The 144,179-nt window shown below is 33.6% G+C and overlaps 1 protein-coding gene and 1 long non-coding RNA gene across 2 annotated transcripts; one reads left to right on the top strand and one right to left on the bottom strand.

Moving 5' to 3' along the window:
- The first annotated feature begins 82,573 nt into the window (after positions 1-82,573).
- LOC146998919 (uncharacterized) lies at positions 82,574-87,125 on the top strand. The gene is made up of 2 exons (XR_015039364.1): positions 82,574-82,741; positions 86,861-87,125. It is a non-coding gene; the product is annotated as an uncharacterized LOC146998919 (long non-coding RNA).
- A 14,873-nt stretch (positions 87,126-101,998) lies between these two features.
- LOC118192830 (uncharacterized) lies at positions 101,999-134,111 on the bottom strand. The gene is made up of 10 exons (XM_085810357.1): positions 133,758-134,111; positions 132,419-132,517; positions 126,747-126,861; positions 118,708-118,768; positions 114,144-114,201; positions 113,938-113,964; positions 112,254-112,277; positions 110,276-110,310; positions 104,730-104,805; positions 101,999-104,360 (listed from the first exon to the last, which is right to left on the bottom strand). The coding sequence occupies exons 1-10, from the start codon at positions 133,800-133,802 to the stop codon at positions 104,163-104,165; spliced, it is 738 nt and encodes a 245-aa protein (XP_085666483.1). The 5' UTR covers positions 133,803-134,111; the 3' UTR covers positions 101,999-104,162.
- Between the last annotated feature and the right edge of the window lie 10,068 nt (positions 134,112-144,179).

Genomic DNA, 144,179 nt, shown 5'->3' with positions numbered 1-144,179 from the left:
AAACAGTAAATTATTAGTAATAACTAAACTAATTATCTAAAATTAATGTTAGTGAATATGAAATACAAGAAGTAAAATTAAAAGGTTACAAATTTAGTTCATTTTCAGTCTGATAGTTCAAGGGGGTATATCAATTCCACAGGTCTCTTAAGGCCCCCTTTTTTAGTTTTTACCACACATGATCGTACAAGACCATCACGTCCTTTGAAGACTTGAATTACTCGACCTAAATCCCAGAGGAACTTAGATTTAGTTGTTCCTTCAAGTAAATCTATTATTAGGGTCAATGTTCCTTCTTACCTTCTTCGGGAACATGCAAGGACCTGACTCGGAACAGAGAGCTTACTAAAGCTATGTTCACTAATTGTGGGAAGTAGACAGGATACACAAGAAGGGTATACAAAACCCTTTATTTTCTCTATTTACAATGACTTCCGTACTTCGGAATACACAAACCCGCTACTTGGGGTCTAACGTAAAAATATAAAAAATAGAACTAAACTCTAATTTAACTTTAAAATAATAAACGTGGAAGATTGGCCTTATATTAACAGGAAGCGTATGTAGTACAGCGAACTGTGAACTCTACAATACGTTTTCAAGAGGATTAAAACCTCTGGCCTGGAAGGCAAACAGCAACTGCGTAAAACTTCTAAGGTAAGCGGCCTGCTTCGACTCACTGCTTCCTCTCTCTCGCTTGGCAAAAAGCCACAACTTAAATACTTGGCGTTCGCCAGACAAACTTTGCATAAAAACCTTAACGCTTATAATTCTGTCCGGAAGTAGAAAATAAGAAGTGATAGTAAAGATTTAAAATAAAATAAACGTTAGTAAAACTTAAGATCCTTACATACTTCCCGCCAGAGTTAATTAGTTTGAAACTGAGGTCTAAAACGACCTTGTTGAAAACCTTTAGCTCTAGAATCTAACGCGAGGCCAATCTTTTACAAATATTTTTCGCTAGAAACTAGAAATTTAAAAGAAAGAAATTTGTTTTTACAATAGCAGCTCCCAGGATACACAATGTTTTTCATCTGTACTGCATCTAAACAGGAGCTTTTATTCAATTCTGGTTCCTTCCAGAGATCTGGAAGGAAAACTAGTTTAATGAAATGTTACACAATGAAATGGCAAGTAACATGTATAATTATATTTCTCTTAACATTCTTATTTCATTCATGACTATTTTAATTATATCTCCCCGTGCTCTCTGACATGTGTTGTAAAAGAACACCAAACACGAATGTGTTTCTGTCTACGTGTTCCACACTTCCTCCTACAATCAAAACACTAACGTGTTAAAATTCAACATGCCAAGACCTCGTAACACACCCTAATTCCAACTCTAAATCCTGAGGTACTATTCTGAAAGTGTCTAACTCTGAAGTGTAGCGTCAGAGAGCCTAACTACATCATCAACCTTTAACACATATTCACCATGATTTAGTCTTTTTACAGTCACACGAATAAAAAAAAAATTTAACATTCACTTTTACCATATCACGGTATTTCTTAACATTTAAAATAACAGTTCACATTGTATATAAGAACATATCAACATGCCGTTAATTTTACACATTTGAAAACATACATTAGTAGTACATTGTTAACTTCTATTCTTTTCAAAGCAAGTGCCAATTCTTTCTACATTGAAATACTACATTTCAAAAAGTCTTTCAGACTAAAACTTCTTTCTTGCTAGAATGCTTTAAATAAAATTTATACCATAACTTTTTACAATATTTAAGTCTTTAAAAAACGCTATTATACATCAACTTTAGTTTTACGCGCGAGTAATTGAAAAACATAATACCAAAATCGGTAACAACTCATTTCTCGCCCTTTTGGCGATAAAGGTAGACCTCGCATGAGGTAAAACTTCTTGAAATCTGCCACTTGCAGTAAGAATGAAAGATTAACTTAAGTTTGCAAAGTAACATAAAATTTTACTTATCTTTGTGATATTCGGATATCCTTTTCTGGGCCCAGTCCTTAAAGGTATTGCAGATAGTTGTTTGATTTATCCTCCTTCTTGTACGGGCTCGCCCTTCAGTGCCTTCCTCTGGAAACTTCCTTTTTTCACCAGTTCGGTCACCCTTAAATACCTTCTTTTTCTCCTCTGCTTGTGGTCTTGGCCGTTTGATGGCAGCTGGTCTTGGCGGAACCGGGAAACTTCTTTCGTGTGCCTGCTTGGACCTCGTTGCTGGCCGTTCAAATTTTCCTTGTAACTTTTCCTCCGCCGCTGATGGCCCTTCCGCAGTTCGGCGACATTTGCTGCGGAGAGTCTTGTCGGATGAGTAGATCTTCCGTTTTAGAGCCGGGTTATAGTTGCCGTCATTTCTCCTGGTTCTCTTCACATCCGTCGTCCTTCTCCCTTCTTCATTCTGGGGGTGTTCGTGAACTCTCTTTTCTGGACGGTGGAACGGCTTCTTTTTCTTGTTACCTTCAATTTTTCCGCGGGGAAATTTTCTTTTCACTTGCTCCTGCCTCTTAATGGCTATCTAACGGCGTTATAATCTTTCTGCCTAGAAATAACTCAGCAGGAGTTTTGCCCGTTGTATCATGTTTTGCGGTCCTAAGGGCGAAAGCAAATTCATTGACATAGTTATCCCAGCTTTTATGAAAATTTTTAACATAACTACGGATAATTTTCACTGTATTTCTATTGACCCGTTCCGCTATATTTGATTGCGGCCGATACGGGACCATTTTTAAATGACGTATGCCCAGTTTTTGGCACATGTCTTCAAATATATTACTTACAAATTGAGGACCATTATCCGATATAACTTTTAGGGGCGCCCCGTATTTTAAAATATATTTATTTAAAATAGAATCAGTAACTAATTTCGCGGAGGCTCGTTTTAAGGGAACAATTTCGGTCCATTTACTAAAATGATCAACCATAACAAGGGGATAGCGACTTTTATTTAACTGACTTTTTGGGAAAGGGCCCAATAAATCGATGCCAATTATTTCATTTGGGAATTCGGATTTAATACTATTTAGAAACCCGGCCGGGCGGAAATTAATATAATTAACTGCTTGACATGTTGGGCAGGACTGGACATACGCCCTTGTTAACTTTTGCAGTTCAGGAAAGTAGACTGCCTCGCGTACGCGTTGGATAGTTTTTCGAATACCAGCATGAGAAGCTAAAGGGCTGTATGGAGCTCCTGCAGGATATTTAATCTAAGACTAGCTGGGATAACAGGTCGAAATTCGTTGTTGGAATTCGTAGTTTTTGTATAAAATAATAGACCATCTATTAGTTCGTAATGGGCCGCCCTATTTCTTATCGCCACAATATCTTGGTGGCTAAAATTTTCAGGATCCTTTAAATACTCATAAATGCTTCCAAACTCAGGATCCTTACCCAGTTCGGTTATTACAGTTTCTCGGGAATTTATTGTACATGCTGTGAGCATTGCCACCTTTACGGTATTACCTTGTTCATCTATTTTAATTCTTGATAGGGCATCTGCTACGATATTTTCCTTTCCGGGGGTATGCTTTATTACCAGATTATATTCTTGCAGCTTGAGTGCCCATCTTATTAACCTTGGGGATAAATTTTTCCCTGAGTACAATCTAGTTACCGCAGCACGATCAGAGTACACTGTTATTGGCGCCTTTCCAAAATAGACTCGGAACTTTTGCACTGCTAACAGAACTGCAAGTGCCTCTCTCTCGGTCGCGGAATAGTTTCTTTGTGTTTGATTTAAAGTTCGGCTAAAAAATGCCACGGGCTGCTGATTTTGCGAAAGTACCGCTCCTACCGCATAATCCGAAGCATCCGCTGAAATTTCTAAATTCTCATCCTTTTCAGGAAATTTCAACACAGGGGCTTGCGTTAATGCTTGTTTTAATTTTTCGAAAGCACTATTGGCTTCGGCCGTCCACGAGAATCTTGCCTTTTTCCTTTTTAATTTTAACAATGGCTCAGCGATAGCTGCAAAATCTTTTATAAAGGACCTATAATATGAACAAAGTCCTAGAAAAGAAGAGAGCTTCTTTGCCGTGTTTGGAGTCGGATACTTTTGTACAGCGATTATTTTTGATTCGTCTGTCTCTATTCCTTTCTGAGATATCTTGTAACCTAAATATTTTAATTCAGGGGCTGCAAATTTGCACATTTCGACATTAACTTTTAGACCGGCCTCATTTAATAAAGAAAACACCTGTCTTAAATCCTGTACATGTTGGTCGAGATTATCACTAGTAATAATGATATCGTCTAAATAGATAAATGTGGACTTTCCAAGAACAGGTCTTAACACAATGTCCATGCATCGCTGAAATGTTGCCGGGGCCCCTGAAAGGCCAAACGGCATACGCAAAAATGCATAAGTGCCAGACTTGGTTATCAAAGCAGTCGTCTTAGGCACGTCCTGAGGCCTAACCCCTATTTGAAAATAACCAGTCGTTAAGTCTAAAGTCGTCATAAATTTGGTTGATTTTATGTTCCTTAGAATTTCTTCTATAATCGGTAACGGATATACCGGATATTTAGTTATGGAGTTTAATTTACGGTAATCAATCGCGAATCTCCACCTTTTCGGATGTGTCAAAGGATAGTCATTATTTTTCTTACATAAAACCACCGGGCTAGCATAACTACTTGAGATGGGCGTTATGATCTTTTTACGTAGCATATCGGTGATATGCCATTCTATAATTTTTTCCTTATTTTTATCATACCGGTATGGTTTTTAGCGAACTGGCATTGCATCTCCGGTGTCAATACTATGGTTAGTAACCTGAGTAAATCCTGGAATATCACTAAATAACGAAGCAAATTCACTTACCACTTGTCGGATTCTTCCTTGCTCGTCATTAGGGAGGTGGTCAAGTTTTAACATCGGCGGTTCAGCCTTTTCTGCACGAACTGGTTTCATTGTCAGCTTAAGGGACGCTTCATTAAAATCCAGTGTTGCTTGTGCGTCTGAAAGAAAATCTATTCCTAAGATTATATGTGCTTGCAGATTCTTTACTATAAAAAACATCACCTTTACTTGTTCGTCCTTGATACGGATATGCAGAGGTACTTTACCTATGCACTTACATCTTTCTCCTTGCGCAGCTAACACTGTGGTATTATCCGAATTATATATGCGATATTTACGAAAATACTTCCTAAAAAAATCTTCTGCCACACAGGAACACTGCGCGCCTGTATCCAGGAGTGCGGTGGCTGGGATATTATTCACCAACACTTCAATCTTCGGAAGAGTCAGATTTTTCACCATTACTGTATTTAACTTGTAGGAAGAGGGGTTTTCGTGGCCTTCGGATTTCCGCACCCTCCCGTCAGCAGAAATCCGTTTTAGTTTAAATCCTTTTTTGTTTCCATGCTTTCCTTCTTTTTCCACTGGCCTTGAGACTTTTTTCCTGGGTTGCTATTGAACTGTCGACGTTCGCCGGCTGTTTTTGAATGCTTGGGTTTCCTTGCCCACTGATTCACTTTGCCTCCGTAGCCGTGTGCTTGAGTTTGCTGTAGTCTTGGCGTACCAAATTGGTTTCGCTGTTGATATTGGCGTCTTCTTTCGACGTCCGCCGTTCTTCTACTTTCAAACTGGATTGCTAGCTCAAATAACTTTTCCAGTGTAGTCGGATTTCTTAATTCAATAAAGTCTTGCACTTGGGGCAGTAACCTCGGCAAAATCACTTGAATTATTTCGGGATCCGGACGGTTTCCATACAAGAGTTTGAAGACGTGAATTTTTCTTAAAATAAAGCTTGAGAGATTTTCGATTCTTTGCTGATATATACTGAAAAGTTCCGTTTCTAATTTCGCACGATCCCTTACAACAGGAAAGGCTTTTAGTAGGGCAGTCTTGAAATTCTCGTAAGTATAGGTGGGACTTCCTGCTTGACCCAAGAGACTTCTGCCTATACATTTGAACCAGTTAAGCGCTTGGCCCCTCAAAGCGCTGGTAGCTAAGGTAACTTTTTGAAACTCGTGCACGGGGTAGAGCATGAAGTGGTCATCCAATTTTTTCAAAAACTGGTTACCAGTGAGTTTCCATTAAATATTGCTTCTGCTTCATCGAAGCGCGCATGGTCTGGACGATGTAACCAAATCCTTCCAGGGCGGTAGCTGGCATTTCTGGATTCTGAGCCGTTTCTGCAGGCAGCACAGGTTCTTCTTGAAACTCGGCCATGGTTATTCTTCTTCGTTGGGCGCCACTATCAGGGTCAATGTTCCTTCTTACCTTCTTCGGGAACATGCAAGGACCTGACTCGGAACAGAGAGCTTACTAAAGCTATGTTCACTAACTGTGGGAAGTAGACAGGATACACAAGAAGGGTATACAAAACCCTTTATTTTCTCTATTTACAATGACTTCCGTACTTCGGAATACACAAACCCGCTACTTGGGGTCTAACGTAAAAGTATAAAAAATAGAACTAAACTCTAATTTAACTTTAAAATAATAAACGTGGAAGATTGGCCTTATATTAACAGGAAGCGTATGTAGTACAGCGAACTGTGAACACTACAATACGTTTTCAAGAGGATTAAAACCTCTGGCCTGGAAGGCAAATAGCAACTGCGTAAAACTTCTAAGGTAAGCGGCCTGCTTCGACTCACTGCTTCCTCTCTCTCGCTTGGCAAAAAGTCACAACTTAAATACTTGGCGTTCGCCAGACAAACTTTGCATAAAAACCTTAACGCTTATAATTCTGGCCGGAAGTAGAAAATAAGAAGTGATAGTAAAGATTTAAAATTAAATAAACGTTAGTAAAACTTAAGATCCTTACACTATATCACCAATTTTAAGATTTTTCTTGGCTTCTGGTGTACCGAAGAAGTGAGCATTTCTCAACTCAAGAAGATACTGATTTTTCCATTTTTTCCAGAACTGTTTTATAAGTGTTGTCTGATATTCTTTTCGTTTTATTAGACTCTTTCTTGTTGGAGAGTTATTCAGGATCTCAGCAAAGTTGTATGGATATTCATCCTTATGTCCGATCAATAGAAAATCAGCCGGTGCAAGCGGTTCAGGTTCATGTAAATCGTTGTAAACGTAGGTCAAAGGACGTCTATTCACAATATTTTCGACCTCTGTCAACACAGTCATAAATTCTTCAAAATTCAGTTGAGCTCTGCCTAATATCTTTTTCAACGGTTCCTTTATGGTTTTCATAAGACGTTCATAAAAAGCTCCCCACCATGGAGCAAGCTCGACGATAAATTTCCAAGTCAAGCCTTCATTTGCTAGAAAATTTTGAAAGTCTGTACCTTTAATTATGCTGTAAAAATACTGTAAATCTTTGGCAGCATATTTGAAAGTTTTCGCGTTATCTGAATAAAAGGTGCGACAGGTTCCTCTTCTCGAATTGAAACGTCTGAGAGCCAAAATGAATTTGTTTGCAGACATATTGGAAATGAGTTCTAGATGTAACGCTCGTGTAACAGCGCACGTAAACAATACGATGTATGATTTCTGAATGTCGTTTCCAGACCTGATGTAAACTGGACCTGTGAAATCCACGCCTGTAACATAGAAAGGTGGAGTTTCAACAATTCGATCTTTAGGTAACTGAGCTGTCATTTGTTTCGCTGGTTTTACTGCGTATTTCCGCACAAATTAAACAGTTCCCTAAGACTTTCTTTACCAACTGACGGCCTTTAGGAATCCAAAATTTCCGTCTTAGTTTGGCTAAAGTTGCTGCAACTCCCGCATGCAGAACGTTATTATGTTCCCTTTTTACAATTAATTCAGTAAATTTGGAATCTTTAGGAAGAAGAACTGGATGCTTCTCGTCAACTGTATATTCGGTTTCTTCTAATCTTCCCTTAATTCGAAGAATTTTATTTTCATCAAGAAACGGTGCCAAGCTGAATATATCAGAGCTTGGAGAAATTGACTTGTTAGATTGAAGAGCCTTAATTTCAGGTGTGAAGAAATCCATCTGGGCTTTACGAACACAAAAAATTTCAGTGTCCTGAATTTCAAAAGCACTTAATGTTCCACTATTAGCAGGCAGTTTTCTTGCCTTAGCAACGAAACGTCTAACCCATGCCATAATTCTGAGATATTTCAGCACATTACTGAATTTTGTTATATCCAATAGTTGATCATCTCTTTTCACAACAACGTCATAAACAGATATCTTACTACGGAGTTCTAGTTGCTTATCGTTTCCCACGTCAAACTTCGGTTGAACTGGCCAGTCTATACGTTTGTTTTGTAACCATTTTGGTCCAAACCACCAAAGTGAACAATTTCTTAAATTAGCGACAGTAGTTCCTCGTGATATGAGGTCGGAGGGGTTATCTTTCCCACGGCAATAATGCCAAGTATTGCTTTCAGTTAGTTTCTGAATTTCATAAACTATGTTTTTGATGAAAGATTTAAATCTTTCGGGAGATCCCTGAATCCAAAAATACGTTATTTGAGAATCAGTCCAGTGGAAGAGGATTACTTCGTATTTTAAAGATTTTGCTTTTTATCACTCAATCTAGCGGATAAAAGCGCACCTAAAAGCTCCAATCTAGGAAGTGTAAGGGATTTCAGAGGTGCAACTCTACTCTTGGAAACAACAAAAACTGTTTGAAAAGTTCCATTGTTCAAAACTATTCTCAGATATACCACGCATCCATAAGCTTTAAAACTAGCATCAGAAAAGCTATGGAGTTCTATTTGTTTCACATCTGCATCTAATATTCCTTCTAAATAGTAGCGGGGAATTCTGAGGTGGTTCAGTTCTTCAATTTCTTCGTACCAGGCTTTCCATTTATAACTAAGATCAGGTGGCAGTTCATCGTCCCAATCAATTTTGGCAGACCAGATTTCCTGAATCAGACACTTTATTCTTATAGTGAAAGGGCCATAAAATCCGACAGGATCAAAAATACGGCCTGCGGTTTGCAATAGAAAACGTTTTGAGTTGATTGACGAGGAAATGAAATTTGTCAAGTGCTGAGTGTCAAAATAAAAATTATCATTATCCGTATCCCAGTTAATTCCTAACACTTTGATCGGGACAACTTCAGGAGATTCTTGCATCGAAAATTCTTTGCGATGCCAAATATCTTTGAGTTCTTTGGAATTAGTATGCCACTTATGTAGTGATATGCTAGCTTCATTAAAAATGTTCACAATTTCTAAACTTGTTTTCAGGGCTTGTTCTAAATTTTGGTGACCACCAATAATGTCATCAACATACAGGTAGTTGTTTAAGAGTTCTACTGTTTCAGGATATATTTCTGAATATTTTTTAAGGTGATGCTTAATAGTAGCAGCTAGAAGAAAGGGACTAGATTTTACTCCAAACAAAACTCTTGTAAATCTAAAGGTTTTCAAACTCTCATTGTTATCATTAGGTTCATCTTTCCAAAAGAATCGTGTAACGTCCCTGTCTTCTTCATTTAACTCTATCTGTAAGAATGCTTGTGTAATGTCCGCTGTAAAGGCTATCGAATTTTGTCTAAATTTTATCAATAAATCAAAAATATCTGGATATAGGTTCGGACCAGTATATAAACAGTCATTTAGAGAGAGTGTTTTTGGTTTATGGGCTGAAGCATCATAAACTATTCTTAGTTTGCTTGTTGCTTTATCATTTCTGATGACTGCTCTATGAGGTAAATAAAATAGGGTTTTATCATTTTGATTGTCTTCTTGAACTGGTTCAATAATATGTTTTAACTCGTAATCCTTTAAAACCTCTGAGTATTGAACAAACAAAGAGTTATCAATTTTAAATTTGTTACTCAATTTCTTAAATCTTTCAAGTGCTATATCCCTATTATCTTCCATTAAATGTTTTGAATTCGGTTTCCAAGGTAATTTTACTTGGTATCTGCAGTTCTTATACCTGATATCAGATTCGAAAGATTTCATAATTTCTAAATCAACAGTTTTGTCGTTTTGAGTATCACTTTCCAAACCCAAGTTTTCTAGCTTCCAAAACTGTTGTAACTGATCTGATATCAAGTTTTCATTTACAATTACTTTCATAGTTAATAATTCACTATGATCATTATTTTCTTTACCCTGCAAACACCACCCAAATAAAGATTCTGTGGCTACTACATTTCTTGAAATTCTTTTAAATTTACCAGTAATTATAGAATAGTAGAAATCTACCCCTATGAGAATATCAATTTTGTCACTTTTTCTACAACAATCTGCTAATTGTAAATTTTGTAAAATTTTATTTTTCTTAGGAAAGTTTAAATCTGGAGGGGAGATAACAGTATTAGATATATTTTCGGTTTCAAGAAGCTCAATATATATATTAAGATTAGGATCGTTTAAATTTTCTAGTTTTGCTCTAACAACATTAAAGGTTTTTTCTAACGCACTTTTATCACCAAAGGAATAAACAGAAAGTGATTCTTTTCTAACAATCGGAAGTTCCATTTTAGTAGATACATCTTTAGTTATGAAAGATCTCATTGAGCCATTATCAAAAAGAATTCTGACATTTTCAGATTTATCATTATTTCGGATCAATGCAGAAGCCGTTTGTAATAATATTTTATTAGATCTATTTTCATCGGAATTATATGACGAAACAGCGGAAATAACGCTCGAATCCGACGTTTTCTTTTCAGGTTTTTCATTATCTTTTTTCTGATGGAATGAATAACAAATGGATTTCGAGTGTTTATTAAAGCAGAAGGCACAGTTTATTTTTTGTTTACAATTTTGAATCCGGTGAAATCGACCCAAACATAAAAAACACCGCGATTCACGTTTTAAGATCTCTTTTTTCTTTTCTACACTTAAAATTTCGCAATCCGCAGATTTATGATTTGTGTTCCCGCAGAACAGACACTGAGATTCGGATGACGCCGCTAATAACTCAACTGTAGACGGCTTGCTCGTTATGGCTGGAGAATGTTTATGTTTGAAGGGCAAATGCTTTTCCAATCGCGAATATTTTTCTCTAGAATTATAATTAACAGAAGCCGCGCGTTCTCTACTGAATACTTCGTTCCTCAAAAAGGCTAACAAACCTTTTAAATCCCAATTTTCGTCTTTAATTTTTCGGCTAAAATCAAGAACGAATTCATTAGGAAGTAATTTCAAAATTAAAGGTGTTAAGAGATTTCCGTAGGTATCAGAGTCTATTTTTAATGCTTCAAGATTTCTTATCTGTACTTCGTCGTGATCTAAAAGTTTTCTTAATCCGTTTATATCATTAGGATTTCTAACAGGTGAAGTACTTAAGAGTTGTCCTAAATGCGAATTAATTAAGATGTTCTTTTGACCAAATCTGGAACGTAGCAGTTCAAGAGCAGCTTCGTAATTATTTTCGATGAGAGCGAAACCAGAAATAGCTTTGGCGGCTGAGCCACCAAGAAAGCTTTTTAAGTAAATTAATTTTTCTATTTTTGATAAATTCGGATTTTTATCAATCGCATTTTCGAACTGACCTATGAATTCTAACCAATCCGAAGAATCACCATGAAATTTAGATATCGTTAATTTTGGAAGACGAGTGAATTTGTTACTTTCGTTTTGGGATTCTGTAACGGTTTCATTAGAAACGTCTCTATTTGCATTGTCCGAATTTTCCAACTTATTCAACTCTTTCAACTTTTTCTTTCCTCTAAACTGCCACACTTGAATTTTCTCTTCATATTCCAAAGCGGATGAGATTTCAAGTTCAAATTCGTCTTCTTCGACTTTTAATTCTCGTTCTATTTCAGCGTCTAAATTGCTCAAGGATTTTGATTTTTCGTTTAACTGGTCTAAAATTTCTTCTAATACATTTACATTTATTTATACTACTATCATCTTTATTCAGTTCGGTTTCAATTTTCTTTAATATCTTGGACACTCCGGTCCTCAATACCTTTCGTTTCGATTTCAGTTTAGCAATAAGATCTTCCATATTATATAAAATAGAAAATACAGGCTTACCTTGGCTGTCTTCGCATAAAATGATATCCAAAATTAAAAAACACAAACTTCTAAATTGGCCAAAGGTTCTCGGCACCGATGCGCCATATTGCGAAAGGTGGTTCTAATTCTAAATGAAGTTTCATAAGTATACTTCAACAATCTACAAAAATAATCATTTTATTTACAAAGCAACCTGGATTGCATCGAAGGTTCACTGCTCACTAACTACGTCGCAAACTAAAAAACTAACATTCTTTTTCAGAAGCGAAGCGCCCTCTAACGGCGATACATAAATCATTTGGGGGATTTTTCCACACTGGATAAGTCAGCAGATTCTGTGGACAAGTAAGAATAATTCTATAAACGCCACCCAACATTCAGGATTTAATTAACAACGAGGATATGATGTTTATTAAATGAATTTTAGAACATAAAAAACCAACTCATTTTTATCCTAAAATGTATTTTTGTGCGTAGCGTATTTTCATTATATCCTTAAAATTCTAATTTAGAATGTAATGGTCAAGAATTGAATCCTAATCATCAGTAATATAATAAGTAATTATTACGGTTATTAATAAATCCTTCTTATAAAGTAATTGCAAATATTTCAAAAAACTTTCTATCTGAATGCAAATATTTTTCTATGCAAATATTTTAAATTTTATATTAATCAATATTGCACACGATATTATTTATTTCCACTTCAATTCTTACCGTCAGTTCCAGTAGAAGTTACAAATCAATTATATTTTATTAAGGATTGGATTGGATTATTTAATTATGGCAAAGCACACGAGGGCTATCTGCCTAAAGGGAGGGATGCCTTCATGGAGGACTTTCTAAGGTAAACTGGGGCTATACATGGGGAAAACCACGAAAACGCCGATGCGGCCAGCCCGTTCGCGAGATTCGAACCTCGGACCAAACTACCAATGATCAGCGTCTTTACCGCTCGGCCGCTGGTGGGCTATTTAATTAAGGAATGACCATCTAAATTTAGAAACAGCGTACCGTAACAGCAATTCAATTATTGGCGCCGTATCTTTCATGTTACTCCCGATTGGCAAGCTACATGATTTTTAATGAGTATTCGGGTTTTGCTAGTAACTTCCCTTGGAAATCGCGCTTAAACTAGGTTAGTTGGTTATTTGAACATAGAAAGAACATGGGAGCTATTTGATTAAGATGCTTTCATAGAGAACCTTTGTAAAGAGAACCTAGAAAACTACGAAAACCAACCAAATTTGTCTTTATATGATTTTTTCCTCCCCAAAACTAAAGGCCTTTCAAAGGAAAGTTTCTTGACATTGAAGAGACAAAAGGAGTATGACATCTACTTTTAGAGGCATGTCAAAAACAGATCTCTACAAGCCTTCTCTTCCATTACATGTTGTGCATTCAAACAAATAGTTGCATCAGCGTAAATTCTATAATCTATTTTTTGTTACACTCTTATTACTTTATTAACATACAGTGAATATATACTAAACCTTTTACTTCAGCTTCAGTAATTCGGAATTTTTGACGGAATTGTTGTCGGAACTAGGACTTGGAAGATAAGTCAAATTGAATATTTCGATAATTCAATAAATTCATGTTCGAAGTTTCAATATTTTATTTTCGGAGGGAGGGGAAATTTTTTCAGGTTTGGTCTAATATCCTAAGTATATTTGCTTCGATTCTTTATTTTTTATACAGATATGCAAGTGTTCTTACACACTTGCAGTATTATAAGTTTTCATTCTACATTCCAAATTAGGCTTAAAAACTACATGTAAAAACTTCTCAATTAAGTAATTTTTCATGTCGTAGTTGTACACATCTAAAATACTTAACCTTCAGTACATTTCTTTACTTGTATAGTAGAAAATTCTGAGGCTATGATGCATATAAAAGAATAATTAAATTTCAAGATGAAAATTTTCTAAAACGAAATATTTTTATTTTCTTAGCTCTGTATATGAAACAAAGCATCTTTATCTAAAAAGTACTTGAGCAGCTTTTCTTGAGCCATTGTGATTGAGTCCAGATTAACATACAGAATTTAAGACCATTCATCAAAGAATTTTATTTTTGACCCAGTAATGCAAGTCGAAGAAACATTAAAATCAATATTATACAGAGGATGTTCGAACATTTTTAGACGATTTTTATTTCTCCCGGCTTCTTAGCGAGCCTTCGTGGTGTAGTGGTCTGCACGCTCAGCGCGTAGTGGAGAGGTCCGCGGTTCGATTCCCGGCGAAGGCGTTGCATATTTTTCATCTTGCCTGCTAAAAAAAATACCTAATGTACGAACAGGCTTTGTAATTAACTTGAAATTAAACTTAACTTGAAATTAAATTAACAAGTTGAAATTTCTCTAAATCATAGAATAGTAGAATATTTTATATCGTAAAGCATAGTTGCATTTTAATAGAGCTAGTTAAATAATAATAATAAAAAAAAACTGAATAACAAATTCGCTTGTTATTGGTACCGTCAACGCTCACAGGTACTATGAGAAAATAACAGCATAACAGAAACAAATAACAGAATTGTTTCTGTGTCAACATAACAGAAACAAATACACCGAATCAAAGAAAGGAAATAAGACATTTTCCTGTCTCCCGTCATACTGGGCCAGCTGACGAAAGTCAATTTGCATTTATGATGTCTCTAAAGAGCGACTTAGAATATATATTTAGATTTATATATAATATTGTTCTACAGTAGGTATTTTGACACAAAATATGAATTCTTCTGAAATAACATACTTATGCTTTCCCAAATTAAGATTCTACGACTTAAGTTATGCCTCATATTAAATTTTGAAAAATTTGGTGAAAAACGTACCGAGAAATTTGAAAATTTAACTTCGCGTACTTTTTTAAATTTGCGCCAAGAATTATTTCCTTAGCGGAATTCTTGATGTTATGGTAACCAATTTTCCTCTCCCTTTTATTGTGCATGAGAGGAATATAAAATGCATAATTCATTCTTTCAAGCAATTTTAAGAAAGTATGTAAACCACATTTGTCGTAATTATCACTTATAATGAAAGTTTACTTTTCAAAATGCGCCAGTATATAAAATGACCTATATCTTTGGAAATTTTGAATAAAACCTTCTAAGTTTTTGCATGTATATCTAGAAATACATCTATTACAAGGTGATGGCAAAACTTTTGTAGGTTAAAATTCTAAAAGTTTTTCAAAAGCTTTATAAAAATTACTTATAAATACAAATTTTAAAAACAAATCAGAAAATGCTGCGTATTTTATTGGATTGTACCTAAGTTTCCAACTGTGAAGAAAATTAAGAGTTAAAAAAAAAAGAGATATTAATAATACCAAATTCAATTAACACTGAAGAGCTAAAATTTTGAGAGCTAAAGAAAACTATTGCAATTTTTACAAAACTGTATACTTTGGCATAATTTGAGTTCTAAAATCGAAGTATGGAAAAAAAAAATTGATGTGTTATTTCAGAAAAAGTCCAATTTTGTGACAAAATATCCAGAGCATTTGCTGTATACAAAACCTAATGTACATCCTAAGTCGCACTTTCAGGACATGAAAAACGCATGTTAAATTTCGTCAATCAGTCCAGTAGAACGGGAGATAATGAACAATCCCCGCCTTTTCAGTGCGAGGTTTTGTACATTAGTTTATTTTAGATTAAAGAAATCTGATGTGGATACCCCCATAACTTCCTTGTACACTGCGCAAAAAAAAAAAAAAAAAAAAAAGAAAAGAAAAGAAAAGAAAAGAAAAAAAAAATCAACAAAATCTGAAATGTTTCAGATTTTAAATTACTTCCAAAGGGGCGTTTTTTAACATTTTGTGTGTTATCTTTCTTTATTAAATATCATGTTCCTCGCACTTAAACCATAAGATCCAGTGCAACAGCAATATCGCAAAATAGTTTTAAAACGAGCATATCTTTAGAATTTCCGATACAGAGACTCACGCGCTGGAGATAAAAATGTTTTTTCTGCACAACGTTGCCATTGCTCGCTTTGAAATCCTTGAGTTTGTTAATCAAAAATTCGTCAAAGTTTTAAAAAATAGGAAATCGATCATAAAACAAATTTCAAATTTCAAATTTGGTCTTCCACATGCTCATATTCGTTGGAGGATTACGTTATTCAAAATTCGATGACTCTATGTACCGTTGTTTTATCACAATACGAGAAATATACATACATTTATGCAGATTTTTCATTATTTAATTTCTTCAAATATAATGCAGGACTCTAACAATTTGTGGCAACAGTTTGAAAAGTGAACCGATATTTATGAGTCCGACGCAAAATGCCAAAACGAAACTAATAGTCCTTCGGGATTCAAATCCCTTTGGACTAAAAAGGGGGGGTGACAGTTCTGAATCTTAAGCGATTGACGAAATTTAAATTGCGTTTTTCATGCTTCCAAAGCTCGACTTAGGACATATGTCAGATATAGCATTATTCTAACATAGGTATTTTGACCTAAAATTGGATTTTTTCTGAAATAACACAACAATTTTTTTTCCATAATTCGATTTACGACTCAAATTATGCCTAGATTTTAAATTTTGTAATTTTTGGTGAGAAATTGATGGAGAAATTAAAAAATTTATCTTGACAAATTTTTTAAGTTTGCGCTAAGAATAATTCACTTGGCGTACTGCTTAACGTTTTCTGTGTAAAATGCATAAAACATTTGATGACTTCCTTGTACCGCCTGTTAAATTATGCACACTTTTTACTGCATTTCATTTAAACCTTTTTTGTTCAAACTTCTTTAGAGATATATTTCTCATTCAGTCAATTCAGTTCTCACTTCCCGGCAAGACAAAAGTACATAAAATCTCAAAACATCTTCATTAAAAATTGTAAAGTACAGAAAAACGTAAAACACCAGATACAGTCAAAAGCAGTTAAAAATTATTTTTACAATTAATTTCGAGTTTCTACGAAAAAAAAAAAAAAAAAAAATTCGGCCAGCGGTCAGGAAGACAGATTGTTCGGTGTACAAAACTGAAAGTTTGATTTTGGTCTCCTCGGCAAAAAGACACTGAAGTTGATGCAGAAACTGACTTAAATCATAGTTCTTCTAAGAGTTTCAACTTAAACAAATGGCTTAGTGCCAACTAAACAATTTTAAATTGTTGATAATACTAAAAATATTGCATGCCGATTAACTAAAGGTATAAAAATTTTAATCGGAACTTAAATTAGCAGAAAATGCGAGTCAGCACATAAAGAATAAAAATACTGAGCTCACCGAACCAGGTAATAGAAAGGGTATATATACACATTTATATACTTTTGGTGCGGCCGATTGCAACTAAAAAGTGAGGTGCACAACTACGTGTTATAGTACTCCCTATACAAAATTTTAACGTTCAAAGGCCACTCATTTTTTAGTTTTGCGAGTCACAAACATACGTGCGCACGTACTTACGTAATGACATCCCAAAAAAAATCCTTTCTGAATAGATTTTAAATTTATTTTACAATCAGTTATGCGAAAAAGAGTACTTTATTCTGCCCGTATGTAAAATGTCGTGCAAAAATATCGCTTAAAAGGATTCGAGAATGATCAAAATTTATGTTTTCGTTGAAATATGATACCAAATATATTTCCTTTACTTCGTACAAGGAAGTAAGAAGTATACCTCTTAAGAATTTTAAAAAAGAAAAAAACAAAGGAAAGAAGAGTAGAAAATAGCTAATCAAATTCTAGATTGCATATCCATTCAATTGTTTAGTATTACGTCAATGTTATATCGGCCTTTAGTAAATGAAAAACTTTCATTTATTAGGTAATAATACTGAGAAAAGCAATATTGCCTTTTTTTGAAAGCACCTAGAATTCCTCTCCTATAAAAGCGCTGAATTTTATTTAAATTTTGCAGTTACTGAGTTTCTTACCAAGATGAAATTTAATCTCGTGGTAAGTTTCTTTTGAAATATTGCTTGAAATTTCATCTAAAATGTCTGTGTAACTTTAAAATGGCAATTTCGGCAAAATAACGGTTTTGATTTTTTTTAAATATAAAGCTGAATTATTTATCTTTCAAATTCTAGTAAAAATTCGCTTTTTGCCTCATTTAGAAACTGAGTTACAAGTGTTTGCATATTAATTTACAGTTTAGTTTGGAAACTGAATGTAGTTTTTGTGAGCCAGAAATTAAACGAAATGTTTATATATATGATTACTTCCTTAATGACTCATCTCAAATTAGATGTTGTCACTCAGAAAATATCTGTAACTCAAAATTTAACTTTAGAAAACCTTAAATTATATCTGAAAATTTGTTTTTCCTTTTCGCTAATTTGATTAAAATTTCTTCTAATCTATTGTTTTTGATTTATGATACTTTTCTTTGGTTTATTTCTGTAACGTTATAAAATGCTATTGTATTAAAGATTACATGTTGTAAATCGTCTTTTTCAAAGGTAACGGTAGAAAGTGTCAGAAGAAAATGAAAATGCCAGTTTTATGGAAACGGTTTTACTAAAACCTCTATGAGCATATTAGATAAAATATGTGATACTCGAGTTTCTTTTTTCGCTTCAGTATATAAAATGAATTTTATTTATTAAAATTATCAGTTATATTAAAGGGATTGTAATGCCATCCAATAAGCTGGCTACAAAGATGTTTCGTGGTTTTCTCGATGTGTAAGACAATTCCTTAGAAAATCTCAACGAAGGCATCCCTTCCCTTGAACAGATAGCTCTCTAGTGCTCTACTATAATCAAATAAACCAAAGCAAACTAATTATGGTAAAATATGTCCGGATCTACTTTAAGTTTACATTTGCACTGGCCCAATAAGACGAAATTTCACTAAACTGGATAAAAAATATAGCAGTAAAAGTCTTTTCACCAAAGGATTCTCTACTTGGTATAGTTGCAATAGAGTAGTCAACACTTGAACTGAGTGCTCACAAGTTAAAACGTGTGGCACTATTCATAACATAAGTAGAATTTTCTTAAATTATTTGTCGGAGTTCTATAACCTAATTTTGTATGCTAATCGTGAATACATTCCACATGTGTTTCTTCGAGTGGAAATCATATTTATTTCTTTCAGATTATATAAACTTCCTTTGAAATGATCAAAATCTTAATAAATATGGCATCAAGAATCTGTAAGCCCACTTTATATTCATTGCCAATTAACTTTCTCAAGGATAATAAATTCCTAAATAGAGGCAGGCATCTCTTAATCGTAATTTATATTTCCCGTTTTGATCACTTTCGTACTTGATGAACAGGCTATTTTTCCTACACTAACACTGTATTATCATTAACTATTGTTATTCTTTCAGTTGTGAAGTTGCTATCAAAACATATAAATAGGTTTTTATCATAACATATGTGGATTGTGGCTCTAGAACCGGTATACAAGTAACGAAGGAAATTATTTAAGCGTACAAAAACGATGATGATTAGACTTAATTATGCGATTAATGTGCCTTTCATTATGTGATTTGAATTCATACCCATACTGATTAAGTGGCTTTGAGTTACTTTTCATTTAGTATGCTTGCTAATCCGCCTCAACTTTCTAATCAAAGACTAACATTTGGTGAAAAAAATTTGCCTTAGTTAAAAACTTACATATATTTTCCATTCTCATTAAATGATAAGCCATTTGCTCTTTTTTTTTCCATTACAAATTACTGATTCATCTTCTCGAAAATACAGCATTTCTATGATGAGATTTGCCACCTTTCGTTATTAATTTGCTGTCCCTGAATTTGGTAGTTCATTAAATATGACATCCTATAAAATCTATTTAAACAGGCAGACAGAAAGAAGTACAGGAGGCACCAAAACATCGCCATGGGCAAAACTGGTATCTCCCCACTGCACGAACCATCTATAGAAGTGTACCCTGACCGGGCACGCTAACACCATGCTCGGGAATTAGTTTACATTGCAACAATCATAATACACAGTTATATATTAATGGTGCATAATTTGCATAGCAGACAATATTGTCTCAGATATACTTTACACGGGTACTTTGCAAGATCAGTTTCTTTTCTAACATTCATACAGTGATCGATCAGCTTATCTATGAGCACAGGACTTAGATCTAAAACCAGCCCATACTAATCCAGGTATTCTAATCTTTGCGCAATTAAGAAGGAAACGAAAACAGACACATTTCATCAATTTTATCCCCAAAATCGGTTTGTATCATGATATCGTATACGCAAGACATTTGCTAGAACTTGGTCTCGTAACTTGAATGGAATTATTATATTCTTTCATCGTGTTCTCATGATATAAGTCGTTAGGACATCCAGTTGGCAACTGAAAGATCTATGGTTCGAATGCCGACAAGGGCACGGCTGATGTTTCATGTTTTCTGTTCTAAAGTACTTAATAGTCTCTTGCTATGTGGACCAAACTAAAATGTGGTGCACCATGACCCATCAATACATGGACTTGTTCTCGTGGGTCTTTTTATTCTTCTCAGATGTGCTTTAAATGGAGTAAAATATCGAGAACTGTCGTATTCCCTAGCTCTATAAATAAAAAATTATGAAGCAATGCTTTGCCAAAGTCCTATTACTGATGTAAAGAATAAAAAAGGGTTTTGTATATACAGCTAAAGAAGAAAACTGAACTCTGATAAGAAATATCTCTGATTCTCGCATGAATACGTATCCCTCCCATGCTACCAAACAACTTAACAGGCCCTTCAGTTGACTATGAGACTCATACACGTTAAAACACGTTGGAAGTAGACCAACTATCTCTCTTCCTAGATGGTCCTCTTAAATATTCAGTTCATTATGGTCTTGTGAATGAAAAGATTAGTCCATTCAGTGAACTCCGTGGTTTCCGAGGTATGGGTTTATGGCAGCTGCTCTATGAAGTCTGGCATTATCATAGCTTAAACGAAAGTTTCAATTACCATAGTAGCAAAAGGTCTCAAATGAATTACGCCTCGATATTTGACGGTAATCAAAAATCCTTCGACAAACTCATAGAAGTCACTAAATGTATAAGAACTGATATTTATCTAAGGTAGGAACTATCCTCCGTATCATGTTCCTTTTCAAGAATGTTGAAGTGGTTGTATACTTTCTTTTCCATTTTCTAGACCCTGATATCATAGATACACAATTCAGTTAGTACTTGTATTCATTTGTGAAAATTATTTGCTCCATTGTCGTTTGTTCTATGTGACATGTGGCTCGCCAATGGCCGAGTGGTAAAGTCGCTGAACACTAGTATTTCGATCCAGGTTTTGAATTACGGCGAATGTATGTATGGGAATTTTTGTGGTTTTCCCCAAGTATAGCGTGTTTACGAACCAGTTTCCTTTAAAAAGTCCTCCACGAAGGCCTCCCTATTCTTAGGCGAATAGTGTTTGCCGTACTAAGAGTAAACCAAACTAAATAAGCAAATCCATACGGCATGGTGTACTTTTGTGAAAAACAGGCTGCATTTAGAGTGAACAATGATAAAGTATCGCTAATAATCCTTACGTTTGAACAAATTCTTCCTTTTCGATATTTAAGAAAAACATTGGTGGTATATTGCAAGAAAATGTTTTTGTACCTTATTATCGAAAAATCCAATGAATTACAGGAGAGGAAGAGACCCTGAAGTTCCTACTCTTTCGTCAAGAATGATTGGATAAAAGTTGAGTTCATATGGAATATTTTTAAACGAAATCTGCATTTGGAGGATTTTGCTTCAATCGATAATTAAATATTTAAATTTTTTAGTGTTAATATTAATTTTTAAATGTAGAAACGAGATCAAAACATTTATCTAACACACCAGAATGTAACATTTTCATCAGTTACCGCGACACACAGTTTTCACACCAGTGCATTTTATATAACACAGAAATTGTGTTTTATACCATTTCTGCGTTTAAATTAATTGGTTACGTAATTGGTAATTGGTTGGGCAATTGAAACTTACTCTATAAGTCCCGTGTTGTACATTTGCTGTACACGCGGAGATTGTAAGCATTCAAAAATAAATTAATTGGATTATTTATGCTTCCTTTTACAGGTTCTTATCTTTGGAATGTTGATCACTGCAAATGCAGTTTCTGGGTGGATCATTCCCTTTCTTTGGCCTGGAGTTACAGGTGAGGCAGACGCAAGCATACGCTTGAATACCCCGGGATATCGAAATGCCCCAGACGAAAACGCACGTGTGGGAGATGGATATAATCGCAGAACTTACTTCCAAGAGTATCGGAGAGAATGAAAAAAGTCTATATTGTTGATTGAATTCACCGAATTGTTAATGATATGAACTGAATAAAACTGAATTGCTAATAATTACTGATTTGTTAACAATATTTTGTAAGCCCATGTTGGAAATTCGATTCCAATTACTGAATTAATTTTTCTTCTTTGTTTACCACACACAAAGAAAGTGATATGTGATTATCCTTTTACATTTAACTATCTTTCTTAAATACTTCAAAAATAGTTTAAAAAGAGTTAAAATCAACATTTTACGTAACAGTGTAGATCAAAGTCAAAACGACAGAAACAAGTACCCCGAGTCAAAGAAAAGGGAAAAAGAAAAGAAATATTACATTTTTATATCTCCCTTTGACTTTTTCTGAAATGGCGTATCGATTTCTGCCGTATTTCGATTTTACGTCTCAAACTATGCCAAAATTTTAAGTTTCGTAAAAATCACCCAGGTAGATTTTAAAAAATTAGATCTTAAAATTTTAACTGTTCTGTATTAATTGAATTTGGCATACATTTATTAATATTCCTTTTCTTACACTAACCGGATTCCTTTCCCCCCCCCCACAGAATTCGAGTTTGGGCTCAATCCAAATAAAATTCACAAATCATTTTTGATTTTTTATAATTTGTATTTTTAAATAATTTATTTAAATTTTTCGAAAGAAATGTTATATTCTCAAAAAATGTTGCATTGAAAATTTTTGTCACCTTCTTAAAGTAGACGTATTTCTAGGCATACCTACAAAAAAAATCAGAGATTTTTTATTCAAAATTTACCAAGACGTACGTGAATTTATAAATTGGCCTGTTTTGAAAGTAGACATCTATAGTAACAAAATCTGTGGCCATTTGTCTGTTTGTTTGTTTGTGACATTATTTCCTCCGGAACGGAGGGGAGGTGAGTTTCGAGAGAGTTATCCCCGAATTCCAAAAATTCGTGGAAAGCCATTTCAACGCACTCTTATCTTCGTATGACTTTAACTAGAAGAGATATTAATTAAAAACTCTGAAAACGCTGACTTTTGCCGTCATTTCTTTGAGTGGCAATAGTCTCGTATGCTGGAGGTACAAAAATCTTTATTTCGAAAAGTCACAGATTTTTCTATTTTGATGATGCAGAGAATTACATTTTCTGATGTTGACAAGGCTTCATAGCTTTAGTGGGGGGGGGGGGGGAATCGCTAAGGTAAATTTTGTTTTCTGTTCTATTGGCTTTCTTTGATGATGGATACGGAAAAAGTCTTGGATTCGAGTGCTAGGAATGATATTTTTAGACAAAATCTTGAATTATTTGAAGCTAAATACGATTCCATTGATTTAGAAGAACTCCATCAAATTAAGAATGGACTTTTGTTAAATATTGTAAATCCTTTTAGGAATAATGATCCTCACATACCTGAAGATTTAACTGTACGAGCTCAAAATCTCATTGAGAGTGTTGACATTAAACTCACCCAATGCACTAATCGGGAAACTACTAAGATTAACCAATCAGGAAAACGAAGATCGTCTACCGCTAAAACTGCCCCAGTTAAAAAATCTGGAATAGAATGGATAACCCTCCAAAAACTCATAAACGGACTGTAAGTGAATGGATTTCGCTGAGGACATATGCCACACACCAGTTCATTAATGCGACTGAATTTACTTGCTGACGCTTTTATTTTTACTGTTGCTAAATGCTTTTTTTTAAGACATAGAGAAGTCATTCGACAGAATATGGCGCAGGCCCTTTTATTTTCCAAAATAAAACAAATTTTTATGCCAACGTAGGATTCAAACACATTTTTAGAAGTCGAACTTTGATTTGTCAAGACCTGAATTCTTATCATTACTCTAGGGTTCAGTGTGTTTCTGTCTTTATTAGGCTAGAAATCTTCCTCTAGAAATCGCGCATAAATTAGGTTGGTTGGTTTGTTGCTTAAATACGGCAAAATGCATGGTGACTATACGCCTAAGGGATGAAATGCCTTCGCGATGAAATTTTACTAAGGAAAAGTGGTTCGTATACACGTTGAACATGAGCAAAATCACAAAACCATCCAGCCAGCTTGTTCGTCTGAGTCGGTTCCTGGAACGAAGTATCAGCAGTCTTTAACCGTTCGGCCACTAGGTTGGACTGCTTAAATTAAGAGCCAGGTTAATTATTAGATTTGTAAAGCATTGTATGTTAATTAAACGATTATTTTGATTTGAGTCTTTACTATAATTTCTCCTTTCCGTATTCCACACCAGAATGCGAATTGGCTTTGTGTGTACATAAGCTGAAGGTTACTAGCTAATGCTTTAAATACGCGTCGATAAAATACATGAGCCAACTGGTTCTATTTAATGTGTAGTCTTAGAATAAGTTATCAACTTTCGCAATTTAGTTACCTGTTCTGCTAATTTAAAATATTCCCAAGTGATGGAAATTTATAAGTGTACTATAACAAGTGGTAGTACAACTTGTGTCTTTAGTTCAAACTGAGAGTAAAATAAAAAAATTATTAGAGTTTATTATTAATGTTATTATTTAAACATTCTATATTTTGTGAGTTGCCAAGACATAGCGATACCTCTCTATCTATCTAGTAGAGTTTGCGGGATTTTAACTCTAGTTTCCATTATAACAGGAACCTTGCCGATTTTAAGTTGCTGTCTGATTTGCGATTATTTAAAGTATTATTATATTTTCAGCCACAAACAGCAGAGTTTGTTAACGAGTTAGTTTTTAAATTACCAAGACGTAGTGCAAATTAGTGCACATGAACGTTCAGTTATACAGGGTGTTTTATAAAGTCCCGGACCCATTTTGATGTTTAATAACTCATAAAATAATAATGATATAAACAAACTTATGCCATTTATTTGATGGAATAACTTATATATTTTTCTTCACAGGTTTGAATATCTTTACTTTTGTAAATATCGTCTGCGCGTGTGGTTAATTTCAGATAATTTCATTTTCCGGTCTAAATATCTACTTTCCTAAATATCGTCTGCTTATTAATTGCAATTTTCTCTCTTTTGTTTTTGGCAACTATTGCAATGTTATGTTTACTTTTGATCCGTTTGTTCTAGTACTTTTGTATGTGATGTTTTATTCGACCGGATATTAAGGAGAATGCATACACCACAACACATACTTGTCGGTAGCTGGCGTGAAATTGAATCTCGACTTGACTTAAATACTCTCTACTTCTCGTTTGCCTTTAAAGCGATTCTGAAACCTCATTCTGGTAAGGAACTGTAAGCTGAAGCTAGAAGAGACAGCAAAGGAGCTTTAATTTAAAAATAATTGTTATGAAACTAAGCTATACCTTGCAACACATTAAATAGAATAAGCTGGCTCATGTATTTTACCAGCGCGCATTAAAAACATCGGCTAGCAAGAATGGTGTTGTCAGAATATTATTTATATAAACAGAACTGGTTAAAAATAGTAAAAGCAAGACGCGATTATCTAAAGATCTCTGAACTAAACATTCAAAACCCTCAGCTTAAACACACACAAAGCTAAAAATGTCGCAGAAAACGAGCTCCTTTTAGAGTAAGTATGGTGTATAGCGAATAAAAAATGGATGATGATTGCGAATACATCATCAGAAAGAATCATTAAGAAAAAGAGAGAAATCATTAATAAATTAAGAAATCATCTCAAGAAATTCAATAAGGCATTAAGGTTTCCTTGAGGCAATAAGCTTTTAAGAAAAAAAAAAAAAAAAAAATTAAGGCATGAAGAAAACAAAATATTTATTTATTTATTTTTATTAAATTCTTTTTATTTATTTGCATAAAATGTAGTTTTTTTTTTTTTTTTTACTTCCTTGTACGAAGAAAAAAGGAAGTATTGTAATCGCGAAAAATTTCGGGTATCATATTGCAAGGAATTTATCCATTTTGACCGCTATCGAATGCAATTTAACGATGTTTTTGCGGGACATCTGTACGTAAGGATAGAATAAATGATTTTTTTCCCCATAAAAATTATAAAACTGATTTAAAATGAATTCTGAAGAGAACTTTTCTTAGCATCTGTGCGTACGTACATATAAGTACGTGTCTCGAAAAACGAGTAGCCTCAGAACATTGAAATTTTGTACATAGGACTGCTATAACATGTAGATGTGCACCTCGTATTTTGGTTGCATTCGACCGCACCAAAAGTATATAAATATATGTTATATATAATATCCACTCTGTTGCTCGGCTCAGTGATCTCAGTTTCTTTATTCTAATATCTTTGTAAATTGTGCATTTTTTGCTTAATTTTTTCTTACATGTTTGTAATTTGCATTTTTTTGCATAAAAATGATTGAATTATGTTGCTCTTATCTTCCGGTTAAGGTTTTTATGCCTTCAGTAAATCTGCATGTAATGTTTGTAGAATTATCCACAATTTAAAAGTTGTTTAAGTCTAATCATTTTTTTCATGACAGCCATATTTGTTCACATTCAAAAGTTAGCAGAATAGTGGATTTGTTGCCAATCTAGAGAAACTAAGCTTCGCAACAACAAAGATAACGCCTTCTTTTATTATTGCGAATTAAATCATGCTTAATCCAATTTGGAATTTATTCGAGGAAATAAGTGTTTAAGATTTACTTCGTAATTTTTAATATAGATATTTTGAGTTTTTATGTATTTTTGCCTTGTCGCGAAGTGATAACTGAATTAATTGAATGAGAAATACTGAATCGCCCTGTGAAAAACTATTTCTTTTTAGCTTTCTTTGCTGAATTTCTTTTATACATCGTTTTAGGTTTATTATAGTATTTGAATAGAACATGTGGCAGCGATTAGATAATTCTTCAGATGATATAAATTTTGTTCATTCTGAGATGAAATGTAACGCTTTTAATTGAACCTGGAGCCAGAATGTCGCTATGGTAAACAAATATAGTGAATTTTAAAGAGTGCATTTATTCTATTGTGGTTTATGCGCTATTGACGAAGTAGATTTAATTCCAACCAATAAGTTTAAATGAAATAAAAAAAATACATACATTATAAAATTCCGTACAAGGAATGCAGGTGGTGTGCACATGAGATTTTTTATGTTATTTGATTTTTCAATTCAGCAATGAAAAACTTGAACTTATATGCAAAATATTTTAGAAAATTAAATATGGGATGACAAAACAGCTGTGGTATAATAATAAAACTGTGGAAAATTATTTACATGCATATCGTTAAATTAATACAACGCTTTCATTTATATAGCTGTTCTGAACAGGCTCATTGAAAAACGTGTTAAACATACTTTACAGCATTTTCTCTTTTAAGGCAGAATACAGTTTTCAACGGTATCGTGATGGATACTGGATGACAAAGTATTCTCTCGAAAGAATGCTATTTAAATAAATAAAATCCAATTAAAAGAAAACATTTATATGAATAAACATGCTTAAAGCACACACTGTGAATAAATAAATATAAATTTTTAAAATAACTATTTGAAGAACTAACCCCACAACTCAATTAAACTGAAATTTTAAAACAGAAAAAAAAAGTAAAAAATGAGAAATAAAATATAATATGAATTAAAAATACGCTCAAGAGAGAAAAAATGATAGTTTTTTTTTTTTTTTTTTTTTTTTTTTTCCCTTTCGCATAGAACGAAAGGAAAAATGAAATAGGTTGCCATAAATTGAGATGTTCGCCAAGTGAATTGTTCTTTGCACAAAGTATATATATATATATATATATATAAAAGACATAGGTAAATTTCCGAGCTGCTGATTAAATTTCACACGAAATTTTATAAAATTTGGTTTTTATGCATAGTTTGAGCCGTAGAATCGAAATAGGGAAAAAAAGATTGACATGACATTTCTGAAAAAGGCCGATTTTGTGTCAAAATAGGTATGTTAGAACAACACTGTATATAAATCTATATACTAAGTTGGGGTTAAGGAACAAAAAGCGCAAGCTGATTGATCAGTGTGCTAATTCCACAAGCAGATAAAACCACATAAATTTACATAAGAGTAGAAAAATGTAGGCACAATTTTAGTGTAGATATTTCTAATTGCTTAGAATGATTATATAAATTGCAATTAAAAAATCATATGTATGCCATACAAACGTAACAGCCATTTCTCATTTCTTTTCAATAAAAAACGCAGTCATAAGTCACACGAAAGCTACTTTCCTACCCCTTCGGACGAAATGTGCCGTGAAAAGGCTTGATTATAAAAATAATTTATGAGTTCTGAAATTTTTAAATATTGTGATGTAGCCGTTCCTCAATAGACACTAATGCCGGCTAGCTTTAAAAGGATTTATTAACAGAGCACACAGGAACGGTTACAAACAAAAGAAATATATATAAAAATGAAACATAAACGAAATGGAACATCAAACATTGAGAATAACGTAACATAGTAATCTATCATCATGGCGGCTGGATGTCGACTGACGTTTTTTCATATCGCCACGAGATGGCGTTTAAATAAAATAGTTCGGTTACAGTTCATGAGTTCATGGCGTGAATAAAATAGTTCAATTACACTTAAATAGGTCTGTTACATCTATTTAATACTAACCTTATGAATTATTTAGATTGAACGCCATCTTTTTCCCCCTTGAGACTGAAAATAAACATTTCTGTAAACTTCTACTGTGTGCAAATAACAGCGGTACTGATAAATAAAACTTCAAAGACTGAATAGCTGATTTCGCCAATATCAACATTAACTATGTAACTATTCAAGTTTTATATATCCCTAAGGTAAAATAATAATTGATTGTTGTAGTTTGTTTACTGATTATACGTAGTTAATTAGTAAATAAATCACACACTGTTTTGAAACACTTAAAAATTCATTTTTTAACATGCAACCATCAAATTGTTGAAAAAGGCTTTTTGTGATCAGTAAAATGGAAACACAAACAAATGCATACTCAAATAGTAATCATCACGGCGTCAGAAGTTACGTCAGGTCACGCAAAACGCGAGGAGTCAGCGCTCGCTGATAGTGCAAGGCAACTTAAAAAGAAGAAAGGAAGACTCATTTGCTGTCATTCTTCTGCAACTGAAAATGAGATTGTGCGTGCAGTATGGCTCCAAGAAAACATCAAGATAGCTTTACGCGTGGCTGAATGATTGGCCACCTTGAAGAGGAATGAAGTTGGACGTCTGTTGCCCAAACGTTTGGAATTTTTAAAAGTGTTGTTTCACGAGCTTAAAAAGTCTTCCAAATGACAGACACAGCTGCAAGAAAGGTTGACTCATGACCAAGATATTGCCCTTTAGGCGAGAAAAGATAGAAATCAGAGAAAGGCAACGTTGTTCAGCCGTTGCGGACGGTCACAGAACAAGACATGTCCCGGTTTACTGTGTCCAGAGGACTTGATAAAGATGGCTTATTCATCCTCTGTACTGAACGCTGCATACTGTTGACAGCAACTTACCGCAGCACTGCTTACATTGATGACAGAACACAAAGACTCCCTTATCAATGAAATAGCGTCCTTCTTACCGATGAGAGTTGTTTCAGTCTGAAAAACCATTCTAGGCACCAACTGATTTCGAGAAAGGTAAATACACGCTTTAGTCCTAATATCAGAGAAAAAGACCGTTGGGGTAGTTCTAGTGTTCTTTTATGGGAATGCATTATAATGAACGGATGGACAGACCTCCATATTTTTGACAGGGGTTCATTTACCGGAGATCGTGAATGTGATGAAGTTAACCTCTCCCACGAGAGTCCTTTTCGGAATGCCATTAATCTTAATTTTGCTTTTATGGATGACAAGAATCCACAGAAGGGATTGACCATCATGCTTCAATGAAAGCCAGCTTGCTCTAAGTTCCATAGAACAGGTGTGGGATACTTTCGGAAGTTGCTTGACGGCTTGATCTTACCCTCCAGAGAGCACAAGACAACTAAAACAGATGCTTCCCCAAAAGTGGGAATTCTGCCCCAAGAACTCTTAGAGAATCCGCTGTAGAGTATCGACAGATAGTGCAACATAACCACTGCAGATAGAGGAGGTCATATTCCTTACTACGGCTGTTTGGTTTATGGTTTTCTCTAGGAAATTGTTGTACGAACGCCATTCTGTCAAAACCTTTTTTTATTTTTTTCGTACTGTATACGTCTCATTTATTTTTTTGATACTGTACTTTCCTCGTCTTTTAAATACTTCATTGGGCCTCTATAGTAGGAATTTAATGTCTACTGCTCCATATTTTGTGAAATTATTGAAAAATCAGTTGATTAAGATTTTGCATACTAGTGTACATAAATCAAGAAAAATTGATTTACGAAATTAAATTTAGCAGATATGTACACTGCTCAAAAAAAAAAAAAAAAAAAAAAAAAAAAAAAAAAAAAAAAATGGAACAGTGCTATATCTCCCGTTCTACTGGGGCGATTCACGAAATTCAAATTGCGTTCTTCATGTCTCAAAAGCGCGACTTAGGATATATATTAGATTTTATATAGCACTTTTCCAACATAGGTATTTTGACACAAAATCGGACTTTTTCTGAAATAACATACAATTATTTTTCCATATTTCGATTCTACGTCTCAAATTATGCCAGAATACCAAGTTTTGTAAAAATCGCACGAGTAGTTTTTAAAATATTAGCTTTCAAAATTTTAGCTCCTCAATGTTAATTGAATTTGGCAAATATTTATTAATTTCTTTTTTTTTATTAAACTTTTTTGATTTTTTCTCTCACATTTCAAAATTTAGGTTCATTCCAAATAAAATTTATCCATTTTTTGTGTTTTATTTTTTAAATTTCTATTTTTAAATAATTTTTATAAATTTTTGGAAAAAACTTTGAATTATAACCTATAAAATTTTTACCATCATCTTAAAGTAGGTGTATTTTTAAGAATATCTGCAAAAAATTAGACTTTTTTATTCAAAATTTTCTAAGATTTACACGAATTTACATATTTTCGAGTTTTGAAATTTTTCATCTTTTTTTTGAGCGATAATAACGCCAAATGTGGTCTATGGATTTTTGTTACAGTGAATTGCCACAGCTATTTTTAACCTTAAATTTCAAGTAAGATTTTACGAAGAATTAATTATATCACATTTTTTCCCTCAATGAAGCGTAATAAATATTTATTAATACTACATGAAAAGCTATTTTTTTTTAATTATAGATGATATTATTCAAATTTTTAACTATTTTTTTTAATTTTCTCTCTATCTTCCTTTAAAGGAAGGTAAAAAAAATAAAAAATAAGAGTAAATTTTTACCTTCGGCGTTTTATCGTCTGCTACTTTACTTCGTTTAAATCGAATTGTCTAAAACTGAGAATTTTCGTTTGATATTTATTTGAATTTTATTACATTAACTGCATAATTTATTTCTAAACAAACTGTTGCTTTTGAAGTGGCTGAAAGAGCGGCTGATACTATCATCCACATTTTTAAAGCACAGTATATTTTTATAGAAACATAATATTTAGAATAATCATTTTTATAAAAGTCAAATTATGATATAAACATACAGCCCTCTAGAGACTGAATTAATGGAATTTCAATGGTTATGTAGAAATGATCTGCAGCTACTTAATGGCTGGATATTGCGAAAGGTGGTTCTAATTCTAAATGAAGTTTCATAAGTATACTTCAACAATCTACAAAAATAATCATTTTATTTACAAAGCAACCTGGATTGCATCGAAGGTTCACTGCTCACTAACTACGTCGCAAACTAAAAAACTAACATTCTTTTTCAGAAGCGAAGCGCCCTCTAACGGCGATACATAAATCATTTGGGGGATTTTTCCACAATCCCCACCTGATAATTTTTGCAAAAATTATCACTATTTCAGCATACAAATAATAAAATATAAGAAAGCAACTTACATATCAAATACATTCAACTGATGTAAATATAAACTGCAAAAGGAAATTCTATAAAATAAACAAATATAGTTAACTGCATCAACTCAAATGTTACTCAATACGTAAATATTAATTCAAATTACAAACAGTAAATTATTAGTAATAACTAAACTAATTATCTAAAATTAATGTTAGTGAATATGAAATACAAGAAGTAAAATTAAAAGGTTACAAATTTAGTTCATTTTCAGTCTGATAGTTCAAGGGGGTATATCAATTCCACAGGTCTCTTAAGGCCCCCTTTTTTAGTTTTTACCACACATGATCGTACAAGACCATCACGTCCTTTGAAGACTTGAATTACTCGACCTAAATCCCAGAGGAACTTAGATTTAGTTGTTCCTTCAAGTAAATCTATTATTAGGGTCAATGTTCCTTCTTACCTTCTTCGGGAACATGCAAGGACCTGACTCGGAACAGAGAGCTTACTAAAGCTATGTTCACTAATTGTGGGAAGTAGACAGGATACACAAGAAGGGTATACAAAACCCTTTATTTTCTCTATTTACAATGACTTCCGTACTTCGGAATACACAAACCCGCTACTTGGGGTCTAACGTAAAAATATAAAAAATAGAACTAAACTCTAATTTAACTTTAAAATAATAAACGTGGAAGATTGGCCTTATATTAACAGGAAGCGTATGTAGTACAGCGAACTGTGAACTCTACAATACGTTTTCAAGAGGATTAAAACCTCTGGCCTGGAAGGCAAACAGCAACTGCGTAAAACTTCTAAGGTAAGCGGCCTGCTTCGACTCACTGCTTCCTCTCTCTCGCTTGGCAAAAAGCCACAACTTAAATACTTGGCGTTCGCCAGACAAACTTTGCATAAAAACCTTAACGCTTATAATTCTGTCCGGAAGTAGAAAATAAGAAGTGATAGTAAAGATTTAAAATAAAATAAACGTTAGTAAAACTTAAGATCCTTACATACTTCCCGCCAGAGTTAATTAGTTTGAAACTGAGGTCTAAAACGACCTTGTTGAAAACCTTTAGCTCTAGAATCTAACGCGAGGCCAATCTTTTACAAATATTTTTCGCTAGAAACTAGAAATTTAAAAGAAAGAAATTTGTTTTTACAATAGCAGCTCCCAGGATACACAATGTTTTTCATCTGTACTGCATCTAAACAGGAGCTTTTATTCAATTCTGGTTCCTTCCAGAGATCTGGAAGGAAAACTAGTTTAATGAAATGTTACACAATGAAATGGCAAGTAACATGTATAATTATATTTCTCTTAACATTCTTATTTCATTCATGACTATTTTAATTATATCTCCCCGTGCTCTCTGACATGTGTTGTAAAAGAACACCAAACACGAATGTGTTTCTGTCTACGTGTTCCACACTTCCTCCTACAATCAAAACACTAACGTGTTAAAATTCAACATGCCAAGACCTCGTAACACACCCTAATTCCAACTCTAAATCCTGAGGTACTATTCTGAAAGTGTCTAACTCTGAAGTGTAGCGTCAGAGAGCCTAACTACATCATCAACCTTTAACACATATTCACCATGATTTAGTCTTTTTACAGTCACACGAATAAAAAAAAAATTTAACATTCACTTTTACCATATCACGGTATTTCTTAACATTTAAAATAACAGTTCACATTGTATATAAGAACATATCAACATGCCGTTAATTTTACACATTTGAAAACATACATTAGTAGTACATTGTTAACTTCTATTCTTTTCAAAGCAAGTGCCAATTCTTTCTACATTGAAATACTACATTTCAAAAAGTCTTTCAGACTAAAACTTCTTTCTTGCTAGAATGCTTTAAATAAAATTTATACCATAACTTTTTACAATATTTAAGTCTTTAAAAAACGCTATTATACATCAACTTTAGTTTTACGCGCGAGTAATTGAAAAACATAATACCAAAATCGGTAACAACTCATTTCTCGCCCTTTTGGCGATAAAGGTAGACCTCGCATGAGGTAAAACTTCTTGAAATCTGCCACTTGCAGTAAGAATGAAAGATTAACTTAAGTTTGCAAAGTAACATAAAATTTTACTTATCTTTGTGATATTCGGATATCCTTTTCTGGGCCCAGTCCTTAAAGGTATTGCAGATAGTTGTTTGATTTATCCTCCTTCTTGTACGGGCTCGCCCTTCAGTGCCTTCCTCTGGAAACTTCCTTTTTTCACCAGTTCGGTCACCCTTAAATACCTTCTTTTTCTCCTCTGCTTGTGGTCTTGGCCGTTTGATGGCAGCTGGTCTTGGCGGAACCGGGAAACTTCTTTCGTGTGCCTGCTTGGACCTCGTTGCTGGCCGTTCAAATTTTCCTTGTAACTTTTCCTCCGCCGCTGATGGCCCTTCCGCAGTTCGGCGACATTTGCTGCGGAGAGTCTTGTCGGATGAGTAGATCTTCCGTTTTAGAGCCGGGTTATAGTTGCCGTCATTTCTCCTGGTTCTCTTCACATCCGTCGTCCTTCTCCCTTCTTCATTCTGGGGGTGTTCGTGAACTCTCTTTTCTGGACGGTGGAACGGCTTCTTTTTCTTGTTACCTTCAATTTTTCCGCGGGGAAATTTTCTTTTCACTTGCTCCTGCCTCTTAATGGCTTGCCCTTGTACTTGTCGTTTTTCCACCTCTGGAGCTTGTGCCTGCGGTGTCTGCCATGCCGGATCCTGCAAAAGATCTGAAAATATTTGCATTTTATTACGATCGAAGTAGGGTTTGATTTGATCAATGTTTGCGGAGCAGGTTTCACCATTTCTGGCTTTTAACACTACTACAGCGTGAGTTATTTTTTCTATAACATATGGTCCTTCAAATCGTGGAAAAAATTTGCCAGTCTTATCTTCTGGTGCTGAAGAAAGTGAATGCTTAATTTTTAAAACTTCATCCCCTACTTTATAAGTTACTCCCCGTCGTTTCAAGTCGTAATATAATTTTTGTTTTCTCTGTGCTACTTCAGTATTCTTCTTTGCTTTCTTAATTAGTTTTTCTATATCACCCATTTTAAATTCTGGGGCTCTTTGTTGCACATAAAATAATGTATCTAACGGCGTTATAATCTTTCTGCCTAGAAATAACTCAGCAGGAGTTTTGCCCGTTGTATCATGTTTTGCGGTCCTAAGGGCGAAAGCAAATTCATTGACATAGTTATCCCAGCTTTTATGAAAATTTTTAACATAACTACGGATAATTTTCACTATATTTCTATTGACCCGTTCCGCTATATTTGATTGCGGCCGATACGGGACCATTTTTAAATGACGTATGCCCAGTTTTTGGCACATGTCTTCAAATATATTACTTACAAATTGAGGACCATTATCCGATATAACTTTTAGGGGCGCCCCGTATTTTAAAATATATTTATTTAAAATAGAATCAGTAACTAATTTCGCGGAGGCTCGTTTTAAGGGAACAATTTCGGTCCATTTACTAAAATGATCAACCATAACAAGGGGATAGCGACTTTTATTTAACTGACTTTTTGGGAAAGGGCCCAATAAATCGATGCCAATTATTTCATTTGGGAATTCGGATTTAATACTATTTAGAAACCCGGCCGGGCGGAAATTAATATAATTAACTGCTTGACATGTTGGGCAGGACTGGACATACGCCCTTGTTAACTTTTGCAGTTCAGGAAAGTAGACTGCCTCGCGTACGCGTTGGATAGTTTTTCGAATACCAGCATGAGAAGCTAAAGGGCTGTATGGAGCTCCTGCAGGATATTTAATCTAAGACTAGCTGGGATAACAGGTCGAAATTCGTTGTTGGAATTCGTAGTTTTTGTATAAAATAATAGACCATCTATTAGTTCGTAATGGGCCGCCCTATTTCTTATCGCCACAATATCTTGGTGGCTAAAATTTTCAGGATCCTTTAAATACTCATAAATGCTTCCAAACTCAGGATCCTTACCCAGTTCGGTTATTACAGTTTCTCGGGAATTTATTGTACATGCTGTGAGCATTGCCACCTTTACGGTATTACCTTGTTCATCTATTTTAATTCTTGATAGGGCATCTGCTACGATATTTTCCTTTCCGGGGGTATGCTTTATTACCAGATTATATTCTTGCAGCTTGAGTGCCCATCTTATTAACCTTGGGGATAAATTTTTCCCTGAGTACAATCTAGTTACCGCAGCACGATCAGAGTACACTGTTATTGGCGCCTTTCCAAAATAGACTCGGAACTTTTGCACTGCTAACAGAACTGCAAGTGCCTCTCTCTCGGTCGCGGAATAGTTTCTTTGTGTTTGATTTAAAGTTCGGCTAAAAAATGCCACGGGCTGCTGATTTTGCGAAAGTACCGCTCCTACCGCATAATCCGAAGCATCCGCTGAAATTTCTAAATTCTCATCCTTTTCAGGAAATTTCAACACAGGGGCTTGCGTTAATGCTTGTTTTAATTTTTCGAAAGCACTATTGGCTTCGGCCGTCCACGAGAATCTTGCCTTTTTCCTTTTTAATTTTAACAATGGCTCAGCGATAGCTGCAAAATCTTTTATAAAGGACCTATAATATGAACAAAGTCCTAGAAAAGAAGAGAGCTTCTTTGCCGTGTTTGGAGTCGGATACTTTTGTACAGCGATTATTTTTGATTCGTCTGTCTCTATTCCTTTCTGAGATATCTTGTAACCTAAATATTTTAATTCAGGGGCTGCAAATTTGCACATTTCGACATTAACTTTTAGACCGGCCTCATTTAATAAAGAAAACACCTGTCTTAAATCCTGTACATGTTGGTCGAGATTATCACTAGTAATAATGATATCGTCTAAATAGATAAATGTGGACTTTCCAAGAACAGGTCTTAACACAATGTCCATGCATCGCTGAAATGTTGCCGGGGCCCCTGAAAGGCCAAACGGCATACGCAAAAATGCATAAGTGCCAGACTTGGTTATCAAAGCAGTCGTCTTAGGCACGTCCTGAGGCCTAACCCCTATTTGAAAATAACCAGTCGTTAAGTCTAAAGTCGTCATAAATTTGGTTGATTTTATGTTCCTTAGAATTTCTTCTATAATCGGTAACGGATATACCGGATATTTAGTTATGGAGTTTAATTTACGGTAATCAATCGCGAATCTCCACCTTTTCGGATGTGTCAAAGGATAGTCATTATTTTTCTTACATAAAACCACCGGGCTAGCATAACTACTTGAGATGGGCGTTATGATCTTTTTACGTAGCATATCGGTGATATGCCATTCTATAATTTTTTCCTTATTTTTATCATACCGGTATGGTTTTTAGCGAACTGGCATTGCATCTCCGGTGTCAATACTATGGTTAGTAACCTGAGTAAATCCTGGAATATCACTAAATAACGAAGCAAATTCACTTACCACTTGTCGGATTCTTCCTTGCTCGTCATTAGGGAGGTGGTCAAGTTTTAACATCGGCGGTTCAGCCTTTTCTGCACGAACTGGTTTCATTGTCAGCTTAAGGGACGCTTCATTAAAATCCAGTGTTGCTTGTGCGTCTGAAAGAAAATCTATTCCTAAGATTATATGTGCTTGCAGATTCTTTACTATAAAAAACATCACCTTTACTTGTTCGTCCTTGATACGGATATGCAGAGGTACTTTACCTATGCACTTACATCTTTCTCCTTGCGCAGCTAACACTGTGGTATTATCCGAATTATATATGCGATATTTACGAAAATACTTCCTAAAAAAATCTTCTGCCACACAGGAACACTGCGCGCCTGTATCCAGGAGTGCGGTGGCTGGGATATTATTCACCAACACTTCAATCTTCGGAAGAGTCAGATTTTTCACCATTACTGTATTTAACTTGTAGGAAGAGGGGTTTTCGTGGCCTTCGGATTTCCGCACCCTCCCGTCAGCAGAAATCCGTTTTAGTTTAAATCCTTTTTTGTTTCCATGCTTTCCTTCTTTTTCCACTGGCCTTGAGACTTTTTTCCTGGGTTGCTATTGAACTGTCGACGTTCGCCGGCTGTTTTTGAATGCTTGGGTTTCCTTGCCCACTGATTCACTTTGCCTCCGTAGCCGTGTGCTTGAGTTTGCTGTAGTCTTGGCGTACCAAATTGGTTTCGCTGTTGATATTGGCGTCTTCTTTCGACGTCCGCCGTTCTTCTACTTTCAAACTGGATTGCTAGCTCAAATAACTTTTCCAGTGTAGTCGGATTTCTTAATTCAATAAAGTCTTGCACTTGGGGCAGTAACCTCGGCAAAATCACTTGAATTATTTCGGGATCCGGACGGTTTCCATACAAGAGTTTGAAGACGTGAATTTTTCTTAAAATAAAGCTTGAGAGATTTTCGATTCTTTGCTGATATATACTGAAAAGTTCCGTTTCTAATTTCGCACGATCCCTTACAACAGGAAAGGCTTTTAGTAGGGCAGTCTTGAAATTCTCGTAAGTATAGGTGGGACTTCCTGCTTGACCCAAGAGACTTCTGCCTATACATTTGAACCAGTTAAGCGCTTGGCCCCTCAAAGCGCTGGTAGCTAAGGTAACTTTTTGAAACTCGTGCACGGGGTAGAGCATGAAGTGGTCATCCAATTTTTTCAAAAACTGGTTACCAGTGAGTTTCCATTAAATATTGCTTCTGCTTCATCGAAGCGCGCATGGTCTGGACGATGTAACCAAATCCTTCCAGGGCGGTAGCTGGCATTTCTGGATTCTGAGCCGTTTCTGCAGGCAGCACAGGTTCTTCTTGAAACTCGGCCATGGTTATTCTTCTTCGTTGGGCGCCACTATCAGGGTCAATGTTCCTTCTTACCTTCTTCGGGAACATGCAAGGACCTGACTCGGAACAGAGAGCTTACTAAAGCTATGTTCACTAACTGTGGGAAGTAGACAGGATACACAAGAAGGGTATACAAAACCCTTTATTTTCTCTATTTACAATGACTTCCGTACTTCGGAATACACAAACCCGCTACTTGGGGTCTAACGTAAAAGTATAAAAAATAGAACTAAACTCTAATTTAACTTTAAAATAATAAACGTGGAAGATTGGCCTTATATTAACAGGAAGCGTATGTAGTACAGCGAACTGTGAACACTACAATACGTTTTCAAGAGGATTAAAACCTCTGGCCTGGAAGGCAAATAGCAACTGCGTAAAACTTCTAAGGTAAGCGGCCTGCTTCGACTCACTGCTTCCTCTCTCTCGCTTGGCAAAAAGTCACAACTTAAATACTTGGCGTTCGCCAGACAAACTTTGCATAAAAACCTTAACGCTTATAATTCTGGCCGGAAGTAGAAAATAAGAAGTGATAGTAAAGATTTAAAATTAAATAAACGTTAGTAAAACTTAAGATCCTTACACTATATCACCAATTTTAAGATTTTTCTTGGCTTCTGGTGTACCGAAGAAGTGAGCATTTCTCAACTCAAGAAGATACTGATTTTTCCATTTTTTCCAGAACTGTTTTATAAGTGTTGTCTGATATTCTTTTCGTTTTATTAGACTCTTTCTTGTTGGAGAGTTATTCAGGATCTCAGCAAAGTTGTATGGATATTCATCCTTATGTCCGATCAATAGAAAATCAGCCGGTGCAAGCGGTTCAGGTTCATGTAAATCGTTGTAAACGTAGGTCAAAGGACGTCTATTCACAATATTTTCGACCTCTGTCAACACAGTCATAAATTCTTCAAAATTCAGTTGAGCTCTGCCTAATATCTTTTTCAACGGTTCCTTTATGGTTTTCATAAGACGTTCATAAAAAGCTCCCCACCATGGAGCAAGCTCGACGATAAATTTCCAAGTCAAGCCTTCATTTGCTAGAAAATTTTGAAAGTCTGTACCTTTAATTATGCTGTAAAAATACTGTAAATCTTTGGCAGCATATTTGAAAGTTTTCGCGTTATCTGAATAAAAGGTGCGACAGGTTCCTCTTCTCGAATTGAAACGTCTGAGAGCCAAAATGAATTTGTTTGCAGACATATTGGAAATGAGTTCTAGATGTAACGCTCGTGTAACAGCGCACGTAAACAATACGATGTATGATTTCTGAATGTCGTTTCCAGACCTGATGTAAACTGGACCTGTGAAATCCACGCCTGTAACATAGAAAGGTGGAGTTTCAACAATTCGATCTTTAGGTAACTGAGCTGTCATTTGTTTCGCTGGTTTTACTGCGTATTTCCGCACAAATTAAACAGTTCCCTAAGACTTTCTTTACCAACTGACGGCCTTTAGGAATCCAAAATTTCCGTCTTAGTTTGGCTAAAGTTGCTGCAACTCCCGCATGCAGAACGTTATTATGTTCCCTTTTTACAATTAATTCAGTAAATTTGGAATCTTTAGGAAGAAGAACTGGATGCTTCTCGTCAACTGTATATTCGGTTTCTTCTAATCTTCCCTTAATTCGAAGAATTTTATTTTCATCAAGAAACGGTGCCAAGCTGAATATATCAGAGCTTGGAGAAATTGACTTGTTAGATTGAAGAGCCTTAATTTCAGGTGTGAAGAAATCCATCTGGGCTTTACGAACACAAAAAATTTCAGTGTCCTGAATTTCAAAAGCACTTAATGTTCCACTATTAGCAGGCAGTTTTCTTGCCTTAGCAACGAAACGTCTAACCCATGCCATAATTCTGAGATATTTCAGCACATTACTGAATTTTGTTATATCCAATAGTTGATCATCTCTTTTCACAACAACGTCATAAACAGATATCTTACTACGGAGTTCTAGTTGCTTATCGTTTCCCACGTCAAACTTCGGTTGAACTGGCCAGTCTATACGTTTGTTTTGTAACCATTTTGGTCCAAACCACCAAAGTGAACAATTTCTTAAATTAGCGACAGTAGTTCCTCGTGATATGAGGTCGGAGGGGTTATCTTTCCCACGGCAATAATGCCAAGTATTGCTTTCAGTTAGTTTCTGAATTTCATAAACTATGTTTTTGATGAAAGATTTAAATCTTTCGGGAGATCCCTGAATCCAAAAATACGTTATTTGAGAATCAGTCCAGTGGAAGAGGATTACTTCGTATTTTAAAGATTTTGCTTTTTATCACTCAATCTAGCGGATAAAAGCGCACCTAAAAGCTCCAATCTAGGAAGTGTAAGGGATTTCAGAGGTGCAACTCTACTCTTGGAAACAACAAAAACTGTTTGAAAAGTTCCATTGTTCAAAACTATTCTCAGATATACCACGCATCCATAAGCTTTAAAACTAGCATCAGAAAAGCTATGGAGTTCTATTTGTTTCACATCTGCATCTAATATTCCTTCTAAATAGTAGCGGGGAATTCTGAGGTGGTTCAGTTCTTCAATTTCTTCGTACCAGGCTTTCCATTTATAACTAAGATCAGGTGGCAGTTCATCGTCCCAATCAATTTTGGCAGACCAGATTTCCTGAATCAGACACTTTATTCTTATAGTGAAAGGGCCATAAAATCCGACAGGATCAAAAATACGGCCTGCGGTTTGCAATAGAAAACGTTTTGAGTTGATTGACGAGGAAATGAAATTTGTCAAGTGCTGAGTGTCAAAATAAAAATTATCATTATCCGTATCCCAGTTAATTCCTAACACTTTGATCGGGACAACTTCAGGAGATTCTTGCATCGAAAATTCTTTGCGATGCCAAATATCTTTGAGTTCTTTGGAATTAGTATGCCACTTATGTAGTGATATGCTAGCTTCATTAAAAATGTTCACAATTTCTAAACTTGTTTTCAGGGCTTGTTCTAAATTTTGGTGACCACCAATAATGTCATCAACATACAGGTAGTTGTTTAAGAGTTCTACTGTTTCAGGATATATTTCTGAATATTTTTTAAGGTGATGCTTAATAGTAGCAGCTAGAAGAAAGGGACTAGATTTTACTCCAAACAAAACTCTTGTAAATCTAAAGGTTTTCAAACTCTCATTGTTATCATTAGGTTCATCTTTCCAAAAGAATCGTGTAACGTCCCTGTCTTCTTCATTTAACTCTATCTGTAAGAATGCTTGTGTAATGTCCGCTGTAAAGGCTATCGAATTTTGTCTAAATTTTATCAATAAATCAAAAATATCTGGATATAGGTTCGGACCAGTATATAAACAGTCATTTAGAGAGAGTGTTTTTGGTTTATGGGCTGAAGCATCATAAACTATTCTTAGTTTGCTTGTTGCTTTATCATTTCTGATGACTGCTCTATGAGGTAAATAAAATAGGGTTTTATCATTTTGATTGTCTTCTTGAACTGGTTCAATAATATGTTTTAACTCGTAATCCTTTAAAACCTCTGAGTATTGAACAAACAAAGAGTTATCAATTTTAAATTTGTTACTCAATTTCTTAAATCTTTCAAGTGCTATATCCCTATTATCTTCCATTAAATGTTTTGAATTCGGTTTCCAAGGTAATTTTACTTGGTATCTGCAGTTCTTATACCTGATATCAGATTCGAAAGATTTCATAATTTCTAAATCAACAGTTTTGTCGTTTTGAGTATCACTTTCCAAACCCAAGTTTTCTAGCTTCCAAAACTGTTGTAACTGATCTGATATCAAGTTTTCATTTACAATTACTTTCATAGTTAATAATTCACTATGATCATTATTTTCTTTACCCTGCAAACACCACCCAAATAAAGATTCTGTGGCTACTACATTTCTTGAAATTCTTTTAAATTTACCAGTAATTATAGAATAGTAGAAATCTACCCCTATGAGAATATCAATTTTGTCACTTTTTCTACAACAATCTGCTAATTGTAAATTTTGTAAAATTTTATTTTTCTTAGGAAAGTTTAAATCTGGAGGGGAGATAACAGTATTAGATATATTTTCGGTTTCAAGAAGCTCAATATATATATTAAGATTAGGATCGTTTAAATTTTCTAGTTTTGCTCTAACAACATTAAAGGTTTTTTCTAACGCACTTTTATCACCAAAGGAATAAACAGAAAGTGATTCTTTTCTAACAATCGGAAGTTCCATTTTAGTAGATACATCTTTAGTTATGAAAGATCTCATTGAGCCATTATCAAAAAGAATTCTGACATTTTCAGATTTATCATTATTTCGGATCAATGCAGAAGCCGTTTGTAATAATATTTTATTAGATCTATTTTCATCGGAATTATATGACGAAACAGCGGAAATAACGCTCGAATCCGACGTTTTCTTTTCAGGTTTTTCATTATCTTTTTTCTGATGGAATGAATAACAAATGGATTTCGAGTGTTTATTAAAGCAGAAGGCACAGTTTATTTTTTGTTTACAATTTTGAATCCGGTGAAATCGACCCAAACATAAAAAACACCGCGATTCACGTTTTAAGATCTCTTTTTTCTTTTCTACACTTAAAATTTCGCAATCCGCAGATTTATGATTTGTGTTCCCGCAGAACAGACACTGAGATTCGGATGACGCCGCTAATAACTCAACTGTAGACGGCTTGCTCGTTATGGCTGGAGAATGTTTATGTTTGAAGGGCAAATGCTTTTCCAATCGCGAATATTTTTCTCTAGAATTATAATTAACAGAAGCCGCGCGTTCTCTACTGAATACTTCGTTCCTCAAAAAGGCTAACAAACCTTTTAAATCCCAATTTTCGTCTTTAATTTTTCGGCTAAAATCAAGAACGAATTCATTAGGAAGTAATTTCAAAATTAAAGGTGTTAAGAGATTTCCGTAGGTATCAGAGTCTATTTTTAATGCTTCAAGATTTCTTATCTGTACTTCGTCGTGATCTAAAAGTTTTCTTAATCCGTTTATATCATTAGGATTTCTAACAGGTGAAGTACTTAAGAGTTGTCCTAAATGCGAATTAATTAAGATGTTCTTTTGACCAAATCTGGAACGTAGCAGTTCAAGAGCAGCTTCGTAATTATTTTCGATGAGAGCGAAACCAGAAATAGCTTTGGCGGCTGAGCCACCAAGAAAGCTTTTTAAGTAAATTAATTTTTCTATTTTTGATAAATTCGGATTTTTATCAATCGCATTTTCGAACTGACCTATGAATTCTAACCAATCCGAAGAATCACCATGAAATTTAGATATCGTTAATTTTGGAAGACGAGTGAATTTGTTACTTTCGTTTTGGGATTCTGTAACGGTTTCATTAGAAACGTCTCTATTTGCATTGTCCGAATTTTCCAACTTATTCAACTCTTTCAACTTTTTCTTTCCTCTAAACTGCCACACTTGAATTTTCTCTTCATATTCCAAAGCGGATGAGATTTCAAGTTCAAATTCGTCTTCTTCGACTTTTAATTCTCGTTCTATTTCAGCGTCTAAATTGCTCAAGGATTTTGATTTTTCGTTTAACTGGTCTAAAATTTCTTCTAATACATTTACATTTATTTATACTACTATCATCTTTATTCAGTTCGGTTTCAATTTTCTTTAATATCTTGGACACTCCGGTCCTCAATACCTTTCGTTTCGATTTCAGTTTAGCAATAAGATCTTCCATATTATATAAAATAGAAAATACAGGCTTACCTTGGCTGTCTTCGCATAAAATGATATCCAAAATTAAAAAACACAAACTTCTAAATTGGCCAAAGGTTCTCGGCACCGATGCGCCATATTGCGAAAGGTGGTTCTAATTCTAAATGAAGTTTCATAAGTATACTTCAACAATCTACAAAAATAATCATTTTATTTACAAAGCAACCTGGATTGCATCGAAGGTTCACTGCTCACTAACTACGTCGCAAACTAAAAAACTAACATTCTTTTTCAGAAGCGAAGCGCCCTCTAACGGCGATACATAAATCATTTGGGGGATTTTTCCACACTGGATAAGTCAGCAGATTCTGTGGACAAGTAAGAATAATTCTATAAACGCCACCCAACATTCAGGATTTAATTAACAACGAGGATATGATGTTTATTAAATGAATTTTAGAACATAAAAAACCAACTCATTTTTATCCTAAAATGTATTTTTGTGCGTAGCGTATTTTCATTATATCCTTAAAATTCTAATTTAGAATGTAATGGTCAAGAATTGAATCCTAATCATCAGTAATATAATAAGTAATTATTACGGTTATTAATAAATCCTTCTTATAAAGTAATTGCAAATATTTCAAAAAACTTTCTATCTGAATGCAAATATTTTTCTATGCAAATATTTTAAATTTTATATTAATCAATATTGCACACGATATTATTTATTTCCACTTCAATTCTTACCGTCAGTTCCAGTAGAAGTTACAAATCAATTATATTTAATTAAGGATTGGATTGGATTATTTAATTATGGCAAAGCACACGAGGGCTATCTGCCTAAAGGGAGGGATGCCTTCATGGAGGACTTTCTAAGGTAAACTGGGGCTATACATGGGGAAAACCACGAAAACGCCGATGCGGCCAGCCCGTTCGCGAGATTCGAACCTCGGACCAAACTACCAATGATCAGCGTCTTTACCGCTCGGCCGCTGGTGGGCTATTTAATTAAGGAATGACCATCTAAATTTAGAAACAGCGTACCGTAACAGCAATTCAATTATTGGCGCCGTATCTTTCATGTTACTCCCGATTGGCAAGCTACATGATTTTTAATGAGTATTCGGGTTTTGCTAGTAACTTCCCTTGGAAATCGCGCTTAAACTAGGTTAGTTGGTTATTTGAACATAGAAAGAACATGGGAGCTATTTGATTAAGATGCTTTCATAGAGAACCTTTGTAAAGAGAACCTAGAAAACTACGAAAACCAACCAAATTTGTCTTTATATGATTTTTTCCTCCCCAAAACTAAAGGCCTTTCAAAGGAAAGTTTCTTGACATTGAAGAGACAAAAGGAGTATGACATCTACTTTTAGAGGCATGTCAAAAACAGATCTCTACAAGCCTTCTCTTCCATTACATGTTGTGCATTCAAACAAATAGTTGCATCAGCGTAAATTCTATAATCTATTTTTTGTTACACTCTTATTACTTTATTAACATACAGTGAATATATACTAAACCTTTTACTTCAGCTTCAGTAATTCGGAATTTTTGACGGAATTGTTGTCGGAACTAGGACTTGGAAGATAAGTCAAATTGAATATTTCGATAATTCAATAAATTCATGTTCGAAGTTTCAATATTTTATTTTCGGAGGGAGGGGAAATTTTTTCAGGTTTGGTCTAATATCCTAAGTATATTTGCTTCGATTCTTTATTTTTTATACAGATATGCAAGTGTTCTTACACACTTGCAGTATTATAAGTTTTCATTCTACATTCCAAATTAGGCTTAAAAACTACATGTAAAAACTTCTCAATTAAGTAATTTTTCATGTCGTAGTTGTACACATCTAAAATACTTAACCTTCAGTACATTTCTTTACTTGTATAGTAGAAAATTCTGAGGCTATGATGCATATAAAAGAATAATTAAATTTCAAGATGAAAATTTTCTAAAACGAAATATTTTTATTTTCTTAGCTCTGTATATGAAACAAAGCATCTTTATCTAAAAAGTACTTGAGCAGCTTTTCTTGAGCCATTGTGATTGAGTCCAGATTAACATACAGAATTTAAGACCATTCATCAAAGAATTTTATTTTTGACCCAGTAATGCAAGTCGAAGAAACATTAAAATCAATATTATACAGAGGATGTTCGAACATTTTTAGACGATTTTTATTTCTCCCGGCTTCTTAGCGAGCCTTCGTGGTGTAGTGGTCTGCACGCTCAGCGCGTAGTGGAGAGGTCCGCGGTTCGATTCCCGGCGAAGGCGTTGCATATTTTTCATCTTGCCTGCTAAAAAAAATACCTAATGTACGAACAGGCTTTGTAATTAACTTGAAATTAAACTTAACTTGAAATTAAATTAACAAGTTGAAATTTCTCTAAATCATAGAATAGTAGAATATTTTATATCGTAAAGCATAGTTGCATTTTAATAGAGCTAGTTAAATAATAATAATAAAAAAAAACTGAATAACAAATTCGCTTGTTATTGGTACCGTCAACGCTCACAGGTACTATGAGAAAATAACAGCATAACAGAAACAAATAACAGAATTGTTTCTGTGTCAACATAACAGAAACAAATACACCGAATCAAAGAAAGGAAATAAGACATTTTCCTGTCTCCCGTCATACTGGGCCAGCTGACGAAAGTCAATTTGCATTTATGATGTCTCTAAAGAGCGACTTAGAATATATATTTAGATTTATATATAATATTGTTCTACAGTAGGTATTTTGACACAAAATATGAATTCTTCTGAAATAACATACTTATGCTTTCCCAAATTAAGATTCTACGACTTAAGTTATGCCTCATATTAAATTTTGAAAAATTTGGTGAAAAACGTACCGAGAAATTTGAAAATTTAACTTCGCGTACTTTTTTAAATTTGCGCCAAGAATTATTTCCTTAGCGGAATTCTTGATGTTATGGTAACCAATTTTCCTCTCCCTTTTATTGTGCATGAGAGGAATATAAAATGCATAATTCATTCTTTCAAGCAATTTTAAGAAAGTATGTAAACCACATTTGTCGTAATTATCACTTATAATGAAAGTTTACTTTTCAAAATGCGCCAGTATATAAAATGACCTATATCTTTGGAAATTTTGAATAAAACCTTCTAAGTTTTTGCATGTATATCTAGAAATACATCTATTACAAGGTGATGGCAAAACTTTTGTAGGTTAAAATTCTAAAAGTTTTTCAAAAGCTTTATAAAAATTACTTATAAATACAAATTTTAAAAACAAATCAGAAAATGCTGCGTATTTTATTGGATTGTACCTAAGTTTCCAACTGTGAAGAAAATTAAGAGTTAAAAAAAAAAGAGATATTAATAATACCAAATTCAATTAACACTGAAGAGCTAAAATTTTGAGAGCTAAAGAAAACTATTGCAATTTTTACAAAACTGTATACTTTGGCATAATTTGAGTTCTAAAATCGAAGTATGGAAAAAAAAAAATTGATGTGTTATTTCAGAAAAAGTCCAATTTTGTGACAAAATATCCAGAGCATTTGCTGTATACAAAACCTAATGTACATCCTAAGTCGCACTTTCAGGACATGAAAAACGCATGTTAAATTTCGTCAATCAGTCCAGTAGAACGGGAGATAATGAACAATCCCCGCCTTTTCAGTGCGAGGTTTTGTACATTAGTTTATTTTAGATTAAAGAAATCTGATGTGGATACCCCCATAACTTCCTTGTACACTGCGCAAAAAAAAAAAAAAAAAAAAAAAAAAAGAAAAGAAAAGAAAAGAAAAAAAAAATCAACAAAATCTGAAATGTTTCAGATTTTAAATTACTTCCAAAGGGGCGTTTTTTAACATTTTGTGTGTTATCTTTCTTTATTAAATATCATGTTCCTCGCACTTAAACCATAAGATCCAGTGCAACAGCAATATCGCAAAATAGTTTTAAAACGAGCATATCTTTAGAATTTCCGATACAGAGACTCACGCGCTGGAGATAAAAATGTTTTTTCTGCACAACGTTGCCATTGCTCGCTTTGAAATCCTTGAGTTTGTTAATCAAAAATTCGTCAAAGTTTTAAAAAATAGGAAATCGATCATAAAACAAATTTCAAATTTCAAATTTGGTCTTCCACATGCTCATATTCGTTGGAGGATTACGTTATTCAAAATTCGATGACTCTATGTACCGTTGTTTTATCACAATACGAGAAATATACATACATTTATGCAGATTTTTCATTATTTAATTTCTTCAAATATAATGCAGGACTCTAACAATTTGTGGCAACAGTTTGAAAAGTGAACCGATATTTATGAGTCCGACGCAAAATGCCAAAACGAAACTAATAGTCCTTCGGGATTCAAATCCCTTTGGACTAAAAAGGGGGGGTGACAGTTCTGAATCTTAAGCGATTGACGAAATTTAAATTGCGTTTTTCATGCTTCCAAAGCTCGACTTAGGACATATGTCAGATATAGCATTATTCTAACATAGGTATTTTGACCTAAAATTGGATTTTTTCTGAAATAACACAACAATTTTTTTTCCATAATTCGATTTACGACTCAAATTATGCCTAGATTTTAAATTTTGTAATTTTTGGTGAGAAATTGATGGAGAAATTAAAAAATTTATCTTGACAAATTTTTTAAGTTTGCGCTAAGAATAATTCACTTGGCGTACTGCTTAACGTTTTCTGTGTAAAATGCATAAAACATTTGATGACTTCCTTGTACCGCCTGTTAAATTATGCACACTTTTTACTGCATTTCATTTAAACCTTTTTTGTTCAAACTTCTTTAGAGATATATTTCTCATTCAGTCAATTCAGTTCTCACTTCCCGGCAAGACAAAAGTACATAAAATCTCAAAACATCTTCATTAAAAATTGTAAAGTACAGAAAAACGTAAAACACCAGATACAGTCAAAAGCAGTTAAAAATTATTTTTACAATTAATTTCGAGTTTCTACGAAAAAAAAAAAAAAAAAAAATTCGGCCAGCGGTCAGGAAGACAGATTGTTCGGTGTACAAAACTGAAAGTTTGATTTTGGTCTCCTCGGCAAAAAGACACTGAAGTTGATGCAGAAACTGACTTAAATCATAGTTCTTCTAAGAGTTTCAACTTAAACAAATGGCTTAGTGCCAACTAAACAATTTTAAATTGTTGATAATACTAAAAATATTGCATGCCGATTAACTAAAGGTATAAAAATTTTAATCGGAACTTAAATTAGCAGAAAATGCGAGTCAGCACATAAAGAATAAAAATACTGAGCTCACCGAACCAGGTAATAGAAAGGGTATATATACACATTTATATACTTTTGGTGCGGCCGATTGCAACTAAAAAGTGAGGTGCACAACTACGTGTTATAGTACTCCCTATACAAAATTTTAACGTTCAAAGGCCACTCATTTTTTAGTTTTGCGAGTCACAAACATACGTGCGCACGTACTTACGTAATGACATCCCAAAAAAATCCTTTCTGAATAGATTTTAAATTTATTTTACAATCAGTTATGCGAAAAAGAGTACTTTATTCTGCCCGTATGTAAAATGTCGTGCAAAAATATCGCTTAAAAGGATTCGAGAATGATCAAAATTTATGTTTTCGTTGAAATATGATACCAAATATATTTCCTTTACTTCGTACAAGGAAGTAAGAAGTATACCTCTTAAGAATTTTAAAAAAGAAAAAAACAAAGGAAAGAAGAGTAGAAAATAGCTAATCAAATTCTAGATTGCATATCCATTCAATTGTTTAGTATTACGTCAATGTTATATCGGCCTTTAGTAAATGAAAAACTTTCATTTATTAGGTAATAATACTGAGAAAAGCAATATTGCCTTTTTTTGAAAGCACCTAGAATTCCTCTCCTATAAAAGCGCTGAATTTTATTTAAATTTTGCAGTTACTGAGTTTCTTACCAAGATGAAATTTAATCTCGTGGTAAGTTTCTTTTGAAATATTGCTTGAAATTTCATCTAAAATGTCTGTGTAACTTTAAAATGGCAATTTCGGCAAAATAACGGTTTTGATTTTTTTTAAATATAAAGCTGAATTATTTATCTTTCAAATTCTAGTAAAAATTCGCTTTTTGCCTCATTTAGAAACTGAGTTACAAGTGTTTGCATATTAATTTACAGTTTAGTTTGGAAACTGAATGTAGTTTTTGTGAGCCAGAAATTAAACGAAATGTTTATATATATGATTACTTCCTTAATGACTCATCTCAAATTAGATGTTGTCACTCAGAAAATATCTGTAACTCAAAATTTAACTTTAGAAAACCTTAAATTATATCTGAAAATTTGTTTTTCCTTTTCGCTAATTTGATTAAAATTTCTTCTAATCTATTGTTTTTGATTTATGATACTTTTCTTTGGTTTATTTCTGTAACGTTATAAAATGCTATTGTATTAAAGATTACATGTTGTAAATCGTCTTTTTCAAAGGTAACGGTAGAAAGTGTCAGAAGAAAATGAAAATGCCAGTTTTATGGAAACGGTTTTACTAAAACCTCTATGAGCATATTAGATAAAATATGTGATACTCGAGTTTCTTTTTTCGCTTCAGTATATAAAATGAATTTTATTTATTAAAATTATCAGTTATATTAAAGGGATTGTAATGCCATCCAATAAGCTGGCTACAAAGATGTTTCGTGGTTTTCTCGATGTGTAAGACAATTCCTTAGAAAATCTCAACGAAGGCATCCCTTCCCTTGAACAGATAGCTCTCTAGTGCTCTACTATAATCAAATAAACCAAAGCAAACTAATTATGGTAAAATATGTCCGGATCTACTTTAAGTTTACATTTGCACTGGCCCAATAAGACGAAATTTCACTAAACTGGATAAAAAATATAGCAGTAAAAGTCTTTTCACCAAAGGATTCTCTACTTGGTATAGTTGCAATAGAGTAGTCAACACTTGAACTGAGTGCTCACAAGTTAAAACGTGTGGCACTATTCATAACATAAGTAGAATTTTCTTAAATTATTTGTCGGAGTTCTATAACCTAATTTTGTATGCTAATCGTGAATACATTCCACATGTGTTTCTTCGAGTGGAAATCATATTTATTTCTTTCAGATTATATAAACTTCCTTTGAAATGATCAAAATCTTAATAAATATGGCATCAAGAATCTGTAAGCCCACTTTATATTCATTGCCAATTAACTTTCTCAAGGATAATAAATTCCTAAATAGAGGCAGGCATCTCTTAATCGTAATTTATATTTCCCGTTTTGATCACTTTCGTACTTGATGAACAGGCTATTTTTCCTACACTAACACTGTATTATCATTAACTATTGTTATTCTTTCAGTTGTGAAGTTGCTATCAAAACATATAAATAGGTTTTTATCATAACATATGTGGATTGTGGCTCTAGAACCGGTATACAAGTAACGAAGGAAATTATTTAAGCGTACAAAAACGATGATGATTAGACTTAATTATGCGATTAATGTGCCTTTCATTATGTGATTTGAATTCATACCCATACTGATTAAGTGGCTTTGAGTTACTTTTCATTTAGTATGCTTGCTAATCCGCCTCAACTTTCTAATCAAAGACTAACATTTGGTGAAAAAAATTTGCCTTAGTTAAAAACTTACATATATTTTCCATTCTCATTAAATGATAAGCCATTTGCTCTTTTTTTTTCCATTACAAATTACTGATTCATCTTCTCGAAAATACAGCATTTCTATGATGAGATTTGCCACCTTTCGTTATTAATTTGCTGTCCCTGAATTTGGTAGTTCATTAAATATGACATCCTATAAAATCTATTTAAACAGGCAGACAGAAAGAAGTACAGGAGGCACCAAAACATCGCCATGGGCAAAACTGGTATCTCCCCACTGCACGAACCATCTATAGAAGTGTACCCTGACCGGGCACGCTAACACCATGCTCGGGAATTAGTTTACATTGCAACAATCATAATACACAGTTATATATTAATGGTGCATAATTTGCATAGCAGACAATATTGTCTCAGATATACTTTACACGGGTACTTTGCAAGATCAGTTTCTTTTCTAACATTCATACAGTGATCGATCAGCTTATCTATGAGCACAGGACTTAGATCTAAAACCAGCCCATACTAATCCAGGTATTCTAATCTTTGCGCAATTAAGAAGGAAACGAAAACAGACACATTTCATCAATTTTATCCCCAAAATCGGTTTGTATCATGATATCGTATACGCAAGACATTTGCTAGAACTTGGTCTCGTAACTTGAATGGAACTATTATATTCTTTCATCGTGTTCTCATGATATAAGTCGTTAGGACATCCAGTTGGCAACTGAAAGATCTATGGTTCGAATGCCGACAAGGGCACGGCTGATGTTTCATGTTTTCTGTTCTAAAGTACTTAATAGTCTCTTGCTATGTGGACCAAACTAAAATGTGGTGCACCATGACCCATCAATACATGGACTTGTTCTCGTGGGTCTTTTTATTCTTCTCAGATGTGCTTTAAATGGAGTAAAATATCGAGAACTGTCGTATTCCCTAGCTCTATAAATAAAAAATTATGAAGCAATGCTTTGCCAAAGTCCTATTACTGATGTAAAGAATAAAAAAGGGTTTTGTATATACAGCTAAAGAAGAAAACTGAACTCTGATAAGAAATATCTCTGATTCTCGCATGAATACGTATCCCTCCCATGCTACCAAACAACTTAACAGGCCCTTCAGTTGACTATGAGACTCATACACGTTAAAACACGTTGGAAGTAGACCAACTATCTCTCTTCCTAGATGGTCCTCTTAAATATTCAGTTCATTATGGTCTTGTGAATGAAAAGATTAGTCCATTCAGTGAACTCCGTGGTTTCCGAGGTATGGGTTTATGGCAGCTGCTCTATGAAGTCTGGCATTATCATAGCTTAAACGAAAGTTTCAATTACCATAGTAGCAAAAGGTCTCAAATGAATTACGCCTCGATATTTGACGGTAATCAAAAATCCTTCGACAAACTCATAGAAGTCACTAAATGTATAAGAACTGATATTTATCTAAGGTAGGAACTATCCTCCGTATCATGTTCCTTTTCAAGAATGTTGAAGTGGTTGTATACTTTCTTTTCCATTTTCTAGACCCTGATATCATAGATACACAATTCAGTTAGTACTTGTATTCATTTGTGAAAATTATTTGCTCCATTGTCGTTTGTTCTATGTGACATGTGGCTCGCCAATGGCCGAGCGGTAAAGTCGCTGAACACTAGTATTTCGATCCAGGTTTTGAATTACGGCGAATGTATGTATGGGAATTTTTGTGGTTTTCCCCAAGTATAGCGTGTTTACGAACCAGTTTCCTTTAAAAAGTCCTCCACGAAGGCCTCCCTATTCTTAGGCGAATAGTGTTTGCCGTACTAAGAGTAAACCAAACTAAATAAGCAAATCCATACGGCATGGTGTACTTTTGTGAAAAACAGGCTGCATTTAGAGTGAACAATGATAAAGTATCGCTAATAATCCTTACGTTTGAACAAATTCTTCCTTTTCGATATTTAAGAAAAACATTGGTGGTATATTGCAAGAAAATGTTTTTGTACCTTATTATCGAAAAATCCAATGAATTACAGGAGAGGAAGAGACCCTGAAGTTCCTACTCTTTCGTCAAGAATGATTGGATAAAAGTTGAGTTCATATGGAATATTTTTAAACGAAATCTGCATTTGGAGGATTTTGCTTCAATCGATAATTAAATATTTAAATTTTTTAGTGTTAATATTAATTTTTAAATGTAGAAACGAGATCAAAACATTTATCTAACACACCAGAATGTAACATTTTCATCAGTTACCGCGACACACAGTTTTCACACCAGTGCATTTTATATAACACAGAAATTGTGTTTTATACCATTTCTGCGTTTAAATTAATTGGTTACGTAATTGGTAATTGGTTGGGCAATTGAAACTTACTCTATAAGTCCCGTGTTGTACATTTGCTGTACACGCGGAGATTGTAAGCATTCAAAAATAAATTAATTGGATTATTTATGCTTCCTTTTACAGGTTCTTATCTTTGGAATGTTGATCACTGCAAATGCAGTTTCTGGGTGGATCATTCCCTTTCTTTGGCCTGGAGTTACAGGTGAGGCAGACGCAAGCATACGCTTGAATACCCCGGGATATCGAAATGCCCCAGACGAAAACGCACGTGTGGGAGATGGATATAATCGCAGAACTTACTTCCAAGAGTATCGGAGAGAATGAAAAAAGTCTATATTGTTGATTGAATTCACCGAATTGTTAATGATATGAACTGAATAAAACTGAATTGCTAATAATTACTGATTTGTTAACAATATTTTGTAAGCCCATGTTGGAAATTCGATTCCAATTACTGAATTAATTTTTCTTCTTTGTTTACCACACACAAAGAAAGTGATATGTGATTATCCTTTTACATTTAACTATCTTTCTTAAATACTTCAAAAATAGTTTAAAAAGAGTTAAAATCAACATTTTACGTAACAGTGTAGATCAAAGTCAAAACGACAGAAACAAGTACCCCGAGTCAAAGAAAAGGGAAAAAGAAAAGAAATATTACATTTTTATATCTCCCTTTGACTTTTTCTGAAATGGCGTATCGATTTCTGCCGTATTTCGATTTTACGTCTCAAACTATGCCAAAATTTTAAGTTTCGTAAAAATCACCCAGGTAGATTTTAAAAAATTAGATCTTAAAATTTTAACTGTTCTGTATTAATTGAATTTGGCATACATTTATTAATATTCCTTTTCTTACACTAACCGGATTCCTTTCCCCCCCCCCCACAGAATTCGAGTTTGGGCTCAATCCAAATAAAATTCACAAATCATTTTTGATTTTTTATAATTTGTATTTTTAAATAATTTATTTAAATTTTTCGAAAGAAATGTTATATTCTCAAAAAATGTTGCATTGAAAATTTTTGTCACCTTCTTAAAGTAGACGTATTTCTAGGCATACCTACAAAAAAAATCAGAGATTTTTTATTCAAAATTTACCAAGACGTACGTGAATTTATAAATTGGCCTGTTTTGAAAGTAGACATCTATAGTAACAAAATCTGTGGCCATTTGTCTGTTTGTTTGTTTGTGACATTATTTCCTCCGGAACGGAGGGGAGGTGAGTTTCGAGAGAGTTATCCCCGAATTCCAAAAATTCGTGGAAAGCCATTTCAACGCACTCTTATCTTCGTATGACTTTAACTAGAAGAGATATTAATTAAAAACTCTGAAAACGCTGACTTTTGCCGTCATTTCTTTGAGTGGCAATAGTCTCGTATGCTGGAGGTACAAAAATCTTTATTTCGAAAAGTCACAGATTTTTCTATTTTGATGATGCAGAGAATTACATTTTCTGATGTTGACAAGGCTTCATAGCTTTAGTGGGGGGGGGGGGGGAATCGCTAAGGTAAATTTTGTTTTCTGTTCTATTGGCTTTCTTTGATGATGGATACGGAAAAAGTCTTGGATTCGAGTGCTAGGAATGATATTTTTAGACAAAATCTTGAATTATTTGAAGCTAAATACGATTCCATTGATTTAGAAGAACTCCATCAAATTAAGAATGGACTTTTGTTAAATATTGTAAATCCTTTTAGGAATAATGATCCTCACATACCTGAAGATTTAACTGTACGAGCTCAAAATCTCATTGAGAGTGTTGACATTAAACTCACCCAATGCACTAATCGGGAAACTACTAAGATTAACCAATCAGGAAAACGAAGATCGTCTACCGCTAAAACTGCCCCAGTTAAAAAATCTGGAATAGAATGGATAACCCTCCAAAAACTCATAAACGGACTGTAAGTGAATGGATTTCGCTGAGGACATATGCCACACACCAGTTCATTAATGCGACTGAATTTACTTGCTGACGCTTTTATTTTTACTGTTGCTAAATGCTTTTTTTTAAGACATAGAGAAGTCATTCGACAGAATATGGCGCAGGCCCTTTTATTTTCCAAAATAAAACAAATTTTTATGCCAACGTAGGATTCAAACACATTTTTAGAAGTCGAACTTTGATTTGTCAAGACCTGAATTCTTATCATTACTCTAGGGTTCAGTGTGTTTCTGTCTTTATTAGGCTAGAAATCTTCCTCTAGAAATCGCGCATAAATTAGGTTGGTTGGTTTGTTGCTTAAATACGGCAAAATGCATGGTGACTATACGCCTAAGGGATGAAATGCCTTCGCGATGAAATTTTACTAAGGAAAAGTGGTTCGTATACACGTTGAACATGAGCAAAATCACAAAACCATCCAGCCAGCTTGTTCGTCTGAGTCGGTTCCTGGAACGAAGTATCAGCAGTCTTTAACCGTTCGGCCACTAGGTTGGACTGCTTAAATTAAGAGCCAGGTTAATTATTAGATTTGTAAAGCATTGTATGTTAATTAAACGATTATTTTGATTTGAGTCTTTACTATAATTTCTCCTTTCCGTATTCCACACCAGAATGCGAATTGGCTTTGTGTGTACATAAGCTGAAGGTTACTAGCTAATGCTTTAAATACGCGTCGATAAAATACATGAGCCAACTGGTTCTATTTAATGTGTAGTCTTAGAATAAGTTATCAACTTTCGCAATTTAGTTACCTGTTCTGCTAATTTAAAATATTCCCAAGTGATGGAAATTTATAAGTGTACTATAACAAGTGGTAGTACAACTTGTGTCTTTAGTTCAAACTGAGAGTAAAATAAAAAAATTATTAGAGTTTATTATTAATGTTATTATTTAAACATTCTATATTTTGTGAGTTGCCAAGACATAGCGATACCTCTCTATCTATCTAGTAGAGTTTGCGGGATTTTAACTCTAGTTTCCATTATAACAGGAACCTTGCCGATTTTAAGTTGCTGTCTGATTTGCGATTATTTAAAGTATTATTATATTTTCAGCCACAAACAGCAGAGTTTGTTAACGAGTTAGTTTTTAAATTACCAAGACGTAGTGCAAATTAGTGCACATGAACGTTCAGTTATACAGGGTGTTTTATAAAGTCCCGGACCCATTTTGATGTTTAATAACTCATAAAATAATAATGATATAAACAAACTTATGCCATTTATTTGATGGAATAACTTATATATTTTTCTTCACAGGTTTGAATATCTTTACTTTTGTAAATATCGTCTGCGCGTGTGGTTAATTTCAGATAATTTCATTTTCCGGTCTAAATATCTACTTTCCTAAATATCGTCTGCTTATTAATTGCAATTTTCTCTCTTTTGTTTTTGGCAACTATTGCAATGTTATGTTTACTTTTGATCCGTTTGTTCTAGTACTTTTGTATGTGATGTTTTATTCGACCGGATATTAAGGAGAATGCATACACCACAACACATACTTGTCGGTAGCTGGCGTGAAATTGAATCTCGACTTGACTTAAATACTCTCTACTTCTCGTTTGCCTTTAAAGCGATTCTGAAACCTCATTCTGGTAAGGAACTGTAAGCTGAAGCTAGAAGAGACAGCAAAGGAGCTTTAATTTAAAAATAATTGTTATGAAACTAAGCTATACCTTGCAACACATTAAATAGAATAAGCTGGCTCATGTATTTTACCAGCGCGCATTAAAAACATCGGCTAGCAAGAATGGTGTTGTCAGAATATTATTTATATAAACAGAACTGGTTAAAAATAGTAAAAGCAAGACGCGATTATCTAAAGATCTCTGAACTAAACATTCAAAACCCTCAGCTTAAACACACACAAAGCTAAAAATGTCGCAGAAAACGAGCTCCTTTTAGAGTAAGTATGGTGTATAGCGAATAAAAAATGGATGATGATTGCGAATACATCATCAGAAAGAATCATTAAGAAAAAGAGAGAAATCATTAATAAATTAAGAAATCATCTCAAGAAATTCAATAAGGCATTAAGGTTTCCTTGAGGCAATAAGCTTTTAAGAAAAAAAAAAAAAAAAAAATTAAGGCATGAAGAAAACAAAATATTTATTTATTTATTTTTATTAAATTCTTTTTATTTATTTGCATAAAATGTAGTTTTTTTTTTTTTTTTTACTTCCTTGTACGAAGAAAAAAGGAAGTATTGTAATCGCGAAAAATTTCGGGTATCATATTGCAAGGAATTTATCCATTTTGACCGCTATCGAATGCAATTTAACGATGTTTTTGCGGGACATCTGTACGTAAGGATAGAATAAATGATTTTTTTCCCCATAAAAATTATAAAACTGATTTAAAATGAATTCTGAAGAGAACTTTTCTTAGCATCTGTGCGTACGTACATATAAGTACGTGTCTCGAAAAACGAGTAGCCTCAGAACATTGAAATTTTGTACATAGGACTGCTATAACATGTAGATGTGCACCTCGTATTTTGGTTGCATTCGACCGCACCAAAAGTATATAAATATATGTTATATATAATATCCACTCTGTTGCTCGGCTCAGTGATCTCAGTTTCTTTATTCTAATATCTTTGTAAATTGTGCATTTTTTGCTTAATTTTTTCTTACATGTTTGTAATTTGCATTTTTTTGCATAAAAATGATTGAATTATGTTGCTCTTATCTTCCGGTTAAGGTTTTTATGCCTTCAGTAAATCTGCATGTAATGTTTGTAGAATTATCCACAATTTAAAAGTTGTTTAAGTCTAATCATTTTTTTCATGACAGCCATATTTGTTCACATTCAAAAGTTAGCAGAATAGTGGATTTGTTGCCAATCTAGAGAAACTAAGCTTCGCAACAACAAAGATAACGCCTTCTTTTATTATTGCGAATTAAATCATGCTTAATCCAATTTGGAATTTATTCGAGGAAATAAGTGTTTAAGATTTACTTCGTAATTTTTAATATAGATATTTTGAGTTTTTATGTATTTTTGCCTTGTCGCGAAGTGATAACTGAATTAATTGAATGAGAAATACTGAATCGCCCTGTGAAAAACTATTTCTTTTTAGCTTTCTTTGCTGAATTTCTTTTATACATCGTTTTAGGTTTATTATAGTATTTGAATAGAACATGTGGCAGCGATTAGATAATTCTTCAGATGATATAAATTTTGTTCATTCTGAGATGAAATGTAACGCTTTTAATTGAACCTGGAGCCAGAATGTCGCTATGGTAAACAAATATAGTGAATTTTAAAGAGTGCATTTATTCTATTGTGGTTTATGCGCTATTGACGAAGTAGATTTAATTCCAACCAATAAGTTTAAATGAAATAAAAAAAATACATACATTATAAAATTCCGTACAAGGAATGCAGGTGGTGTGCACATGAGATTTTTTATGTTATTTGATTTTTCAATTCAGCAATGAAAAACTTGAACTTATATGCAAAATATTTTAGAAAATTAAATATGGGATGACAAAACAGCTGTGGTATAATAATAAAACTGTGGAAAATTATTTACATGCATATCGTTAAATTAATACAACGCTTTCATTTATATAGCTGTTCTGAACAGGCTCATTGAAAAACGTGTTAAACATACTTTACAGCATTTTCTCTTTTAAGGCAGAATACAGTTTTCAACGGTATCGTGATGGATACTGGATGACAAAGTATTCTCTCGAAAGAATGCTATTTAAATAAATAAAATCCAATTAAAAGAAAACATTTATATGAATAAACATGCTTAAAGCACACACTGTGAATAAATAAATATAAATTTTTAAAATAACTATTTGAAGAACTAACCCCACAACTCAATTAAACTGAAATTTTAAAACAGAAAAAAAAAGTAAAAAATGAGAAATAAAATATAATATGAATTAAAAATACGCTCAAGAGAGAAAAAATGATAGTTTTTTTTTTTTTTTTTTTTTTTTTTTTCCCTTTCGCATAGAACGAAAGGAAAAATGAAATAGGTTGCCATAAATTGAGATGTTCGCCAAGTGAATTGTTCTTTGCACAAAGTATATATATATATATATATATATAAAAGACATAGGTAAATTTCCGAGCTGCTGATTAAATTTCACACGAAATTTTATAAAATTTGGTTTTTATGCATAGTTTGAGCCGTAGAATCGAAATAGGGAAAAAAAGATTGACATGACATTTCTGAAAAAGGCCGATTTTGTGTCAAAATAGGTATGTTAGAACAACACTGTATATAAATCTATATACTAAGTTGGGGTTAAGGAACAAAAAGCGCAAGCTGATTGATCAGTGTGCTAATTCCACAAGCAGATAAAACCACATAAATTTACATAAGAGTAGAAAAATGTAGGCACAATTTTAGTGTAGATATTTCTAATTGCTTAGAATGATTATATAAATTGCAATTAAAAAATCATATGTATGCCATACAAACGTAACAGCCATTTCTCATTTCTTTTCAATAAAAAACGCAGTCATAAGTCACACGAAAGCTACTTTCCTACCCCTTCGGACGAAATGTGCCGTGAAAAGGCTTGATTATAAAAATAATTTATGAGTTCTGAAATTTTTAAATATTGTGATGTAGCCGTTCCTCAATAGACACTAATGCCGGCTAGCTTTAAAAGGATTTATTAACAGAGCACACAGGAACGGTTACAAACAAAAGAAATATATATAAAAATGAAACATAAACGAAATGGAACATCAAACATTGAGAATAACGTAACATAGTAATCTATCATCATGGCGGCTGGATGTCGACTGACGTTTTTTCATATCGCCACGAGATGGCGTTTAAATAAAATAGTTCGGTTACAGTTCATGAGTTCATGGCGTGAATAAAATAGTTCAATTACACTTAAATAGGTCTGTTACATCTATTTAATACTAACCTTATGAATTATTTAGATTGAACGCCATCTTTTTCCCCCTTGAGACTGAAAATAAACATTTCTGTAAACTTCTACTGTGTGCAAATAACAGCGGTACTGATAAATAAAACTTCAAAGACTGAATAGCTGATTTCGCCAATATCAACATTAACTATGTAACTATTCAAGTTTTATATATCCCTAAGGTAAAATAATAATTGATTGTTGTAGTTTGTTTACTGATTATACGTAGTTAATTAGTAAATAAATCACACACTGTTTTGAAACACTTAAAAATTCATTTTTTAACATGCAACCATCAAATTGTTGAAAAAGGCTTTTTGTGATCAGTAAAATGGAAACACAAACAAATGCATACTCAAATAGTAATCATCACGGCGTCAGAAGTTACGTCAGGTCACGCAAAACGCGAGGAGTCAGCGCTCGCTGATAGTGCAAGGCAACTTAAAAAGAAGAAAGGAAGACTCATTTGCTGTCATTCTTCTGCAACTGAAAATGAGATTGTGCGTGCAGTATGGCTCCAAGAAAACATCAAGATAGCTTTACGCGTGGCTGAATGATTGGCCACCTTGAAGAGGAATGAAGTTGGACGTCTGTTGCCCAAACGTTTGGAATTTTTAAAAGTGTTGTTTCACGAGCTTAAAAAGTCTTCCAAATGACAGACACAGCTGCAAGAAAGGTTGACTCATGACCAAGATATTGCCCTTTAGGCGAGAAAAGATAGAAATCAGAGAAAGGCAACGTTGTTCAGCCGTTGCGGACGGTCACAGAACAAGACATGTCCCGGTTTACTGTGTCCAGAGGACTTGATAAAGATGGCTTATTCATCCTCTGTACTGAACGCTGCATACTGTTGACAGCAACTTACCGCAGCACTGCTTACATTGATGACAGAACACAAAGACTCCCTTATCAATGAAATAGCGTCCTTCTTACCGATGAGAGTTGTTTCAGTCTGAAAAACCATTCTAGGCACCAACTGATTTCGAGAAAGGTAAATACACGCTTTAGTCCTAATATCAGAGAAAAAGACCGTTGGGGTAGTTCTAGTGTTCTTTTATGGGAATGCATTATAATGAACGGATGGACAGACCTCCATATTTTTGACAGGGGTTCATTTACCGGAGATCGTGAATGTGATGAAGTTAACCTCTCCCACGAGAGTCCTTTTCGGAATGCCATTAATCTTAATTTTGCTTTTATGGATGACAAGAATCCACAGAAGGGATTGACCATCATGCTTCAATGAAAGCCAGCTTGCTCTAAGTTCCATAGAACAGGTGTGGGATACTTTCGGAAGTTGCTTGACGGCTTGATCTTACCCTCCAGAGAGCACAAGACAACTAAAACAGATGCTTCCCCAAAAGTGGGAATTCTGCCCCAAGAACTCTTAGAGAATCCGCTGTAGAGTATCGACAGATAGTGCAACATAACCACTGCAGATAGAGGAGGTCATATTCCTTACTACGGCTGTTTGGTTTATGGTTTTCTCTAGGAAATTGTTGTACGAACGCCATTCTGTCAAAACCTTTTTTTATTTTTTTCGTACTGTATACGTCTCATTTATTTTTTTGATACTGTACTTTCCTCGTCTTTTAAATACTTCATTGGGCCTCTATAGTAGGAATTTAATGTCTACTGCTCCATATTTTGTGAAATTATTGAAAAATCAGTTGATTAAGATTTTGCATACTAGTGTACATAAATCAAGAAAAATTGATTTACGAAATTAAATTTAGCAGATATGTACACTGCTCAAAAAAAAAAAAAAAAAAAAAAAAAAAAAAAAAAAAAAAAATGGAACAGTGCTATATCTCCCGTTCTACTGGGGCGATTCACGAAATTCAAATTGCGTTCTTCATGTCTCAAAAGCGCGACTTAGGATATATATTAGATTTTATATAGCACTTTTCCAACATAGGTATTTTGACACAAAATCGGACTTTTTCTGAAATAACATACAATTATTTTTCCATATTTCGATTCTACGTCTCAAATTATGCCAGAATACCAAGTTTTGTAAAAATCGCACGAGTAGTTTTTAAAATATTAGCTTTCAAAATTTTAGCTCCTCAATGTTAATTGAATTTGGCAAATATTTATTAATTTCTTTTTTTTTATTAAACTTTTTTGATTTTTTCTCTCACATTTCAAAATTTAGGTTCATTCCAAATAAAATTTATCCATTTTTTGTGTTTTATTTTTTAAATTTCTATTTTTAAATAATTTTTATAAATTTTTGGAAAAAACTTTGAATTATAACCTATAAAATTTTTACCATCATCTTAAAGTAGGTGTATTTTTAAGAATATCTGCAAAAAATTAGACTTTTTTATTCAAAATTTTCTAAGATTTACACGAATTTACATATTTTCGAGTTTTGAAATTTTTCATCTTTTTTTTGAGCGATAATAACGCCAAATGTGGTCTATGGATTTTTGTTACAGTGAATTGCCACAGCTATTTTTAACCTTAAATTTCAAGTAAGATTTTACGAAGAATTAATTATATCACATTTTTTCCCTCAATGAAGCGTAATAAATATTTATTAATACTACATGAAAAGCTATTTTTTTTTAATTATAGATGATATTATTCAAATTTTTAACTATTTTTTTTAATTTTCTCTCTATCTTCCTTTAAAGGAAGGTAAAAAAAATAAAAAATAAGAGTAAATTTTTACCTTCGGCGTTTTATCGTCTGCTACTTTACTTCGTTTAAATCGAATTGTCTAAAACTGAGAATTTTCGTTTGATATTTATTTGAATTTTATTACATTAACTGCATAATTTATTTCTAAACAAACTGTTGCTTTTGAAGTGGCTGAAAGAGCGGCTGATACTATCATCCACATTTTTAAAGCACAGTATATTTTTATAGAAACATAATATTTAGAATAATCATTTTTATAAAAGTCAAATTATGATATAAACATACAGCCCTCTAGAGACTGAATTAATGGAATTTCAATGGTTATGTAGAAATGATCTGCAGCTACTTAATGGCTGGATATTGCGAAAGGTGGTTCTAATTCTAAATGAAGTTTCATAAGTATACTTCAACAATCTACAAAAATAATCATTTTATTTACAAAGCAACCTGGATTGCATCGAAGGTTCACTGCTCACTAACTACGTCGCAAACTAAAAAACTAACATTCTTTTTCAGAAGCGAAGCGCCCTCTAACGGCGATACATAAATCATTTGGGGGATTTTTCCACAATCCCCACCTGATAATTTTTGCAAAAATTATCACTATTTCAGCATACAAATAATAAAATATAAGAAAGCAACTTACATATCAAATACATTCAACTGATGTAAATATAAACTGCAAAAGGAAATTCTATAAAATAAACAAATATAGTTAACTGCATCAACTCAAATGTTACTCAATACGTAAATATTAATTCAAATTACAAACAGTAAATTATTAGTAATAACTAAACTAATTATCTAAAATTAATGTTAGTGAATATGAAATACAAGAAGTAAAATTAAAAGGTTACAAATTTAGTTCATTTTCAGTCTGATAGTTCAAGGGGGTATATCAATTCCACAGGTCTCTTAAGGCCCCCTTTTTTAGTTTTTACCACACATGATCGTACAAGACCATCACGTCCTTTGAAGACTTGAATTACTCGACCTAAATCCCAGAGGAACTTAGATTTAGTTGTTCCTTCAAGTAAATCTATTATTAGGGTCAATGTTCCTTCTTACCTTCTTCGGGAACATGCAAGGACCTGACTCGGAACAGAGAGCTTACTAAAGCTATGTTCACTAATTGTGGGAAGTAGACAGGATACACAAGAAGGGTATACAAAACCCTTTATTTTCTCTATTTACAATGACTTCCGTACTTCGGAATACACAAACCCGCTACTTGGGGTCTAACGTAAAAATATAAAAAATAGAACTAAACTCTAATTTAACTTTAAAATAATAAACGTGGAAGATTGGCCTTATATTAACAGGAAGCGTATGTAGTACAGCGAACTGTGAACTCTACAATACGTTTTCAAGAGGATTAAAACCTCTGGCCTGGAAGGCAAACAGCAACTGCGTAAAACTTCTAAGGTAAGCGGCCTGCTTCGACTCACTGCTTCCTCTCTCTCGCTTGGCAAAAAGCCACAACTTAAATACTTGGCGTTCGCCAGACAAACTTTGCATAAAAACCTTAACGCTTATAATTCTGTCCGGAAGTAGAAAATAAGAAGTGATAGTAAAGATTTAAAATAAAATAAACGTTAGTAAAACTTAAGATCCTTACATACTTCCCGCCAGAGTTAATTAGTTTGAAACTGAGGTCTAAAACGACCTTGTTGAAAACCTTTAGCTCTAGAATCTAACGCGAGGCCAATCTTTTACAAATATTTTTCGCTAGAAACTAGAAATTTAAAAGAAAGAAATTTGTTTTTACAATAGCAGCTCCCAGGATACACAATGTTTTTCATCTGTACTGCATCTAAACAGGAGCTTTTATTCAATTCTGGTTCCTTCCAGAGATCTGGAAGGAAAACTAGTTTAATGAAATGTTACACAATGAAATGGCAAGTAACATGTATAATTATATTTCTCTTAACATTCTTATTTCATTCATGACTATTTTAATTATATCTCCCCGTGCTCTCTGACATGTGTTGTAAAAGAACACCAAACACGAATGTGTTTCTGTCTACGTGTTCCACACTTCCTCCTACAATCAAAACACTAACGTGTTAAAATTCAACATGCCAAGACCTCGTAACACACCCTAATTCCAACTCTAAATCCTGAGGTACTATTCTGAAAGTGTCTAACTCTGAAGTGTAGCGTCAGAGAGCCTAACTACATCATCAACCTTTAACACATATTCACCATGATTTAGTCTTTTTACAGTCACACGAATAAAAAAAAAATTTAACATTCACTTTTACCATATCACGGTATTTCTTAACATTTAAAATAACAGTTCACATTGTATATAAGAACATATCAACATGCCGTTAATTTTACACATTTGAAAACATACATTAGTAGTACATTGTTAACTTCTATTCTTTTCAAAGCAAGTGCCAATTCTTTCTACATTGAAATACTACATTTCAAAAAGTCTTTCAGACTAAAACTTCTTTCTTGCTAGAATGCTTTAAATAAAATTTATACCATAACTTTTTACAATATTTAAGTCTTTAAAAAACGCTATTATACATCAACTTTAGTTTTACGCGCGAGTAATTGAAAAACATAATACCAAAATCGGTAACAACTCATTTCTCGCCCTTTTGGCGATAAAGGTAGACCTCGCATGAGGTAAAACTTCTTGAAATCTGCCACTTGCAGTAAGAATGAAAGATTAACTTAAGTTTGCAAAGTAACATAAAATTTTACTTATCTTTGTGATATTCGGATATCCTTTTCTGGGCCCAGTCCTTAAAGGTATTGCAGATAGTTGTTTGATTTATCCTCCTTCTTGTACGGGCTCGCCCTTCAGTGCCTTCCTCTGGAAACTTCCTTTTTTCACCAGTTCGGTCACCCTTAAATACCTTCTTTTTCTCCTCTGCTTGTGGTCTTGGCCGTTTGATGGCAGCTGGTCTTGGCGGAACCGGGAAACTTCTTTCGTGTGCCTGCTTGGACCTCGTTGCTGGCCGTTCAAATTTTCCTTGTAACTTTTCCTCCGCCGCTGATGGCCCTTCCGCAGTTCGGCGACATTTGCTGCGGAGAGTCTTGTCGGATGAGTAGATCTTCCGTTTTAGAGCCGGGTTATAGTTGCCGTCATTTCTCCTGGTTCTCTTCACATCCGTCGTCCTTCTCCCTTCTTCATTCTGGGGGTGTTCGTGAACTCTCTTTTCTGGACGGTGGAACGGCTTCTTTTTCTTGTTACCTTCAATTTTTCCGCGGGGAAATTTTCTTTTCACTTGCTCCTGCCTCTTAATGGCTTGCCCTTGTACTTGTCGTTTTTCCACCTCTGGAGCTTGTGCCTGCGGTGTCTGCCATGCCGGATCCTGCAAAAGATCTGAAAATATTTGCATTTTATTACGATCGAAGTAGGGTTTGATTTGATCAATGTTTGCGGAGCAGGTTTCACCATTTCTGGCTTTTAACACTACTACAGCGTGAGTTATTTTTTCTATAACATATGGTCCTTCAAATCGTGGAAAAAATTTGCCAGTCTTATCTTCTGGTGCTGAAGAAAGTGAATGCTTAATTTTTAAAACTTCATCCCCTACTTTATAAGTTACTCCCCGTCGTTTCAAGTCGTAATATAATTTTTGTTTTCTCTGTGCTACTTCAGTATTCTTCTTTGCTTTCTTAATTAGTTTTTCTATATCACCCATTTTAAATTCTGGGGCTCTTTGTTGCACATAAAATAATGTATCTAACGGCGTTATAATCTTTCTGCCTAGAAATAACTCAGCAGGAGTTTTGCCCGTTGTATCATGTTTTGCGGTCCTAAGGGCGAAAGCAAATTCATTGACATAGTTATCCCAGCTTTTATGAAAATTTTTAACATAACTACGGATAATTTTCACTATATTTCTATTGACCCGTTCCGCTATATTTGATTGCGGCCGATACGGGACCATTTTTAAATGACGTATGCCCAGTTTTTGGCACATGTCTTCAAATATATTACTTACAAATTGAGGACCATTATCCGATATAACTTTTAGGGGCGCCCCGTATTTTAAAATATATTTATTTAAAATAGAATCAGTAACTAATTTCGCGGAGGCTCGTTTTAAGGGAACAATTTCGGTCCATTTACTAAAATGATCAACCATAACAAGGGGATAGCGACTTTTATTTAACTGACTTTTTGGGAAAGGGCCCAATAAATCGATGCCAATTATTTCATTTGGGAATTCGGATTTAATACTATTTAGAAACCCGGCCGGGCGGAAATTAATATAATTAACTGCTTGACATGTTGGGCAGGACTGGACATACGCCCTTGTTAACTTTTGCAGTTCAGGAAAGTAGACTGCCTCGCGTACGCGTTGGATAGTTTTTCGAATACCAGCATGAGAAGCTAAAGGGCTGTATGGAGCTCCTGCAGGATATTTAATCTAAGACTAGCTGGGATAACAGGTCGAAATTCGTTGTTGGAATTCGTAGTTTTTGTATAAAATAATAGACCATCTATTAGTTCGTAATGGGCCGCCCTATTTCTTATCGCCACAATATCTTGGTGGCTAAAATTTTCAGGATCCTTTAAATACTCATAAATGCTTCCAAACTCAGGATCCTTACCCAGTTCGGTTATTACAGTTTCTCGGGAATTTATTGTACATGCTGTGAGCATTGCCACCTTTACGGTATTACCTTGTTCATCTATTTTAATTCTTGATAGGGCATCTGCTACGATATTTTCCTTTCCGGGGGTATGCTTTATTACCAGATTATATTCTTGCAGCTTGAGTGCCCATCTTATTAACCTTGGGGATAAATTTTTCCCTGAGTACAATCTAGTTACCGCAGCACGATCAGAGTACACTGTTATTGGCGCCTTTCCAAAATAGACTCGGAACTTTTGCACTGCTAACAGAACTGCAAGTGCCTCTCTCTCGGTCGCGGAATAGTTTCTTTGTGTTTGATTTAAAGTTCGGCTAAAAAATGCCACGGGCTGCTGATTTTGCGAAAGTACCGCTCCTACCGCATAATCCGAAGCATCCGCTGAAATTTCTAAATTCTCATCCTTTTCAGGAAATTTCAACACAGGGGCTTGCGTTAATGCTTGTTTTAATTTTTCGAAAGCACTATTGGCTTCGGCCGTCCACGAGAATCTTGCCTTTTTCCTTTTTAATTTTAACAATGGCTCAGCGATAGCTGCAAAATCTTTTATAAAGGACCTATAATATGAACAAAGTCCTAGAAAAGAAGAGAGCTTCTTTGCCGTGTTTGGAGTCGGATACTTTTGTACAGCGATTATTTTTGATTCGTCTGTCTCTATTCCTTTCTGAGATATCTTGTAACCTAAATATTTTAATTCAGGGGCTGCAAATTTGCACATTTCGACATTAACTTTTAGACCGGCCTCATTTAATAAAGAAAACACCTGTCTTAAATCCTGTACATGTTGGTCGAGATTATCACTAGTAATAATGATATCGTCTAAATAGATAAATGTGGACTTTCCAAGAACAGGTCTTAACACAATGTCCATGCATCGCTGAAATGTTGCCGGGGCCCCTGAAAGGCCAAACGGCATACGCAAAAATGCATAAGTGCCAGACTTGGTTATCAAAGCAGTCGTCTTAGGCACGTCCTGAGGCCTAACCCCTATTTGAAAATAACCAGTCGTTAAGTCTAAAGTCGTCATAAATTTGGTTGATTTTATGTTCCTTAGAATTTCTTCTATAATCGGTAACGGATATACCGGATATTTAGTTATGGAGTTTAATTTACGGTAATCAATCGCGAATCTCCACCTTTTCGGATGTGTCAAAGGATAGTCATTATTTTTCTTACATAAAACCACCGGGCTAGCATAACTACTTGAGATGGGCGTTATGATCTTTTTACGTAGCATATCGGTGATATGCCATTCTATAATTTTTTCCTTATTTTTATCATACCGGTATGGTTTTTAGCGAACTGGCATTGCATCTCCGGTGTCAATACTATGGTTAGTAACCTGAGTAAATCCTGGAATATCACTAAATAACGAAGCAAATTCACTTACCACTTGTCGGATTCTTCCTTGCTCGTCATTAGGGAGGTGGTCAAGTTTTAACATCGGCGGTTCAGCCTTTTCTGCACGAACTGGTTTCATTGTCAGCTTAAGGGACGCTTCATTAAAATCCAGTGTTGCTTGTGCGTCTGAAAGAAAATCTATTCCTAAGATTATATGTGCTTGCAGATTCTTTACTATAAAAAACATCACCTTTACTTGTTCGTCCTTGATACGGATATGCAGAGGTACTTTACCTATGCACTTACATCTTTCTCCTTGCGCAGCTAACACTGTGGTATTATCCGAATTATATATGCGATATTTACGAAAATACTTCCTAAAAAAATCTTCTGCCACACAGGAACACTGCGCGCCTGTATCCAGGAGTGCGGTGGCTGGGATATTATTCACCAACACTTCAATCTTCGGAAGAGTCAGATTTTTCACCATTACTGTATTTAACTTGTAGGAAGAGGGGTTTTCGTGGCCTTCGGATTTCCGCACCCTCCCGTCAGCAGAAATCCGTTTTAGTTTAAATCCTTTTTTGTTTCCATGCTTTCCTTCTTTTTCCACTGGCCTTGAGACTTTTTTCCTGGGTTGCTATTGAACTGTCGACGTTCGCCGGCTGTTTTTGAATGCTTGGGTTTCCTTGCCCACTGATTCACTTTGCCTCCGTAGCCGTGTGCTTGAGTTTGCTGTAGTCTTGGCGTACCAAATTGGTTTCGCTGTTGATATTGGCGTCTTCTTTCGACGTCCGCCGTTCTTCTACTTTCAAACTGGATTGCTAGCTCAAATAACTTTTCCAGTGTAGTCGGATTTCTTAATTCAATAAAGTCTTGCACTTGGGGCAGTAACCTCGGCAAAATCACTTGAATTATTTCGGGATCCGGACGGTTTCCATACAAGAGTTTGAAGACGTGAATTTTTCTTAAAATAAAGCTTGAGAGATTTTCGATTCTTTGCTGATATATACTGAAAAGTTCCGTTTCTAATTTCGCACGATCCCTTACAACAGGAAAGGCTTTTAGTAGGGCAGTCTTGAAATTCTCGTAAGTATAGGTGGGACTTCCTGCTTGACCCAAGAGACTTCTGCCTATACATTTGAACCAGTTAAGCGCTTGGCCCCTCAAAGCGCTGGTAGCTAAGGTAACTTTTTGAAACTCGTGCACGGGGTAGAGCATGAAGTGGTCATCCAATTTTTTCAAAAACTGGTTACCAGTGAGTTTCCATTAAATATTGCTTCTGCTTCATCGAAGCGCGCATGGTCTGGACGATGTAACCAAATCCTTCCAGGGCGGTAGCTGGCATTTCTGGATTCTGAGCCGTTTCTGCAGGCAGCACAGGTTCTTCTTGAAACTCGGCCATGGTTATTCTTCTTCGTTGGGCGCCACTATCAGGGTCAATGTTCCTTCTTACCTTCTTCGGGAACATGCAAGGACCTGACTCGGAACAGAGAGCTTACTAAAGCTATGTTCACTAACTGTGGGAAGTAGACAGGATACACAAGAAGGGTATACAAAACCCTTTATTTTCTCTATTTACAATGACTTCCGTACTTCGGAATACACAAACCCGCTACTTGGGGTCTAACGTAAAAGTATAAAAAATAGAACTAAACTCTAATTTAACTTTAAAATAATAAACGTGGAAGATTGGCCTTATATTAACAGGAAGCGTATGTAGTACAGCGAACTGTGAACACTACAATACGTTTTCAAGAGGATTAAAACCTCTGGCCTGGAAGGCAAATAGCAACTGCGTAAAACTTCTAAGGTAAGCGGCCTGCTTCGACTCACTGCTTCCTCTCTCTCGCTTGGCAAAAAGTCACAACTTAAATACTTGGCGTTCGCCAGACAAACTTTGCATAAAAACCTTAACGCTTATAATTCTGGCCGGAAGTAGAAAATAAGAAGTGATAGTAAAGATTTAAAATTAAATAAACGTTAGTAAAACTTAAGATCCTTACACTATATCACCAATTTTAAGATTTTTCTTGGCTTCTGGTGTACCGAAGAAGTGAGCATTTCTCAACTCAAGAAGATACTGATTTTTCCATTTTTTCCAGAACTGTTTTATAAGTGTTGTCTGATATTCTTTTCGTTTTATTAGACTCTTTCTTGTTGGAGAGTTATTCAGGATCTCAGCAAAGTTGTATGGATATTCATCCTTATGTCCGATCAATAGAAAATCAGCCGGTGCAAGCGGTTCAGGTTCATGTAAATCGTTGTAAACGTAGGTCAAAGGACGTCTATTCACAATATTTTCGACCTCTGTCAACACAGTCATAAATTCTTCAAAATTCAGTTGAGCTCTGCCTAATATCTTTTTCAACGGTTCCTTTATGGTTTTCATAAGACGTTCATAAAAAGCTCCCCACCATGGAGCAAGCTCGACGATAAATTTCCAAGTCAAGCCTTCATTTGCTAGAAAATTTTGAAAGTCTGTACCTTTAATTATGCTGTAAAAATACTGTAAATCTTTGGCAGCATATTTGAAAGTTTTCGCGTTATCTGAATAAAAGGTGCGACAGGTTCCTCTTCTCGAATTGAAACGTCTGAGAGCCAAAATGAATTTGTTTGCAGACATATTGGAAATGAGTTCTAGATGTAACGCTCGTGTAACAGCGCACGTAAACAATACGATGTATGATTTCTGAATGTCGTTTCCAGACCTGATGTAAACTGGACCTGTGAAATCCACGCCTGTAACATAGAAAGGTGGAGTTTCAACAATTCGATCTTTAGGTAACTGAGCTGTCATTTGTTTCGCTGGTTTTACTGCGTATTTCCGCACAAATTAAACAGTTCCCTAAGACTTTCTTTACCAACTGACGGCCTTTAGGAATCCAAAATTTCCGTCTTAGTTTGGCTAAAGTTGCTGCAACTCCCGCATGCAGAACGTTATTATGTTCCCTTTTTACAATTAATTCAGTAAATTTGGAATCTTTAGGAAGAAGAACTGGATGCTTCTCGTCAACTGTATATTCGGTTTCTTCTAATCTTCCCTTAATTCGAAGAATTTTATTTTCATCAAGAAACGGTGCCAAGCTGAATATATCAGAGCTTGGAGAAATTGACTTGTTAGATTGAAGAGCCTTAATTTCAGGTGTGAAGAAATCCATCTGGGCTTTACGAACACAAAAAATTTCAGTGTCCTGAATTTCAAAAGCACTTAATGTTCCACTATTAGCAGGCAGTTTTCTTGCCTTAGCAACGAAACGTCTAACCCATGCCATAATTCTGAGATATTTCAGCACATTACTGAATTTTGTTATATCCAATAGTTGATCATCTCTTTTCACAACAACGTCATAAACAGATATCTTACTACGGAGTTCTAGTTGCTTATCGTTTCCCACGTCAAACTTCGGTTGAACTGGCCAGTCTATACGTTTGTTTTGTAACCATTTTGGTCCAAACCACCAAAGTGAACAATTTCTTAAATTAGCGACAGTAGTTCCTCGTGATATGAGGTCGGAGGGGTTATCTTTCCCACGGCAATAATGCCAAGTATTGCTTTCAGTTAGTTTCTGAATTTCATAAACTATGTTTTTGATGAAAGATTTAAATCTTTCGGGAGATCCCTGAATCCAAAAATACGTTATTTGAGAATCAGTCCAGTGGAAGAGGATTACTTCGTATTTTAAAGATTTTGCTTTTTATCACTCAATCTAGCGGATAAAAGCGCACCTAAAAGCTCCAATCTAGGAAGTGTAAGGGATTTCAGAGGTGCAACTCTACTCTTGGAAACAACAAAAACTGTTTGAAAAGTTCCATTGTTCAAAACTATTCTCAGATATACCACGCATCCATAAGCTTTAAAACTAGCATCAGAAAAGCTATGGAGTTCTATTTGTTTCACATCTGCATCTAATATTCCTTCTAAATAGTAGCGGGGAATTCTGAGGTGGTTCAGTTCTTCAATTTCTTCGTACCAGGCTTTCCATTTATAACTAAGATCAGGTGGCAGTTCATCGTCCCAATCAATTTTGGCAGACCAGATTTCCTGAATCAGACACTTTATTCTTATAGTGAAAGGGCCATAAAATCCGACAGGATCAAAAATACGGCCTGCGGTTTGCAATAGAAAACGTTTTGAGTTGATTGACGAGGAAATGAAATTTGTCAAGTGCTGAGTGTCAAAATAAAAATTATCATTATCCGTATCCCAGTTAATTCCTAACACTTTGATCGGGACAACTTCAGGAGATTCTTGCATCGAAAATTCTTTGCGATGCCAAATATCTTTGAGTTCTTTGGAATTAGTATGCCACTTATGTAGTGATATGCTAGCTTCATTAAAAATGTTCACAATTTCTAAACTTGTTTTCAGGGCTTGTTCTAAATTTTGGTGACCACCAATAATGTCATCAACATACAGGTAGTTGTTTAAGAGTTCTACTGTTTCAGGATATATTTCTGAATATTTTTTAAGGTGATGCTTAATAGTAGCAGCTAGAAGAAAGGGACTAGATTTTACTCCAAACAAAACTCTTGTAAATCTAAAGGTTTTCAAACTCTCATTGTTATCATTAGGTTCATCTTTCCAAAAGAATCGTGTAACGTCCCTGTCTTCTTCATTTAACTCTATCTGTAAGAATGCTTGTGTAATGTCCGCTGTAAAGGCTATCGAATTTTGTCTAAATTTTATCAATAAATCAAAAATATCTGGATATAGGTTCGGACCAGTATATAAACAGTCATTTAGAGAGAGTGTTTTTGGTTTATGGGCTGAAGCATCATAAACTATTCTTAGTTTGCTTGTTGCTTTATCATTTCTGATGACTGCTCTATGAGGTAAATAAAATAGGGTTTTATCATTTTGATTGTCTTCTTGAACTGGTTCAATAATATGTTTTAACTCGTAATCCTTTAAAACCTCTGAGTATTGAACAAACAAAGAGTTATCAATTTTAAATTTGTTACTCAATTTCTTAAATCTTTCAAGTGCTATATCCCTATTATCTTCCATTAAATGTTTTGAATTCGGTTTCCAAGGTAATTTTACTTGGTATCTGCAGTTCTTATACCTGATATCAGATTCGAAAGATTTCATAATTTCTAAATCAACAGTTTTGTCGTTTTGAGTATCACTTTCCAAACCCAAGTTTTCTAGCTTCCAAAACTGTTGTAACTGATCTGATATCAAGTTTTCATTTACAATTACTTTCATAGTTAATAATTCACTATGATCATTATTTTCTTTACCCTGCAAACACCACCCAAATAAAGATTCTGTGGCTACTACATTTCTTGAAATTCTTTTAAATTTACCAGTAATTATAGAATAGTAGAAATCTACCCCTATGAGAATATCAATTTTGTCACTTTTTCTACAACAATCTGCTAATTGTAAATTTTGTAAAATTTTATTTTTCTTAGGAAAGTTTAAATCTGGAGGGGAGATAACAGTATTAGATATATTTTCGGTTTCAAGAAGCTCAATATATATATTAAGATTAGGATCGTTTAAATTTTCTAGTTTTGCTCTAACAACATTAAAGGTTTTTTCTAACGCACTTTTATCACCAAAGGAATAAACAGAAAGTGATTCTTTTCTAACAATCGGAAGTTCCATTTTAGTAGATACATCTTTAGTTATGAAAGATCTCATTGAGCCATTATCAAAAAGAATTCTGACATTTTCAGATTTATCATTATTTCGGATCAATGCAGAAGCCGTTTGTAATAATATTTTATTAGATCTATTTTCATCGGAATTATATGACGAAACAGCGGAAATAACGCTCGAATCCGACGTTTTCTTTTCAGGTTTTTCATTATCTTTTTTCTGATGGAATGAATAACAAATGGATTTCGAGTGTTTATTAAAGCAGAAGGCACAGTTTATTTTTTGTTTACAATTTTGAATCCGGTGAAATCGACCCAAACATAAAAAACACCGCGATTCACGTTTTAAGATCTCTTTTTTCTTTTCTACACTTAAAATTTCGCAATCCGCAGATTTATGATTTGTGTTCCCGCAGAACAGACACTGAGATTCGGATGACGCCGCTAATAACTCAACTGTAGACGGCTTGCTCGTTATGGCTGGAGAATGTTTATGTTTGAAGGGCAAATGCTTTTCCAATCGCGAATATTTTTCTCTAGAATTATAATTAACAGAAGCCGCGCGTTCTCTACTGAATACTTCGTTCCTCAAAAAGGCTAACAAACCTTTTAAATCCCAATTTTCGTCTTTAATTTTTCGGCTAAAATCAAGAACGAATTCATTAGGAAGTAATTTCAAAATTAAAGGTGTTAAGAGATTTCCGTAGGTATCAGAGTCTATTTTTAATGCTTCAAGATTTCTTATCTGTACTTCGTCGTGATCTAAAAGTTTTCTTAATCCGTTTATATCATTAGGATTTCTAACAGGTGAAGTACTTAAGAGTTGTCCTAAATGCGAATTAATTAAGATGTTCTTTTGACCAAATCTGGAACGTAGCAGTTCAAGAGCAGCTTCGTAATTATTTTCGATGAGAGCGAAACCAGAAATAGCTTTGGCGGCTGAGCCACCAAGAAAGCTTTTTAAGTAAATTAATTTTTCTATTTTTGATAAATTCGGATTTTTATCAATCGCATTTTCGAACTGACCTATGAATTCTAACCAATCCGAAGAATCACCATGAAATTTAGATATCGTTAATTTTGGAAGACGAGTGAATTTGTTACTTTCGTTTTGGGATTCTGTAACGGTTTCATTAGAAACGTCTCTATTTGCATTGTCCGAATTTTCCAACTTATTCAACTCTTTCAACTTTTTCTTTCCTCTAAACTGCCACACTTGAATTTTCTCTTCATATTCCAAAGCGGATGAGATTTCAAGTTCAAATTCGTCTTCTTCGACTTTTAATTCTCGTTCTATTTCAGCGTCTAAATTGCTCAAGGATTTTGATTTTTCGTTTAACTGGTCTAAAATTTCTTCTAATACATTTACATTTATTTATACTACTATCATCTTTATTCAGTTCGGTTTCAATTTTCTTTAATATCTTGGACACTCCGGTCCTCAATACCTTTCGTTTCGATTTCAGTTTAGCAATAAGATCTTCCATATTATATAAAATAGAAAATACAGGCTTACCTTGGCTGTCTTCGCATAAAATGATATCCAAAATTAAAAAACACAAACTTCTAAATTGGCCAAAGGTTCTCGGCACCGATGCGCCATATTGCGAAAGGTGGTTCTAATTCTAAATGAAGTTTCATAAGTATACTTCAACAATCTACAAAAATAATCATTTTATTTACAAAGCAACCTGGATTGCATCGAAGGTTCACTGCTCACTAACTACGTCGCAAACTAAAAAACTAACATTCTTTTTCAGAAGCGAAGCGCCCTCTAACGGCGATACATAAATCATTTGGGGGATTTTTCCACACTGGATAAGTCAGCAGATTCTGTGGACAAGTAAGAATAATTCTATAAACGCCACCCAACATTCAGGATTTAATTAACAACGAGGATATGATGTTTATTAAATGAATTTTAGAACATAAAAAACCAACTCATTTTTATCCTAAAATGTATTTTTGTGCGTAGCGTATTTTCATTATATCCTTAAAATTCTAATTTAGAATGTAATGGTCAAGAATTGAATCCTAATCATCAGTAATATAATAAGTAATTATTACGGTTATTAATAAATCCTTCTTATAAAGTAATTGCAAATATTTCAAAAAACTTTCTATCTGAATGCAAATATTTTTCTATGCAAATATTTTAAATTTTATATTAATCAATATTGCACACGATATTATTTATTTCCACTTCAATTCTTACCGTCAGTTCCAGTAGAAGTTACAAATCAATTATATTTAATTAAGGATTGGATTGGATTATTTAATTATGGCAAAGCACACGAGGGCTATCTGCCTAAAGGGAGGGATGCCTTCATGGAGGACTTTCTAAGGTAAACTGGGGCTATACATGGGGAAAACCACGAAAACGCCGATGCGGCCAGCCCGTTCGCGAGATTCGAACCTCGGACCAAACTACCAATGATCAGCGTCTTTACCGCTCGGCCGCTGGTGGGCTATTTAATTAAGGAATGACCATCTAAATTTAGAAACAGCGTACCGTAACAGCAATTCAATTATTGGCGCCGTATCTTTCATGTTACTCCCGATTGGCAAGCTACATGATTTTTAATGAGTATTCGGGTTTTGCTAGTAACTTCCCTTGGAAATCGCGCTTAAACTAGGTTAGTTGGTTATTTGAACATAGAAAGAACATGGGAGCTATTTGATTAAGATGCTTTCATAGAGAACCTTTGTAAAGAGAACCTAGAAAACTACGAAAACCAACCAAATTTGTCTTTATATGATTTTTTCCTCCCCAAAACTAAAGGCCTTTCAAAGGAAAGTTTCTTGACATTGAAGAGACAAAAGGAGTATGACATCTACTTTTAGAGGCATGTCAAAAACAGATCTCTACAAGCCTTCTCTTCCATTACATGTTGTGCATTCAAACAAATAGTTGCATCAGCGTAAATTCTATAATCTATTTTTTGTTACACTCTTATTACTTTATTAACATACAGTGAATATATACTAAACCTTTTACTTCAGCTTCAGTAATTCGGAATTTTTGACGGAATTGTTGTCGGAACTAGGACTTGGAAGATAAGTCAAATTGAATATTTCGATAATTCAATAAATTCATGTTCGAAGTTTCAATATTTTATTTTCGGAGGGAGGGGAAATTTTTTCAGGTTTGGTCTAATATCCTAAGTATATTTGCTTCGATTCTTTATTTTTTATACAGATATGCAAGTGTTCTTACACACTTGCAGTATTATAAGTTTTCATTCTACATTCCAAATTAGGCTTAAAAACTACATGTAAAAACTTCTCAATTAAGTAATTTTTCATGTCGTAGTTGTACACATCTAAAATACTTAACCTTCAGTACATTTCTTTACTTGTATAGTAGAAAATTCTGAGGCTATGATGCATATAAAAGAATAATTAAATTTCAAGATGAAAATTTTCTAAAACGAAATATTTTTATTTTCTTAGCTCTGTATATGAAACAAAGCATCTTTATCTAAAAAGTACTTGAGCAGCTTTTCTTGAGCCATTGTGATTGAGTCCAGATTAACATACAGAATTTAAGACCATTCATCAAAGAATTTTATTTTTGACCCAGTAATGCAAGTCGAAGAAACATTAAAATCAATATTATACAGAGGATGTTCGAACATTTTTAGACGATTTTTATTTCTCCCGGCTTCTTAGCGAGCCTTCGTGGTGTAGTGGTCTGCACGCTCAGCGCGTAGTGGAGAGGTCCGCGGTTCGATTCCCGGCGAAGGCGTTGCATATTTTTCATCTTGCCTGCTAAAAAAAATACCTAATGTACGAACAGGCTTTGTAATTAACTTGAAATTAAACTTAACTTGAAATTAAATTAACAAGTTGAAATTTCTCTAAATCATAGAATAGTAGAATATTTTATATCGTAAAGCATAGTTGCATTTTAATAGAGCTAGTTAAATAATAATAATAAAAAAAAACTGAATAACAAATTCGCTTGTTATTGGTACCGTCAACGCTCACAGGTACTATGAGAAAATAACAGCATAACAGAAACAAATAACAGAATTGTTTCTGTGTCAACATAACAGAAACAAATACACCGAATCAAAGAAAGGAAATAAGACATTTTCCTGTCTCCCGTCATACTGGGCCAGCTGACGAAAGTCAATTTGCATTTATGATGTCTCTAAAGAGCGACTTAGAATATATATTTAGATTTATATATAATATTGTTCTACAGTAGGTATTTTGACACAAAATATGAATTCTTCTGAAATAACATACTTATGCTTTCCCAAATTAAGATTCTACGACTTAAGTTATGCCTCATATTAAATTTTGAAAAATTTGGTGAAAAACGTACCGAGAAATTTGAAAATTTAACTTCGCGTACTTTTTTAAATTTGCGCCAAGAATTATTTCCTTAGCGGAATTCTTGATGTTATGGTAACCAATTTTCCTCTCCCTTTTATTGTGCATGAGAGGAATATAAAATGCATAATTCATTCTTTCAAGCAATTTTAAGAAAGTATGTAAACCACATTTGTCGTAATTATCACTTATAATGAAAGTTTACTTTTCAAAATGCGCCAGTATATAAAATGACCTATATCTTTGGAAATTTTGAATAAAACCTTCTAAGTTTTTGCATGTATATCTAGAAATACATCTATTACAAGGTGATGGCAAAACTTTTGTAGGTTAAAATTCTAAAAGTTTTTCAAAAGCTTTATAAAAATTACTTATAAATACAAATTTTAAAAACAAATCAGAAAATGCTGCGTATTTTATTGGATTGTACCTAAGTTTCCAACTGTGAAGAAAATTAAGAGTTAAAAAAAAAAGAGATATTAATAATACCAAATTCAATTAACACTGAAGAGCTAAAATTTTGAGAGCTAAAGAAAACTATTGCAATTTTTACAAAACTGTATACTTTGGCATAATTTGAGTTCTAAAATCGAAGTATGGAAAAAAAAAAATTGATGTGTTATTTCAGAAAAAGTCCAATTTTGTGACAAAATATCCAGAGCATTTGCTGTATACAAAACCTAATGTACATCCTAAGTCGCACTTTCAGGACATGAAAAACGCATGTTAAATTTCGTCAATCAGTCCAGTAGAACGGGAGATAATGAACAATCCCCGCCTTTTCAGTGCGAGGTTTTGTACATTAGTTTATTTTAGATTAAAGAAATCTGATGTGGATACCCCCATAACTTCCTTGTACACTGCGCAAAAAAAAAAAAAAAAAAAAAAAAAAAAGAAAAGAAAAGAAAAGAAAAAAAAAATCAACAAAATCTGAAATGTTTCAGATTTTAAATTACTTCCAAAGGGGCGTTTTTTAACATTTTGTGTGTTATCTTTCTTTATTAAATATCATGTTCCTCGCACTTAAACCATAAGATCCAGTGCAACAGCAATATCGCAAAATAGTTTTAAAACGAGCATATCTTTAGAATTTCCGATACAGAGACTCACGCGCTGGAGATAAAAATGTTTTTTCTGCACAACGTTGCCATTGCTCGCTTTGAAATCCTTGAGTTTGTTAATCAAAAATTCGTCAAAGTTTTAAAAAATAGGAAATCGATCATAAAACAAATTTCAAATTTCAAATTTGGTCTTCCACATGCTCATATTCGTTGGAGGATTACGTTATTCAAAATTCGATGACTCTATGTACCGTTGTTTTATCACAATACGAGAAATATACATACATTTATGCAGATTTTTCATTATTTAATTTCTTCAAATATAATGCAGGACTCTAACAATTTGTGGCAACAGTTTGAAAAGTGAACCGATATTTATGAGTCCGACGCAAAATGCCAAAACGAAACTAATAGTCCTTCGGGATTCAAATCCCTTTGGACTAAAAAGGGGGGGTGACAGTTCTGAATCTTAAGCGATTGACGAAATTTAAATTGCGTTTTTCATGCTTCCAAAGCTCGACTTAGGACATATGTCAGATATAGCATTATTCTAACATAGGTATTTTGACCTAAAATTGGATTTTTTCTGAAATAACACAACAATTTTTTTTCCATAATTCGATTTACGACTCAAATTATGCCTAGATTTTAAATTTTGTAATTTTTGGTGAGAAATTGATGGAGAAATTAAAAAATTTATCTTGACAAATTTTTTAAGTTTGCGCTAAGAATAATTCACTTGGCGTACTGCTTAACGTTTTCTGTGTAAAATGCATAAAACATTTGATGACTTCCTTGTACCGCCTGTTAAATTATGCACACTTTTTACTGCATTTCATTTAAACCTTTTTTGTTCAAACTTCTTTAGAGATATATTTCTCATTCAGTCAATTCAGTTCTCACTTCCCGGCAAGACAAAAGTACATAAAATCTCAAAACATCTTCATTAAAAATTGTAAAGTACAGAAAAACGTAAAACACCAGATACAGTCAAAAGCAGTTAAAAATTATTTTTACAATTAATTTCGAGTTTCTACGAAAAAAAAAAAAAAAAAAAATTCGGCCAGCGGTCAGGAAGACAGATTGTTCGGTGTACAAAACTGAAAGTTTGATTTTGGTCTCCTCGGCAAAAAGACACTGAAGTTGATGCAGAAACTGACTTAAATCATAGTTCTTCTAAGAGTTTCAACTTAAACAAATGGCTTAGTGCCAACTAAACAATTTTAAATTGTTGATAATACTAAAAATATTGCATGCCGATTAACTAAAGGTATAAAAATTTTAATCGGAACTTAAATTAGCAGAAAATGCGAGTCAGCACATAAAGAATAAAAATACTGAGCTCACCGAACCAGGTAATAGAAAGGGTATATATACACATTTATATACTTTTGGTGCGGCCGATTGCAACTAAAAAGTGAGGTGCACAACTACGTGTTATAGTACTCCCTATACAAAATTTTAACGTTCAAAGGCCACTCATTTTTTAGTTTTGCGAGTCACAAACATACGTGCACACGTACTTACGTAATGACATCCCAAAAAAAATCCTTTCTGAATAGATTTTAAATTTATTTTACAATCAGTTATGCGAAAAAGAGTACTTTATTCTGCCCGTATGTAAAATGTCGTGCAAAAATATCGCTTAAAAGGATTCGAGAATGATCAAAATTTATGTTTTCGTTGAAATATGATACCAAATATATTTCCTTTACTTCGTACAAGGAAGTAAGAAGTATACCTCTTAAGAATTTTAAAAAAGAAAAAAACAAAGGAAAGAAGAGTAGAAAATAGCTAATCAAATTCTAGATTGCATATCCATTCAATTGTTTAGTATTACGTCAATGTTATATCGGCCTTTAGTAAATGAAAAACTTTCATTTATTAGGTAATAATACTGAGAAAAGCAATATTGCCTTTTTTTGAAAGCACCTAGAATTCCTCTCCTATAAAAGCGCTGAATTTTATTTAAATTTTGCAGTTACTGAGTTTCTTACCAAGATGAAATTTAATCTCGTGGTAAGTTTCTTTTGAAATATTGCTTGAAATTTCATCTAAAATGTCTGTGTAACTTTAAAATGGCAATTTCGGCAAAATAACGGTTTTGATTTTTTTTAAATATAAAGCTGAATTATTTATCTTTCAAATTCTAGTAAAAATTCGCTTTTTGCCTCATTTAGAAACTGAGTTACAAGTGTTTGCATATTAATTTACAGTTTAGTTTGGAAACTGAATGTAGTTTTTGTGAGCCAGAAATTAAACGAAATGTTTATATATATGATTACTTCCTTAATGACTCATCTCAAATTAGATGTTGTCACTCAGAAAATATCTGTAACTCAAAATTTAACTTTAGAAAACCTTAAATTATATCTGAAAATTTGTTTTTCCTTTTCGCTAATTTGATTAAAATTTCTTCTAATCTATTGTTTTTGATTTATGATACTTTTCTTTGGTTTATTTCTGTAACGTTATAAAATGCTATTGTATTAAAGATTACATGTTGTAAATCGTCTTTTTCAAAGGTAACGGTAGAAAGTGTCAGAAGAAAATGAAAATGCCAGTTTTATGGAAACGGTTTTACTAAAACCTCTATGAGCATATTAGATAAAATATGTGATACTCGAGTTTCTTTTTTCGCTTCAGTATATAAAATGAATTTTATTTATTAAAATTATCAGTTATATTAAAGGGATTGTAATGCCATCCAATAAGCTGGCTACAAAGATGTTTCGTGGTTTTCTCGATGTGTAAGACAATTCCTTAGAAAATCTCAACGAAGGCATCCCTTCCCTTGAACAGATAGCTCTCTAGTGCTCTACTATAATCAAATAAACCAAAGCAAACTAATTATGGTAAAATATGTCCGGATCTACTTTAAGTTTACATTTGCACTGGCCCAATAAGACGAAATTTCACTAAACTGGATAAAAAATATAACAGTAAAAGTCTTTTCACCAAAGGATTCTCTACTTGGTATAGTTGCAATAGAGTAGTCAACACTTGAACTCAGTGCTCACAAGTTAAAACGTGTGGCTCTATTCATAACATAAGTAGAATTTTCTTAAATTATTTGTCGGAGTTCTATAACCTAATTTTGTATGCTAATCGTGAATACATTCCACATGTGTTTCTTCGAGTGGAAATGATGTTCATTTCTTTTAGATTATATAAACTTCCTTTGAAATGATCAAAATCTTAATAAATATGGCATCAAGAATCTGTAAGCCCACTTTATATTCATTGCCAATTAACTTTCTCAAGGATAATAAATTCCTAAATAGAGGCAGGCATCTCTTAATCGTAATTTATATTTCCCGTTTTGATCCTTTTGGTACTTGATGAACAGGCTATTTTTCCTACACTAACACTGTATTATCACTAACTATTGTTATTCTTTCAGTTGTGAAGTTGCTATCAAAACATATAAATAGGTTTTTATCATAACATATGTGGATTGTGGCTCTAGAACCGGTATACAAGTAACGAAGGAAATTATTTAAGCGTACAAAAACGATGATGATTAGACTTAATTATGCGATTAATGTGCCTTTCATTATGTGATTTGAATTCATACCCATATTGATTAAGTGGCTTTGAATTACTTTTCAATTAGTATGCTTCTTGCAACTCCGTCTCAACTTTCTAATCAAAGACTAACATTTAGTGAAAAAATTTGCCTTAGTTAAAAACTTACATATATTTTCCATTCTCATTAAATGATAAGCCATTTGCTCTTTATTTTTCCATTACAAATTACTGATTAATCTTCTCGAAAATAGAGCATTTCTATGAAGAGATTTGCCACCTTTCGTTATTAATTTGCTGTCCCTGAATTTGGAAGTTCATTAAATATGACATCCTATAAAATCTATTTAAACAGACAGACAGAAAGAAGTACAGGAGCCACCAAAACATCGCCATGGGCAAAACTGGTATCTCCCCACTGCACTAACCATCTATAGAAGTGTACCCTGACCGGGCACGCTAATACCATGCTCGGGAATTAGTTTACATTGCAACAATCATAATACACAGTTATATATTAATGGTGCATAATTTGCATAGCAGACAATATTGTCTCAGATATACTTTACACGGGTACTTTGCAAGATCAGTTTCTTTTCCAACATTCATACAGTGATCGATCAGCTTATCTATGAGCACAGGACTTAGATCTAAAACCAGCCCATACTAATCCAGGTATTCTAATCTTTGCGCAATTAAGAAGGAAACGAAAACAGACACATTTCATCAATTTTATCCCCAAAATCGGTTTGTATCATGATATCGTATACGCAAGACATTTGCTGGAGCTTGGTCTCGTAACTTGAATGGAACTTTTATATTCTTTCATCGTGTTCTCATGATATAAGTCGTTGGCAACATTCAGTCCAGTTGGCAACTGAAAGATCTATGGTTCGAATGCCGACAAGGGCACGGCTGATGTTTCCTGTTTTCTGTTCCAAAGTACTTAATAGTCTCTTGCTATGTGGCCCAAACTAAAATGTGGTGCACCATGACCCATCAATACATGGACTTGTTCTCGTGGGTCTCTTTATTCTTCTCAGATGTGCTTTAAATGGAGTAAAATATGGAGAACTGTCCTATTCCCTAGCTCTATAAATAAAAAATTATGAAGCAATTCTTTGCCAAAGCCCTATTACTGATGAAAAGAATAAAAAAGGGTTTTGTATATACAGCTAAAGAAGAAAACTGAACTCTGATATGAAATATCTCTGATTCTCGCATGAATACGTATCCCTCCCATGCTACCAAACAATTTAACAGGCCCTTCAGTTGACTATGAGACTCATACACATTTAAATCTCATTAAAACTCATTCAGGGATCTTGGAGGTAGACCAACTATCTCTCTTCCTAGATGGTCCTCTTAAATCTTCAGTTCATTATGGTTTGTTTTGTGAATGAAAAGATTAGTCCATTCAGTGAACTCCGTGGTTTCCGAGGTATGGGTTTATGGCAACTGCTCTATGAAGTCTGGCATTATCATAGCTTAAACGAAAGTTTCAATTACCATAGTAGCAAAAGGTCTCAAATGAATTACGCCTCGATATTTCACGGTAATCAAAAATCCTTCGACAAACTCATAGAAGTCACTAAATGTATAAGAACTGATATTTATCTAAGGTAGGAACTATCCTCCGTATCATGTTCCTTTTCAAGAATGTTGAAGTGGTTGTATACTTTCCTTTCCATTTTCTAGACCCTGATATCATAGATGCACAATTCAGTTAGTACTTGTATTCATTTGTGAAAATTATTTGCTCCAATGTCGTTTGTTCTATGTGACATGTGGCTCGCCAATGGCCGAGCGGTAAAGTCGCTGAACACTAGTATTTCGATCCGGGTTTTGAATTACGTCGAACGTATGTATGGGAATTTTTGTGGTTTTCCCCAAGTATAGCGTGTTTACGAACCAGTTTCCTTTAAAAAGTCCTCCACGAAGGCCTCCCTATTCTTAGGCGGATAGTGTTTGCCGTACTAAGAGTAAACCAAACTAAATAAGCAAATCCATACGGCATAATGTACTTTTGTGAAAAACAGGCTGCATTTAGAGTGAACAATGATAAAGTATCGCTAATAATCCTTACGTTTGAACAAATTCTTCCTTTTCGATATTTAAGAAAAACATTGGCGGTATATTGCAAGAAAATGTTTTTGTACCTTATTATTGAGAAAATGAATTACAGGAGAGGGAGAGACCCTGAAGTTCCTACTCTTTCGTCAAGAACGACTGGAGGAAATTGGAATATTTTTAAACGAAATCTGCATTTGGAGGATTTTACTTCAACAAATTATTAAATATTTAAATTGTTTAGTGTTAATATTAATTTTTAAATGTAGAAACGAGATCAAAACATTTATCTAACACTCCAGAATGTAAGCATTTTCATCAGTTACCGCGACACATAGTTTTCTCACCAGTGCATTTTATATAACACAGAAATTGAGTTTTATACCATTTCTGCGTTTAAATTAACTGGTTACGTAATTGGTAATTGGTTGAACAATTGAAACTTACTCTATAAGTCCCGTGTTGTACATTTGCTGTACATGCGGAGATTGTAAGCATTCAAAAATAAATTAATTGGATTATTTATGCTTCCTTTTACAGGTTCTTATCTTTGGAATGTTGATCACTGCAAATGCAGTTTCTGGGTGGATCATTCCCTTTCTTTGGCCTGGAGTTACAGGTGAGGCAGACGCAAGCATACGCCTGAATACCCCGGGATATCGAAATGCCCAAGACGAAAACGCACGTGTGGGAGATGGATATAATCGCAGAACTTACATCCAAGAATATCGGAGAGAATGAAAAAAGTCTATATTGTTGATTGAATTCACCGAATTGTTAATGATATGAACTGAATAAAACTGAATTGCTAATAATTACTGATTTGTTAACAATATTTTGTAAGCCCATGTTGGAAATTCGATTCCAATTACTGAATTAATTTTTCTTCTTTGTTTACCACACACAAAGAAAGTGATATGTGATTATCCTTTTACATTTAACTATCTTTCTTAAATACTTCAAAAATAGTTTAAAAAGAGTTAAAATCAACATTTTACGTAACAGTTAGATCTAAGTCAAAACGACAGAAACAAGTACCCCGAGTCAAAGAAAAGGGAAAAAGAAAAGAAATATTACATTTTTATATCTCCCTTTGACTTTTTCTGAAATGGCGTATCGATTTCTGCCGTATTTCGATTTTACGTCTCAAACTATGCCAAAATTTTAAGTTTCGTAAAAATCGCCCCGGTAGATTTTAAAAAATTAGATCTCAAAATTTTAACTCTTCTGTGTTAATTGAATTTTGCATACATTTATTAATATTCCTTTTTTTACACTAACTGGATTCTTTTTTTTTTTTTTTTTTTTTCTCAGAGTTCGAGTTGGGTTCAATCCAAACAAAATTCACAAATCATTTTTGATTTTTTAGAACTTGTATTTTTAAATAATTTATTTAAATTTTTCGAAAGAAATGTTATATTCTCAAAAAATGTTGCATTGAAAATTTTTGTCACCTTCTTAAAGTAGACGTATTTCTAGGCATACCTACAAAAAAATCAGAGATTTTTTATTCAAAATTTACCAAGACGTACGTGAATTTATAAATTGGCATTTTTGAAAGTAGACATCTATAGTAACAAAATCTGTGGGCATTTATCTGTTTGTTTGTTTGTGACATTATTTCCTCCAGAACGGCGGGGAGTTGAGTTTCGAGAGAGTTACCCCAGAATTCCAAAAATTCGTGGGAAGCCATTTCAATTCTCTCTCATCTTCGAATGACTTTAACTAGAAGAGATATTAATTAAAAACTCTGAAAACGCTAATTTTTGCCCTCCTTACTTTGAGTGGCAACAGTCTCGAACGCTGGAGATACAAAAATCTTTATTTCGAAAAGTCACAGTTTTTTCTATTTTGACGATGCAGAGAATTACATTTTCTGATGTTGACAAGGCTTTAGCTTTAGTGGAATATCTAAGGTAAATTTTGTTTTCTGTTCTATTTGCTTTCTTTGATGATGGATACGGAAAAAGTCTTGGGATTCGAGTGCTAGGATTGATATTTTTAGACAAAATCTTGAGTTATTTAAAGCTAAATACGATTTCATTGATTTAGAAGAACTCCGTCAAATTAAGAATGGACTTTTGTTAAATACTGTAAATCCTTTTAGGAATAATGATCCTCACATAACTGAAGATTTAACTGTACGAGCTCAAAATCTCATTCAAAGTGTTGACATTAAACTCACCCAATGCTCTAATCGAAAAACTACTAAGATTAACCAATCAGGAAAACGAAAATCGCCTACCGCTAAAACTGCCCCAGTTAAAAAATCTGGAATAGAATGGATTAAGCCTCCCAAAACTCATAAACTCATAACTGTAAGTGAAACTTCAGACCATAATTATGCCCATCAAACAAATTAAGTATTTTTTATTTGATAAAAATGAAATAGAAGTTAGTAACGCCAATGAAATTCCCAATAATAAATTTATTACACCGCGTAAAAAGGCAGGGAGAATTCTTTTTATAATTATCTCCAACGTCAATCACCCGACACCGATAAGAGATGATATAGTTAAGCATGGAGTAGGAAAAGTTGAAGGAAATTTGAAAGATGGAGATCTCCACATCAAAGGTTTTACTCTTGATGACTATCATAAAGTTACTGATCTTCTAGACGAGCATCAACGCTTTTACCATAGCTTCCTTCTAGCGCAAGATAAACGTATTTGTGCAGTAATCAGAAACTTCCCAATTCGCACTCGAGTTGCTGAAAGTGAATAAGCCCTAATAGAAAAAGTTATACCTGCTAAATCAGTAAAACAAATTACTAGGAAAATAGATGACGAAAATTTTTGACGAAAATTTGAAACCTTTGGCGTTACTCTTAAAGTAAAAAAGGCAAACAAATATTTAATTTAACCCATCTCACGGGACTTGTTATATTCATTGAAAAATTTAAACCAATGCCAGGACCAAGTTACAATGTTACAGTGTTACAGTGTTACAGTGTTACAGTGTCGTAACTGCCAAAGATATGAACTAGTAAATCGTACTACCACCATAAAACTCGCTAATGTGGTGAAAAGTCACAAAACATCAAGCTGTCAGAAATCAAAAACTTCCCGGCAAGTGTTGTTTATGTGGAGTACTTCACGTTGCGTCCTATCGCGGGTGTGAGAAATATCCGAAAGATATATGCAAAAACACCAACCTTCAGATAAATCCATCACCACCACCGAATGATGAAGAAATTTTCCGTCGCTAATTCGAAAGGAAAATGAGAAATCTCCAAAGACTCCTACTTAATAAGTCAGAAAGTAAATCCACCAAAGATGACTTACTGTCATTCATTTCTTGGATTAAAAATCTCTTTCAAACGGTTAAATTCTTTTTTTTTTTAAATTTAAGAAATCAAAATCTATTTTGTACAAAATCCAATTTGGGATGGAAGCATTTGAACTATTAATGAACACGAAATATGACCCATAAAGTTCTGCAAAGAACTTTACATATAACAGATACTACTATACGTAATTTAAATATCTCCTATTTTAATGCAAATAACATTAAACGTCAAGAGACTGAACCGCATACATACATAATACTGACATAACGCTTATTAATAAAACTCATTTACGCCTTTGTGATAGTTTTAAAATTGCTGGATATAAAATACATTACAATACGCCTACATTGGAGGTATCCTCATTATGCTTAAAAGTTTTCTCAAATCAACTTTATATGAGACGTCTAGAAATACGTGCATTGAGCACACAGCGGTTATCATTTATAGAAGAACTGAGGATCCTTATTTATTTATCTTCGCTTATAATCCTCCAGGAAGTCAAATTACCGACAGAGACCTGGAGAGCTTAACTAACACAAATCTTCCCTTACTTATTGCTGTAGATCTAAATTCTAAACATCTATCTTGGAATTTATGTAGAAACAACAATAATAGCATCGTTCTCGGCAATTATGCTCTTCAGAATAATCTGAAAGTACTTGGACCGGAAACTTCTACAAGATTTCACTACACAGGCTCTTCGGAAGTTCTCGATATTGTTATCACTAAAAATATTATTCAAACTTCTTACCCTGAAGTTCTGCAGGAAATGTCATCTGATCACTTACCCGTAAAATTCATCCTAAATGGCTTTGAACGAAATGAACAAAATTTCAAATGTATCGTTAACTGGATTTAATACTGTTATTGAAATCCCATATGCTCGCCCTAATCTTGCTAACATTTCTGATGCCAAAAATGAAATCCATAAAATCAATTCCAGAATTCAAAGTGCTCGACGAGAAGCTACTACCATTAAAGAACATGGCTCTTAAAATTCACTTCCAGATTGTATTTGAGGAAAATAATCAAAAATAAGAATAGATTGGCAAAATGATGGGAAAATACTGGAGATCCCAGATTAAAAGACTCCTTAAGCAACAAATTCGAGAGCTCTCTAAATTACTCAGTGATTTTAGATCAAGCAAATGAAAAGAACCGCAAATAACATGGAATATGAACCTAACCTTATTTGGAAAATTGCCAGAGCTCTTAAAAAGCCATTTGCGAATCGCATCGGCCCTCTTAATATCCCCAATGGACTGGTTTATTCTGAATAGGAAATGGCAGAAGTTTTAGCTCAACACCTTGAAAACACCTTTACTCCTAATCCCTGCTTCGATCCTGAAATTGAACAAGAAGTCTAAGAATTCAACGAGAATTTAATTCATCGCACTGACGTTAATTATTTATTACCTACCTTCCCTAGAGAAGTACAGAACATCATTAAGAATATCAAGATTACAAAAGCACAAGGATACGATTCAATCTCCAATAAATCTATCAGAGAACTTTCCTCGCATTACATCGTAGTATTAACAAATCTCTTTAATGCCTGTCTTCGTTTAAATTATTTTCCACATCAATGGAAGCATGCTAAAGTCATAAACTTCCTCAAACCAGTAAAAATCCAAAAGAAACCACGGGTTACCGCCCAATCCAATGCTTCCCTGTACTGGTAAACTTTTCGAAAAAATTATTCATATTCGACTGATTGTTCACCTAGAAAAGAATAATATCATCGACTCCGAACAGTATGGATTTCGCTGAGGACATATGCCACACACCAGTTCATTGATGTGACTGAATTTATTTGCTGACGCCTTTATTATTACTGTTGCTGCGTGCTTTTTAGACATAGAGAAGTCATTCGACAGAATATGGCGAAGAACCTTTTATTTTTCAAAATAAAACAGATTTTTATGCCAACGTAGGATTCAAACACATTTTTAGAAGTCAAACTTTGATTTGTTAAGACCTGAATTCTTATCATTACTCTAGGGTTCAGTGAGTTTCTGGCTTTATTAGGCTAGAAATCTGCCTCTAGAAATCGCGCATAAATTAGGTTGGTTGGTTTGTTGTTTAAATACGGCAAAATGCATGGATACTATATGCCTAAGGGATGAAATGCCTTCGCGATGAAATTTTCTAAGGAAAAGTGGTTCGTATACACGTTGAACATGAGCAAAATCACAAAACCATCCAGCCAGCTTGTTCGTCTGAGTCGGTTCCTGGAACGAAGTATCAGCAGTCTTTAACCGTTCGGCCACTAGGTTGGACTGCTTAAATTAAGAGCCAGGTTAATTATTAGATTTGTAAAGCATTGTATGTTAATTAAACGATTATTTTGATTTGAGTCTTTACTATAATTTCTCCTTTCCGTATTCCACACCAGAATGCGAATTGGCTTTGTGTGTACATAAGCTGAAGGTTTTGAATGTTTATTTGAGAAAGATTCTGTCAATCGCATTGCGTTATTACTATTTTTAGCCAGCGCTCTGTTTCAAAAATTATATTCCGTCTTTAGCATTCTTACTAGCTAATGCTTTAAATACGCGTCGATAAAATACATGAGCCAACTGGTTCTATTTAATGTGTAGTCTTAGAATAAGTTATCAACTTTCGCAATTTAGTTACCTGTTCTGCTAATTTAAAATATTCCCAAGTGATGGAAATTTATAAGTGTACTATAACAAGTGGTAGTACAAGTTGTGTCTTTAGTTCAAACTGAGAGTAAAATAAAAAGATTATTAGAGGTTATTATTAATGTTATTATTTACTATAATTTCTATATTTTGTGAGTTGGCCAAGACATAGCGATACCTCTCTATCTATCTAGTAGGGTTTGCGGGATTTTAACTCTAGTTTCCAGTTATAACAGGAACCTTGCCGATTCTAAGTTGCTGTCTGATTTGCGATTATTTAAAGTATTATTATATTCTCAGACACAAACAGCAGAGTTTGTTAACGAGTTAGTTTTTAAATTACCCAGACGTAGTGCAAATTAGTGCACATGAACGTTCAGTTATACAGGGTGTTTATAAAGTCCTGGACCCATTTTGATGTTTAATTTTTCATCAAATAATGAAGATATAAACAAACTTATGGCATTTATTGATGGAATAACTTATATATTTTCCTTTTCAGGTTTGAATATCTTTACTTTTGTAAATATCGTCTGCGCGTGTGGTTAATTTCAGATAATTTCATTTTCCAGTCTAAATATCTGTACTTTTCTAAATATCGTCTGCTTATTAATTGCATACTATTGACAGCAACTTACCGCAGCACTGCTTACATTGATGACAGAACACAAAGACTGGATCCCTTATCAATGGAATAGCGTCCTTCTTACCGATGAGAGTCGTTTCAGTCTGACAAACCATTCTCTGCACCAACTGATTTTGAGAGAGGTAAATACACGCTTTAGTCCTAATATCAGAGAAAGAGACCGTTGGGGTAGTCCTGGTGTTCTTTTATGGGGAGGCATTATAATGAACGGATGGACAGACCTCCATATTTTTGACAGGGGTTCATTTACCGGAGATCGTGAATGGGATGAAGTTAACCTCTCCCACGAGAGTCCTTTTCGGAGTGCCATTAATCTAAATTTTGCTTTTACGGATGACAAGAATCCACAGAAGGGATTGACCATCATGCTTCAATGAAAACCAGCTTGCTCTAAGTTCCATAGAATAGGTGTGGGATACTTTCGGAAGTTGCTTGACGGCTTGATCTTACCCTCCAGAGAACATAAGACAACTAAAACAGATACTTCCCCAAAAATGGGAATTCTGCCCCAAGAACTCTTAGAGAATCCGCTGTAGAGTATCGACAGATATTGCAACATAACCACTGCAGATAGGGGAGGTCATATTCCTTACTACGGCTGTTTAGTTTATTGTTTTCGCTAGGAAATTTTGTACGAAAGCCATTCTGTCTTATTCATTTTTTTGACACTGTACTTTCCTCGTCTTTTAAATACTTCATTGGGCCTCTATAGTATGAATTTAATGTCTACTACTCAGGAATATGGCTCGTATGCAAGACAAGTGTTCTCAAGGACAGTGCGATGACGTCTGCAGCAGCACCGAGTATCAGCAAGGCGACCTTTGAAACTGCAGAAAAGACAGGAACGCCTATAGTGATGAAATGAACGATGATACTGGAAAGTGGTACCACGTCGTCTTTTCAGACGCTTAATAGGCAGTAGTTCATATGTTTATTTGGAGGGACTAAGAGAAATCTTGGCTGTTGTACTATACGCAGTCTTTTGAAACAAAGTGTCCAGAACACTCTTAGTAGGACTGTGATGCCTTGCCCTCGTTATTCGAAGTAGCGCTCATCGTCATAACTACACATGTGGAATCAATAACAGTAAACTTTTTAATTGTTTTTCTGTTTACACGGTGAGAATTGAAGCCTTCAAAGAGTTTTGTAACTGTGTTGAAATTAGTTGTCAGTATTTACTTAATATAAAAAACAAGATGGTAAATGGCCACCACTTTCAGCCTTAGGAGTGGCCAATGTCGAAGAAAGACCCCCCCCCCAAAAAAAAGTGCCCGCCGTTCAAAAAAAGAATGTTTTAAGTTCAAGTACTCTTCGATATCTTTATTTCAAATGAACTTGAGGAGGAAGAAGGAAAAAAGAAGAACAGTGTTGGAAATTGAAAATACAGCCTATACTCTCAGTTATCCAGGATAATACCAGGAAAGCAGATACTGGATAATTGAAATCACGGTTAATCCAAACTATTAGTTTTTGTGTCTGTTTCTTAAAAATATCAATAATTACTTTGTTTTTGAGAAAGTTATGATATCTGTCAAATTTCATTTCTAAGCGCTATTTTATAATTTTTTATTCGAAACGCGTTTGGTCGATGAAGTCCAACTGAGTTTTAACACAAGTTCTTGCTGTCTCGTGACTAATTGCAATTGTCAGTATCTTCTTCTCTTGTATTTTATGTGCCATACTTTGCTTCTTGTGCTCTTGTGATATTTGAAATGATATTCGCATCACTCAAGCATTTAAAGTCCGGCTGAGTCGAATCGATATCGAACCATTCCTCGATGTTTTCCAGCTCGCCATTTTTGAAGAATATTACATTTTCAGCTTTTCGGCAAACAACTTCATTACCTTAACGTCTTAGGAATTAGATAAATCTTCGATTTCTGTATTAGGTAGAATCATTTTCTATGTTTTTTGAATTGCGCGTGTTTGTTTTTCATACACTCTAGCTCAGAGCACTGAATGTATGTGCGTGAGCACCACCACTCACGCATAATCCGCAAACCGGATAATCCGCATCAGGGATAATCCAGAGTACACTGTATTTTGCAACCAATACAGAGCCTGTTAAAAAGAGTTACAGACAGATCTATGATAGAATGGCTTGGTATAAAAAAATAATGTTTGTAGGTATACCGGTTTATATTGAGATGAAATATGTAGAGCCACAAAGACACTAACGCAGTCTGCCATTTGATTTAGGAAATAAAGTCTTTCGTTTTTAGGGCTCTAATATTTCAATTTCCGCCGCCCAGAAGAGAAAGTGGTTAGTGATTCTGACTGCTGTACCTGACCGCCTATTAAGTGCATCTATAGTGAAATGACCACCTCTTCTCGCCTTAGTAATGGCCAAAGCCTAAAATGACTACTGCCTGCCATTAAAAAAAAAGGTTTCATTTTCCTAGGGTGATTGAGAAATCTGACTTACGGGGGAATTTAAGCAGAAAAATCAGAAGAGAATAACAGGAAGGAACATATGCAAAACTATTTTACCTCTGTTTCCTAAATCTAAGTTGATAAATGCTTTTCCGGGTATTATTTTCCTTCATTTAATTTTCTCATGGAAATAATAGACCTTTCCGAAACAGACTGATGAATTTTAGAATAGATGGAAAAAGTTTCAGACTTTTTAATTAATTTTGCAGTTATGAAATAAGCTTCTTGAACAATTCGTGTTATACCAATAACCAATAATTTTGCAAGACTTTTGAAGAAATCACATAAGGAAAAATATTGAAAAAAGTGTCGTAATTCATATCACCATTCATATAGCTTTCGAATTTTAGACATCTTTTCGAAGAGGAAAAGAAGAGGTAAATAAAACTATGGTCAATGAATTCTTGCCAACCCCGAACAACTTCCATGTATTTTTCAAGTTTCGAAGTTTTGAGGCTAACTGAAAATTTCATTTCAGTTAAATTTATTAAGATTTAAAGTTATTTTTTGACAGGTCGAATTTCTTTAAGTCCAGTTGCTCGATGGGAGGGGGGGATTTTATGAATCGTGCTGAAATTATTTTCTTCCCATTTCTTTCTTGACAAGGAAACGCTAAACCATAGAAAGCATATTACGAACCTTCTTTGTAGAATGCTTAGATGGAGAATTATTACACAAACGATCGTCAACTTAATTAAGTGTTTATTACAAAATATATTTTAAAGAAAACAATTTAGCAAACATTCTCTATTCGTAAAAAGCAAATTTAAAGCTAATAAATTTAAATGAAATTTAATGCAGACTAAAAGATTAATTATTGTTGCGAACTAATCTACAATATCATTTAAATTCTGAGAGCATATGCAAATCTAGTGCAAGTATCAAAATCCATAAATAAATATAAAATTCCAAAAATTATTTAATCTTAAAAAATTTATTTATAAAAATGCATAAGTGAATGATTGTTGAGCAGGCAGGAGACAGACAAGGTCATTCAATTCGTGTTTCGTCATCCATATATCGTTGAAACATCGTTGCTTTGTCTCTGAAGAGTGGTAGCAATGTTTTAGTCCTAATGCAGAAAAAATGTTGTATTTCTGATTATAGTTCTAATAAGCCAAACAAGAAATTGACACTGGCTTTTTTCTTCTCTTTACAGAATCATGTTTGCTGTGACAGAGATAGCATTTTAACGAAGTATCTGTCACAACTGCCAAAATAGCATAAATATAACTAATATTAAAAGCTACTTTATATGAAAATCTCTTTCTGTCCTTATTTCATGTTGTCTGTGCTTACATGAAATCCACATTAAGCTAGTCATTAAATATTTAACATGTGACAAAGCGAAAATTATTTGTTTCGTACGAAGTCTCACCTTTAACGACTGTCTGGAAGTTTTTGCTTCAGTTCGCATTTATGTTTATAGAAAAATATTGCATGAACCACACGCTAGTAACGCTGTGTTTGTTACTTCTTATATTCATAACTTCTCATTTCATTATTTACCTCTGCAGCATTTTTAACTCATTTAGAAATGCTTTGAAAGGTATTTGTTTATTTTCTACAATTTATAAGTGTACTCAGGCTATTTTCTACTACAAAGTGATGAAATCATACATTACTTGGCAAAGTAATATGCATTGTTCCAGTTTTTTGTATAAACCTTACAATGCTGCGTTTCTTTGTACTCAGGCTGTTTGCACATTTTCAGACGATTTTGGTAAGCGATAATAAAAACTCATTTGCTGCAAAAGAAGTAATTGCAATTGTACTATGTTTTTAAAAGTCAAAATTATCGTCTGTGGCTTGAAAGTTTTGTTTTTATTCAAAATGGCGAATTTAACAAAGCAGTGATTCGAAGGCTACATTTACGCTCTTTCCGAAGAGAAATATGCATACTCCTTTATCCATAAATGATGTGAGAGTCATGGTTTTGTGATATCTAAAGCGTCGATAGGTAATATCATCAACAAGAAAGGAAAAAAAAACGTCAAATTGGAGCCTCAAGTGGGACACAAAAATTGCAAACAAGTATCCAAGGAAAAAATGGACATCTTCGACTATTGCAAAGGTATGTTGTTTAATGTTAAAAGAAAATCCCCCTAGTCAAAGGACAGTTGCAAAATCATTAAAATGCTCGGTGTCCACTGTAAGCAAAATGATGAACGTTGATTTAAATCTTAAGAAAGCGAAAAAACGCAATGTGCATCTTCTTCTTCCAAAGCATATCGCTCAACGCAGAACACGCTACAGAATTCTATATGAGAAACACTTATCCAAAGAAAAAGAGAAAACAATTGTCACAATGGGATGAAGCATGGGTGTATTTAAATGATTGTAACAAAAAAAGAGCCATTTATTATCATAAAAGGGGAGAAAAAAATTTAAGTACATGGTTTAAAGAATCGAAAGAAAGTTTTTCTAAGGGATTCATGATTGTTGCTGGTTTTTCTTATAATAGCAAGTTAAAAATAAAGAGAGTGCAAAAAAATGTCAAGATTAACTCCAAATACTATCAGGAACATATTTTATCGCCAATTTTTCTGAATGAAATACCATCGCTTTACCCACAGTGCCATCAATCTGTGAGACTCCATCAGGACAAAGCTAGCAGTCACACATCAAAATCCACTGTAAATTTCCTAAAAGAAATGGAACAAAAAACTGGCATCAAGGCCATACTCTTCACCGATATCCCTACTAAATCTCCCGATGTGTCACCTATGGATTTTTGTGCTTTCGGACTTTTAAAAACTGCATTATCCAAACGTTGTCCCAAAACCCTAACAGGACTCTGGAAAGTTGTTCGGGAGGAATGGGATAGAATACTTCTTCTGCCACTTCAAAAGGCATTATTATACTGGAAATTGCGGTGTCGAAAGATAGTTCAGAATAAGGGATATCAAATTTTAAAACACAAGAATTTTATGTAATTTAGTTTTGTGAATACAATATTCATCGTCTAAAAAATGTGTGAACAGCCTCTGTATTATGTAATTTAATTCTTTCACTTTTCTGAAATTTCTTTCTTGCAAATAAAATATGTATAGAAATTAATAAGAAAGATTGCTAACAACAACATAAAAACATAATCGTACATTGTTTTTAATAATTCGCTTCATGAAGCTACATTTTTTACTAATTCAAAATTTACCTTAAAAGAGCGCACTAAAACCACACATTATAAAAATTATTCATTATGGATTTATGATATATGGGTTTGGTTAGGCTACTTGGGCATGGCTAAGCACACGAGAGCTATTTGCCTAAGGAAAGAATGTTTCTGTAGAGGATTTAAGAAGGGAAACTTGCTCATATTAGTGTTACACGTGAGGAAGATTGCGAAAAACACCCAACCTTAACAGGCCGCGTGGTACGACCGGTATTTCCTTTCGTCTCTTTTCGACAAGGGGAGTCAAAATTTTATCCCCGCAATGTTCTTAAGTGAACGGGGCGGATTACCAAAATTTAGTTAATTACCCATGCGGAAAGCCACGAAAACTAGCCTTGAAATAGTCCACTTGCATGGATTCAAGCCTAGTTCGAATTAGCGGTATTCACATGCCTTAACCGTTCGGCCACTGGTGGGGGACTCTCACGTTGGAAATTTGCATTTTTTACGTTGTTTATAATTGTTTCTGGTTCTGTTATTTTAATCTGTGTGCCTGAAAAGAGCCCTTTTTTTAAAACTGAGGTATTCACTCCCACTAAAGGGTAGTTAGTTCCCACTGGGGTTTATCTAAGCTAACGAAGACAACTGACGTAGCCGACCCATCTCTAAAACCAGTTCTTTCCCATAGAGCAACAAGTTGAAAAATCTGAACTGCAGGCATAGCAGAGCTAGTCGACACATGGAACTGACTCCGTTAGCTCAGATAAATCCCAGTGGGAACTTAAGATTATCGTCTAAAGAATCTGATCTATCCGACTTACCAGTATTAAATTTCACGAGCTCAACGGTGTTATTCAACAGAAATCTAATTTCTACATTTTCTTTTCTGCTTCTTTTACCTGCCTCGTGCATTTAATCCATTCCATGTGAGTTAGCAAATCAACCCCTTTCTCAATCAGTTTATGGTAAAGTTCTGTGTTTGGATGCTACATATCCTTTCATACTCTTCCAGATGGGTTCATTTGGATTCAGTTGACAATGATAAAGTGATAAACGCTGCACAATATATCGGTTTTAAGCAGCTACAGCATCAATACAATTTAATTCAAATTGTTTTCGAATCTTAGAAACAAGTACTAAAAGTTCTGCTTTCAACATATCAGTTTCCCAGAGAACGTTTTTTCTTGGCAACCAAAGTTGAATATATCTTGTAAAATGTAGTACTTGGAGAAGGAATGCTGTGGTAAGACACATTATCCAGCATAATTACACTTTTTTTTAACTCTGCTAAGGAGGACTACTGGCCGGGAACAAGCCCTTGCAGTATGATGTCCGCCCTGCAGAAGCAATAACGGCATTTATTGAGTCCAAATTTAAAAAAAAAAAAAAAATGAAGGCGTTATCTTTGTTGTTGCGAAGCTAAGTTTCTCTAGATTGGCAACAAATCCACTATTCTGCTGTTTCAAATGTAAACAAGCAATGGCCGCCATCAAAAACATTATTAGGCTTAGCGGCCCTTAAACAACTTCAAAATTGTTGATAACTCTAAAAATATTGCATACAGATTTACTAAAGGCATAAAAACCTTAACCGGAAGATAAAAGCAACATAATTCAATCATTTTTAAAGCAAAAAATGTGCAATTTACAAACATATAAGAGTAAAGAAACTGAGATCACTGAGCCGCATAACAGAGTGTATATATATATATAAATACATTTATATACGTTTGCAACCAAAATACGAGGTGCACATCTACATGTATTAGAAGTCCTATATACAAACTTTCAACGTTCTAAAGCTACTTGTTTTTGAGTTATGCGAGATACGTACGTACGTACATATGTTCGTACAGACGCCACGAAAAATTCTCTTTAGAATTCATTTTAAAGCAGTTTTATTATTTTTTTTTGGAGGAAAAGAGTCTTTTATTCTTTCCTTACGTACAGATATCACGCAAAAATATCGTTAAATTTCATTCGATAGCGGATGGATATTTTGGTTGAGATATGCTGTCTGAAACTTTTCGCGATTACAATACTTCCTTTTTACTTCGTACAAGGAAGTAAAATAAGTTACAGAGTCACATCTAGATAGGGAATACTAAGGACTATCTTGGATACATATGACATTCTTGATTGCATAGATTAAAAAGAAATACTTAGAAATACAGAGCTGCATGGATACAAAACTGGTTTGGGTAAAACAAAAACCATAAAATTTAAGAATAACAATGGAATTTCAAGCCTGCAGTTATACACAATACTGACTTACTATTATACAAGTATACACATACTATTATTCCACCCATTACTAAAAAACAAACACATTACTAGAATACTGAACAACACATAGTATAGCTGACACTACAAATAAAACACATCCTATACAATGCGCGTATCAGGAAAAGTAGACAATTCTGTACTTGACGCTGTACTGTAACGCTAAAATTTATCAAAAGAACACTAAACAATAACCTTTGGGAGTAGTCACAGTGAAAATTAGGAAGATAATATAGCAGAGCTAGGATGCTGAGTAAATTCAAAACATTAAATACAACAACACATTTCAATACGTATTTACAAAGTTCTACAACTAAGGAAGTCTGGTTCAAGACTACTATTATACATCACATTTGCTTACCATTATACAACATTAAAATAACTATTATACTCCCTATTAATAGCACAATTACACTGTTAGGTTGCAAGTTAGGCATCAATTTTTTTTATAAACCAATTATTCTTAGTATTCTGCATTCCTATCCCCATCCTATGGATAATCGCCTTTCTTTTCTTTACCTTCGAATACATCGTAAGCTTAGGGAATAAATCCGTCATGAACAACTATGCATCGTGAAACTTTTCTTGGGAGTGTAACTAAACCTGTTTCAAGGGTCGCTCAAAAATTCTCTCTTAGCATTTTTATTGTCGTATTCTGAAATACGTGCGTGTCCAAAAATTAAAAAGGAAAAAAGCAGCATTTTATCTCTTATTTTCAACAGTCGGCTGTCCAGAATACAAAGAATTGAATGAAAAACTGTTGCCAAAACCACATTTCTAAAAGAATGAAACTATTCAAAATGATGCGATAAAATCGAAAAGATAAAATAAAAAAAATCTGATTCGAATTTTGAAAAAAATCACTTCGAGGTGCATTGGCTTCTTGTCTAGATGCACCTATACACCAAATTTCGTAGCTCTGGGTCTATAAACTTACGCACAGCACGAACGAAAGACACACAGACATACTCTTTCTTTTATTATATGTAGAGATAATATTTAAAAATGGCTGTATAGAAATTAAATATTATTATCGTCGCTTACTTCTAGATTTTATAATACTTTTCATTCACAAGAGTATTCAAAATAAAGTCTTTTTAAAAGTAGGAATTTATAATGGTTGAATTGCATTAATATTAAACGACCATTTTCAGAGCAATTGAACGAGAGTATTGAAAATGTATATATTGGAACAAATGTATGTATTGGAACATTTCTTGTCTATTAGAGAAATAAAATGACAAATAGGATAAGAATTTATTTATAAGGCATACAATGAGTAAAATATCTCATTTGTAATTTTATAAATTCAAAAAATTGCGAATTGATGAGTTTTATGGTATTATGCTACATATAGAAAACTTTACATGTTAAAAATGAATTTTTTAACAGAATGACTATATTTTCAAAAGAAATAGAATAAAGCACACTGTAGTAAACATTTTTCTGGCTTTACACTATAGTTAAAGCATTTCTCTACAGAAACAACCATGAATCGGGAAAACAACTATAGGCGTGAAGCTATACTGCATACTGCAAATGAGAAACTTATTGTAAGTAAATAACATTTCTTACTTTCAATTTTAATATAAATATATTATATTAAAGATATATTTTTTTTAAGTCATGCCTTTTTACAGCTGTTTTGTTTTTTGCTTAATATTTCCTCAACTGGAAATCGGGCTTTTCGAGGATGTATTGTTTTTAGCCTCTCCATCACTTCAGCAAGTTTTGCAAAGCTTCGTAAGTCTCTGTGAAATTCAGCCCCATCTCTTATTCATTCTCATACTATTTATAAATTCATTTATATTCGTCTTCCATACTATTTATAAATTCACATCTGTAACCCTCTGAAAACTAATAAGAATAAAATAATGAAAATTGACAGAAATAAACTTGTGAGAATTGATTTATTTATTTTGAACTAATAGTTAATTTTAAATTCAAATATTTTTCTGTCACTCCCTTTTCACCCATACTTTCATACCAGAATGTTAATAAGATAGCGAGTGTTTATTCAGACTGAGAGAGAAAGAAGTGCTATTTAAGTGAAGGTGTCACAAGTTAATTTTAGAAGGTGTTCTGCCTACTTCAAGCCACGTTGTACCGTGACGTAGTGGCGTTTTGATTCTGTGGTATTGAGTGCTTCTAGCCATTAGTCTTGTCTCACCGGTTTTCTACAAACCAGAGCCTTTCCTGAGCGTTGCTTTATCCTGTGAGCTGTTAGGCTAAACTATTACATAAAATTTAGTTTAACATTACGTATTTAAGTTAAGTCAGAAGTGCTGGCATATGTAAACCCAAGTTGGATCATTGTTACTTCTTTGTGTTCAAATATAAGGGTCTTATACACTTTGTAGCGTTGCCCTTATTTTGCATTTAACATAAATTTGATACCTTTCCTGAACTTCTCAACTTCCCCTCACATTTTCTCGCCAGGATGTAAATCTGAAGTTAAGTGAGTATTTAAACGAGTGAATCTCTGAGTTTATTCCGAGCACGTTTCCGCTAGTAAGCGCACTTTTCGTTGCTATACGCTAGTAAGCTTCTTGGCCACTTCAAATTATCATCCCGCCTGTTAGTTTTTTGTTGAGTCAACCTGTTAGACAGCAAGTTAGCAACTTAAAGTGTCAATCTTGCGCTATTCTACTTTAGATTTGAATTGATTTATTTTCTACTTTTCAGTTTCACTGCAAGTTGGCGGTGCCATTAAAAAGCACAAAGATCGTGCCTTTCTGTTAATCATTTTGAATGAAATAAAGGGTTATTTTTCCCTGTTTTTCTGTGCTGGTAACTTACTCATGCCTGTGCGAGAATTTGCCACGTTCATTGTAGGATCTAATTTAGTTTATGTGGAATACAAGAGAAAGATCTTATAACCTTTCTCCTGATTTTTGTTTTGTTTCACAAGATCAGAAGATTAATCTTCTAGAGTCTTCTAGAAGAATTATCTTCTGGAAGTCAATATTGTATGCTTATCAAGAATATGGGCAACTTACAGCAACTTACAACAAAAAAAGCTGGAAAACTCGGATGCGAAGCTCAAAACACGTGTAAAGTGTTACTTCATTTCCTCGTTACTAGAATTTTAGCTCAAGCAGAAAAGGTAACTCAATCCGTACTTTGAATTCAAACGACCCTTACGTGAAAATGCTGCGTAGGAAAAGGGAATTACGAATGACTAATGGGGCAAAACAGTTCGAGCAAGCATGGGTGAGAGAATAAATTTCATTATTTATATAGAACATCATTCTGGATTAGTAAAGGCAAACTATACATTCGGGAACGTTAGATCGAAATTTTACTATGCTACGAAATCAGATTAGTTTAGTATGTATCTTTAGGGATATTAAAGTTATTCGTTATAATGATTTTTCTGTAAACTGCGTGACTGAATTCTTCCAACTCTCCTCGATAGTCAAATGTGACGAACTAAATTTTCAGCTCCGAGATGCGTGAGTGAATTACTTTGCTTATAGGTAATTTCTTTCTCTTCTTCTCCACTCGTCGCTTCTTTAGTATAGCGTTAACAGCAGAAGCAATCATCTCTGCGAAGTCATACACGGCCACTATGGACACACCGAGATACATTCCCATGTAGCCACCAAGGACACTGAGAAGTTCTAAACTCTAAAATAAAAATAGCTTGTTAACGTTTAGAAATTTTGTGGAAACAGCATGCAAGAAGCCAGTAAATGAGCAGATTCTCTCAATTTTAATGATCAATCCATATAAAATCTTGTTATGAAATTAATTTCTAAAATAATGAAAATATTAGGTAGAGTACGAACTGTACACACATCATCTTTGTCATATGTAATGAATACAGATTCATCGTAGAACATATTTAAAATATCTTTGGATTTTATAACATCTTTCTGAAAGGCTTAACATTTAATAGTAAGCAATATTACCCTCACATCTTCGGTGCAATTTTATATCAAAAATGTTTATCGAATGTTATAAAAATTAGTAGATTTTTTTAAAAAATATGCTTACCTCGAATTTGGGATTGTAAGTAATATTTGTTATCTGAAAGTCATCGAAAGCAATTTCAATATTCACTGTTTGACATCTGAAAGATATTAAATTTTTTTTTAATTTTTAGAATATTCAAATGAATGTGAATGAGATAAAAATTTAGTTATAACAAAATATGATATTATCATAGATATACTCCGGAGTAGATGCGTGGCCATTCATACTATACAAACTTTCATCCCACACATTCTTCAATTCAAAGTACTTATTATACATTTCTAGAATGGCTGTGGAAATTCATTTCGGGGAAGTAACTATTGTACCCGTTATGATGTGTACATGGTATCGATCAAAATCATAGTGAAAGAAAACGCCGCGCAAAAAGAACAAAAGAATGTTCCGTCCTATAAAACGTCGCGGGAGAAAAGAAAACAAAGAGAAAATATCGCATTTCTAAGAATTTAAAGTAGAAAATAAAGCGGTGCAAAAACTTTGCAGTTTTGAAATATCATTCAAAACATCATAGTAAAAAATAAAGCACTTACAAATCATGATAGTAACATAGCAGGCATGTATTTTCTGACTAAAAGTGTTGAGCAAATTTTCGCGAAATGATTTCTGAGAAGTAAGTAATATTTTTACTTCTATATTTCATTCGGTTTCTATTAACTCATAAATTTTTGCGCCCACCAGCGGCCGAGTGGTAAAGACTCTGAACGTTGGTAGTTCGGTTCGAGGTTCGAATCCCGCGAACGGGCTGGCTGCATGGGTGTTTTCGTGGTTTTCCCCATGCGTAACGTGTATACGAGCCAGTTTCCCTTGGAAAGCCCTCCACGAAAGGCAACCCTTCCTTTAGGCAGATAGCCCTCGTGTGCTTTGACATAACTGAATAATCCAATCCAATCCATAAATTTTTGCTAAAAAAGCAAAAAGAAATTAAATCGTTAAAAATCTGGAAATTAATAAAAATAATATAAATCTGGAAATTAATAAAATTTTAAACTTATGTTGCTAACTATGAAAAATCATTAGCTAATTAACTTCTTTTATAAAACGTATTACTAGATTTTCATGAAAAGATATGCTAATTAAAAGGCAAGAAAGAGGAAGATCCATACGTTTACATTTATATTATTAACTTCTGTACGTAGTATTAAATACTATTGATTTCCAGATTATGAATCCTTAAGGGGACTCATACACCTTAAACCCCTCATGATCTTCGAATATGTGACTAGTGCAAGAATTGGGATATTTTATTTAATTTAAAAGCAATTACTTCCAACTTTTTACAGCTGACTACATGATATAGCTGCTTTGGAAACTAGTAACCAGAAAGTTTGTGTTGCCACAAATATTTTTGTAATTTAACCCTCTAGATATCTAAAATATTTCGCCATGTTTCCACCTTGCGCGCATGATATTTTAAAAATGGCTAATGATACATACTTGAAATTGGATGGAATTCTTTATATGGGCACTATTTTCTAATTGAACCAACAATCTGATGAATATTTTAATATTGAAAAATTTTATGGACGAAAACATTACAAATTTTTTTAATAAAATACATTTTATAAACTCAAAATAAAATAAAAATTTAACATGAAAATTTTAGAATTTTAGGTTCACAGTAGTTTTCAGATGTTATAAAAGCTATATATTAAATATGGAATTAAATTATGAAGCAGAATATTTTAAACTGTGTTCGCAAGTTGGAAACATGACGAAAAATGTTGTCACAAAGCGGATTAAATTATAAAAATATTTGTGGCAACACAAACTTTCTGATTACTATTTCAGAAAGCAGCTATATTATGTAATCAGTTGCAAAAAGTTGTTAGTAATTGCTTTTAAAATAAATAAGTTACCCCAATTCTTGCAACAGTCACCTATTCGAACATCTTATGGGTTTTAAGGTGTATGAATCCCCTTAAGTTTCCTTCTTCCTGTTTCAAAACAAAATATCGATTAATACAAAAAATGAAATAGAAAGGTAAAACTTTTACTTGTTTAATCTTGTGTTCGCAAATCATTAGAAGAAAATTCTCTTAAAATGTTTTCAGTCAAAAATAGATGTCAAAGATGATATCATCATGTAATGATTTGTAAGTGCTTTATTTCTCACCATATTTTATACAACGATGTTTTAAAATTGAGAAGCTTTTGCACTTTATTTTGCTGCCACGATGCTTTGGAATTGCGAATTTTTCTCCTTACTATTTTTTCTTCTGCGATGTTTTGCGTGATGACGTTTTTCCCTTGCGTTGGTTTTTACGCGAAAGTTTCATCCACAATGTTTTTGCTGAGAATTTTTACCTGTAACCTTGTACACTAATATTTATTTGAAAGAAATATATATTATCGATATTCCTTTCAAAACAGTATTATTCATTTTAGTAATCGGCATCTATACGTTATTTTTGATTCATTCATAATTCGAATCAGATTTTTTTTATTTTATCTTTTCGATTTTATTGCATCATTTTAGTAATCGGCATCTATACGTTATTTTTGATTCATTCATAATTCGAATCAGATTTTTTTAAATTTTATCTTTTTGATTTTATCGCATCATTTTAGTAATCGGCATCTATACGTTATTTTTGATTCATTCATAATTCGAATCAGATTTTTTTTATTTTATCTTTTCGATTTTATGGCATCATTTTAGTAATCGGCATCTATACGTTATTTTTGATTCATTCATAATTCGAATCAGATTTTTTTAATTTTATCTTTTCGATTTTATCGCATCATTTTAGTAATCGGCATCTATACGTTTTTTTTGATTCATTCATAATCATCGGCTAAGTTACCCACGCATATATTACAAAGCCGATATTTTAATTATACACATTTCAGGTACACTTTAAAGAAGATAAAATCATCTTTCCACAGAACAAAATTACTAAACGTATTTACTTACTGTCATACTTTAAATTCACATTCTATAAATAAGGTTTTTATTGCATACTCAATTACTGAAGCACAGTTTAAATAGGGAAAAAAAGGGAACCTTAATAAACTACTAAATGAAAATTTTCAAATCTCAAATTCATTCAGATGAAAAGTTTATGAAATGTTTATTAGTTTGTGATAATTGTTTTAAGTTTTATTAACTGCTAAATCTAATTAAAATATTCTCCACTATTTCCTTTGATTCATGTCATATATTTACTTAGACCAGAAAGTTATGCAAATTAAAGGAGGGGCAAAAAGTTTAAACATTTACCGAAGGTTGACTTGCAATAATACATTGAAGAGTATGGAGACGTCTTTGTATTCTCTGGCTTGGTTGGAAAGAGCTGTCATCTGTCGAAGGCTGCGTTGCGGCACAAAGTACCCAACTTTTAAGTGATTGGATTTCAAAGTATTTTATGCTAAGTAACCCATTTTTATGATTTTGATCTATGCAGTGACTTCTGCCTTTGTTAGTCCTCATCAAGTGTGTTGAAGGTGAGGATTTTGAATGTTTTAAATACAAAGTTTCTGGTAGTGACGCCCGTAACTTTACTTTCTACTACTCAGCTCTGCTCGCTAGTATTCCGGTATTAGCCATTTGGTAGCCGAAGTTAAAATGTGCCATTTTAGTATGAGCAGTTTAAACATGCCAAATTTGTGCAGTCTCGGGCTGCGACTCTCTTTTTACACATTAAACTCGACTTGAATTATTTTAATTACACGTCATCTGCTTGGTTTTAACTAGATACCTCTTGAAAGGTAATAAATTTGTCACTGGGAGCTCACTGTGATGTGCAGTCGTTAATGGACATTCGGAAATAAAATAATCAAAATCTCATTTTTTCTCCCACATGCAATTGCCGTGGAGGTAAGAAAGGAAGGAGTGACCAACCGGCACTTAGAAGTGAAGCACTGCTTCGAAGCTTCGGTCACAGATGGGGGTTCTTTGTTTACATTCCAGAAGCTCGCTTGACAGTGTTCTGATAGTATTTCGACACACGACAGTTCCATACAAATCGAAAAAGGGGCACTTTCGCATGAAAGAAACATTCATAGTCTGATGGATAATAGAAATTTGTATAGTTTAGTGACATTTACGCAAAAATCACATCTTGGTTATTTTTCGATAACTAACAACAGCGAATTTGATTATGAATTTGTTTTATAAAATTCTAAGCTGTTGAACTACAAAAATATAAATTTTAACAAAAATGTTATGCTTAAAGAATGAAAAATACCTTACGGTACCTTTAAAATTGTATACGTCTTTCGATACCCTTGATAGAGTATTCGCAACTTTTATTTTATGTTCCAAACGCGAAATGTTTTAAATAAAATTAATTTTTTTCACATCCATATATTATTGTAACATGTACCTTTTAAAATTTTTTAGAGGAGAGGCTTTACTGCTGCTCATTTAAAGCGCATCGGTTTAATTTTATATATCTGAAAAATAATCACTTTAGGCTTACACGTTTTACTTATTTGGGTTAATTAAAAATAAAATCCTTATTTTATTCCCTTTCAGAAATGTTCAGATAAAGTTAAGTACTATTTTAAAGTATTTCGCTAATTTCTAATAATTCTCTAATTTAAAATGAACCGAATAGAGCATTAATTATAAATTGACTTATATTTTTCGATTTAAAAGATGCCTCAGAAGCCAACAAATCATGTCATATTTAAGAAAGTATTTTAGGAAGAAGCTCTATAAATAGAAAAGAGATAATGCCTAATTTTAATATTAATAATACAATAAACTTTGATCTTAATTTTTGTACCTTGACCGAATAAAATCGAATTACCTTAAATTTTTTTTCTAATGTAATTAACGAAAACTTGTGAAAATATTTCATTCAAATTAAACCATTCTGAGAAAACTGTTCTGTGAAAAGTATAGCATTTAATTCCGTTCAGAATGAAAGTGTTTAAAAATATGTTGTTTTCATATACTAAGACTCTGAAGTGTTGTAGAAAAAGATTTATGACGTAATTACAAAATATTTACATCCGATCGCGTCAAAACCCATTGAACTTAATGGTAAATGACCCAATGTTTTGGTCACCACGTAGGGATCTCCAGTGCTTCAGAGCAGGGTACGGGAGAAACCTGTTTAGGGCTACTCCATCTTACTTCCTACCTCCATGGCAATTGCATTAAGTAAGAAATTCCTTCTGTAAAAATAAATCGGAGGCAGACCGTGCTCAGTCTCCACTCTTTCCTTTGATTCATGTCATAAGATTTTATTGATTTAGGAAGGAATTAGTACTCTCCCTATCGTATTCCTTTTGTGGCCAAAATTCGTGCAGTCTTCTGCATAGACCCCTAATAAGTTTGCCATTGTTTATCCCCTATACCTTTCATCTGATTGGTAAGATATGGTCTTGGCCATTTTATGCTTAAGGTTGAAGCACTAATATTCTGGCCCGCTTCTTTTGCGAGTTGATCTACTACTCTTTATTGGTGGCGCATGCGTGAGCTTTCACCCAATCAAATTGAAATATAAAACTGAGAGCTGTTGTCAATTATATCTTAAACTATTGAGGAAAAGTGCTTCAATGATGCAAGATCTTAAAAGCATTATAACTGCTGTACTTACTGACGGGTCCAAATGTTTCGAGAAGTGCAGTTGTACTGAAAATAAAAAGAACATACATAAGTTTACGTAATGAATTATTTACAATAATGTAAACGGGTAATTTCAGATTAGTTGCCTTACCCATTATTCCTAACAATAAGTCTTTGACTACTTTGTAAGTAATAACGTAAATACTATTCGTGTCATACTTTAGTAAATGATCAGCAAACTGAATTACAAAGGGGTTTAGCAAATTAATATTTGTACAAGTTATATTTGTTTCAAAACACATGTTCAGTACAGCAATCAAGTGTAAAATATTTTAGGATTCAATAGCTATTTGATGATTATTTGTTTTTTCTTTATTTCAGATGATTATTTAAAGGCGCATGCAAGATTTGTGTTGAATGACGTCAGGACTGTGACAGCACCTTGTTCGTCTGATATCTAATGTTTTTCTGATCCAAATGCTAAATGTATGGAAGTCAAACTACACAAAATATCGAGTAAGCCATTTTGGACATTTCTCTCCTACAAGTATACTAGATTTAAAAGGTGCTAAATGTCATTTGTGTTGCATTTCGTACTTACGTAGCATCGAAACCATCTTAGTAGAAGTCGCCAAAATTTCGGAATAAGCCAAATTCCATTGACCACACGCAGAGCAATTATTCAGGCAACCCTGTGCATTACAAATATTCAGTTTCCAACGTCACCATTTTAATACGTGTACTTTTTGCTGTATTGCCAATTTCAGTGGCTTTTATAGAAAAATTATGATTATTTTCTCTATTTAAAGACGCTTTTAAAATTCGTGCTTGTAGAATGTTCTTATAATGGAAAACATTTCTGCTGGAATATTGTATTTTGCCACAAAAATCGCTAAAAAAATAATGTCTCAATTGTTTTTCTAAAAGCGATCGCTACGAAATTCTCATTTCAACAAAAACAAAAAGTCGTTTGTAATTATGTTTACTAACTGTTTTGGGGGATCATTATCTAGTTGAAACTCAAAATACGTATGTATGTAACAAATAATAATTCACAATAAAAAATAATCCCTTTGTTGATGTTGTTGTTCCGTAATATTTGCCAAACTGCGTCATATGTATGTACAAATATTTCTTCCGGAGAATTTTTCGAGAAAATGCAGAAGTTTAAATTTCATCTTATATGAGAAACTGAAAAATTCCTCAATTCCAGAACCGGAAATTGTGAAGTTTGCCTAAAAAATCACTAATGGAAATATGAAAATTAATTTTAGTAGCTTGTTTTGTAAATATTTTTCTAATAATAGACTGAAGGTTGAGAAAATTCAAAGTGATGCTTAAACGATTACTAAGTAGCTGAACGATAAGCTGACACGGCAACCGGACGCATTAATGGATTAATCGATTATGGTCTGCATTAATGGATTAATCGATTACGATCTGCATTAATGGATGAATGTTTTATAAAATTTTAAATTGGAAATTTTATTTATAAAATAAAATAAAGATGAAATACATACATATATATATATATAGATTTAATATTAATTTGCTGATAAGGATGAATGATAATGATCTAAAGGCCATTGCAACAGGAACAGCTTTCAAAGTTAGCAATTTGCCAGATTATGTAGGCGGTTGATATTTCGGTTCAGAACGGACTATTCGAGAAATTTTATAGACGTCGGAGGTTTCTCTTATGTGTCATCTGATTTGCTTCTTTGCATCATATTTAATTATTAATTTTAAATTTCGACAGCATTTATTTCTATAGGGAAACTGTGCATGATCTCCGTTTCTTTTTAAATTACTTTATTTTTTTATAAACTTTATTCGAGGAAAATATACAAAATGTAGAGTACACAAAGAAAAATAAGTGCAAAAATTAAGTTTGTCTGAAATAATTTAATGAAATTCATGCAAGTTGAAATTTGAACATTTTTGATAAAAAGCACGCCTCCAACAATAGAGAACAAACTAAGAAATAAGAACAAATAGGCGTTACATACCCCTCTGGATTTCTTTATTAGAGTCTGAAATAGAAAACGGTAGTATGTATTAAATTTGGTGACAGCAGATCTCAAAATAAGAGAATAATATATATTTTAAAACAGTTTTTATCAAGTTATGATGTTCATTCTTACATATCATTTCTGGTATATATAATTCCTCATCATTCTGAGGCATGCAATGTCTGGCATTTTCATTAAACTCTTCAAAACATTTATTGACTGCTGGATTTCTCGACACAAATTTATCCTTGTGTTTTCCTCCCGATGATGACAGAAGCTTCTTGGATTACTTCTTAAGATGCAATATCTTTTTAATATAAATCCGTGCCTGGTTTAGAGTGAGACTTATCTACTTTTAGAGGTCAAAAATAGATGTTTATCCTATATCTCACATTTATTTGGGCATGCAATTATTTCTTTTCGTTTCATTCAAATTCATATCAGCAGTAAACCATAAGATGAAAGGATTTTACTTCCTAGTTTACTATTTAGAGTGTAAATAAAATTCATCTGTTTAGATATATATTCAAAACAGTGAAAAAGTAACAAGTAGGGTAAGTATATACATTCAAATCTAAGTATTTAAAAAATGACCTAAATACCTCATAGCTGCTTTAATTATTAATATTAATCTTGTAAGGATCCTAAGTTTTACTAACGTTTATTTTGTTTTAAATCTTTACTATCACTTCTTATTTTCTACTTCCGGCCAGAATTAAAAGCTTTTACTTATTTATGCAAATTTGTCTGGCGAACGCCAAGTATTTAAGTTGTGGCTTTTTGCCAAGCGAGAGGGAGGAAGGAGTTAGTAGAAGCAGGCCGCTGGCCATAGTAGTTTTACTCGTTTGCTGGTTGCCTTCAAGGCCAGAGGTTTAATCCTCTTGATAATTTTAAACGTATCGTAGTTTTAGCAGCTCTCTGTACTACATACGGCTTTTTGTTAATTAACGGCCAATCTTAAAGTAGGCACTTGTATATTAATCCAAAGTTAGTTTTAGTTAATATTTTTATATTCTTACGTTCAGACCACAAGTGGTTGGTCTCTGTATTCCGAAGTCCGGAAATCTCTGTAAAGATAGAAAAATAGAGGGTTTCGTATACCCTTCCTGTGTGTATTGTCTACTTCACAATTTATTGAACATAGCTTTAGTAAGCTCCCTGTTCCGAGTCAGGACAGTTCATGTTTCCAAAGCAAGTAAAGAGGAATACCAGTCCTGATAATCCTATTGACATTAAATTCATGTTATTAGATACAACTTAACATTACCACTTTCTTCACTCTTAACCAATTGAAGAGTTACAAAAGTTCAATACCATTGCCAGTACAACCTGCATCAAAATAAATACACAGGTAAAAAATTAAAACTAGGTACTTAGAAAAATTGTTTTATTGTCATGAAACTTGGCAAAAACAACCAGGACACAAAAATGAAGAACATAGCTGTATTGAGAGCCAGTAATAGCACATAGAGCTAAGAGGTATTTGCGTGTTAAGTTTAGAAATTTTCGAGCAGTTTTCATAGATGCGAAAATTGCTTTAACACGTAATGTGTCTCATTACGTGTCAGAGATTTCAATTTATGTCTTGGCTTGGGATTTTGGAAGAAACGAGCTATGGAAAAATACTATGCATTGTTATATGCTTAATGTGGATAAGCTTAGATTCAAATTAAGCACTTACCTCATCTATGCCTACGTGTTCACTTTTCTGGAGAAAGAGAGAGATACCAAGGAAAAAAAAAAATCATATACTTTACGTGAAAATTTTACACAAATCAGCTTTGCATTAATGATCGAAAAAAATTCACAATTGTAATTCACAAGAAATAACTTTATTAGGCTTTATAGTTATAAATAATGACATAAAAATCTGAAGCATATACTTACATAACGAATTTTAATAGGAACTAACTTTTCTTCTACTTGCATATCATAACTAATGAAGCTGAAGAAGAAACGAAATTTTATTTCGTAATCATTTTCATATTTCGCTATTGTTCTTAATAACTAATTATATTCACGTAAAATGTCATTTTTATGTTTGATTTCAAGTCTATATTCATAAGATGTACTGTAAATATCTCAGCATACTCGCGTTATTTGCTTTTTTTTAAACACTTCCAAAAAATTTCTTTGGGATGTTTTTTAATTCTCAAATTTCTCATCTTCGCAAACTAGAAAACATTGTTACTTGAGGGAGATAATTTTTACACGTTTTTTTTAAACTTATAACGTCTCATATTCTTTAGTAGGACATATGTATGGCTTTAAATCAAAGAAATATACACTGAAGTGACAAAAGTCATGGGATACCTCATAATATTTTGTCGGTTCTCCTTTTGCCCGGCGAAGTGCAGCAACTCGACGTGGCATGGACTCAACAAGTCGTTGGAAGTTCCCTGCAGGAATATTGAACCATGCTGCCTCTATAGACGTCCATAATTGTGAAAGTGTTGACAGTGCAGGGTTTTGGGCACGAACTGACCTCTCGATGATGTCCCATAAATGCTCGATGGGATTCATGTCGGGCGATCTAGGTGGCCAGATCATTCGCTGGAATTTTCCAGAATGTTCTTCTAACCAATCGCGAACAATTGTGGCCCGGTGACATGGCGCATTGTCATCCATAAAAATCCCATCATTGTTTGAGAACGTGAAGTCCATGAATGGCTATAAGTGATCTCCAACTAGCTGAAAGTATCCATTTCCAGTCAATGATCGGTTCAGTTGCACCAGAGGACCGAGTCCATGCCATGTAAAAACAGCCCAGACCATTATGGAACCACCACCAGCTTGAACAGTGTCTTGTTGACAACTTGGATCCATGGCTTCGTGGGGTCTGCGCCACGCTCGAACCCTACCATCAGCTCTTACCAACTGAAATCGTGACTCATCTGACCAAGCCACAATTTTCCATTCGTTTAAGGACCAACCGATATGCTCACGAACCCACGAGAGTCGCTGCAGGCGATGTCGTGCTGTCAGTAAAGGCACTCGAGTCGGTCTTCTGCTGGCATAGCCCAAGGAAGACAAATTTCGCCGCACTGTCCTATCGAACACGTCCCTCGTACGTCCCACATTGATTTCTGCGGTTATTTGACGCAGTGTTGCTTGTCTGTGAACATTGACAACTCTACGCAGACGTCGCTGGTCTCGGTCGTTAAGTGCAGGTGGTCGGCCACTGCGCTGTCCATGGTGGGAAGTTATGCCTGAAATTAGATACTCTCGGCACACTCTTGACTCTCGGAATGTTGAATTCCCTAATGATATCCGAAACGGAATGACCCATGAGTCTAGCTCCAACTACCATTCCGCGTTCAAAGTCTGTTAATTCTCGTCGTGCGGCCATAATCACGTCAAAGCCTCTTTACATGAATAACTTGAACACAAATGAAAGCTCTGCCAAAGCACTTCGCATTTATACATTTTCTACGCGATACTACTGCCATCTGTATATTTGCATATTGCTATCCCATGACTTTTGTCACTTCAGTGTACTTAACTAAGTAAAAAATTAAGAAAACTGTTATTTATAAAGAAAAGAAGCTCGCTAGTATGTAGCTGATTTTATGGAATACTTCTATACATTTTAATGGCTTCATGTTTGTTTTTATTAACATGCATGACCACTTTCCGAACAATTTATATATGAACTTAACCAGATGTTTAATCTTGTTGATAATATCTCATTAATTTAAAGAACTTTTGCGAGAGCATTAGCAAATTTGTTAATTGTGGAATTCAAATTTTAACGCAGAAAAAGAAGTATTGTATCAAATGAAGTTACTTCAATGAGTTTTACATAAAAGTAACCTTACAAAATAAACCTTTTGTTCATTAATATAAGAATGACTAATTGACGAAATTACTGTTACATTTAAGGCAAAGGCCCACCAGCGGCCGAGCGGTAACGTCGCTGAACACTGGTAGTTCGGTCCGAGGTCCAAATCCCGCGAACAGGCTGGCTGCATGGGTGTTTTCGTGTTTTTCCCCATGTGTAACGTGTATACGAGCCAGTTTCCCTTAGAAAGTCCTCCACGAAGGCATCCCTCCCCTTAGGAAGATAGCCCTAGTGTGCTTTGCGATAATTAAATAAACCAAAAACCAACACCATTTAAGGTAAAAAAATATGTACATAGGGCAGAAACTAAACAATTTTTTTAATTGCTATTGTTTATTAACTTAAAAATAACTGTTTTTAATTGCGATATTTAATTTAGTAATGCTGTAAATCTTACATATATTTAAACAAAATATACTTTTTATCGTAATATTTAAACCAATTAAGGGAAGTCCACTTAAGGATGCATTTAAGGGAAGTTCATACATCATGCAAAAACATTTATGGTATTCTACCCCATGGAAAATATACTCTCCAAAATAGAGTCATGCAATTAGGATTTTTTAATTATCATTCAACAAAATTCATAAACAAATTAAATTAGATATATACAGATATACAACGATCTTTTTCTGGGATATCTTATTCCTATCTTCCCAACGATTCTTTTATGCGATATTCTGACAAAAAAATAGTGTTCTGCTTTTGAATAAATAGTTCAATGAGGGCTAGAAATTCAATGAATTGATGAGGTGTCATGCGGAGGTAATTAAAAGAAATTTCGTTTCGTTCAAGCGCATTTCTTCAATTAAATTATTTGCAAATCCTTGTTGCAGTCATCTCTCACATATTAATATAAATCACTGCATTCTGCTTCTCTAACACAAAGCAAAAACTAAAATAAGTTTTAATCGAACAGAAATTAAATCTATTTTAATTGAAAAATTTAATCGTAAAAGTCAAAATACCACACAAAAATATCACGTTTTCCCTCCCCCCCCAAGTTTCCGATATGAAGCGCCATCTAGTGCCAGCATATGACAACTTTTAAAGCGAAAGTTGCCGCGCTCGTATGAACCAACGACTTCTTGTATGAACAGACGTACGCGGAGAGCGTTTTTTCCGCCTTGCCGCTTTTCGCCCTAACGGACCAGTGTGAACGCGGCTTAATGGTGTTAGACATTAGGATGCCTGTGCATAGTGCACTACCCCTTCTGTAACAGAGTTCATTTCGAAGTAGATTATGACTATAACTTATAGAAAACTGCGATTCTTAATAACGCATTTTTTTTAAATAAAAATTTAGAAAATTTACAACAGTGTAAGCCAGAAAGCTATCGAATTGATCATGAACACTAACAGCTAGTAGTGATGTAATAGAATTTACATACAATGTAAAGCTATATATAGGTTTACAATATACAAAATGTACTACAGTACACAAATAACAACTTATTCACATATGACTTGTTTACTCAGTATAGACGTGGGTCTTTGACTGTTACGTGGATCATTATAGTCATAATTATAAATTTACATTATAGGAATTAAATAAATTGCGCTGAATGGTATGAAAGTTTTTCGCTGGATGATAAAAATAGGTTCTGATTTGAACAATTTTAAGTTCCTCGTGAATCTTACTATTTCTAACATACCAGGGGGATTTGTGATCTGTCGTAGAACACAATTTTCAGCAGTTTGTAATTCTCTCCTGCTTTTGATTTTACCCTTCTTGAAACACTATCTCCTTTCTACCTCATTTGAATACCACGCGAGCTAGAAATGTACAGGCAGGAAAACGAGAAACGAGAACGACAAGAAAGCAAATTAACATAAAATAATTGGTTAATAAGCTAAAAATTCTGTATCTTAATTTCTTGGGAACTATTTCTTAAACTCGTTGACCTATCACAACTGCTTGACTTAAATTGTTTCAAGTGTTAATCGGAAATCCTCATACCAAGATAAGGTTAATTTTTTTTAACTTGCAAGTTTTATAGCTTTTAATTTTAAAATATTTTTTAGCTTTTTGGATCTATAATGGTAAACTAAGAAATTGGCCCAGTGTCTCTCTGAAACTTTGTTTCAGCGGCCTTTTTGAGGGGAAAAAATGAATGTACAACGCCCTCTCGGGAAATTTCATTTAAATGTTTTACAAAAATATGTAATAAAATGAAACTGGAATATTTGCATATTAATGAAACTAGTAGTAAATATAGTCATATTTGAGTAAATTATACAAAGGAAGGAAACAAAAAGTTAACGAGAAAGGCAAGTTTCATCTAGTTTGTCAATATTGGGCTTTCTTTTTATCAATAACATTCTCAAGTTTCCACCATTAGTTACTTGAGACCGATTTCTTTTTCCAGTAATTAAAATTGTTACTGAACTCAAGTTCAACAAATTAGACGAAAATAAATGAATGATATGAGAAATTTCTGTATAATATTCCATAAGCCAGATTATAGTTCAGGCCTTTATGAAAGCCTTATTTGATTCTTTAATGAAGTAGAAATCTTTAAATTAGATTAAAACATGGATTATACATCTCATTCTTTAAAGACAAGTGTTATGAATTTATAGAGGACAAATTAGAAATATTTAACTTACTCGCAGGGCTGGTTATAGATTTGCAGTAACTGAGTGCATTGTTCAGCAATGCGGGAGGCATCTGCAATAATGCATATTTTGAGCATTTTATTACATTAAATCGTAGAAAATACTGGCAGGATAGATTATGTATTAAGTGTAATTACTGATTTCCCAGACAGATTTAATGAAAACGTACAAAGTTTGAAGAAATATTAAAACAATTTTCATTTTCGTTTGCCATTAAATAAGAATCTGATTCTTTTCCTAATTGACATACATTTTTTCTTAGCTTCCAAGATTCCATCGATTGCAGTACACACCTCTTAATTTCAGTGCTCTAGAAGAAAATTTTTTTTTCTAAGAAATTAATGAAATAAAACACGAAAGTACAACTAGCAAAAATATTTTATGAAACCACTTCGATTTATCAACAACAAAGACAGACCAATTAATTTTAGTAATTTCAAAAACTGTTGCTTCCGAGTAATTAGTAATTTGGAAAAAAGTATGTGATTTTAAGAGATCCATGGTTTTTAATATCGATTGTGTGAGAATAAAATATGCATCTTGGAAGCAAAGAATTTGTAGACTCATTAGGTTATTTTGATGCTGGAGACATGGAAAATGGGCAACGACTTCGCCGAGACTCGAACTTGGACTTTTCGAATACGCGTCGAGTGTGCTAACCATTACAACACGAAAGCATGCAAAAGGAGGGAGGGAATACATTTTAAATGTCGATTGGGAATTAGGGGACCCAGTAGCCAAATCCTGGTGGTGAAGAATCATCATCCACCATCTTTTAGTGCGGGCCACACTGTAGAGTTACTAGGTTACTTTGATGCTGGAGACAGGAAAAATGTGCAATTCCCTCGCAGGGACTGGAACCTGGACCTTTCGAATACGCATAGAGTTTGCTAACCTTTACACCCCGAAGACATTTGGAAAGGAGAGAGAGAGAATACCTAATAAACTACGATAATTAATCATTCTAAATATTTCATCGTATTTTAAATAATAGGTTGTTTTATTAAATACTCAACTCAGGTTTAAATTCTAACCTATAATCAGGTGAGTAAATAATGTTGCCAGTGGAATATTGATTAAAAACCTCTGAAAAATAATAATTTTATCAGGCTTTCGATTGCCAGAAAATGGTCTGTTTGCGTTCGGTTTATCCGACGAATAATATTAATAAGATCTAATTTTTTTTAGAAAAACCTTCAAAAGGAAAACGGTTCTAAAGCAATCAGACCTTGAAGACGTTGCCATTGTTAAATTCTTAATATTTGACTGTTTTTCGTTCCTGTTTGTATCGCGTTAGCGATTTGCATTGCATTGACCCGAAAAGTTATGGAAAGAATCATTTTTATTCTGACTAGAAAGCTAATGGAAAGAACCATTTTATGGTAAGAACCGATGTTACAAGTACCTTTACTGCGCAGTGTAAAATAGTATTTCCGAAGACGATAGACATAAGAATCACTCATCTTCTTTCCCTTAAAATATTTTCTGTTACTTGTAACATCACTAACATTTTTGGAATCTTATCATGGTAAATATAACTTTTAAATAGCAAGAGAGATGCGTTGATAATGCGATAACACGTTGCTAATGGGAATAGGGTAATGCTAGTAGCAAAACAGGAAGAAAATTTAAAAAAAAAACAGATGTATGCGTACGAAAACGAGGACACGTTATATACGTCTCTGACCGTTGGCGGCTAATATTTCCTGCCAATATATCAAGACCAACGAACTAGAAGTTGAACTTACGAATTTAAAATATTCATAAGGTTCCAAAACAAACATTTCCTTCCCTAGTATTTAGCTACATCGTGCTTTAACGATCGTGCAGATGCGTAGGAAACCAACAATGGGCGTTTTTGAACTTCTGTATTTCGGCTATGTGATCTGGAGCTTTCGTGCTAAGATCTTGAGCGTTTATAGTGCAAAAGTAATATTTTCCTCCCTGCATTTGCTATGGCGTTTCACTTTCATATCTTGTCGCAAATGAGTTAATAGGTTTGCATAATAAATGTCTGTTATTGTGGTATTATGTGGCATATCATCAGTAAACAGCAGTATGTTTTTATATACTGTAGGGATTTTTATTTATTTTAACTAACAAGTTAAAATTCATTTCCCTAATTGTCAGTGCCAGAATATTTAAATTTTGTAGCACGCGTGAAGGAATGCAAATTTCTACTTTAAAGAAAGTATTTAAAAGCCGAGTTTCGGTAGAAGAGGGGACTTAGTCTATAACCACCCCCTCTGCTTTTTTTTTTTTTTTTTTTTTTTTTTTTTTTTTCAAAAGTTTTCAGTTTCCTTGTTTGTAATTTTATGTATGCTTTTTTTTTTTTTTTTTTTTTTTTTTTTTTTTCCAAAATTAAATGCGCATCCCTTTTTCCGCCTTTTTTACTACTTTGCAATATTTGCACCGAATTACTAGAAATTTAATTTGAGCATTTTTTTTATTTATTTATTATTATTATTATTTTTAATTTATATCATAAACACCTCAAGTATTGATTTAATTGTTATAATACTTTGCATATCGTTATTGTATTCCTGCGTCAAGTACATTTTTAAATTATTATCATATGTGTCATTTTACATATATAACTGTTTCATTAAATCATTTCATTTAATGCTTTATTTGCTGTGATGTTTGTCAGGTATGAGTAGATTAAGTGGGGCATTGTTTTAAAACAACTAATGTAATCACCTAACGCAATGTATTATCGTATTTTGGTCACTCATATATCACCTATTTACATCATTCGTAAATAACTATTTATGTGTTATAAAACACTTTGCATTACTACAGTTATGTCAAACAACATAAATTTAATGTGTCACGTTTCATATTCAGTCGTATTTAACTTATAGTACTATTCGTACTTTATCATAGCTCTATCTCATAATATTAAGGCAATATACTATGGAATACCATTAAATTATCTATTCATGCATATTATTAATAAATGCACTATATTATTGTGCAATAATATTATATACTGACGTTTTTCTTATTGTCATATGTAGCATCTTATGCAAGATGTCCTGTAATCATTTTTGTAAAGTACTTTTCAGTGACATTCCTGATTAAGAGCTAAGAGCAATTAATGGCACTTGGTCTTTCAGCTATTGCCTTGTTGTGGTGGCTCCTTGATGGCACTTGGTCTTTCAGCTATTGCCTTGTTGTGGTGGCTGCTTGTTGTTTTTTCCACTGATCAGGCATCATTCCGTTTGGTTTTACCTTAGGTCGGAAGCCTGATCAGTGGCGCATAACCATAATCTCTGCTGTAGATACGTTTGATTATTGCTGGTTCACGTGGCTTAATTGCATTTATTTCCTGCCACTAGTTTCGAAAGGGGTTTAAGTAACGGGATCTCGCTGAGCCCTGTAGGTTAGTTCCGTCACTTGTTAATATCTTCAACTTTTAGTTTATTATCTTATTTTCAGTTACCGCCCAAGCAGAGGCGAAGTTTGTTAGCGTCGAGTTGACGCATTGTAAGTTTTAAAGAATTAATTAAAGGGTACTTTTAACCCTTCTCCTGTGTAGTTACTACTACTACTACTCCAGTCCTTCATACAGAAGGTGAACCTGTTTGGACTTTGCAGTCTAAACAGGTTACAGAAGTTTGATAAGTTAAACAGGTTTGATAAATCTGCTGTGTTTAAGTGTTAAGTAAACAATTCATAGCACTAAGATGGCATGTTTTTTCTCAGTTCATGAATCATGATCTGTTGTGTAAAGCAAAGAATTCCTAGCACGAGCAAGGCACATCCTTTTCTGATTTCATGAATCATGATCAATTATCCTGTTACAGCCCTGATTAGGGCCTATAAAAGTCTTAATTTGACCCTGTAAGTATCATCTTACATTTTCATTTTAGCAAGTTTTGCATATGCCTTCACCTTGCTATTCAGATTTTTTTTAAATTTCTTTCCAGTAACAATGCATTGTTCATTGATTAATGAACCAACTGTGGCTATAGCTAACTGTAAGACTGACTTTTCAATTTAATTATTATGCTTGTCAATTTATATGAAAACTGTATTAGTGGTATGTGTTTTAGTTACATGGCGTCATGTTTTCCTACTTTTTCCCTGCTTATAATTTTTCTTACTTTGTATGCGCTAAAACCAAGGAAAAGTGAAAGCAAGGAACGTATTTTGATTTTGCGAAATATGCAGTATAGGACTATGTGTCGATCATTGTTTTGAATTAGTTCACACACAGCAGATTTTTTAAATTGGAATTTAATTACCTACAGGTAATTCTTGCTTAGTTATTATTATTATTATTATTATTATTATTATTATTTCGTATTTGTAATTTTTTTCATATTTATATTTCTCATTCATTTCATATTTATTTCTGTGTGTATAGTTATGATTTTAGTATTTTGCCTGTTTAATTTATTTCTATTAATGTGATGTTCTTTATATTAATACACATTAAAAACAAGTACATTAAATACGCAACTTCAAAAATTGAAGTCATAATATCAAAATGGTGATTTTATACCTTTTTTTTTTTTTTTTTTTTTTTTTTTTTTTTTTTTTTTTTTGTAAAATTAGGCTTAACTTATGAAACTGGCAGCAGGTCCGGTCACGTGATTGCGCTTCGTTATCCCGGGGCTGGTCTTTAAATAAGGGGTTAAAAAATGCTGTGTCTATGACCCTAGACCAGGGATGGCCAATCCGCGGCCGGCGCGCGTGCGCGGAGTTTTAATAGTGGTACACGAAGCCTTATTGAATTAAAAGATTTGAAAAAATAGCAATATCGTCTGTATCAAATCCGTCGATGACTACACACATAAACACATTAGAATAAATACAATAATTCATTTCTCTGCAAAACGTTAATTGTTACCCAAATTGTATTCCAAATCTAAAATATTGACCTACAACAGCAAACTGCACTGAAATGAAAATATAAGGAACTTATCTCAGCTACAAGTGATCCAAATTACACGAATTTTGGAAATTTATACCAACAAGCAATTTTTCAAAGTTACACAAATTGGCTGCCAGATATTGTTGTAAGTTTGGATCAACGTATGTTTGTAAACAAATATTTTCTATTATGGACAGAATAAAAATAATTCAAAATATCGTTCAAGATTAACTGATATGCTCCAAAAACACCAAATTTTGTTAGCACTTTGAAGAATTAATCATAATATTATAAGGTGTTTTCTCCTCCATTTCAACTTGCCTTCTTGGTGTAATGGTAGCACACTTGGCGCGTATTTGAGAGGTCCAGATTCGAGTCCCCGAGAGGGCATTGCTCATTTTTTATGTCTCCTGCTACAAAATAACCTAATGACTCTACAATACAGACGACTTGGCAAAATCTACATGTTAAAAAACCACATTTATTAAGTACTGGTTGTTTAATAGCTGTTTAGAATTAAATGTTTCAAACTATTCATTTTTATTTTATACATAAGCTAACTGACTGAACCTTTAAAAATGTTTACTAACAATAAAACCGTAGATTATACATTTGTTTTATCTATTATATTATTTCTTAAATGTCTACCACTCAGACGTAGAAAACGAATGTGCTATTTGCATAAAAATCCCATAATCAGCCTTATAAATAAAAAAAAAAAAAAATTCACCGTTTATATTTTTAGTATGTTGGATAAGTGAAAAATGGCACGCATAACTTTTACTTTTTTTTTCAGGTACAGGCACTCTTCCCGAAAAGGTTGGCTACCCCTGCCCTAGATTGTGTCAATTAAGCTATACTTTTAAGTAGAGAGAATAAAAGATGACAATTTGGGGATTTTTCCCTTTTTTTTTTTTTTTTTTTTTTTTCTTTTCCCGTTAAACAAGTTTAGAAAAATTGATCGGATTAGAAAAGTTTGTGAAATCTTTACAAATATTTTCAAGTTAAAAAATTCATATATCAAGAATAGACTGAGAATTTGTATGGATATTAAACATTAAAGGAGAAGACATATTTTTCCCCTCATAAAACTGAATAATTTATGAGGAAAGTTTCTTCTTATTATACGTAAGTTTGCTTATAACCACATGAACATTACCGGTAAAAAAGAAACAAAGCACAGAAACTGTGCGAGACCCTAGTTAAACTAACATTACTTAAAAGGCTTTTCGTAGAAGAAATGAACAACTCCACCGATAATTTAAATCTGCTGCGCAAAGAAATTGTTTGATATAAACGTTTTGATATTCATGATTAGCTGATATTTTCTGTGATTATTCGTCTGTTGAATGCTACACACCAGCATGATTTCACAAATAAAACCCGTTATTAAGAATTAATAAGAGCTGTCAATGAAATTGTAATGTAATTAATGAAAATTTATGAGCATTTCAAAAAATAGTAAATAAAATAATAAAAAAAAAAGAAAGAAAGAATCTGAAATTTTCAGATTTTAAATTACGTCCAAAGGGACTTTTTTTTAACGTTTTGTGTGTTACCTTTATTTATTAACGACGATTAAGCAAAATACTGAATTTATTTCAAATTTTATATTTTCTAAGGTAACAGTGAGAAAAATTAATTTATTTTCAGAAAATGCAAAAAGTTATGTTGCAGAAAGTGAAGAATTTTATAATTAATAATCATAAAACTATCTTAGAGGTAGTGAAACATATCACGTCCACTACCTCCTAAAGAAGACAATTTGTAAATTTGATTAAAATTTCTCAAAGCACATTTGTTGTCGTTGTTGTGAATAATTTCATTTCTTTGACCTAATCAGAACAAGCCTAAGAATTTTATTAAAGGATGCAAGATATCGTCTGTCGTTGTCATTGAGACGCATTTTCTGAAAATAAATTAAGGTACTATTCGGTTTCGAGGGCCGTAAAAAATCGCCAAACTATTGTTGATGCCAATGCTGCCAAAAATAATTGCTGCAACCCTAATAATTGCGGCAAGAAAGGAAGTATAATAGTAAATAACTATTTAAGATTGATGTTTTAATTTAGATGAAAGGTTAATTTCATATAAAGGTTAATTTTATATGAAAAAGGCTAAACATGACTGAATGGAAGTATAATAGTAAATAACTATTTCAGATCATTATTATAATTTACATAAAAATTGCTAAACATAACTGAATGGATGCCTTCATCGCTATTTCGCTACCGACTCATCGCTAAAGCATAATTTCATCTCGTTGGTTGTTCTAACGTAATTTTCTATACTGAATGATGCCTTTTCTTTGAAAATATTCTCGGTAAAGTGCAGAATCGCTCACTTATTTGTATGCCGCTTTTTAGAAGGGTAAAAACAATTGGATTTTTGTTAATTTTCTTTTACTTTTTAAGTGAAAATAGGTCGATGTGTACATAGATAAAGTCAAGGGTGGGCGCAGTGCCATTTTTGTGCAATTCTAGGATTTTTTTTTCAAGTGAAAATAGGTCGATGTGCACATGAATACCGAGTATGTGCAATTCTTAAAAACGCGTCAAGCAGTGGATGATTCTGCACTTTACCCAAAATTCTATTGCCGACTTTTCGTCAGGGCAATTCCCAAATTGTTAAATCCATAGAATATCAAAAAAGGATTTAAAATTTAAAAAAAAAGGATTTAAAAATTAAGCTAGCATTTCAATGGCGTCTTAAGAAATATAGAACTATATAAACTTACGCAATCTGAAATCAGCGCGTACGCTAGATTTGGCGCGCTGTTAAATGGGCGCGTTTACTAGATTTGGCGCTTTTGCGCATACATTTTCGCTGCAATTTTTTTACGGCCCTCGAAACCGAAGAGTACCTAAATTAATTGTTCTCACGGTTACTTTAAATACTGGTACTGAAGTTAGTCATTTTCCTTCAAGCGATTGCAAAGGTTTCCAAAGAAGAAATCTTCTGGAAAGATGTGTGGTCTTCTTAAAGAGGTTTCAGTACATTTGTAACCTGAAGAACTTCGTTATTTTTGAATTTATTATAATTAATTCGAGTTTTTAGTAATGCATTATATAATATTTTCAAACGGTTCTTGAAATTGTAAAATATCACTTAGTAATATTTAATAATAGTTTTCGCTGGAAATACTCACTCTGGCAGCCTTCGCAATGCCTGCAAACTGTGGTATTATGGGGATAATCAACTGTGAAAGGAACACAACCCATTTCAGCCAGAGAAAGATTGTACTTGCATTCCTCAATCACCATCTATGATAAAAATTTAATAAAGTAAGTTTTGCTTAATTTGTGCTTTCTGTAGAAACTAAAGCAATTTATAAACTCTCAACTTTTATTCATAAGAAATTTAAGTAAAATTTCAATAATTCGTTCTTAGAGCAACATAATACATATTTCTGTATGAAAGCAAATATTAAGATATCAACGGAATAATAAGCATGAGTAAATATAAAATTAATAAATTGAAAACAACTTGTACGTTAAAAAAGTCAACATATTATTACTGAATTAAAATCTATATTATCGCTTACAAATATTTCTAATCTTTGTTTGTAAGTACACTCTACAGAAAAAGCATACAATTCTATATCTCCCGTTCTACAAAATTTAACTTGTGGTTTTCATGTATCGAAAGCGCGACTTCGGATTTTTATTAGATTTACATATAGCACTGTTCTAACATAGGTATTTGCACACAAAATCGGACTTTTTTTTCCGAAATGACATACCAATTTTTTTCATCGTTTCAATTTTACTACTCAAATTACGCTTAAATGTTAAATCTCACTAAATTTTATAAAATTTAATGTGAAATATATCGAGATATTTAAAAATTTATCTTGGCACACTTTTTTCAGTTTGCGCCAAGGTTAATTCACTTGGCGAAATTCTTAATTTATGGTAACCTAATTTTCTTTTCCTTTCATTGTGCATGAGAAGGGAGGAAGCTATCATTCTTTCAAGAGATTTTCATTGTATAATATATCCAACCATTATCCATTGTTTTAAATATATCCATTGTATTTATACCAACATTGAATGTATTTTGTGTTTTTCACGGTATAATATATGTTCATAATTTGTGGCATACTTAAGTCTATATTTCATCCTTTTCAAATGTATAGTAACACATTTAACTGTCTGCATCAATTTATTTGCTGCATAAGGATCACAAGTGTCATGACAATTTTAAATGTATATTTGTGTTACCAACATTGAATGTATTTTATATTTTTATTGTATAGTATTGTATAGTATCTACTGTATCGTATCGTATTATGGTATTGTTTTGTATTGTATAGTATCTTATATCAGTTGGCTTTATACAGGTTAAATATGTTAATTTTTATTCATTATAATCGTTTAATTAGCTTTGTATTGTATTGTATTGTAGTATTGTATAGTATTGTATGGTATCTCATATAAGTTATCTTTTATGCAGGTAACTGCATCAATTTATTTGCTGCATTAGGATCACTGGTGTCATGACAATTTTAAATGTATTTTTGTGTTACCAACACTGAATGTATTTTGTATTTTCCTCACTAGTGTCATGACAATTTTAAATGTATTTTTGTGTCACCAACACTGAATGTATTTTGTATTTTCATTGTATAGTATTGTATAGCATCTACTGTATCGTATTATATTGTGGTATCTACTGTATCGTATTGTATTGTGGTATTGTATAGTATTGTATAGTATCTTATATCAGTTGGCTTTTAGTACAAGTTAAATATGTTAATTTTTTTTTTTTTTTTTTTTTGTATTGTATTGTATTGTAATATTGTATAGTATTGTATGGTATCTTATATTCGTTAACTTTTATGCAGGCTAAATATGTTATTTTTATTCCTCATAATCGTATAATTAGCCTTATTGCATGTTTTTCCCACAATACCACGTGATCAATTGTATTGTACCGCTCTTGCATTTTGTTACATTGTATTCTTTTATTTTTATTTCTTTTGGTATATCCTCTGTGTATTGCTGTAATCATTTACATTCATTATTTCACTATGTTCTCTATTTTTATGTTATATTGTCATTAAGTCTAATTCTACTGTCTATATTTTACTCATTGTATATTATTGGGCTGCCCAACATCAGACTGTACTTTAGCTTATGTATATTCTATATTTGTGTGTATTACACCTTTGTAAAATTTTTGCTTATTGTCAAAACTCGCCCTTTTTGTCCCTGCATGCTTTTGTTATTTTATTTAATAAATGTAGGGCCTGGGCGGTTGTTGGGACTGTCTTTCGTGGGCATTTGGTCTGTTGGACTGCCCCCGGGTTGAATTTGGCTCTGGGTTTGGGCGCCCGGTGCGTGGCGTCTTGTGATTTCTCTTTAGGCTCTAGATATAGGTGGACGTGGTGCTATACCGATTAACCTTTTGGTAAAGGGACAGTGCCCACGTCCTCCGTTGCTTATCGCTTATCATTCTTTCAAATAATTTTAACAAATTGCGTAAACAACATTAGGCGTTATTATCGCTTATAATAAATATGCCAAATTTCAAAACAAGTCAGTATATAAATTAATGTATATCTTGGGAAATTTTAAATTAAAAACTCCAATTTTTTGCTGGTATACCCAGATATGCATCTACTTTAAAGTGATGGTAAAAATTTAAAGTTATAATTCAGAAGTGCTTATGAAAAATTTATAAAAAATAGAAATTTAAAAAATAAAACCAGAAAAATGTGTGAGAATTTTATTAGAATTAAACCTAAATTTTTAACTGCGAAAAAAGGAATAGAGTAAGTTTAATTAAAAAAAAAAGAGATATTAATAAATATGTACCAAATTCAAGTAACACAGAGAAGCTAATATTTTAAGAGCTAATGTTTAAAAATCTACTCGTGCGATTTAAAAAAAAAAAAAAAAACTTGGCAGTTAAACATAATTTGAATCGTAAAATCGAAATATGGAAAAAATTGTATGTTCATTGAGAAAAATTTGATGTTAGTATTTCATGCACTCCGCTCTTTAGAACTGCACTCTAGCTGCTGCTCTCGATAGCCCCTGCGTGATAGCTATCGGCCTAGGGCAGCAATCCTCAACCGATGGTAAGCAAGAGAAAAACAAGTGGGACGCAAAAAGAAACATAGTATTTTTAATTATTAAATTCTAAAATTAAGTGCCCCAACACCTGGTTACGTTTTTTTTTCTCTAACACTCGTAAATTTGTATGATCATCCTTTAGCAAAATAATCCGATTTATTTTCACAAATATAATTTTAGCCATAGACATAACAAAATTTGCCATAAATGATGTTTTTAAAAGGAGTAATAGAAATGGGTGCTGTATTTAATAAAAAATAAAAGCAAGTTTCTATAAAAAAGATAACAGTTATCTCATTAACAGGAAAACATTCTGGATTGATTTCTCAAATAAGGAAAGTCGCTCCTGAAACTGAATTTACTTACTGCTCCTTTCGTTGTGAAGCTTTAGTAACCAAAACAATCCCCAAGAAAACCTGGAAATCGTTTTGAATCAAGCTGTGAAAATTGTCAATTTTATTAAAAGCCGAGCTTTATATTCAAGAATATTTACGATTTTATGCCAAGAGATGGGCAATGACCATGAAACGCTTTTGTTACATAAGTAGATGGTTATCCAGAGGCAAAGTTTTAAATCGTCTTTCTGAACTTTTATCAGAAATTCAAATTTCCCTCTGTGATTCAAAATTTGAATTCCAAAATTGTTTGTTTATTGAATTATGGTTGGCTTGTTTAACATATTTAGCTGATATTTTTGGAAAGTTAAAGGAATTAAATTTAGGATTATAAAGACAAAGTGTTAATTTGTTTATCATTAGAGATAAAGTAAATGCAATGATAAAAAAATTCGAGATAATAATATTTTAAGCTTTTTACCACTTTTAGAAGGTTTTCTAACAGAAAATAATTTGAAAATAAAAGAATTAGCATCTGACATTAAAAATCATCATCGTTTTTTATTGTTAAATAATTTCAACATGTATTTTCCGAGGATTATGAAAAAGAAAATTGGATTAGGAATCCATTTTGTTCAAATATACTTGAAATTTATTTCGTGAAGGAAAAGAACAATTGATAGAAATTTCCTGCGATCGAACTCTAGCTGAAGATTTCAAAAATAACACACTTGTTAACTTTTGGGTGAACCCCAAAAAAAGAATTTAAAGGCAATTCAAATAAATCTATTAAATTTTTATCGCCTTTTTGGACAACCTATTTGTGTGAACAAGGAATTTTCTTCAATGTTATATTTGAAAAATATATACAGAACAAAATTAAAAGTGGATCCTAATTAACGGTTAAAACTAATTGAAATAAGACGAGACATAAACTGATTTTTCTTAAACAGGCCCAAATTTCGCACTAAATGTTAGAACTAAACTATTATAACTTAAATTGTGTTAATTAAAATGGTAACCAATTTTTAATCTAATTTTGTTATGTGTACATATTTAAAACAACTAACCAACAGGTTGTGCAAATGAGAAAATATATATTTTATTTTAAAATATTTCTGTTGAGAAATTTAAAAATAATCATTTTAAAATGTAGTGGTATTACTAAAGTTTTCCCGTTATTGTTTAGATGGCACGCGTTAGTGAAAAGGTTGAGAACCGCTGGCCTAGAGAGTATAAGACCCTAGGTCAACGGATTTTGATGTCTGATACGCTCACATAGGAAGAAGCTCCTCCGACAAGTCTCATTAGGAATCCAGGCCGCTGACTACTCAGCTATCCCTGATAGTAGCTCTCAGAAAAAATAATGGAATAAGTAGAATCATTGCAAATTTAATTTAATTAATATTCAATAAACGAGTGTTATACGGCCCAGGTGTAACTGTCCTCGAAAATTTTCGAAGCTGTATTTTATTAAACACTCTTTCAGATTCAACTGATTTATTTTAAAAGTTGCAATAGTGTTGAAGTTAGTTTTTGATGTATTTGATATTGATATTTAGATACTTACAAAGCTTCTTGTTACAGATGAAATAGAGAACATTTGTAATAATTAAGGAGAATTTTGTAAGGCAGAAAATTTGATTTCTTAGAAATTGTAATTTACTTAGTAATGCTATTACTTACGGTGTTACATACAGGTGAAGCATATGAATGTGCTGGTCGGATCACTGCTTTATAAGTATACAGTTTTGTCCCTCTAATGAGAATTTGAAATTTCTACCAATATATATATATGGTTTGAGTAATCTGAGGATATCGTAAACAATGCTAATGATTTTATTCATGTGGGCAGTTACAATCCTTTTAAACAAAAACTATATATGTTATTTTATAAACGCTACCTGTTTCTGATGCCATATTGAAAAAGGTAAGCAAGTTTTACCCGATTATGTCACGTGATAAGGACTCAGTCAGCTATTGGCTGTTCGTTTATGTCGCGGACGAAAAAGCTGAACGCGAGCGAACTCAGTTTTATGTCTTTTGCGTAATGCGAATTTACGTCGGCGAAAAACAACTAGCGGCAACTACGTCGCGAGCGTACTCGTGTCAACGAGCCCTCAGTAGGCGAAGAAATGCGGTTTTGGAAATTCAGTGCTGAGTGAACAGTGTGAATTGTTTTATCAAGGGGGGGGGGAATACCGTTTATAAAATACTGAAATATAATGCTAATTACTACGTTAGAACTTCTAGAATATTTGAAAAGATTTTAAACTATCCTATGTTAGAATTCTGCTTAATATACTGATGTTCGGTAGAATTATCATCATAAGATTTATGGTACAATTTTAAAGAATTTTCTTAGGCCTTTTTCTTTACAGCAAAAATATACCAAAAAATATTACTATTTGGTTTAGAGATCCTGTTCCATTTCTTGCTAACCAGGGAGATACATAGTCTGTACAATTAGTTTGATAAGGCGGTGGTAAAAGATGCTTTTCTTCCTGGAAATAAAAATAGAATACTAGGCCACAAATATTGAAAAGAAGAGATTATTCAACAAAAATAATCGTGAGTCTAAATTCCTTTTTCAAAGGTTTTTTAGGCAATTATTTCTACTGGAAAGTATGCCTTGCAAATAATAAAGTAACTTCCGAAATGTGCTTGCACTGCTTTATGAAAACATTACTACATAATCACTTTAATGTGATTATGTAGTAATGTTTTCATAAACACTTTCCGATTCTGAATTCCCTAAAAGTTTTGTAAACGTGCATGAGGTAGAGCCACTTTTACAAATGGTACTATTTTTAATTCAATAAGTAAGGTATTTAAATTTACTATATAAGCTATTTGCATCTTTCGACAGTCACTTGCCTGAGTATTCGCTGTTTCTCTCTTTTCTAAGCTCATAGTACATTCAACATTTAACTCAGTCATTTAAGTTGCTTCTTTCTTGTAAAATCTAATTGTACTTTAATTTAATACGTTTAACAAATTATAATGATTTTTGACTTTGTATTAAATGCAATTTTATGTACACATGATATTTCATGATGCAGATAAATGTCTCTTTAATCTTTAGACTAATGCTAGCGGTTTTACGAAATAAATTAAATAAAGCTGACCTTGGACTGCGAATTTAACGACAATAACTTGGACTGCCACAGTCATTTAACCCATTAAAAAACCCTTGATATCCGTTCGTTAAGTCTAAAACAAAACTTTGGTGGTTGAATTTAGTTTTCAGTCGGTATTACATTCACAACGAACTTTCTTCCCCAATTTCTCTCATCATCTCTCAACATCATAATTAAAACAACTAACCGTTTATATTTATAAAGTTTTAATATTGTAATAAAGTTTTAAAGAAATCTCGCCATTTTTGAACGAACAACAAACTTTATATTAGTCAAAACTTACAGAATAACTGGAAAAACAGTTTTAAGCGCGCTCATCGTCTGCGGATATTCCTTGCGGATAATCGTCTGCGGTAATTTACATTTCTTAGTGGAATTATGTTGGTAGCGTAGCAACGCAAATACGTTACAATATCTTTCCTTTTCTTTACAGTACCTTTGTAGTATTTTAGTGCAGTCATCTCTTGCTAAAGCTGGTTTCGCCTTTTGGAAAGTTGCAAAAATAATCTACTAATTATGTGAACGAATGAAGATTTCTGCACTGGTATAACTGCAATTCTTCTTCTAGGAAAAAAAATCAAAGAAACCAAAATTATTCAATTACCTGTTTGAGTTTGATTTGGTACCGCTTCCCACCAAGAAATCCCATACCAGAAGAATATGGACTGCCTGTAACGTACGGTGAATGAATTGCCAACTGTATTGAGGAGGAGCTGGGGTAAACATATTTGGGATATTGTATTTTATCTGGTTCAGCGTTCTTATCTCTGTCAGAAATATCCACATAGAATTCTAACTCAATTCCTAAAACAACAAACTTTGTGGCATTATTTGTATTTGAAATTTTTTTTTTATAACTTAAAATTTAATTATGCTACTAGATTCATGTATTAGTCTTCCATGTAAAGGTTACTTAACACGAATCATTTTAAAGAAAAATAGATCTGGATTCAAAGCTCCAGTACAAAAATTTAGAATATTTCAGTAGCTACACTTTTCTCATATAACAAGATAGTAGTTGGATTATGAGTATTATCTACAGCAGGAAGGGGAGTTAAGCCTGTTTGATTGATTTGCTTTATTGTTCTTAATTTTTTAAAGTGCATTTTATGATGAATCGTTTTGGGATCCAAAGTAATTTTAATAATAACTTTTATTTTGTTTCAGTTAACATATTTTATCCAGTCCATTTAAACTTGTAGCGATGATTTAACGCCAGAATACTCCAAACTTGTCAGAAGATTCATCAAAAGGAAAGCCGAAGTCCTTCAGTAAACCATAAAATTAAATTTACTTAAAATTAAAAGGTAAAACACAAAACTAAATATACTATAAGCCAAAGCCAAACATCTACCATGAACAAGCAGGAATAGTGAAGTGCAAATGAAAAATGAGTCTCTCGGCGAAAAATCTTTATACTCGCACTATAAAAAGTACGCACTGGTACAGCGAAGCAAACATAGAATACTGCATGCAAATACTCCGCAACATTACCCCCCACACACACACACACACGTGCCAAACGTACGAGGGGTCAGAGATACCCAGGGAAGATTCTTCTGCCAGAATGAGTAGTCCGCACTGGAGGTATAATGTCATTCACTTTTACTGTAGGAGTTCTGCTTAGGGAACCAATTCTACAGTACCTGAAACTAAAAATGCTCTTGGATGCACAAAATACCTATTATTATTAACCTGGGCCGGTGTAGGTACCGATGCTATTTCTGTCATTGCCTCCCAAATTCCTTACGTAAAAATGAAATTGGCTTAGAAGAATTAGAAACTTGGGTGAGTTCTAAAAATTCTACAGGGAGACGAATAGTCGTTCCATAAACCATTTCCGAGCATATTCCTTTCAGATCTTCTTTGTATGTTGCTAGTCTCATTGTCCATTGGACAGCATTATGGCCCATTAACGTTTATTTTAGTGAACCATGGAATCTCTCAGTTACTCAGTATAATTAACACAGCTCAGTATAATTAATCCATTAGTTGAAGGGTGGTATAGAGAAGTCCGAATTCGGTAAACACCAAGAATTTTATTGAGAATAGTGAACATGCGTGACTCAAACTGTCGGCCTTGATCGATATTTATGGTAGCGAGAACTCCAAATTTAGCAATCCAATGGGTAAAAAAGGCTAGAGTAACAGTTTCCGTCGAAATTCAACTCGGAAACATGCAAGCTCACAAGATGCTACTCACAAACTTGCAAGCTCGTTCACTGAAGTTTGGACTACAGTTTATGGAAGGAGCCATGAAGTCCTCTTTTCTCCAAACAACTAGCAATCGGCTTCTGCCAATCGTTATACCGTTCTGGGCGTCATCGTTTCTACATAACAATCAGCATTTTCTTAAAGTCAAAGAATGAAATAACATGCAAAAAATTGACAATTTGGACCAAAGGGATAATTACTATATGATTGCATATTAATTAATCACTTAACTGCTTCCCCCACTGTGAATTATTACAAATTTTATTACACAAATTTGACAACTCATTATAATTTTTCTTTATCACATTCTCGGATCTTGTGCCAATTAACTTTGAGTCTATCTCAGTTTTAGATAGGATACCTTCTTCATCACTGCAGTGCATCTTTGCTAATAATTTAGAAGGTAACTTTTTACCTAAATTTTCTATTTGAATGTATTCATATGTGGGTAGTTCTTTGTTTAAGAATTTTTCTTATATCATGTTATGATTTTCCCGCGAACTTGAAAATTTCTGTCTTATTTCTCTTCATTGAAACGTGAATTAAAAATCTATGAAAGAAGAATATTGTTTAAATAAAAAATTTAATTATACTTTAAGTTATATTTATATAAGTTCATATTTATTAAAATATTGTCTATAAATATTAAATACTGCGAAAAAACAAGTATTTCAACTCTTTTTTTTTTCTTCTTTATGTAATCATTCCGAGTAACTAAGTTACTAATTCCTTGATATCTAAAATTTCCACATTAGATTTAAATCCATTGAATTTTTAAAGTAAAACGTTCTATAAAATATCTTCCGCCCAACCAGTACAGTGGTTAGTGTCGCTGGCTGCTATTCCGGGTTCGAATCCCGGTGAAGGCATGGATGTTTTGTAAATGTATAGTGTCGGTGCGGCATGGCGAACTCTAAATATGCGGCGAGCCGAAAGTCCTCTAGTGTGGTTTAGTGGAAGGGGAGAGAGATGAGGGAGACCCTCCGATCCGTCCCCCCCCGGGGGTGCTGGCGGAACTCAGCAAAAATCGCACTATCACCTGAATGGTGCTCAGGGCTGTTGCCAACGGCAAGCGTATTCTAGCGCTCCTTCCCACGAGGTATTTCGGCTGACTACGTCGGAAAAGTGAGCATATGCAGCAACAACATAAAACTATCTGATGTTGTTTTAAATATGTGACAAATTTAATTACAATAACTGTAATTTTGTGTTAAAACATAGTTATTAAAAACTACTATGTTATTTAGTAAAGAAAGTATCGGAATCCATATTAGAAATATACGTACTCTCAGATTTCTTTATTTTCATAATTTTCTTTTTCGGCTGAGACCATAAAGTGTTGATCGTATAGCAGAAACTGAACATATAGTTGTCACTGAAATACGAAGCCAGTACGACATCGTCAATACTAAAAGAAGGAAAAAAAGAAATAGATATATTATATAGAAGTTTGTTTTGTAATGTAGCGTATGTAATGAAAGGGCTCTCAGTTCTCAAGCACTTTGCTTTAGCCAAATGATCTTACAACTGAAAGGAGTTCGCAGATAACTAACTTTTTAAATATAATACGTATAAATCCAGTTACTCCGTTTAACTGGTACTTTAGATCGGTCCTGCGTTTTTTGCGCCCATTGGTCTTGTGACTATGATTAAAAAAATCTGATTTGTACACCACATGACTCCTTGTACGGAATATTAAATTATACGCATTTTTTTCTTGCCTTTCATTTAAACTTATCGGATTGAATTGAATCTACTTCGTCGATAGCGCATAAACGACAATAAAATAAATGCACTCTTTAAAATTTACTATATTTGTTTAAAATAGCGACACTCTGGCGCTAGGTTCAGCGTTATATTTCGTTCCTATGATAACTACGTCTATGTCGTAACGCAATTAAGAGGCAATCGGCCTAGTGCGGCCTTCGCCAATATACACTCATTTCCAAAAGTTAAGCAATTCTGCAGAAGAGAAAATTCGTCAATTAAACAATATGTTCGGATTCAATATCACAATAGAAAAATATCAGCCCAGAAAACGCCCAATTCAATGTTTCAATTGCCAGGAGTTCGGGCACTCCCAAAATAACTGCTTTAAAAAGGTCAGGTGCTGTAAGTGCGAACAAAATCACAGATCCAATACCTGTATATTAAAACCAGATGAAAAACCGACTTGCATTTACTGTCACGAAAATCACGTTTCTTCTTATCGTGATTGTAAGGTATACAGAAAAAGATTCAATCATTTAGAGAAGATAGAAAAACCACAAGAAATTCCCACTGAAGATGACTTCCCCGAATTCATTCAAGCTTCAGCCCAAACTGATCAAGAAATGCCTAAAAAACTTTACAGTGACAAAATTAAGCAGAAAAAACCGCAGGAGAATTTAGCAGAAATCATCAACATTTTCAAAGATCAGAAAAACCCTTTATCTCATGAAATCAATAACCACAATAGCTCAGATAATTTGATCAGCTAAATGAGATATGCAGAAACTTTGTCTAGCTTTTCAAGCCATCGAGATTATTATGAACTATGAGACCGAGAACAAGACCGAGAGGAAAATGCTAATTTCCGGAAGCCAATCAGAACTGAAGAGGATGCAATTCGCTGCAGCGGTAGATGTAAGTATGCAAATATGTTAGGTAACAGCTAATCGCGCTTTCATGTCAAGAAATAAAAAAGGCAGTCTTATAAGCAGCCAGCTTTATGAAAGGTTACAGAAGTTGATTTTAAGTGCTGATAGAAGGTGTTTAAAACTTTCGTACAATTTTTTACAAGACATACGTGTTTCTATGACTTCCAGAAGACGCATGGAAGATTCTGAGCGCTGGCGTGCTGTGGGGCGCATTAAAGCAGGACAGTCGATCACAGATGTTGCTCTTTTCTTCGGCGTTCATCATTCTGTAATTTCACGTTTATGGAAACAATTCCAAACCAAACAGACAGTTGTCCGAAGAGCCGTAGCCGGTCGCCCAAGGGTTACAACCCCCGAGGAAGTTCGATATATTGCTACTGTAACCAAGCGGAATCGCACACGTGTGACATCTATGGTTACAGCGTTCATTGGTAAGGCGATATCTGCAGCTACTGTACGCCGAAAATTACATATGAGTGGTAAGTACGCCCGGGTACCTCGAGTTTGTGTTCCTCTATGCGTACAATCAAGAGGGACACGATTACAGTGGTGCCGGGAACATGTCAATTGGAATGTGTCTGACTGGGGCAATGTCATGCTTACTGATGAGTCAAGATGTTGATGAGTCAAGATAAGAGTCTGGAGCCAGATGACAAGCGTATAAGGATATGGCGTGAACAACAAACATACAATCAGTCCCAAAACATCACCGAACATCACGCATTCCGATGCGGAAGCATTATGGTGTGGGCAGGGATTTCATTAGGATACCGCACCGATCTGCACATTTTTAAACGGGGTTCTTTGACGGCTGTCCGGTATCGAGACGAAGTCCTAGAACCTATTGTGAGATTGTACGCTGCAGCAGTACGCTGTTGCTTTAATGGATGATAACGCAGGTCTCCATAGAACTGACATCGTCGATGACTACCTGGAGAGTGAAGGGATTGCGCGTATGGCGTGGCCAGCATATTCGCCCGACCTTAATCCCATTGAAAATCTTTGGAATGCTCTCGGCCGTGTTGTATCTTCACGTTTCCCATCTCCAGCCACTGTTATTGAGCTGGAAACTGCTCTACGAGAAGAATGGTGATTGTTTAATTCTGCGGTGGTTGACCACCTAATTGAAAGGTGTAAACTTTGTATACAGATGAAGGGGGATCGCATACCCTATAAATGTCCTTTTTTTCCATTTTATACTGTTTATTTTTACTTTATACATAATTCTGTTTAAGTCTCCAGTATGTTATTATCTGATAAATTAAAAAAATTTAATATTGCTTTCATTTCTGTTTATAATTATTGATTTTAATTTATGCATAAATATATATGCTATTTTCCTGCCTAATTTTGTGTCAATCAAAGCAGTATTTGTTGATTTTTTTTTTTTTTTTTTTTTTTTTTTTTTTTCATTTTACATCTTTGTGCTTAACTTTTGGAAGTGAGTGTATTATAAATAAGGTATTTTTAATGATTAGTTGAATACAGTAAGATGGAACGTACTTTTTGCACCTACTGCAGAGTCTCTAAAAGAGAAGTAAACGTGACGCCATCTTTCGGCAAAAATTGTAGTGAGCATGAGCGGGGCTAAGGACCGATGTACAGATCTGCATCTTGAGATTTCTGCCGCTCGGCTATGCTCGTAGCGAGAAAAAGCTGCGAATTAATCTTGAACTGCATAGTTCATAATAATCTCGATGGCTTGAAAAGCTAGACAAAGTTTCTGCATATCTCATTTAGCTGATCAAATTATCTGAGCTATTGTGGTTATTGATTTCATGAGATAAAGGATTTTTCTGATCTTTGAAAATGTTGATGATTTCTGCTAAATTCTCCTGCGGATTTTTCTGCTTAATTTTGTCACTGTAAAGTTTTTTAGGCATTTCTTGATCAGTTTGGGCTGAAGCTTGAATGAATTCGGGGAAGTCCTCTTCAGTGGGAATTTCTTGTGGTTTTTCTATCTTCTCTAAATGATTGAATCTTTTTCTGTATACCTTACAACCACGATAAGAAGAAACGTGATTTTCGTGACAGTAAATGCAAGTCGGTTTTTCATCTGGTTTTAATTTACAGGTATTGGATCTGTGATTTTGTTCGCACTTACAGCACCTGACCTTTTTAAAGCAGTTATTTTGGGAGTGCCCGAACTCCTGGCAATTGAAACATTGAATTGGGCGTTTTCTGGGCTGATATTTTTCTATTGTGATATTGAATCCGAACATATTGCTTAATTGACGAATTTTCTCTTCTGCAGAATTTCTTTTTAGTTCAAGGAAAAATATAGGTAAACGGATAATTTGGTCTTCTCTTTTCTTCGTGAATTGCTTTACTTTAATTATAGGTAAGCTTCTGCGTGCTAAGTCTGCGTGAATTGCTTGCTCGGTGTACGATCTTGCGATATTCTTAAGTATAATTTTAATTGAAGAGACTGAGGAAATTTGGTACGTGAAAATTAATCTGCGCTTTCTGGAATTTATCAACTGTAGCTTTATAATTGGCTTCTGTGGTAGTGTAAAGGAAACTCTGTCTGGCTTTGATTGTAACTTCAAATTCGTTTTTACATATTCCTCTGAGCATTTTGTCTATTTCAGGCCAATCAACGTCGTTTTCCGGAATGACTTATGGGGGAATTTTCGTTTTATTTTCTGGGTTATTCTGTGTTTTAGTCGTCTGCGTTTTATCTGTAACTTCTATAGCTTCGTTATTTTCGTTAAGAGTTTCAAATCTATTATTTTGCGGAATATCTGGTGGTGGGTTAGACTCGGTATTTTTCGCTGTTTCCTTTGGAGTTTGCCAATCGTTCTGATTTATTGTTTTATCATCTGTTTTAGAATTTGAGAGCTCCGGAGTGTTCTGAATGCTTGCTAAAATGAACTGATTTTGTTGAATTTCTTCTTGTAATTTTGAACGTATTCTTGTCGCTGGTGGGGAGGTAAATGTCTTCATAGACTCAATACAGTTTAATTTATCGACGATTTCGTTTTCTATTTTGAGTGGGAAATCTTTTGGGTTAGTCGCAGGCTGAGTATTAAGATATTCTTGTGAGATAGCTTCTGGATAATTAGAAAAAACTTCTCTGTGTTTGTTAACTACTGCTGTAAAATTTGAAGGGGAGGGTTTGAATTAATTAGTATTATCGACTATTTTCATAGGACTTCCTGCGGTTTTCTTTTCTTATACTCTACTTTTTTCAATTATACTTTGAAGCGTCGTGTCATCTGAAGCAATTACAGGCATATCTTTGGATGTAGCCGATTTTCCCTGAATAATTCGAATAAGTAGAATCATTATCGCTATCATAATCGCTGAAAGTAGCATGCCAAGGAATTTTGCCCGTATCGGGTGATTCACTATTACTGGCCATATCTAGGTGAACAAGCAAAATTAATATTTACCAAATATCAAAAAGGGCAGTATGAGACTCGAGCGCCGTAATCGAACTTATAACTCAGAATCTTCTCATATTATAAGTCAGATTGCACAACATTTATATCATTTCAAGAATTCTCTAATCGTTGCCACATATTCTATACAAATACTATAATAAAACTAGAACGATGTATAAAAGAAATTAAGCAAAGCAAACAAAAATTAAATGTTTTTCACAGACGATTCAGTAGTTTTCATTCAATTAATTCAGTTCTCACTTCGCGACAAGGCAAAAATACATAAACTCAAAATATCTACATTAAAAATTACGAAGTAAATCTTAAACACTTATTTCCTCGAAAAAATTCCAGAATGGATTAAGCATGATTTAATTCTCAATAATAAATGAAGGCGTTATCTTTGTTGTTACGAAGCTTAGTCTCTCTAGATTGGTAACAAATCTACTATTCTGCTGTTTCAAATATAAAGAAACATGTCCTTCATGTTATTTAAAAATTAGGCTTAACCGCACTTAAACAGCTTTTAAAATGTTGATAATTCTACAAATATTGCTTGAAGATTTCCTAAAGGCATAAAAACCTTAACCGGAAGATAAGAACAACATAATGCAATTATTTTTAAAGCAAAAAATGCACAATTTACCAACGTATAAGAGTAAAGAAACTGAGATCACTGAGCCGGATATATATACATATTGTATGATCTTAAATTCACTTAGTGCGAAATCAAGTTATTCTTTATATCTTCATGTACATTCACTCTTCCTATTATATATATATATATATATATATATATATATTATTTTTTGATTTGTTTTCACAAAGATTGCATTATTTTTCTTTTGTAATTTTCTAATGTTTATTTCAACTACTTTGAATTCTATTTCATAATGACAATTTCCAATGTTTAATTTTTACAAATAATATTGAACTAAAATGCATAAACACGAGGGTGTCGGGGGACAGTTACTCGAGCGATATCAATTTTACTGCAGAAATTGCTTTTCACTCAAAATTGAATTAGCTAAAATGCTTAATCGGAATGAGTTCTTTGGTTCTCTGCATTGGTGCTTAATCCCTTCTATTCACGGAAATGTTTGGCCTAGCTTGAATTGCCATTTTGGCATCGCCTTATTGCTCGAGTAAAGGACGAAACACCTTCGTATTTATTTCTTAATTATTGTTCATTGAACGGGAGTTGGTTTGTTCCCCTTGAAAAGTCAACTAATTTCCGATCAATGGCAATGATTACTTGCATTTAATTTAATTACTTGCTTTTAATTTATTCCTTTTGCAATTGAAATTTTGTTATTCATGATTTAATTCAAGTCCCCGTTAAACATTTTTAACAATATACATTCAAGTTACTTCAAAACATCTTTCGAAATAGAACTTACTAAGTATGGATTCACTCTTTTCAGATAATTCTACTATAATTAATCTTAGGAGATAATATAATCAATATTCTTTAGTAAATAAAATATATACACATATATTTATATACGTTTGGTGGGGCCGATTGCAACCAAAATACGAGGTGCACATTTACACGTTATAGCAATCCCTATATACAATATTTCAACGTTCTGAGGCTACTCGTTTTTGAGTTATGCGAGATACGTACGTACGTACGTACAGACACCACGAAAAATTGTTTTCAGAATTCATTTTAAAGCAGTTTTATAATTTTTTTTAGAGGAAAAGTGTCTTTTATTCTGCCTGAAACTTTTCGCTATTACAATACTTCCTTTTTCCTTCGTACAAGGAAGTAAAAAACAGTTTTTGCACCTGTGAGGTATGTGAAGTGTTAAGTTCCTGTTCATATTTGCGCTGAAAAAAATCTCAAAAAGCTATCATAAATTCAGATATCTTAGAAAGTTGTCATAAATTCAGAGAGATAGAAATTAGTAAATAAGTTAATCATTTTAGCAATTTAACTGTGTGTCGTTTTTTACTAGTCATTTCATTTCAAGTGTGAATACGCTAAGTATGTATTTTTATCACACATCAATACTTTCTATTCTCTATTTTTTAATCTCGTGTTTTCGAAGTTATGATAGTTCTGTTTGAAAATATTTGGTAAATTTAATAATACAAAAGATAGCAAATGAAAAGTCCTCCTCCCACCTGAATACTCTGGAAGGTATATAGCTCAATTATATTTCAGTTTAGTGATATTGAAGACACTGGGTGGAAATCTTAAGAAATTGCACCAAATTTTGAAAATAAACTGAGTTTAGTTAACATGTTAGATATATACATGGTGTCTCCCCCCCCCCCAAAAAAAAACTATAGGTTTTATTTTCTTCAATGCTGATCCTAAACATACACTCTTTTGCAAAAAAATCGAAGCACCATGAAGGAAGTGGTTGTTTTTGATGAAACTGAATATGTGTATTGCTCATGCACAGATAATAAAATGATTAAAAAATTAAGGTCCTAGTACCTGTTCACGGCTCACAATCACCTAATGAATGTTCCAATTAGTAGTTGGTCGAACCGCCCCTGGCGGCAATGCATGCTTGAATTCGTCGAGGCAAGGAGTGTTAGAGGTTCCTAATGTCATCTTGCGACACATTCTGCCAGGCATTCATCAGTTGTCGCTTCAGATTTGCGCTATTTTGTGGTGCCCGAATCTTTCGGTCTACCATGCACTAGACATGCTCAATTGGTGAAAGGTCTGGTGACTAAGGAACTGGTGACTTCTTGCTGGCTAAGGAAGAGTATCAACCGCACGGAGACACTGCAAAGATATGAGAGAGGTATGTGGCCAGGCATTATCTT

Source organism: Stegodyphus dumicola, chromosome 2 (genome assembly GCF_044657685.1).
Source record: "Stegodyphus dumicola isolate Sdum_Otavi_A_Nest chromosome 2, ASM4465768v1".
Lineage (NCBI taxonomy): Eukaryota > Metazoa > Arthropoda > Arachnida > Araneae > Eresidae > Stegodyphus > Stegodyphus dumicola.
This window is presented reverse-complemented; position numbering and strand designations above follow the sequence as displayed.

What these genes read in the sequence shown, in the direction of transcription:
- LOC118192830 (XM_085810357.1), bottom strand. Translation starts at nt 133,802, where the DNA reads ATGGGATTTCTTGGTGGGAAGCGGTACCAAATCAAACTCAAACAG. An exon ending in AACACGTAGGCATAGATGAG is followed by an intron (nt 112,278 to 113,937) that starts GTAAGTGCTTAA and finishes TTTCTATTTCAG; the next exon opens with ACTCTAATAAAGAAATCCAG. An exon ending in CTTACAATCCCAAATTCGAG is followed by an intron (nt 104,361 to 104,729) that starts GTAAGCATATTT and finishes TTTTTATTTTAG; the next exon opens with AGTTTAGAACTTCTCAGTGT.